At 30.9% G+C, this 144,179-nt stretch overlaps 6 protein-coding genes across 10 annotated transcripts in view; 2 read left to right on the top strand and 4 right to left on the bottom strand.

Moving 5' to 3' along the window:
• The first annotated feature begins 1,762 nt into the window (after positions 1-1,762).
• LOC113393042 (uncharacterized) lies at positions 1,763-30,399 on the top strand. Its single transcript, XM_026629737.2, has 4 exons — positions 1,763-1,949; positions 21,911-21,967; positions 27,976-28,198; positions 28,321-30,399. Exons 2-4 carry the CDS (start codon positions 21,917-21,919, stop codon positions 29,751-29,753), a joined length of 1,707 nt encoding a protein of 568 aa, XP_026485522.1. The 5' UTR covers positions 1,763-1,949; positions 21,911-21,916; the 3' UTR covers positions 29,754-30,399.
• A 3,245-nt stretch (positions 30,400-33,644) lies between these two features.
• On the bottom strand, positions 33,645-108,832 carry LOC113393034 (uncharacterized). The gene is made up of 12 exons (XM_026629731.2): positions 108,677-108,832; positions 94,361-94,506; positions 86,815-86,890; positions 59,723-59,870; positions 56,942-57,040; positions 46,801-46,977; positions 45,021-45,143; positions 37,642-37,750; positions 37,151-37,375; positions 36,786-36,996; positions 36,187-36,468; positions 33,645-35,739 (listed from the first exon to the last, which is right to left on the bottom strand). Exons 2-12 carry the CDS (start codon positions 94,402-94,404, stop codon positions 35,503-35,505), a joined length of 1,731 nt encoding a protein of 576 aa, XP_026485516.2. The 5' UTR covers positions 94,405-94,506; positions 108,677-108,832; the 3' UTR covers positions 33,645-35,502.
• A 5,065-nt stretch (positions 108,833-113,897) lies between these two features.
• On the bottom strand, positions 113,898-115,249 carry LOC113393005 (DNA-directed RNA polymerase I subunit RPA12). Its single transcript, XM_026629689.2, has 3 exons — positions 115,004-115,249; positions 114,513-114,723; positions 113,898-114,014 (listed from the first exon to the last, which is right to left on the bottom strand). Exons 1-3 carry the CDS (start codon positions 115,128-115,130, stop codon positions 113,990-113,992), a joined length of 363 nt encoding a protein of 120 aa, XP_026485474.1. The 5' UTR covers positions 115,131-115,249; the 3' UTR covers positions 113,898-113,989.
• Positions 115,250-116,563: 1,314 nt separating this feature from the next.
• LOC113393004 (chromobox protein homolog 1-like) lies at positions 116,564-120,745 on the top strand. Of its 2 annotated transcripts, none has more exons than XM_026629687.2 (6): positions 116,564-116,969; positions 117,730-117,910; positions 118,298-118,395; positions 118,770-118,911; positions 119,247-119,331; positions 119,943-120,745. In XM_026629687.2, the coding sequence occupies exons 1-6, from the start codon at positions 116,734-116,736 to the stop codon at positions 120,029-120,031; spliced, it is 831 nt and encodes a 276-aa protein (XP_026485472.1). In that variant the 5' UTR covers positions 116,564-116,733; the 3' UTR covers positions 120,032-120,745. The 2 variants fall into 2 exon arrangements, with proteins under 2 accessions (XP_026485472.1, XP_026485473.1); XM_026629688.2 differs by having other exon boundaries at positions 116,577-116,969; positions 117,739-117,910; positions 119,943-120,201.
• A 538-nt stretch (positions 120,746-121,283) lies between these two features.
• LOC113393007 (eclosion hormone) lies at positions 121,284-127,924 on the bottom strand. 4 transcript variants are annotated; one of them, XM_026629692.2, is made up of 3 exons: positions 127,689-127,924; positions 127,040-127,141; positions 121,284-121,675 (listed from the first exon to the last, which is right to left on the bottom strand). In XM_026629692.2, exons 2-3 carry the CDS (start codon positions 127,128-127,130, stop codon positions 121,500-121,502), a joined length of 267 nt encoding a protein of 88 aa, XP_026485477.2. In that variant the 5' UTR covers positions 127,131-127,141; positions 127,689-127,924; the 3' UTR covers positions 121,284-121,499. The 4 variants fall into 4 exon arrangements, with proteins under 4 accessions (XP_026485477.2, XP_026485476.2, XP_026485478.2 ...); XM_026629691.2 differs by having other exon boundaries at positions 127,715-127,924; XM_026629693.2 differs by lacking the exon at positions 127,689-127,924 and adding an exon at positions 127,440-127,667.
• A 9,959-nt stretch (positions 127,925-137,883) lies between these two features.
• Positions 137,884-144,179, bottom strand: part of LOC113393119 (tektin-2-like) — a 14,361-nt gene continuing 8,065 nt past the window's right edge. Inside the window, exons 5-7 of the mRNA XM_026629832.2 lie at positions 144,050-144,179; positions 143,095-143,318; positions 137,884-138,231 (exon numbers count right to left, since the gene is read on the bottom strand). The exon at positions 144,050-144,179 is cut by the window's right edge and continues 93 nt beyond it. Of these exons, the coding sequence (XP_026485617.1) occupies positions 138,039-138,231; positions 143,095-143,318; positions 144,050-144,179 (547 nt within the window). The 3' untranslated portion in view covers positions 137,884-138,038. The remainder of the gene's footprint in view (positions 138,232-143,094; positions 143,319-144,049) is intronic.

The following is a 144,179-nucleotide window of genomic DNA, read 5'->3' as shown; positions in this document are numbered from 1 at the left end:
TGAGAACATGTAATTTGCAAGTCGAAAACAATTGTCCCACAAACTGAGAAATAAAAATAACGTATAATCTTTTTACTTCATCAAATGTGACACCAATGGATTTTCGAGGTACGATTTCGTTTCGATCTAAAGGTCAAAAGTTATCGTTAAATGGTCATAACATAACATTACTCATTTAAATGTTTGCAAATTGAATACTACGAGATTTCTCACCTAAAGGCGAATATATTTTTCACGGAAACTTTATTATTATGACAGCATGGACGTGATGTAGAATATGATTGAAATGTATAAATTAATTTCAATACTTACAGCCTTTTATATTATGTTTTATAAGTTAATAAAGGTCTAAATATATTCTAGTATATAAATTAGTCTCATGTAGACGACTAATCTGTAGTAATAAAGTAATATTTGCGAAAGTAGCTCTTTATATCGTTATCTTTGTTGCTCTTTCATGGTCCAACTACTAAACAGAATTTGATGAAAATTGGTACCTGAAGGAAGGACATAGTCTATTGCGCAACACCTGACGACTGACTCCTAAAACTCGAGTTAAGACGCAGATTACGCGAATTCCTTCACAACAATAATAATATCAATAATATCCAATCTAACATAGTAATCAAACATAACCTATTTCAATATGATTAATGTTAAAATTAGAGTAACATATAGTTTCAGTAACGAAAAAAAAGGTCGAAATATCAAACTGCGGGAACGTAAGGCGACTAAAGATAATATTCAATAGTGCATTCTTGCCTTATTTTTTTAAAGTAAATTAATGTTGGATTAAATAACATTCATGTCATGGGTAATTTTTATATCTAATTAAAGTGTTATGGAACAGGGTCTCCATACACCAGTACTAGTAGAACTACCAGTAGTATACTAGGTCGACCTTAATGTCCATATGTATGTAGTTATAGATATACGTTAAACGTTTTTTCTTGAGTATGATATATAGATATATATATATGATATGTCGATATGCTCTGAAATAGCATATACCAGAACTACTCAATACATTGAGTGGGTCTTACCTTTTGTGGATGTTCCCAGTCTTCAGTAGCATCAAACGAACTATTGTTTCAATGCTAATGTCTAACTGTGCTTTGCACTACAAGTACACTTAACTATGTTTTGAATTACAAGGGAATTAATAAGGTTCTACTTATTTGACTCTGCTACAATTGGTTTTCTTCCTTTATATATATTTTTTTTTTGGTAATTAAGATAGTCATTGCTACAGATATAAATACAGATAAAAAAATAATGGGACTTTTTTATTATTCTAAAGTGCATAATTTTTAGCAAATCTTCGAAAAAATCCTCTTTAAACTACAATACTCAAAATAATACTTAAACATACCAGCATTACGCATAATGGTATTTAGTTAAGTAAAGCTCTGTCATCTTTCTTCGTCAATCGTTAATGTTAGTTCAATTATAACATGAAGAGAATAATTAATAAAACACCCAATAAACATCGTTTATAAATAATGCCGTATCTTTCTACGTAATTATTCGGCATAAATACTAATTTATGTAACCACTTACAACCATTAACGCGGAATGATACCGTCAGATATCGAGGAACAGCCGATGTTGAACCTGCGTAACCTTCAACGCTGACCTCCCGTTTCATTCATCACACGGCCTTTAATTCCGACTCAATCAGTTCGAAAATTTGGTATGTATGTAGGCAGACTTTCTCCGGGTGAAATGGGTGTGCAGAGAGGGGGCCCGACCTTGTTAGAGGGAGGCTGACACCTGCGCAGTAACCACTTGTCACTCTCAGTCCGGCGCGCGCGCACCGCCGCGTTCGAAAACCAAACGTAATCGCACGTGCCAACCAATTTCGATTTTTTTTTATCTGTGGGACCAATATTATCTGTGAGAACTGTGACCTTGTGTGTGGTGTTCGTTTGAATTAGAAAGATCACACGGTACGTTTTTTGATATTGTTTTTTTTTATTTATGCTAAATAATTTTAGAAGCAGCTAAGGGTGTGAGTTGTACGGTAACAATATATTATCGAAACTTATTTAAAATCTCTTTTTGTTCCCACATATTATGTCAAATAAAAAGAGGAACAATTTGAGACCGATCGTAATGGCTGGAAAAATATATATCTAATGCTTACAATATTCAGAGCAAAACATCAGATTTGTAGGTCAGAGAGACGCATGCTCGCTCTTGCATTAAAAATTAAAAAAGTTTGCTTAAATATGTTTACATAACGGATTAAACCGACTTATCCTAGATCTTTGACAAACATTTTTCGATAGCAATAAATTGCACATACATTCAGCCCTTAAAGTTCATAATGATATTAACAAATTACCGCCCATCCCAGATCTTTAGTATAATAATATATATTATATAATGAATGCAAGTGAACTGAAACTATAAAAATAAATTTTGAAGATTGTAAAAAAGTAGGTTTTTTTATTATGCATATTCCGGACATATTTGTGTTTTGCAAAACTAGGTCTCTGGATCGTAGTAAACCGACGCAACGGTCGTCGCACGCGCATTGCGTAAACAAACTCATTGACATTGAGTGTGCAGTCAGCCTTGACATTCGCCGTTTTGCATGGCTTCTCTCCTATTAATTAATTAAGATATATATAAAATAAGATACATTTTGTGAAATTAAAATCTGGCCAATCGTAACAAACGGTATATAACCACTTAGTTAAACATTTGATTCGTATAATTTATATATCTAACCTATTTGAGCGAGTATATCATTCTATATGACGATGCACTATTTCCTTAGTGTAAATATTATATTTAAATAAAATTAATTTCCTTGTAACTTCGGTCGTTTAAAAAGTAAGTTCTAGAAAATAATCTATATTATAAACTATTTAAAATGTGATTGATTTTGAATAATTTGTAATGATTCCTGTATATTTTACTAGAGTGCGTCTTCTTATTTGAAATGCATTATTAATAAAAGTGTTTTAGGAAATATGTGTATTTGAATTGGTTAATTTTTTTTTGCAAACATCAATCTAGAAGCGGGTGGTTGTTCGTAATAAATTTCAAAGTAAAGTGCGAGCTAAGGTAAAGGGCCATTAAGGGTAGTTTCACACATACATGCCCGTTGCGACCATTATCAGGATTTAACAATTAATGCATGTAATTAGTGCATCACTCTTCGTGCCTTTCCCCCAAATTTTATTTTTAGTGAACGGTAAAATAACTGACAACTTTTTCCCACTTAAATAGCATACACGAGACCTTACATCCTGGACCAGGTATATTAGCTCCCTGTCTAGATTTAAAAGTAAGGCCTTCTATACTGGTGGTTCATTTTATGAGGATTTTGCGCAAACCCGTCAGGTTTAAATCAGCCTACCGCCAGTTGGATTCAGTTATTATTGTTGTATTTCGGTGTAAAATTTGGGCAAGCCAGTGTAATTACTTGTGTTGTGATTACTTTTGATCTCATGATTACGTCATAATTTATTACGTACGTTATGGATTATATTTTTACAGTCATCCTGTGATTGTAAATGGTATACGAATAACAGTCTATCATTCGCAACTACAAAAAAATACTATTGTCTTTATTAGTTTTTATTCGGTAATGTATTATTTGCACTGAAGGTTTACTGTAGTGTAAAATCAACTGATTTTATATTATAATGATTAGCATAAGAATACTAGCATGGCAATATTAAATATGATTGATAATGTTTATATAATATATTATATATTAAATTTGTATAACAATTCGTATATTTACAACAAATTAATAATACTCAATTCTCAGATATTATAAGTATCGTCACGTCTTTATAAACGGTCAACGATCGACTACTTAACGTACGTTCAACCCAAATACGATTGCATTGAAATATGTAACGTATTGTTAAATTACATATATACCTTACACAATGTTTATAATGTTATAATAGAATATGACTTGAATAACTATAAGACACAGTCTTCTAAGCTGCCTCACTTTTAACTGGAACTATTAGGAGTACACTATATCTGTACGTGTACTTGGTCGCATATACAGAGACAAAATTACGCATGGCCTTACAAGTATGAGATAATGGCTATATAATCACAATACTGTACTTAAAAATAACTAGCAATAATAATATTCATTTAGTATTTTTGCGTGATTCGCGTACATACATGACGCGATTAATAGTACTTTTGTATTGACCACTAGCGATTGCATTGTCGAAAAGGTGAACTCAAATATGAAATAAATATAAAATGCAATAAATCTTATAATTTCATATTTATTTTAAAACAAAGTATTACCATTTTTATATAGTTATTTACAATTCATACGAGGTAACCGGAGATGGTTTCATTTAAAAGTTTTAATATGTTAGAACTATTGAAATATTGTCACATATATTTTTATAAAATCTTACAAATATTATAATTTCGAAAGTATTTATTTGCTCGTTCCACTTTCACCGTTCTAACGATGTATATACATAATCCATACGTCCATATATATGTATATGTATGTATAGTCTATTATAACCACAAGAGGACAAAAGACAAGTAAACAATATTTGACATCGAACTGACGCGATACTTTTTACTAGAATAACGTATGATATTCGTAATGAATATTACTATTGGGTCTCCCGCGAAACTTCGCATTTATTCAAAAGTATTTTTAGGAATCTCGATATGACATGACAGGTTTTGTTTTGATTTCATTTCATTGTAAACTGCAAGTAACTCATTTTACATTTGACGCCAAAATTATGAATCCTTATTTAAAAGAAATTTTTAATGTCAAAAAGTATATATTAGTTCAGTTAGAATTGGAGTTTTTCTAAAATCATTTACTTTATTTTTTTTACGTTTTAACGTGAAGCTATCGTGCCATAATCACTGGGACAAAAATCGGCTTACGCTATTAATATAGTATATAAGATTATCGAAAAAATTACGTTTTGCACGACAAAGCTGGTATCGGAGCTCTGGAAGTAAATTTAATGTACAATGTAACATAAGTAATGAGGTGGAATAGTGTTGTTTTATAAATAGAGATTTATTAATCAATAATTATCAACCGTTAGTAGTGTAGAATACAGCTGATCTATTCGTAAATTGATTGACATAGTCTATACAGATACATACGCATACAGATACTTACGCACACATAGAAAATAACGAATAAACTCGTACTGAAATTAACTGGTACAGATTAATAATTATTTTTTGAAAATTAAATGTTCTGTGTTTATTTTTGTAAGCTGTTTTTAACTAAGCAATTCCATTTCACGTCAGCAACACTCGAATCGTTTAGTGCTATTAAGTTTCACAACAGTAAAAATCGATTTAATCAGTGATATAAAATTATTACTGTATTACTAAGAACGTTCTGCGTGGAGAAACAATAAATGCAACGGTTAATATTGTTAAGATAAAAAAAAAAAAATCCATGGCCAACTCTTAGACTAAGCACATTGACCCAGATTGCTTTTTAGGTAAACGTCAAAACATACAACGAATTTTACGATCACGGTCAATTTTGTTTTTGTGTATACAATATACAAATATACAAAATATTTAACAAAATAAGTCGGGATGATAAAATTGAATGGTCTGATTGGTTGATTTGAAGTACAACTATGTTTTTATAATTAATTATTTACATAAAACAATAAGGATACGTTTCAAATTGCATTCCGATAAAACTTTGATTTTTCCTCCACTTTGAAATTTAACCTAAGCTTAATCGTAACTGTGGATTGATACTTTACACGATTATATTTCGATACAACTTCATCCAGCCCCTTCATCATGAAGGGCACCGATTCTATTTCGATACGATTTCGATAATGTTTAGAATATCAAATTGTTAGTAGAATTTTGACCCTGATTAGTTTGCATAACAAAAAACATCGAATGTTATCGATGTTTCAGTAACGATCGTAAAGTTTTATGACGTTACAACAATAATACGCAGTGGCGTCATATTAAGAACTATTGGACATTAACTCACATAGTACGTAGCAATTATAAAACAAAATTAACCATTTACTATACTTAAGCGATTTGATTTGCACGCTTCATTACAAACGCCTCGACTTGTTTGACGCTTCGTTTATATCGATTTTGTAGAGTCCGCAATTTCTCGGTTTTCATGCTCGAATCGAATAAATATTGATCAATTAAGAACGAATTAACGATTTGTCTGGGCAATAATGTTTCGACAACGTTGTTCGCAGATTTTATGTTGGGATAGGCAATTTATTAGCTTCGTGTTCACATTACCCTCAATATTTATATTACAGCGATAACGTAATATCATTATAAATATGAACGGCGTTAACTATATATTGTTTAGGAGGTGATTAATGAAACAATGCGTGTCTTCTTCGTTCGTATGTCAAATCAATGGTGACAGAAAGAGACAGATCAAAGGCCGTTATGATTCTAATCAATTCTGTTTATGATTGTCGATTAATTGTTTATGGTGTTGATTGTTGTTGAGTTGATTATTATTAAAAGTTATATGTTTTCGTTATTTTTACGAGGTGACGGTCAATGACTTGAACTTCACGTGTTTTTGCGATACCAATTCATGTCCTGTGTATACGAATTGACACGATGATATCAAAATATTAGCAATCTGATTTCGTTACTTTATCAGATAGAGAATGTAGTATGAGCTAAGAAAGTAGTGAATTAAACAGATTTTTTGGAAATTTTCGCTTCATCCATTTGGATAATGGTACTTTTACAAGACGAATATAGCGGCTGAGCGCTCGAGTAAATTGAATACTTAAAATCGGTATTCAACGCCAAATTCTATTGTAAAGTTGTAGGTAGTACTTTAATTGTGAGTATTACTCGAGATTAATGATGGAAATTAAACACCATGAGACTGCTATCCTGTCTATTTGTCACAGAAATAAAAAACAGGCTGAAGTAAATTGAATTAAGTGTAATTGAGTAAAATCAACATCAGCGAACATGCCATCAGTCAAGTAAACAGGAAACGTGCATGGCTGCCATGCGCTGGCATTCGGTTAATAGCTGTTTAATCGTTACGTTAATAAGAGAAACTCATCTCCGGCCGGGCCGATGGCGAGCGTCCCGGACGGTTTTTTTGTAGGGCTTTCTCCGCTTAAGGTTATAAATGCTACTAATTATATGTATCAAGACGTTTCATTTGATGTAGTTTTTTCAAAGAAAAATTCGTTTTCATTTTCAATCAAGCTTGGAGCTGTATTATAAGTGACGTCAAATGCTACGTTAGTGTTACTATATCATTGAACTCATATGATTAACCAATCGATACAATAAAATATTAGATGCAGTTCTCACTATGTCAGCATATTGTATACTTACTTACTGAGCAATTTTCATGTAAACTCCTCCGATACCTTTCCTGATTGTATCAGGCAACTAAAAATAAAATAGTGTAGTTCGAATTTATTTAAATGAGATCTAAAAAAAACGTATAGAAAGAGAAAAATAATCATTCCTTTATGTTCTAATTCTATATTTGAATATCTATCAAATATTATACAATATTCAAAATGTATTGTAAAAGCAAACATTGCCATGAGAAACATTAATCTATCATAGCAGACTCACATCGATGTAGTCAGCCAGCCGGTAGAGAAAGTCGAGACGTCGAACAGACACGACAGAATATTATATTGGTGTTAATAGAATATGTTAATAGAATATTCATACAAATTGATAAGAACAAATCGGCGCTAATCAGGTATTTTAGAATACCTAAATTTCTTGTTAGTACTGTTATTTTTGTTTAAGTCTTTTTAGTTCATAAAATAATTTGTACAAATATTTATTTATACAAGTGATCATTTAAATGTAAATGATCGAATTTATTTATAAAACGTTGCAGTCCAATTAGATATTTAATTATACCCAAATGTCTTTTAACAAAATTTACTTTAAGAATTTCATTGAATGACTTAGTATGATAATTTACATATTACCTCAATTCTAAATTAAATGAGTTAAATATTAAATATGACCTTTTTTTTTTGAGTTAAAATAAACGAAATGAAGATTACTAAACAGTGCTTTCAAAACTGTGTATTCGCTTTATATAAAAGTTGTTATTATTTCTGTTATGTAATTATCTTATTTAACTACTAATGACACTATAATAATAATTATTATTACATAGTCCGGCCTAGACTACTTATACATAGCCGTCTGACGTACTGTAAGACATTAATAACTGATCTAATTCAATGACATTTCGACATAAATATTGGACAACATCACATACATTACTCTGATCCCAATGTAAGTAGCTAAAGCACTTGTGTTATGGAAAATCAGAAGTAAAGACGGTACCACTAACACCCAGACCCAAGACAACATAGAAAACTAATGAACTTTTTCTACATCGACTCGGCCGGGAATCGTACCCGGGACCTCGGAGTGGCGTACCCATGAAAACCATGTAGGTTACAGAGTTACACAAACATCTTTAGTTGATTTACATTTGGAACTAACTATTTCGATTTTTAATATTATAAGCATGTACGTTATTTAGTTTAATTTAAGTGGTGGGTTTAAGTACCTTCTCCTTTTAATCAAAAGGTTTTGATACATTTTAATGTAATCTGCTTCAAATACAGTAGTGCTTGTCTTGATTTGAACTAACGACCTTCGGTTCAGATCCACTGAACCATCTATGTTCTTTCTTCTCATAGCAATAATTAAAGTTTAATTAATTAATTAATTGGCGCTGTGGTTACTGAAACGGGTTTTTGCTTCGGTAGATGATGCGACAGTCGCTAATTAATACTTTATAAATACAGGTCATACTTACGGAGTATTCTGCGTTAGTTTTATATTTCCGTACGATGACAGGTGAACGGTGAGTTCTAAAGACGTAACGTCGAATGTAACATCACCGTATATAACCAATGAAGCTTAAAATTAAGACATCTGATTGGTTCTTTCTCCCCGCGGCGATCAAATGATTGGTGTAAAAAAGCAAGATGACAAGGTTTCTAGGAACGTTCAACCGCGATGGTTTCTGTTGTCAGTCATGACAAATGGAATGGAATTTTCAATTGAATCAACAACCGTGTCAAGTACTGCGGTTAATATTTTTAATTATCATCTTCAATTCAGAGGTGGCTTTTGTATCAATAGCTTTAGGAAAGTATGAAGTAATGTTGGCTTAAATAAGAACTTGTGTTTTTTGTTGAATACTATAATAATTATGTTGACAATTTTTAATTACTCTGCAGTTCTTTTCAACATGAGTTAGAAATTTATTTTACGAATTAATTAAATCTATCACAAATACTTTTTTTAATATCGATTATTTTTACTAGTTGTTAAATACATTAAACTAAAAACTTTGTTAAATAATACATCTTGAACAATAATAATAATTAACGCACAATAAATTAATTTAATTACTTATGTAGGATTATAAAATATTTCGCGCTGAAAACTTATTGATATACTATTTAAAATGTTCGTGCGTGATGTCGAGAATTTTCTAATGGTATTTTATTTAGACTTATTTTATTATCATTCTTTTTTTTACTATCCACAATAATATATCGATACATGTAAAAACATGTAGCTTGAATAAATAATTTATAACCATAAGCATATTTCAAATAATTATCTCCAATAAATTAAATTAATTTTTATATTCCACAGTTTACCAGGGAAAGAGATTTCCAGTTTTAGTGACATATTATTAATATGTTAAACGGGTACCTCATTAAATCACCTTGACATTTATAATGTGTAGGTTCAGGCATATAAATAGAGAAACGGGTCAGCCTCAAGTGACCTATATAGCTATCGCCTTCAATAGCCTTGCTACAAGCGTTAAGCGTTTTTAATCGATAATGCTGACAGAACAGTATTCGTGACACTCAAATGAATCGATATGGTACCAATATGTAACAACTAGATGAATTTAATCGTGAAACTTGGATTATCTAATTAATTTGGATAGTATTAAAATATTTATAGATAACGGCTTTACTTAGCTGAATAATAAATTACGTGAAATATTTTCTTAAAATACATCAATCCTACGTTTCTATCGCCTGAATTTAACTTAATGTGGGTTCGAATTCAGGGTTTTCTTTTCTATGCTTGATTTTTATTTTGATTTCGTAATGTACTCGTCGTTGAACAAACATCACATGGAACTAAAAAATGTGTACAAACTTTACAATACTTAAAGCATTTTTTTTATCGGAGGAAAACTCTAAACCTTGATAATAAGTCTCGTCGAAGCCTTAGCTCAATATTTACAGACTATTACTCAATTCAAAATTTATTTTAGAATTTAACTAAATACAATTACACAATGTTCGTAACTCGTAAAGCTGTATTTTTTAAGAAAACTTTTTTTTTAACAAGTTCTATTGTAACTTTGAAACATTTCTGCACAAGTCAAGGGGAATAACATCGTTTTTTAATTGCCATATATTTATCAGATCCCTTACATTTATTAACGAAAAGTTAATTAATAATTATCATTAATTCATTACCTTCATATATAATTACAAAAACTAATTCTTGCTGTTTGTATTAAACGTTTTGTATCTCAATTTATATTTGGTTCAGTTACTTTCGTAACATATAAAAGAGGATTTATACTTTTTATATTAAGAATAAACTGTAAATTGCTTGCTTTAAATTTAATAAAATACATCATTATTTCTTTCAGTGTTCTCGGTTAGATGTTATGAGATATCATGATGTATAAAGATCACATCATAAAAATCATATTTTTTTTATTAAATGGTGCAACATAATTGAAATGTCAGACAAAGGTAAAAAATAAAAAGGTCTGATAGCGACTTAAACACAAATAACATACTAATATTAAAGAGGTACTTTTTTATGTTTTTCGTTTTTAAAAATGCAAATGGTATGCAACTTCTATACTATTTAAAGATTAGGGTGGACATACACACACGGCTTTACATCTTTGTTGATTTTTTTCATTATGTTAGCGTAGTCGGAGGGAAAATTGTCTGTCTGGGCGAAGCGAACACGCGTCAAATGATTACCGAAACACAAAATTATGTGTAAAATTAGTATATATGTAGCGTGTCGGTGTAATCTATATTTTTATTTCTTGTTTCATTGAACATTCGTTTTATCGTGCTATGATCAAAGTATAATTAACATATTTAATATGCTAAGTTAAAGGTGCCACCTAAATAATTGTCTACGAAGACATTTATAACTATTAACCGTTTGAATATTTGAGCTCTTTCTTTTATATAAGTGAATAATTAAGTATAAAATGACCCAGTTTGTCTGCAAAAAATACATATATTAATACGTAAAAATAAAATAATTTAGACATGTATTTTTGGACAGTAAGAATGTCGATGTCGTAGGGTTTTAAGGTGTGAGTTTACACACACATACACAAAAATTATAAATACCAAATAATTCAAGGTAAATGTGGAATTAAAAATAACATGATCGAGATAAACGACCTTATTTAAAAAAAAATAACTCTATTTATAAACGGACCATAATAAATGTTTTGCATGGTTTTTTGTACATTTATATTCGTATATTTAAGTAGTTGCTATTGTATAAATGTATTGTAGCCCAAATGAACATCTAACTTAGTACAATAAAGTTGTTAAGCCATGATTTCCAGCATCAATAAAAGTCATAACTCTGAAAACGTCGTATAGTAAAATGAACCATGACTTAACGAATTAAGTTGTCATTTCGATTGTATAAACTTTTTTTCGTGAGATAAAGGGAAAGCGTCCATTGAAGCTTCTAATTGGCATATACAAACGATCTTTTGTTATTCAATAGAGCCAGTGTATGGACATATTTCACACAGATCTAAAACTTTTATCACAATTGAAATCTAAAGTGAAATTTGAATGAGAAGACTTAGCGAACATTCGCACGTGCTTTTTACGAGTGCAGTAATGAATGTTAATTAGGCACATCTAGCAATGGATTATACTTTTTTACTCAACGTGGTACAAAATTCTAAAATACTGAGAAGTAACTTCTTAATCTATTAGGATTATATTGCGGGCTGTTCGATTGTTAAACTATCATTCCTCCCCTGTAAAATTAAAATTTCTAAAAATACCTTCTTAGTAAGTTAGTAGAGTCTACGTCGGGATAGAAGTAACTATGCTAAATTTCAAGTCAATTGTATCTGTAGTTTTAGATATCACGTGATGAGTGTAATTCTGATTACACATATAGACAGTGAGATTCGTGTTATTCGTAAATTGTATATACTAAGCAGGGCTTTAAGGTTCAGTGGAAAGAAACCGTAGCTCGTAAATGAAGGTGCGGAAACAAGCAAGCGTAATTTTCTTTTAACACACTACTTTTTGTTCTTACATTCTCGTCCAATGTCTCTTACTCGGTGAAGAAAATTGAATGGTTCAAAATTTTGCTATTACAATATCGTGAAATTTTTTAAGCAGGTTTACTTCCTGACCTATTCTGAATGATCGCACTTGCAAGATATGAAGTATAGCTTATTAATGGTATTTCATTTATATCTTAGAAACGTGAATTAGTAAGGCCTTTTTTTTCAAAACATATATGAAATAAATGATGAAAAGCATGAAGTTAATAGAAATTCGTTGATTTCCAAGCAAGATGTAAAAATGTATATAATTTTAGATGACGTAAAACAATTACCAGTTTTTCTTGATATATTGCTATCCGTTGGTAATTTTACATTTTATTTCATTTTGTAAGATGTAGATTTAAATGTACTGAGTAGAAGAAGAGGTCTGTGAACCCAATTTTAACACAACAGTGAGGATGTACGAAATATAAAACAACATTTTAGTGGATTAGTTAAAATATTGCAACGAATTTGAGTTAAATTTGATTTTCTTTGTAATTTTCTCTTGTTATGTATAATAATTGTGTTAAATTTTATCACTTTCATCTTGTAATGTATGTATTGTGTGTATATTGCTATCGTTGTTTCTATATTTGCACCATATTTTTTTCTGTTTAACTTAACGTTGACTGGAAGAGAATGCCTTTTAGCATACATGTATTATGCAAAAATACTGTACTCTGCGGGCACTAGCGAGTATAATGAAAAACAATGGAAACATTTCATACATAAGGAACACGTAGGTTGGGTTAATTAACAAATGACTAGATACCTTACATTAAAAACTAATTGAAGCTTTAAAATATTTAAAGCCCTACCAAATTAATCGATTCTTAAATTCAAAGGACTCCTACGAAGGATAAACACTTAAAATAAAAAATATGATTGAAATCTCCGATACTGCTAATTAACATCTAGTTATGTACATGTCATTTTTGACATGCGCATGTTCGCTCGCTCAATCAAATATCAAGGCGCCCGCGCTTTGCCGCGCGGCGAGCTTTTGATAGTGATGTTCCATTGGCTTATCGAGAGGTGTGTTTTTAATTGGAAAGTACCACTGAATGAATAATAATTTGAATTTGGAATATATTTAAAAAATAAAAAAGAAGAAATATTTATAAATATATCAGAAATGTACAAGATATACATTTGTAAACGTTAGTATCATTACCCAATTATCATATCAGAATGTTTCATAATTGCGGCACAAATATTACAAGGCACCGCTCACCTACCAATGCCATTATTTATATATATGATTATTATATTATCATGTCTGACCGCGCCCACTATAGGGGTGGTCGGGCCTCAAATACCAGCTCATTTAATAGACACTTATAAACATCGATATCGACATTGACTTGGCGTAAAACATCGATACTCGTAACACTAATTAGTCGGTGAAAGTTACCGACCGACTGACCACAATCCGATCCAAACCCGATGTTTCGGCGGTACCGATTTTAGATCGATTCTACTTTCGTTTTTCGGCTACTCTCTTAACGTTCACTAAATTGATTGAAACTCTGATTTATTTCGTTCAATACAGAATTATGCTTGATTTAAATATGCTATAATTACGTCTTGTAATATTGCCAAGATAAAAAATAAACGCTTTACTTTTTCTATTCGTGTGATCTAAATCTTTTCAGCATTGTTTTGGGTAGTTTTTATGTTTTCTTCTATAACAATCAATATAGGTTGGAGTGTTAGATAAGATTAATTAATTGTTTCATTTGATTGAAATTTTATTCTCAAATTGCCAATATTTTATTTCGATTATTACAGTAAGTATACAGCTATTGTATCAAAGTTTATCCTTATCCTTCAATAATATTAGTAAGTTCTCGAAAATTCTAGAATGTATTGAATGGATATTAGTTATTAATATCATTCACGTTATTTTCTAATCGCCGGAGATGACCCGGCTATGTGTGTCACGGGGTCTTTGCGTTTATAACGCAACGGGTTCCCAAGTCATTGTCTGCAATAATTAATGTTATGACTGTTAGCTTCCTAGGATTGCATGTGAATTATAATGCTATATGGGAATCGCGATTTGTTATATTGGTCGTGCGCGAAAAAATTTTTAAAGCATATTATGTTTTATAGCAGTGCAATTTGTTCCTCGTACTAGCATTTAAATGTAAACACATAATTCGATAGACACTTTATTATAATTGCGTATTTTGTAATAACTTTATAACGGGAAATAAAATATTTTATTATTTTTGATTCTGTACGCGATTATACAACTGAATATTATGTTAAAATACACATGTTGTTCCTCGAATGACAGTATAATGTATATTGATCATTCGAAATTTGAATTTGAAGTTTTTATTGTATTTTTATTGTATTTGAATTAGAAATTTTAGGTAATATATTTTTTAAAAAACTATTCGAAAACATTTTAATAAAGTATATATTATAATAATTTAACATTTGTGTTTGTGAAATCTAGATTATTTTAATTTATTTTATGAACAGAATAGATACTACACAATTTTAAAAAAAATCCTTATAGTTCGTTGACCGTCATGACCATCATTTCGTGCGTACGATCTGTCAAAAACTAGTCATTAGGTAGGTATACCCGTCTCTTTCTATCGCAGGCCTCAACTCTTACACATGAGATGTAATACGAGCCTTAACATCTTTGGACGGTGAAAGTGTAAACAGTACGAACGCTTTCATTTAAGAGTATTTTGTTTGCTCTTACAATATGTCAGATTATTATCATATATTTAATTGGCATTTTTAAATGGTACTCATTCATGTATAGTATTATAAGTAAATGTCCAAAGATTTTTTTATAAGTAAATAAAAGAACGTGAGAAGGAAATTTTTGAAATGAGTGACGTTTTATTTTTACAAAAAATATTTTTATTTTATGTTTTTTTTGCGTATAAATAAACATCGCAATTATAAAATATATAATTTATAATGTTGGTATGTTTTAATTAAAGAACGCGTTTAAAAATTACCTGTTATATATTTTCAGCTGTATAACTGTATATTATATTTTAACATAAATAATTATAGTGATATTTTGGGAATAATTCCTAACGGATAAAATATGTAGATTCAGCGGTGAATATAAATTAAAACTATTTTTTTTAATATATATATATATACAATTCTGTACCTAATCATAGCTATTTTTGTATAGTAAAATATTTGTGTCTGTGTATATTTAAAAATCGAATTTGATATACGAATGTATAATAATAATTAACGATGAAATTGTATACTTCAATTATATAAATACGAGAAATGTTCGTGAAATCCAATCCCCATTCATCAATTTGAATATAACGTACATATTTCAGTCGGCGTTCATTGTCACAATCAACTCTTACTCTCGTTTCGGTTCAATGCACCGAGGTTAAAGATACCACGCGATTGTGAGCCAGTGATACTGCGTCTGCGTCCTGTCTACTTTAGTATAGTATAGAAAGACGTAAAAACCGTACAATAGTTTTTAAGACGTGGATTCCTTTTTGTTTGTTGAAAACATTTCCAAAAAAATAGATTAACGTTAAGGTTAGAGCACTTTACAATAATTTTTAGATGTTTTGTACTAGCCTAGTAGTAATAGCCGAGGCTATGCAATTGATTTTTATAAGTAAAGTCATCTTTAATTGAGGTTTACGTTTCATAGCCACTGAGCCATCTCGGTTCCTACCAACAATCTCAATTTCACAATATCAGGCTGCTCCTGAAAATTTCTCGACAGATAATCTCAAATTATTGGCTCGAACCTTTACCTCGGAATCTGCGGGATTTAGCAACGAGACGTTGTTCAAATTATTATAGTTTCAATCAATCCCATAAAACTTTTGAGCACACAAACAATATACATTATTAATGAAATGATAAACTAATTTTAGACGAATAATAATCGAAATAATTACTTATTTAATTAATTATTTAAGGTACTGAATTAGTGTATGAATAGAAAATATATATTAAGTGCAGATTAAACAGATGCTTTTGTTTTCTTCTTCTTTATTCTTGGCTGTAAATAAATGATACCCTAAGGTCTATATCGAAGGCCAAGGTTCCATATGCGCGAAAAAAGGTGTAAACTACGTTAGGGAATGTTATTTATGCAAGTCGTGTCTTTAATTTTTAATATCCATCACCCTTTCGAACCAAAATAATAAATTAATATATCTCATAAAATTTCGAAAGTATATAGGATATCCGCTTTTTGGTCGCAATACTTTTAATTTGTAAAACGGTAGCTAGGCTGGCTGTAAAAACCGAAAATCTACAGCTACATTTTAAATCAGTCAAAAAATGTTATATTCGACTGTATTATCTATTTAAATACAAAATGTATGTCTTCTTACAAGAAAGCCAAACGACAATGAATAATCATTAATTGTATGCGTGCGTAAAACATATGCTCGTATCTTTTATCTTTTATTTTTTATTTTACAGTAAATGTCTCCAACGCCGTTTAATGGCGCATGGCAATTTAACTTGCGCACGCTCTAAAGTATCAGCGTAAAGTGCCACAACAATCTTCGAAGCGCTTAATGAAACAAAACAAGACTTATCCACGTGCATTTAAAATTGTACCTTTAGATAAAGATACAGGATCTAAACTTCTTTGCAATTAAACTGGATTTAGTGGTTACATTCAAAAATTGAATCATAAAATTGTTATTTGAAATAAAGCCTTAAGGAAGACTGTGTACAATTTAAATTGAATTGTTTGTTTATTACGTTATTATATTTAATTGTGGTTATAACTGTCAAGATTACATGTCGTGCTGTATTCGAATTTCAGAGTTGTATCAATGAAGTCAATGAGGAGCTACCCGTCGCTAATTGAATGATATTGATAATGGAACCTTCAAAATTAAAGCGCGCCTTTTCATATTTATTGCGATAAGTTTATCAATAAAAATGTACGGATTAAAAGGAAATCTCGAAGATGCTGTTAACGAATCCAAATATCCAAGTAAATGAACATTTAATATGCAGTTAATGCATATGTGGCAATAAATCATTGGTTTATCCGATACTTGGTGACAGAGCTTCGTGCAAGGTTTTGGATAGATACCACTAACTCATCAAATATTCTAGCTTCGAAAAGCAATACTTAGTATTATTTTGATTGTGTGACCACTGGTATCAGGAACTACAGGCACAATGGACATAACATCTTAGCTCTCAAGGTTGTTGGCTCATTGGTGATGTAGGTATTGGTCTATGGTTACCAGTCACCATGAAATGGCTGATTTGCCTGTACATCAAAATAATAATAATATATAAAAAAATGACTTGCGCTAATATATTCTGATTCAAGAGATCGGTTGATTGGAAAAGAAGTTTTTGTGCTACAGCGCCATCTAGCGGAGAATTGCAATAGAGTTAGTGAAAATACCATCCATGAAAATTCAAATAAGTATAATATATGTACGCTAACGATGATGATCAATCAGTGTCGAAGTCTAAGATCAATTAGTATATACCAACACTAAGTTTTACGTCAAATACACTTATTCCATTTTGATGATGATATGATATGTTATGATATGATAGATGAATTATAAACACATGAATACTTTGCGGTTGTTGCGCGTAGTTTTATATAGTATACGAGTATAAGACCCTTCCGTAGTGGAATTAAATGTTGCCAGATATCGAACATATAAAACTATTAAGCTATTTAATATAGGTAATTTATTATTTCAAGTTTTTTTAATACGATAGTAACATTTCATATATCTATTACCTATAAACATACATTGGGGGAGCATGGTTATATAAATTAAAAATATATGTCATGGCGAAAATGAGGTCTCTGTCCACCAGTGATATAGTTTCAGACTAATGCTTTAATTTTTATTAAATATTTTTAAACCATAGATTAATTTTTAAACTATAGTTCGACTTTAACAACGATATAAAACTGTCACTGCTCGTTTGTTTTAAATAAATTTGCTATTATTAATAAATGCCTCATATAATCTTCTTATTATCCAGTGATCAGAATTATCTGGAAAAAGTTAATGAATGATAAAGAAACGTTTCAGTGTTATCTGTAGATATATTCTCTAAAAAGTAATTCGACACTCACTGCAGAACCGAAAAAACGAGCATAAAAATTAATATGCGACATTGACTAGAATAATTATAAAATTTATAGGACACACGTATCAAAATGACGTATCACCGTAAGTGGCATTTTACGAGTGAGATACGAAGTGATTTTCTATAGAATCGCACTGCAGTAGTGTATTAATGATAAATGTAGATCGATCTATTGCTTGGCACGTATCTATCAAATCGCAGATGCCAGATAAAATACTTATTTCGGCCCACATATCTTTTGGCAGCACATTTACTATAGAGAAAAATTAAGAAGTAGCATTACGTAATCTTAGTAAATAACAAAGTGGAGAAATTATGAATATTATTTTGTATATAATCAAATCCTAATCTGATATCGGTGATTATTTTAATTTTAATTCTTTATTACATTTCTTTATTAACTGGAAAGTCGTAATAAATACTCGTTTACGTAATTGGTTAAATTTTCGACACATCCATAAACATAATCACCCCTAATGTTCGATATAACACCAGCTGTTAAGAAGTTGTCCGATTTGTATAATGATTTTATGTTATGAGGTTTCGTATTACATTTATTAGTTAACCGACTTCGTGAAACGGAAATTAAACTACAGTCATGATTGAATCCATTCTACGGATCGATTAATGGAAAAAATACTTTTTTCATAAACAATTTTCCATTCCATTATGATGCTAGGTACCAAAGATTTATATGTAGACTTTTTATATATATTAGTAAAACTTATTACTGGTTATGGTGAGATTTGTAGACCAAACAATACTTAAAACTTAAATTATATTAGTGACATCTACACTTTCTGAGAAAGAGTAGAAAATTATAGAATCTCTTATAAATTATATTGGGCATTAAACTAATGTTACGGCGACAATAATGTTTTAATGATATATAAAGTTTCATGGGCTGTGAAATAGTTAAAATGAGAATGTTAAAATGTATACAGAGATTGAACATATTTTTTTAATATACACAAAACAGTTTACAAAAATAACTCAAGTTAAAAAGAAAGCATTAACTATTACAATTACACAATAATTACAATACCAATTATGTAGCATTCCATTGCTTATCACGAAAAAAAAAAACATTAAAGTTCCTCTCAAAGAGTTCCGGCAATCCGGTACTCAAGAAAATACTTTCTCGTGGTAGTCCCACGACCTACTTGCATCAAAACCAGCCCATTCTTCTGGAACGCCCAAAATATTCGTTGATTAAAGTCGATCTGTATGCCCATGTACACTTTCGACTGTTCTGCTCCTTCCAATTAAATCTGGCAGCCGCCTGTTTTGTTTCTGCGCCATTTATAATCGTGTTTTACACATGTTAATCGGGCTCTTTTGATTAATTACGAAAAAAGAGTGAAATCGTTTTTAATAATTTCGATTTCAAGTTTCTGAATCCGAAAGCCCTTTTCGTTTGCACGTTGCCGATATTTATAACCAAAGAACGTATTATATATTTGTATGTGTGTGAATTGTTTTAATGTGTTTGTTTTGTCCTTGATCGAACGTCATCTTTAATCTTTTAGCTGTTAAGTATGTTTGTTTTTATATTAAGTGATAATTTTTGTATTAATTGTCTGTTTTGAACTTTCCCTGAACACTGAAAACTTTCTCTCGACTGTTTATGATTTAACGATGAGAAACGTCATTCAATTCAATTTAAACTAAAAATTACAGCGGAGTTAATGCTTTGACACTTATTGAGCAGATTTAATTTTGATAACAAAAATTTCTGTATATAATGTCAGTTTTAACATTAATAAGTTAATTATTATCTGACTTATCACTGTGAGCTGTCATGTTAATAACATCGAAATAAACGAATTATTAAATAACACTTTTCTCGGAGCTCGCGAAACGAATGTCTGGCGATCGTAATCACTAGACGGTAACTTATACGCCTTTGACCCCTGTTTTCCAACCTGTCAGTACACTTGAAAGCTCATCTACTATTTATCTCGGAGATATATATGAACACATATGTCACATATCAAAGTTATTTAATCTTGCTTTAATTTCACAGTCACTGAGTAAACTTATTTCTTAATTAATGTAGACCAATCAACTTAATACGAAGTTTACTTGATTGAATCTCAGTAAAGATTAAAGCTTTACTTATAAATGTTTTTATTAAGTGATGTTCAACTAAGAATGCTCTATCTTTATTATTATTCTTTTGAATGTCAAATCAATGATGATATAGGGAGAGAGAGAGAGAGAGAGAGAGAGACAGACAGACAGACAGAGTGGAATGAGTGTTTAAATAAACAACCGCTGAACAATGTAATTAAGTCTTTAAATTTCATATATTTTTTTAAAAAGATTAAATCTTTACTAATCAAAATTTAAAATACCTTTTCTTGTTATCATTAAAGTATTAAACTGATACAAATAATAAGCCTAGTTACAATTAAATAAGAACTTGTCTTGTGGGTACAGAAATACAATGGGCGGGACCGCTCGATGAGAAAGACAATTACAAATGTACTTTTGTTACAAACTAGGTTTATTATGGGAGACTGGGACGGCCGTTATTAAAAAATTCTTCGGTGGCGTAAAATTACGCGGCGTCTGAAGAATAGTTGAGTACGCGTGAATACAACTTCATATAAATCGTATACGATACTACCATTACTGTTAATAAAATGTTTCCCAATTAATAATTTTATTAAGTATTCTAGAATGTATTATCAACAAACTTAAATTGATTGACAAAAGATCTATTATAAAGTATCTTAGTTAAATATATACAGAACCAAATAAAAATAGCTACTCTCTGTACAAATGATGACTGCATAGAATGTAGAATGTTCTCAAGAATAAATAGTAGACGATTTTCGGGGCGTAATATGAACTAGCCTCCTGTCATCAGTGAGTATAATGAAACGAGAGATTTAATCGTTCACCCTCATCATGTATCAGTAGGAATTATTCAGTCATACCATCTCCTACATATGTATATATATATATATATATATAGACTAAAAATAAACAACAGAATAAAATATATATCAATAAATGTCTAGGTTAGTTTGGAATAATCCAAATATGTATAATTTTTCCGTGAGGAAGCAATTTTTGTAACGGTTATCATACTCAGGATATTTGCACATTCAATTTGTACGTCTAGCCGAAACTGTTAACAAAAACTTCGAAAGTATTCAAATCTGTTATTTATCGTTCTCATTATATTAGTAAAATCGATAGAATTAAAGGTTCATTGTTTTTTATACAAGGTATAACACGATCGGAAAAGAAGGCTAAAAAATATCAGATTAAATTCTATATTCAAATATCTCCCGGGAATGAGGAAACTTTCCCTTTAAACTAAGAGAACAGGTCAAATATTTGAACTTTCGTTGCGACAAACAGACGCACCTTAGTAATATTTATATTTTTTGTCCACAGATCACGATGCGACAGAGACGCGGGCTTGCTATAGGCATCCTCCTCGTGTTACACATGGTGAGGAATTATGACAATAAAAAATAAACTTTGTTAACATTATTCTTGGAGTGAAAATTCCAAGTCAATTTTTTGTGAAATTTCTATTGATCGTTATCGTTAAATATATATATTGTAACGTTGGAATAAAATTTTAACGGCACAAAAATATTATAGCTCTTTTCACACACACACACACACACACACACACACACACACACACACACACAACACACACACACACACACGCACGCGCGCGCGCGCGCGCGCACGCACACTTCAGTGATGTGCACACGAAAATTGACAAACGGCAATTGCAATAAATAAAATCTTAATACGCCATGTTTTAAAGCATTATTTAGTTACTAAGCATTGTTAAGTACTGCATATACATTCCATATATTTACCGCTGGCACCTAATACAAAACAACGTATTATATGACACTATGATAGCTTTTTTTTTCGTAATTTATATTTGTAGAATATACATTTATTAGAAAAGATGTCAAGATTTCCTAGAAAACTTTCTCTCGTTTACTTTGAAATGTCTGCAGGGTCACGTACATGCTGTTCACAGATATCCATACATTCTAAGCTATTTCATGATTGGTTAGAATCGAAAGTGTAAGTCGAATTATGTTGTGAAAATACACATAACATACTCTGTTTATTTTTTGACAATAATACCACAGATAATTAATATCAGTGTTTGAGAAATAAAATTAAAAAAAATGTTTATCGTGTTACATACGGGCTTTATCTAAAACTGGTTATGAACCAAAAACTAGTAAGTTACTAGGAAGGACTAGTAATTGTGTTAGGTGGACAAATAATAGATTACCTTTTTTCTAAACTGCTAGCAGACACAGGCAGGTATTGATATTAAAAAGAAAAAAGATACGAATATGCCTAAAAATATATGTATAATTCTATTTTAATTTACGTATAACTATTTGCTATACCATTTCGGATGTCATTATATTTTTACAACCGTACAATACACGTAATAACCGATTAGGTGCCCATTGTATATTTACACACATAAGTTTATTAATTAAAATGAATATAAATACTTTTGTTCGTTTAATTAAAAACAGTCTTAATTAATGTGATCTACTGCGTTTGAATTAAAAATTAAATTAGTTTTTTGCATAGTTACAGCACTATATTATTAAGTTTCTAGAAACTATCAAATTAATTCTCAAAATTGATTGAATTATCTATAATAATTAATTAATTAATATGCTTTTTATCGAGTTAAGCTTAAAGACACAATAACATGTAATAACTTTGAAACTATTACTCAGTTTTAAATTAAATATAGCAGTGCTTGAAAGTTAATGATTTTTAATCGACATACAGCACCTTTTACGGCGCATCACTAGATAGCCGCGGAAATTTTGTCCTTTTCACAACATTTTTGAGGGCGATTGATCGTTTATATTCGATACATTTATTTTATATATTAACAGAAAATACTTTTGTTCCATGTTACTATCTCTTACAGAAAACTAAGCACGGGAATGAGTTCCTTAAGAGGAAATGAATGAAACCTATTTAGGTATTATATATATGTACGTGTAGATAAAATATTAGTTACACAAATGAAAATACGGCAACATACGACTTTTTGAAGCTATAAATTGAACCTTAATTTTACTTACAACCTCTAGAACTAACGGTTTGGAATTCGTATATTATTTTATTAAAACAAGACATCGTGTGACACATCTGAATATATAATTGACATAAAATTTATGATTATTTTCCTTAACAAAATACATATATGTATTTTATATATTACTTATTTTATGATCGGACTATGTCAATAATGTCGTGAATAAAATACTAACATTTTAAAACATCACGATTTTCAATTCAATGTAGTAAATCCCTATTTACACAGTAGTCATTCTTATTATATAAGCTAGAAGCATATAACTCGCAATAAGGTTGCGCTCACTTTATTATATTCAAAGATCTTTACAGAGAGTTAATACACTACAGCCAATTAAAAACACAGGGTGATTAAAGACACAAAAACAAATTTGATAATAAATGGACGAGACATTATCGGAGGAGATTTCGTATAATCCATAACATTAATTCTGGATTCGCGAAAAAAAAATGCGTTTTGTATGACGGCGAAGTCTTATTAGAATATTGGAATATTAAAATTAAAGTGAGGGTAAGTAGTTGTATTATAAATAAAAATATATTAACCAAGAACTGTTCGTACTACATATTAGAACTAAAAAATCAAATGAAATAAGAAAATCTATGGTTTGTTTATCCTTTCGATTGGAGTAACGTGTATTCCGATGGTGATTGTATAGAATGTGAATGTGTTAATATCGTTTGTACCGTTGAGATGGGTAGAACTATTGTATATGTAGAACAGCTGGATACTGAAAAAAGTTAATGAGATATCAGTAACAATATAGGGTAGGGCAGGCCTTCCACGAGGAAATAGTACCAGATAGAATCTAATCCGGTCAACGGGTAAAAGCGCCGAATATGGTCATTGACCCACTACGCACTGACGGGTAGGTCTAGTTCCGTTTATGTACACTATTTTCTTGTTTAGTCGATGCCAGTAAGAACAGGCAACTTAAATGGTATCATTGTAACTGAATCTTGTAAACAACACTCAGTGGACTGCGATACTGAGAAGTTTAAAAAAAACCGTCGTTCTGATTTCAGTAATTATCTATACATGTGAACAATAGTTTACATACTTTCCCGAGAATATATTTAAATTAAATAATTTCACATCTTATACATATTTACAAGTGATATCAATTTATGCGAGATATTTTTAAAATGTCTCTTCAGAATAATCTTTCCATTTAAAATGTCATATTGACGTTGTTGTTATTCTTTTTATGCGTCGATTAAATTATTTACATGAACACTACCGGTTACGGATATATTTACGTGTAAAGTATATTTTTAAATTCACAATTTTTTTACTCGAGGACAAAGCACTCTGTCATACAGCCAAGTCTTCTGTATTTTTTTAAACGAAAAGGTCTTAGTCAAATAGTCGGTATTCTGACGTAAAGTACCTCAGCAAAGGCTACGAGCTTGTGACAATAGATGGGTGTTGTAAGAGTAAAAGTCAGCTTTCCCGCCGGTCGGTCACACCGCGACCTACAGCGACGACACACATTGAACTTGAAATCCTGCTTGTCATTCTAGGTATTGTCCTACAACATCTTTCTTTGAAGTTTTTTGTATTAATTACACCCTACCATTTTATAGCGGATAGTTTTAATATTTTCATCATTCCATTTTCAAATTTTTACGACTGTACCCTAATGAGCGCTGATAGGTTGAAAAATACATGATTAATGATAATATTTCAACATGCTTTAGCTCCTTTTCGATCTAGAATATAAAAACTTTCTAAAAGTTATATTCAAATTAACCCCTTCTAACATGATCAACCAAACTAAGGCTCTCTCTAAGAATATAAATATATTGACAAAGCTAAATATTTAATATGATCACATATTAACTACTAAACAAACCGAGAGTCACGAATTAGCGATGCGATAGCGATTTAATGAAAGTAAAATTAGTCCGGCAAGATCAACGACCGCGCCGTGACACACTGCACTTGACGGCCGCTCCTCAACGTATACTCGTAAGCGGATCTCGTTCCACTAGCTCAGACTGTAGGGACGTTACCATCTTGATTCTAGTCTAGACTATATGTAACACTTCAAGCACTACTAAGCCTTCATATTATGCGATCGATATTTCATCATGTTCTATTTTCAAATAAGTATTTTACTAAATATGAAATAATTTAAATACCTTTTTTTATATTTAATCTAGTGTGATTTTTCTTATAATATATAAGTTAATATTGAATAGCCTTACCTTGCTCTAACGAGTTCCAACGCGTTGACATACTTCAGCGTCATTCAGCTGAGCTTGACTTTAACGCTTTAATTTTATTCTAATTTTTTTTTTTAATTTAAATTATGCCATTAATACAGAAGAAATAACATTTTATTTATTTAACAAATTCGAAAGAAAGAAGTACAAATTTTAAAAATAGAATTATTTTTGAAGCGATTATGATGATTTTATAATTTTCGCCCAAATCGTAAATATAATATTGTATTGTCGTTCTTAAATAACTTAGATCATTTGATAGTGAATATTAATGATAGAAGGAACAATCTTATCAATGTTACATGACGCTCAACACTCCGAATCGTTTGTTAATAATGACTGTCTGGTTCAATAGCGTAATTTCTTTTTCGTTCCAACTTTCTCTTTTTTATATTACGTTACGTAAGATTAATACGCGTAGGAACAATTGAGACATGTCCATCCAGATTCCAATCATGAATAATTACTGGATTCAACGGTCGGCTTGGAGGATGAACCTTTATACACTCACTCATAAATCTTTATTGATGAAAAAAAAAGCCACGTTCCTCACTTAGGTGGAACCAATGCTTTCTAATTTCGTAGCCCGAGGCGAAACAAATGAGAGTTACAAAAGCTTTGACGATTCGATAATTCTAGGTTCCTTGATAGGCGACGATACATTTTTTGATTGAAAAATTATGACCGGTTCGATAAATTCTCTTTACCATTTATTCCGACCACCCAAATAACTTCGGCCAAATTTTACACGACGCTTGGAAAACAAGATATAATTAATGGTAAAGTTTAAATCTGTCATAACTAGTTTAATGTATATTCTGAAAGCAGAGCGGTCAATTGAGCGATGATTTAAATCAAATGAAAACCAGAACCACGGCAACTTTCACAATATGATGATTCTATTCAAGTCGAGGAAATTGGAATCCGAGAGTCATCTTGTCAGTTTTGTTTCAACTCAGAACATGAGTTTGGTTGTTGTCGCATAACTTGTCGCTGGGTTTGAGAGATATTAAAAAGGTTAGTGTGTCGAATTAAATAACACTTAAAATATTGCCCACGCGCACTAGTGAAAGCTGTAGTGCTACAAAAACATATCATTTTTATGTCAGAATAATGTAGGTACGAATTATAAAAGGATGTCTAATATTTTGTTAAATTATTTTATTGCGCCTAAAGAACACATTTATTCATATCTAATACTTAGTTTGATGATACAATATTGACTAACACGATTTAAACATTGAATTTGGAGGCTTAACACGCCTGTATTTTTATATTCATTGTGGCGTACTGATATAGAAAATTAACTTTATCTTACAAATTATTATTTCGTAAAGTTTCTCTTTCTTCTTCTCGTTTTTGGAACTTTGAAAACGTCAAAACATCCCAAACTAATTGCACAGTTTAATGATTAATGGAATATAATTTAAAATGAATACAATCAAATAAATCTTGCAGATAAGACATTCGGTTTATAAGGATCATTAGTTTTTATAGCTAGTATCAAATCCCATTCGACGCTAACAACTTACTTCAATAGGAAACAAACGATTAAACAATGTTAAGTTAAAATTGTATTTATCACAATTATACAAGCCAAATTAAGAGCTAATTTTACATAAATAAACATACACTTGATAAATAAACATTTGAAAAATCAAATGACTAGATAAATTTTAATTTGACAAACAACTGATTTATTAATAACGTTAGTTAGTACATTAATAAAAAATTACTATTTTAAAATAAACTTAACGATTATTACATTGCAAAATAAGTAAAACATTTGCGAATTGAGTGTTTGTGAAACATATCTTTTATAAAATAATGTTTGCATGAGAAATTTATCACTTGAATTATTTTTATACGTTTTTTTGTAAAATAATTAATTATTAAACGGAATTTGTCAAAAAATAGAGAAACTGACTAAACTTATTTGATATGGATATTATTAATATGACGTCGTTATTAGACTCTCTCAAAATTCTTTGAATAACAATACTATATATATAATACATATACACTCCGTACATAAAAACGTCAGATCTTGTTAGTAATTAAATAGTGATATTGTATTGTGAATTAAAAAATAAATTTTAATAGATTTTTTTTTAATTTTCCAGAGCGGAACTCTCAGCGATCAAACGTCTAATGAAGGCGGCGGCGGCGGAGGTGGACCCAGTCCCGATTCAAACAATGCAGTAGAGCCATCTAGCGATCAACTGGCTATGGAATCAGCAGAGAGGGAAACACCGAGTCATGCATATAACGGGCCACCACCACCAGTTCCTCCTCCTCATAACAGACGGCAGAATCCACCTCATCACCAGCCACACCACTCGATAGGTAATTTTATCATCTTAATATTTCATGCTAAATAAAAACGAAAAAAAAAATTATATGTTGCGTAAAATGTCTATTTCTTGTAATAGTTTGAATTAAAAATAACCAGAACTTGATTTTTTCAGGTATGCCAAGGATTCCCAATCATCATCAAATTCATTCGAAACCATTCGCGCTTGGTCCTCCAATTAATCATCACAAAAATGAAATTGGTTCCGGTTTTCGAGGTCCCCCACCCCCACCTGCACCTCCTGCCGACGCTCAAACTTCAGCAAGTGACAAAGTTTTTAGTACAACTGGAGATGTTTGGCCTGCACCAGCTCCTGATATGCCCAAAATATTATCACTGGATGTTAAATGTGAAAAAAATGCCATGAGAGTGTTTCTTAGTTTCGATAAACCATTCTTTGGTATAGTTTTCTCAAAGGGTCATTATTCAAATCACCAGTGTGTTCATCTTCCACCTAATCTAGGCAGAACATCAGCTTCATTCGAAATTGGTGCTCACGCCTGCGGTACAGCTGGCAGTGGAGATCCGAGATACCGTGGCGATGTAGCTGCAGCCGGAACATATTTCGAAAACGTTATAGTGATACAATACGATCCACAAGTACAAGAGGTATGGGATCAAGCACGCAAACTACGTTGTACATGGCACGATCAATATGAAAAGGCAGTTACATTCCGTCCGTTCCCAGTAGATATGTTAGATGTAGTTCGAGCTGACTTTGCCGGTGATAATGTTGGCTGCTGGATGCAAATTCAGGTCGGAAAGGGACCTTGGGCTTCGGAAGTATCCGGGCTCGTTAAGATTGGACAAACGATGACAATGGTCTTAGCAATTAAAGACGATGACGCGAAGTTCGATATGTTAGTTCGTGATTGTGTAGCCCACGATGGTCAACGCGCTCCTATACAATTAGTCGATAGGCGAGGCTGTGTAACCAGACCAAAGCTTATGTCAAGATTTACAAAGATAAAGAACTTTGGGGCAAGCGCATCAGTTTTATCATACGCACATTTCCAAGCATTCAAATTCCCAGATTCAATGGAAGTTCACTTCCAATGTACAATACAAATTTGTAGATACCATTGTCCCGAACAATGTTCCGATGGTGGTCAAAATGTAATTGCACCTCACGCTGAATACGGACCTCCACAAATTGACTCCTACCCAGTTAGTGTGGAAATAAGAAGGGACGAACGAAGGGTCAGAAGGCAACGTAGAGCTACATCCCCTGAAAAAGAAGTTGGCGTAAATAGAGTTATTCGTGTTGTGTCTGCTGGTGACTTAAATTTAGATCCTTCAGAAGAGAACACAGCTCCTAAAGTTGTACCTACGCCAGGTCTTGTTTGTATGACAACCCCTGGGTTTGCTGTAACACTCGGCGCTCTTCTTGCCACATTAATATGTTCTAGCGCTATGTCTGCCGTATTATTTTTCAAACTGCGGCCTATTTCAAAACTGAAGAAGAAAACCGCTGCGATTGCTACTCTACCACGGCCGCACCCGACGACAGGACCACATGTTATTTCTAAAAGTCGATTTTACTCGTAACGTGTAATGCTTTTATAATTTAATTTGTAAATAGTAGCGTAATGAGACTGAAGTATGACCATGCCAATACATTGTTAGATGTGCTCAAGTAATTTAGTTCAAAATTTTGTAGATTAATTATCATTAAATTACAAAAAGTGATTTACTTAATTAATATTGTAATATCATGCCATCTAGAGGCTTCAGTTGAGTTGTATTCCAGGTCAAGGATACAATGTATGTATGTTCTAATAAACTACTAACTCTCTTAATAAGCCCAAATGTAGTATTAAAACTTCAAGTACAATCTTCTGTTACCTCTTGTCGAACTGTGTTTGATGCAGGGGCAACGGAAAATCAAATACGTGGTATACATCACTTAGGTAAACCGTTAGCTGTAATTATTTAAATTAACTTGTCATTAGTATTAATATTATTTATTTTTTAATTAAGATTTGTAATAGTCATTACCTATTTACTAGCTACGATATTTACTTTACCACCTGAGTACCTCTCCTTCTTTATAATTTTTGATTATGTTTCTTGTTTTATTTTATAATGACTTTTATAAATTGTTAAATATATTTCATATCGAATATTATCGATATATCTGACGTTTTGTTTGTTTCGCTAATTTAATCGAATAATGTAACGACAGCATGAACAAATGTAGTATCGAATATATCTAAACAATATACGATTGTGTAAATTTTATTTTAACCACCCAATTAACGTGACGACTATATTTTACCAATAATAAATCAGAACAGCAGCAGTAATGGATATGTGTGTAAATATAAATACGGGTTAAAATAGTTTACCTTTTAGAATTATGTATCTTAGATACGATGACTCGTGTCATGATACCCGTTTCCCTTCCATCAAAACCTTAAACTTGTGTAATGGATGGAATTACAAGCCGCCTGTACACGGTGAGCTTTAGCAGCTTCATATTCTAGCTAAATTTATTTGGACCATCGTGTCCAGAAAATTTCAAACTCGAATTTGAATGCAACTTATACTATGTACCGTTTCAAACTGTAATGTTATACTTCTTCCACGTGAGTCACAACAGCATTTCATCGATATCAGACAGAGGCTTTCACTCCGCTTACGACAACTTAGATTGGTGGTGTTCCAAGGTGGCAGATTGTCATCCGTGAAATGAAGGTTCCCTCACGAAATTTAAGCTTCTCTAGCCCGTCTCAGCTCCATGTCACAAATCTTTCTTCCCAAAACGATGATATTATAATATTAAAGGAAACAATTTGAACTGGGGCGTACATCTATACTAATACTACAAATACGAAAGTTGGTCTGTCTGTTACGCTTTCGCGGCCAAACCACTGAACCGAATTTTATGAAATGTGGCAATTAGCAAGATTGAACAGCATACTACTTTTTAAACCTAATACCTAACGACCAATCCCTAAAACGAGCGAAGCCACGTTCGCCAACTAGTATTATGATAAATGTTTTTAAATAACTTTTATCGTTATGTTTCGTGACTCAGACTTAGAAGAAGAAATGTTGAGCAAGTTTTGTATTTATCTATTTATTAATTATCCTAATCAATAATCAATATCAACATATATTTTTTTAAAAAGGAGTTTACACTCTTTCGAATTGTTATTTTACATGTACGATCATACAAAAATACATTTAATTATCTTTACATCAATTGGTTCTTCGGAAAACAGATTCTAGCGAGAAGAAACGGCAAGAAACTCGCATAGTTGCTCTGATCTAATAACCAGATTTACAATGACATTAGTATTCACAATTACTCTTCAATCGGTCGTATGATGGAAACCGAGCCTAAATCCAGGTGTTTTTTTCCAAAAAGTATTATTTTAATGAATGACATAAAATTAACACTAGTCATATCGAAATGGCACAAAAATCCTATTTATATTATGGAACACTTATCACCAGGAAATAAAGCATTACATGCAGGTTAAAAACTAAGGAATAACGCTACCGATTTGTTTGGCAAGGAAAAATATGTAAAACACATTAGTTTTTATGTAACCTTTCGAGCTGTAACCACGATGTGATAATACTCACAGAGACTTGGCTAAGCAACCAAATCAACAACTCGACGAATTATTTATTACCCGTTACAGAAAATATGTATAAAACTCAGGTTTTCATAAAAATAAAGGAGGAGATGATGAGTTAGTTGCAGTGTTGAAAAAGTTTAACTCGTACAGACTAAAAAAAATGAAAGTAAATGTGAGGACTTATGGATAAAAGTTCAATCAGCGAATAGTAGTTGCTATGGAATTAATATATGTACATTCGTCCACCTGTAAAAAATGAGATTCTTACACATTACATGAACTCTGAAATCTTAAAAAATGATGCTGTCGTCGGTGATTTTAATCGAAGCTGCATAAAATAGTCTCCAAACGGAACTGACTTCACATACTTTAATTAAAATAACTTGAATGTAGCGATGGAACTTGTAAATTTTATATGTCTCAAAGATTTTACTCAACACAACAATGTTTTCAACAGCAATGTCTAGATTTAGTTTTAATTGATAACAATAACATTAAACTGTTGTAAAATGTTATTCCCCTGTTACCAGCTGAACAACATCATCCTCCACTGGAAATATTTTTTCGTAATAACACGCCATCCCTGTGTTTACACTGTTCCCTAAGTTGAAGTGTACCTAACTTAAATTAAAAATGAAAATCTCGATACGACTTTTAGTTTTTAAAAAATTCGTGGACAAACATACACTTACAATATTAAGCATACATGCTTGGAAACCTAAATGGGTCATCATACTCCTTTAATGAATTCGGTAAAAAATAAAAGACATAGTAGTTATCCTTATAATATGAACATACATGCAGGGTAAAAATAAATAGGATGAAATTAAAATTTGTAAAGCGTTTGTGTCGCATTTTTCATCAGTATATAACCAACTATCACAAACGATCAACCAACCAAGAACACGGTGCTTATTGCAAGAAAATCAATAAAGCTTCATTTAAATAGTCTTAAAGAAGATGCAATAAAAGCATAGTCTCAGATGACATCCTACCTGTATTTCTGAAGATATATGCTGATCAATTAAGCCCTCCATTATGTTTGATATTTACTAAGAGTCTGCAAACAGGAAATGAAATTCCCCTTTAAGGAATAGAAGCAAAGGTTGTCCCAATACACAAATTAGGTGATGTAGATAACATTGAAAATTATAGAACTTTTTACCAATAATTGCCAAAACTTTCTAAGGTTTGATTCTTCCGTACCATACTTTTTATTTCAAGCAACACCAAAATAATAATCAACATGGTTTTGTAAAAGGCAGATCACGACAAACATCTGATGTCATATATAGATCGTCATATGATGCTAATGGACAATTAAATGCAAGTCAATGCTTACACAGACTGTTTCGAATGCCTTACCGACAGAGTAGATCATAATATACTTTGGAAAAAACTATACAGTTACTTTACTCGATTAACTTATGTTGTATTTAAACGATCGCACACAATATGTTGTTGTAAGTGGTTTTCGTTCTGCTAACCTTTCGCCTAAATCCAAAATTCATTCTTATAACGACTTTGCTAATTGTATCAAAAAACTTAAACTTGAATTAGGAGTACTTGAACTTGGTTAAACATTGAAGTGCTACATTGCTCGATTGCAGGTTTATGGATACACACGTAGCAGTTTTTTATCTGGCGGATGCAGTTTTCCTCACGATTTCTTCCTTAACAGATTAATTATAAAAACATAATGTTAAATAAATCAAAATTGCAACACCAGTGTTACTTGTCCGTTTTTAAACCGAAATCTTAGGTTATGTTTCACTTGTTCTAACGACTTTGCTATTTCGGTTATAAATCTGCCTATTTTATTGTCTTTAAAACCTAATAAAAAACAAAATTGTATTTTCAACATAACTTTAATTTCATTAAATATTAACAAGTGCATTCGTCACATTCATACAAAAACAAATATAAACAAATTGTTTACAATAAATATATTCTTAAATTCCCGTTATAAAAGAATAAATGAAATATAAGTATAATATAGAAACCAAAACCATGTTGAAGATAATTAAAAGTAAACAAAGTTACACTGGATATAACGTTACTTAAATATATGTTAAAATTGCACTTAGACAAATTGTTCTCACAAAAATCTATGTAACTTAGGAAATAATAGTTTTAATAAATGCAAGATTTTTGGGTGGCAATCGTATGATAAAAATGATTATCATCTTTAATTTTACAATAACGATTGAAAGACCTGTCAAGATTATCAATAAATTATTATTAGAAAAATAAAATATATGTATATTTTTCTATTATAACAATAATAATTTTATAATTTATTACAATATGAGCAAGGATATTCTTACTAGTATTTTAAGTGTTATTAATTCTCAAACGATTTAAAGCGCTTGTAAAAGTCTACGTGATTTATAAATACTACGATTATTAACGGTTGATAATTATATATTATTATTAACGGTCTTTCAATCAATTAATTAAATAAAACTTATATACTTAAAATAACTAAATTTGATCTTAAAATAAATCTAATAAAGATTAATAATTTTAAAGTTATTCTTGAGCAAAATCAATAAGGATACAACAAAGAAAATAATATGTTTCATAAATGCGGAATAAATGCAAATTCATTTAAAACGATGAGTATAATATTATAAATTATATAATTATTGTATTCATTGGTGTTTGATCGTATTTTACAATAATATTAGCTTCTTGAAACCTTAACTAAATTAATCTATTAATGTACAAACAACATAAATAGTTGTCATAGAGAATTGGACGGAACAGTATTTGTATATTGAGAAATAGCAACAATTAAAAAGTACTAAATATTTTGAAACAACAATTGAAGTATTTAAAAAGATTTTAAAACGTCAAATTATAGTTGAAAGTTACAGAATAAAAAGGGGTCGTTATTGAAATTATCTTTCGCTTTTATAAGCTTCTGTTCCTCTTGTTCCTAACCCCACTTGTCATTGTGTAAACATACACATAATAATTCAAATAAAACTAACGTATTAATAGCTAAATTACATTCATATTCAAAAAATATTAATGCGTATTTACTCTTATCAATATCGAAACTTCAAAATTTAAATAATTTCATCTAGTACTTTATTAAAAATTGAAAACTTCCAGCCCATTGAACTGTTTATAATTTACAATGTAATATTTTATAAAATAATTCCATTATTAAACAATATTCAAAGGGCAATGAAAAATATATTTTATCTAAACTTATCCTAATGGCATGACTCGACGTTTATCCTTAATCGCTAAGTATGAAAGATACTGATATTATTATAAATAAGGACACAATAAGAAGGAATCTGTACAAAACTTAACGTATATATATATATAGTTTTCACAACATATTGAATATTATAGAGTTTAATAATACGCGTAGCACTTTTTAGCACCATCGGTTTTATAGAGGCATTTCAGAATTAGAACCATTGATTTCATACAACTAGCTTATTCTTAATAATGACGTGATGAAGTTAAGTGTACGAAATAATAAATTACATTCAACTGACCGATATGATCTAAAATTTGAATCTAAATGACCTTACTTTGTAAGATATTTACATTGAAACATAATTTCGTTTCAATTTTTGACTTCGAAAGATGAATTTAAATAAGTTTGATAGTTTTATTGTATTACTTGACGGTTTGGCCTTATTTAAAATTAAAACACAAAACAGTCTTGGGTTTCGTTCTTATTATCAACCTTCTCTCGAAAGGTGGGGATGAGGTGGGGATCCTAAAAGTCTTAAGGCCATCCAAGCAGCGAGTGAATGAGAGGCTGGCGCTGGTGACATAGGTGGTGCTTGTACAGCCATTCTGGAGCGAAGTTTTTGGAGCAATACTGCAGCAGCCAGAGCTGCTCCAGCAGCTGCGCCGGCTGCTGAGGCAAATAATGCTCCAAAGCTTAACGCACCCATACATATACCGTATACAACCTGAAAAATAAATAATTATTATGGAACACCACCACAACAACGTTTGTGATAACTTCATAAAAGCTTACGAAACGCGAAAAGTTTTTCATAAATCTTGTAATACTTGTTTTTGAAGCATATCCATCAGAGCCAATTTTTTAATCATTGCATATTTAAAAGTAATATTTATTCGTAGAAGTTCTTTCAGTCAAAGATATAATTTTGCTCGCTAAGGTTGAACATTAATATGTGTTCCGATTTTTTGGTTATGAAATTTATAGTACACGACAAGGTATAAGCAGACGGTCATATAAATTATCACCTCCATACAAAATTAAACTAAAAGGAATATAGTAGAAAATAATTAACATTGCAAATCGATTAATCCAGTGGCTAATTAATAAAATGATTTTATTTATAAATAAGAAGGTATAAAATAAAGAAGTTTATTATAGCAAAAATGATTACCTCTTCACGTATCCTGCCACTAAAAACAGTGACAGGCTCTCTAGAAGGTCCAAATGCAAGATCTGCTTCGGAGACCACGTCGTAAATACCAGAAACACCAACATCTGCGGACCTAGCATCTCGAGCTGTGCGTCGTTTACGCAAAGATCTGGGACCAGCGACTGCTGGACCTGGAAGTTTAGCGGGAACTACTCCATCTCCTGAAGGTTCTGGTTTGATTGGGCCAAGGTTGCGTGGACCGTGAGGGAAGCGTTCACGGTCACTTAGGTCAGTTGGACGATCCTGAAACATGTGATTTTGTAACTGTTTTGAACAATTATGATACTTCGACCGCAAAAAAAACCGTCCTGTAAATTACATTGGTTAGAAATGAAACTATGTAAATTATTTTTAAGTCTTATCTAAATCAAAGAAAATATAATATTAGGTTAAAACAAAAGCGTTGCAAAACTTTTCCTATAATAATAGTAATTACAAAATTATATCTATTTAATTCTAAAATATAATAAAAGATAATGATATGTATGCAGAAAAAAATTTAGAAGAAAAAAAAATAGTAGACATAAATCTTTCTCTAAAAACAGAAATGTAATACTCACAGTAAAAGGTCTGGCCAACGCCTCTACTAGTTCTTCCACAGCAGACATACGATCTGCATCATCTTCTACTACTGGAGCTGGAGCACGTTGAGGCAGAGGAGCAGGCGCTGGTACTGCATCACCAGATACTTCATCGCCGAATGCTTCTTCTAATGAAAGATGGTGATGATCTTCAGCCAGGCTTAAATCTGATTCTTCAACAGATGAGTCACTGCAATTAAGATATATGTTTAAAAAAAGAATAAAATACAGCGTATTCCAATTTTTCCCAATTATTATACATCATAAAGTATATTTTGTATTCATATCATGTAATAATTTATAATATTTTGTTTAAATAAATCTCGAAATAGAATTATCATTACCCGATATCGTTATGATCTTGGTGTGTTCTATCATCCTTTCTATCCAATGCTCCATGTCTTTGCGGTGCAATGCCAGCCAGTTGGCAATGGTCCAAGCACCCATGACGACAGATTTCCACCTTACACCTAATGTGCACGCTCAGAGCGTCTGGGAATTTGAACGCGTGGAAGAACGCATAAGTTATTACTGTTGCACGCTCATCAACCGCTTTCGCTTTGAGGAATCTGGAATTTTAATAGCAAGTATTGAGTTTATATTTATTTTATTCCATATTCTCGCATCGAATAAATTTCATATAAATGGTATTATGAATAATTAAATCATAAAGAAATGTAAATGGTTATTAACAAATTATCAAACCTTTTAATATTTATAAGTTTTTATTTGCTTACTTTCTTATATTTTAGAAATTCATCAAATTTAATTTAATTCGCATTCTTAAATATGCATTATCAATTTAGTTTGGAGAACTAAAATAATATATACAAACCTCGATATCATTTTAGGTCGCAACACGCAGCCATACTCATCAGATAGCTGTATGATGTGTCCGGAACCATCGGACGCGGCACAAGACTTCACTCGCATGTCAAATTCACCTGGAAGACAAGATAATAATTTCAAAAAAGACAATTACAACATTTACTACAAAAAAAAAATGGCCCCATAGATAAATGCCTATTGTTATGTTGTGGAAATACATATTCAGAGTACTTAAAAGTAATAAAGACCAAAAAGTTTTTATTTGTTAATAATCGTAGTGTTATAAAGAAAAACTGGCTGGAGTGTGAGAGAGAGATGTATGTATATGTATGTATCGTTCAGATGACGACTAATAGAGGAAAATGGAAAGAAAAGACAAATCACGCCACCCCAAATAGATTCGGCTACAGGCAGGGTAAAGAAGAAGAAATCGTACTGTTATTTTCATATAATCCAATCCTTAATCTACTTAAACAATTATAAACTTAAATTCTAATTAACAATCATTTTGAAGACAATATTTCAAATATGGAACGTGCATATATTTTATACGAGAAGAAAGAGACAGAACAATTCATTTTAAATTCCAGTACATAACCAAACATCATATTTCTCGTAGAATTACGTTTTGCGGTAAAAACATTGTTTAGATTTGAGTCACGTATTTCGTTACCACAACGGCGCTGAACTTAATGGGTATAACGCAAAACGCTCACTAAAACAGCCTACCCAGTTGAGCGTTAAGTGAAATGTAATTAAAAGAAAATGCGCAAACCGCATCGTACCGTGAAGACGGAAATGCATAAACAAATAATAATCTATTAAACAAGACGGAATTGTTTTAACAATTTACTTAAGAGAAACTTGGAAATATCATTTGTTATACAAATAATATAGGAACGAATTAACTGTACGAGATTCTATGCTCAATTATGTTCAGTACCAAAGATTAGAGAAAATATTGTGCGAAGAGAACCGCAATGGCTTATTTAGGCGAATATGTGAATCCTCAACGATGATTAACAAACAGGTTCAAACCCGACCAATCACTAAGGAATTTCGAAGTTATCTGTTTGAATTTAAAGGATTCAAAATGTTTAAAATTTAATATCGACAAAACAATATCTATGCATTCACTGGTGATGTTAATAATTATTATATTAATAAATAACTTAATATTATAAAAAAATAGTTTTAGTTAATAATCTTTGTATATATGTAAACTATAGAGCAATTTCTAATTAAAAGCATTGTAGCATGAAAAGTAAATAAGCGCCTACAATTAATCTTAATTCGCCTTTATGGTACACGTATTTCTCACATCAGCTTGCTTTCGATCAAACGAATTGATCGTTTAATAATTTAATTGAGGTGTGGGAACAAGTATTTCTTTGTTAGTTCCGTACTCTTTGTAATAAATTTATTAAGTTCATTAAACACTGTCAGAATTTAATTAAAATAAATAACAATATTATTTATAATTGATAATTATGTTTATACGTTTTACGTTTCTTTCATTCCTATATCAGACCTTTTTTTTATGTTTCGTGTGTCATTAACTCGAAAAAAATAACATACAAATCTGTTTGAATCGAATTTACGGCATCTTTTAATCTTTGTTTTTCTATAAAAGTAATATTTTAACGAATAAGAGCTATTTTCAAAAGTTAAAATAAACGTAACAGGAAATTTCAGAAAGGATTTGAATAGCTGCTTTTTTGTTTCCGTACAAAAATCCAGTTCACAACTTTATAAATATTTAAATTGATAACGTCCATCCGAAATTATCACTTTAAATTATTTACAAAATATTAATTCTAAATATTAGACAATGTAAAACTGTGTGATACAGAAACGTTAATATGTCACGGACGATATTCCAAAACAGCTATTTAGGTATTTTTTTGCCGACATTACAGAAGTGCAATACGTTATAATGACTACCTATTTTATATGCGTATATCATTAACTATCATACATTTAAAAATAACAGCCGTACTTGAAACAGTTTAATGAATATAAAACAGCATAAAATTTAATGAAAGCATTTAAATTTTACTTAAAAAATTAAACGAATAATAGAAATTAATTTAGCAAAACCATAATTAGCATCCTCTTGATGAGCAACAATTAAATGGAGCCAGTTAATGGCCTTACCATTCAACACAATAATTCTGAATGAGGCAAATAAAACAATTGCCAACGCCCTATTAATTATGTCAGACTCTTCATAAAACTTATTTCTTGTAAATATTGGATTAAAACTCGATTCTAGCTAGTTGCGATCCGCGTTTCCAGTCCTTCCAGAGTCCCTAGGGTTGTCAAGTCCATGGATATATTTATATTGAGATAAAATTCATAAGAATATTACAAATTATATCGTGTATAACCAAAAAATAAGTTACCAAAACATAACAGGTATTACGCTAAAATCGGGGATAAAAAGCCTTGCTAGTGCAACTAACTTTGTATGTGTTATTCTTCACTTATAAGTCACTTAGAACTCGTTAAATCTAATTAATCATTGTTATTTACATATTACGTACTTTACATGACATTATGTTCAATAATTAAACGCATTTCAATTTATAAAAGTAATTATTTTATAAAAACGTGTAACTCAAACTTCAAAGAGTTTATATAAACGTCACTAAAATATATAAATTATTCAGTTTAAATACATATATTGACCATTATATATAAAAAGCGCGCACGAATCCACGTGCGTTGGTACTTCTACATAAAACATAGATTTTCTTGATACTCGACAACCCTAGCCGAAGTCTCGACCCGTTAAGCAAACTCATTCGTACGTATTTGTCCAGTTTACTTTTTACAATTCTTTGTACCGTTAGCGTGTGTTTGCACAGTATTATTACCCTGTTAGAGACAGTTTTACGAGGTGTCACTGACGATTCGACCGGCGATCGACTGGTTTGCGTATCGAAATCTACATAACTGAACCCAATTATTAACAAATTACATATGTAGTTTTATGTTTTAACAAATTTATTACATAATTATTCAATAACGTAAAATAAATTTAATATTTCTTTTCCGCAGGCTGTCTGGGGTCTATCACTTTACAATAGGACTAAATACTGTAATGTTATTATAAATTACATGGGTTTTTAATAAAGCTTACTTAGAGGCTAAATATGTTTTGCGATGAATCCACAAAAACCAATGTACTGACTGTCAGACTTACATTACTTCGACGCCTGACAATTATTTTTATAAACGTATTGTTTTCGAAGCCTAGGAAGGTATCTTATTAACGCCTTACCGAGTCGTAAACTTATAGTACATATGTACATATTACGTCGAATTATAAAAGTTCATGCGACTTAAAATATTTTAAGAGCAGGATATATTTAAGCAAACTGATATGAAATTAATAAAAAATATTTTATTAAATTTGACCGGTAGTTATCATATAAAAATTTGGACACTCGATAATTTTATTCACACGAATATATCATTTTCTATCCACTAGATAATTTAAAGCAGTTATAAACTTAATGTGTTCAGCTTGATAACGAAACAATGTAAATTGAACTTTATTGCTTGAGAATTAAAGATCATAATTTAATAACATTAAAGCAATATTAGATTATTATCCGTTATGTTGTAAATAATTTTTTTTTGAATGCTCATCAGTCATGGTATTGTGTAAAGTTTATTAGTAAGATTTTTTTTTTTTTAATTTGTCTCACACATTCACAGATTTACGTCTTTTATAAATATCATACTAGTATTATATAAAGGTAAACTTTGTTTGTTAGTTTGTGTTTTTCCGGATTTACGGCAAAACTAATAATATTTTAGCTTTTTTCTATTATTTTAGCTTATCAAGACAAAGGACGGACACAGGCTATAAACTATGTTAATAATGTATTATATTATATTTATTATATTATTATATATATGTCAGAGATTAAATTGTCAGTCGCTTTCGAAGTCAATCTATTACCGACATACGAAAACTTTGTAAGAATTTTATTATTATTTTAAAATATCTTAATCTCTTCAGTGAGTAAATTACAGGTACTTTTTGTCCAAGAAGAAAGAAAAAATTAAGAACTGTAGTTTAAATGTCACTAATTCTTAATCCTAATCAAAATAAATAACATGTTAATTATACAATAAATGTCTAAGTAAATATTGTTTTTTTATAAATTATGAGACGACCAATTAGTTAAAGACATATTACGAGATATTGTGTGTTTGCGGTGTAATTAGCAAAGTACAGGCGAGTATATCAAGTTAAATTGGTTAAATAAAAATAGTTCTGTATGGAAAATACTAATTTTACACGACTAGCCGCTACATTTATGTATGTAATATACACACTATGCCCTGACTGACTGAAGCCATCAACGCAGGTTTATGGCATAAATTGTAAGAGATGAGACTGTTGATGATGAAATTAAGAGATAACGTTAATCATCATCATCAATTACTCCAAAACAACAATACTTAATATTGTTGTGTTTCGGGTCGAAATCAGTTTAACTATCGGAGTAAGGGATATAACATCTCAGTTCAATTATGGTCGCGCATTAGCGATTTAAATAATTTACATTTATTATGCAATGCTGATGTCTATGGGCGGTGTTGACCACTTACCATCAGTGGCATATACGTCAATCTTACACATTTCTGGAATTAAAACAATCACGTTTCAGTAAACAGTCATAGAAAATTTTGTGTTGAAGATTTTTCGTTACCGGTCATGAATTAATTAGACATCTGCAGTTGTGATCGCTTTGCTTCGCTTAATCAATCAAAATTAATAATGTCAATAACAATTAATGTTTCATGTATAAGTTATTCGCCATTTCACTAATTATCATACATATAAAATGAGGTCGTTTCAAAGGCCGTCGTTATTTTAATGTACGTGTAAATTAGACGTTGACTGTATCGTTAATAGCAGAGTGCTAATGACTAATTACAAGTGTATTATAGTAATATTAACCACTCGTTGTAGTGGTTATATTGTAGAACTGTACACTGAGATCCTGGGATTAATCCCCGATGAATGCGCGCCATCAACGGATAAGTTTGGCAAATGATTCTAGATTTTTCTCCTTAACAGAAAGTATTTTATTATATATACTAATAGTATTATTGTACATTACAGTTGTGTAAAAGGCAACTGATTTTTTTAATTCAATACTAATGCGAATTTAAAATGGAAATATTTAATGCAATCTCTATACAACTAAGTGCTGGTGCTGTTGCTGTAGGTGATGTACATTTTACACAGATATGTAGCTAAAGGAAAACAAGTTTTTAATTGGAGGTTCAGAATGGTTATCGAAACTTGATTGGTCAGTTTAATAAACGTATTCTTGAATTAGATCAATAAAATTTTAGAAATGTACAGTTTTTATAAGACAAATCGCTAAGCTGTATGAGTGCAAAAAAGGCGTATCAGCGTTTTATTAAATACATTTATGTAACCGAAAGAGCTCTCTTTGTAATATCTGAATCTCACATATATTTATAATGCGTAAATTATTTGTATGTTTATATAACAATCGAACGATCGAATTAATTTTGATAACATTTGGAATAGAATATTACTATGTCTTGGAATAGTCCACAGGACTTTAATTATTTATTTAATTTAATTATAGACGAAGAAGCTTATAACTGTTACTGAACTAGCACAAATAGATGCAAAGGATTTAAGATAAATGCCTAGGTTATATGACTGCTGAATGAAAGCGCTTGAGCGCTAGCAAGCCAAATGCCAAACATGCATAATTTTATTAGCCAATGACATTTAAGCTATTATCTATTGGTTTTTTTCAGCAATGGAAGATTAACCTCTCATTAAATCTATGCATAATCTCTCTTGTGAAATTATTGATATTAATAAATCTTCAGTAAAATTAGTATAAGTTATATAAAATGGTACAATCTCATCTATACGATGAACGACGACGAAGTGTTTTGTTCTTTTGTCATTATATAATATATAAGTGTCATTCATTATATAGAATTTTATCAATTTACGTTGACGATGCTTTCGACGACCAATTTCATCTGCGGCGGTTACACACACGACTTTGATACAATTATATTATTATATTAATAAGTATAAACTTACAGTTCTTCACAGACACGTGTTTTTAAGCTAGTTTTCGTGTTAATAGTGTAACGTATATTGTGTTCTTAATTACGTACTATATCTTTGACGCCATTATTTATTTAAGAATGGGTTGTTTAACGGGTTTACTTTCGATATGCATTGAAAATGCTTTAAGGTTATCAGAGAGGTTAGACAAGAGCTCGCGTACATCTCCGTTTGAATATACACATTATACATATAAATATAGTTCTTAATACTATGCAAATAAGAGTCGGTATCCTTGAGCAGTCTCAATACTAGGCTAGGGTCATGATATATGACTTTAAGATACGGTAATGGTGCTCATGTATTATTTGTGACATTAACAATAGAACTCTAAAATCTTTACGATTAAACATCGATAAATGGAAATCCTTATCTAAATATACGGTTACCTAAGGCTCCTTGATTTCGTTATTTTAATGTTTTGTTTTGGCTGACGAGTTGGATTTTAAATTTTGCTTAGAATTTCATTTCAATTATTAAATTATCTTGCTTGCTAACAATTCAACATTGTCAAAAATACTTCTAATTGCTGAGTTCTTTAACTTGTTCGCTATCATAAATAAGCTAAATGTAACTAAAATATCTAGATAATATTAATTATTAAAACATAAGATATAAAATAACATCCAGTGAACATCACAAAAAGTAGTAAAAAACTCAGTGACACTCCCGGGGTTTGAGCTCTCTGTCTTTACCACTTTTACAGCAATGTATATGTCGTGTCAAAACAAAACCGACTCCAAGTTCGAAGATTTAAATCGAAGTCATTTATTAGTTTTATTACCCAACACTTAGTACAATCGTTGAACATATTTATGGTACTTAATTTCTAGACTAACACCCGAAAACAAATACTTGCGAAGTTATAATCAATACAACAACTAGAATAAGTTTTACTTCTAGATTTATTTACATACTTACTCTATTAGTTACATATGATAGTCTACCGCTAAACAACAGTACTCAGTATTGTTGTGTTCCGGTTTGAAGGGTGAGTGAGCCAGTGTAACTACAAGCCCAAGGGACATAACATCTTAGTTCCCAAGGTTGGTGGCGCATTGGTGATGTAAGGAATGGTTAATATTTCTTACAGCGCCATTGTCTATGGGCGGTGGTGACCACTTACCATCAGGTGGCCCATTTGCTCGTCCGCCTACCGATAACATAAAAAAATAAAATATAAATATAGCTTGTATAAGTAACAAATTGGATATATATTGATGTAAATAGGTACATACCTCGATAGTCGTTGATAGCAACCACCAAGGTGAGCGTTGAGCCCAGGGGCACGATGCCGGACACCGGCGGCGCCCACGGTCCTTTACCAGCTTGGATTTCCATCCAGCAGTCAACGTTGTCCCCTATTAAATAATTGTTAATTAAAATTTAAAAAATATATTTATATATATAATCATAAAGTCGTAGAAATGTATTTATAACTGCTTCGTTGTATTGAACGAGTTAAATGAGGGTCTATATACATACAGCGTTCATGATCATTAATGAAAGACAATGTACTAAAAAATATATTGTTTTCACGAATTTATTACAATGAGACTATTGAAAAAACTTGAGTCGCTATATAATACCCTCAAACTCCAATTGGATTGCAATTTGACACGTAAGAATACATAGAAAAACCCAAGATGGTTTTCGTACTTTTCTGAGGCACAGGAGTATACTAAGTACTGTTAACGTCGCTGTAACTGCTACTAATGAAAATTCTCTGATAGATAAACGCAATAACATTTTTACTGGCCGTCGTTCTCTGGACTACAAAAGCTGCAGACTAAGCCATCGAGGTTGAGGTAAAAACACTTGATTATTTTGATCATAGGCGACTGACCGATTTCGGCCGAGGCGACTAACTAAGGGTATGTGCACCCTCTATTCCCTCACTTTGATAATCCGATGGAATGGCAAAACCTGGATTTGAACCCTGGAACTCTGGGTCTGCCACACTACCAACTGCCTTGTTGGCAGTCAAAATATTATGAAAATCTTATCGTATCTTTATAAGTATTTAACTCATAAAGATTTGATAAGATTAGTTAGCCTTTTTTTATTTATAATATAACGGCATCCATATGCTAGAATATGCAATAATATTTATATTATGTATAAGTATGCAATTTATTATAGTATTATTTTAATAGTTCTAGTACCTCCTTCGTGTATTTCTGATTTCCCTAGGTTGAGTAGTAGAGATTGCTTTAAGTCAGTAAATCCGCCTTTTATACGAATCATAATAATTTGATCAATAGTTTTTTTTTATAAATAAATAAGCAATATTTATGACCTAAGTTTATTTCAAATATGTTTTTAAGATTAGAATTGTTTATTTTCAAGTTTAAACCGTGTGTGATTTTTTATACAAATGTTATTTATGTTATTTAAAATACAATTTGTGATTAGTTGTTACGTTTTTTTTTTAAATATAATACTTTTTTTATATTCATAATCTGGCTTTTACTTAAATAATGTGCATATTGTTTAGTTGAAGGAACACAAAGACGTCACATATAAGATTTTTATTAGAGTTTTCATGCGTTTACTTTGGTGTAAATCTTAATCAACGTAACGAAAACAAATCTTTTCTTCAAAGATCTTTCAATTAAATTATTCCTTCGATATTAGTACTTAACATGAAAAAAGGGTTTAATTATTTCTATATATTATAAAACAAAGTCGCTTCCCGCCGTCTACGTCTGTACGTTTAGATCTTTGAAATTATGCAACCGACAAATAAAGCGAATTTCATTAATGAACAGTGTGAATCAAGAGTTAATAATAGTGAATCATAAGTTAATACATATTATGTATATTATAGTAGAGGAAATTCGAAAATTTCAACTTTCCTAGCCGAGAAAAAACAAGAATATTTATTATAATATTTTTTCTTCAATCTATATTTTAAACCGACCCTTATTGTACTCGAACGAAACTGATACTGGTAGTTAGTTCATAAAATTTCATATTCGACGAATAATCCCTTAATACATAACGGATATATCTTACCTCTAAAATCTAATTGCACAACGTCCAAATCCGCAATAACCATGGGCGGTTTGGAAGCTGTCTTCTCGTAATCGTTAAACCATTCGCATCTCAGCCTTTTCGCTTCATCCCACACTTCAAGTAGGTCCTTATCGTATTGCACTACCACCGTGTTCTCATAGAACTGCCCGTGGAGATCTGGAAAAAAAGAATTACACAATTAATAAAGGAAAACCACACACACAATAAACGGCAGTTTCAATTTTAGTGAATTTTTGAATTGTCTATGAATAAAAATATGTTATAGTTTTTATGAAGAGTATAGACTTTTAACTTACTTCTATTTTACTGGGTCGTGAACCCTAAAATATGGTGTTTATTAACAATGGATTCATTTAAAAAAATCACATACCCTACAAATAACGAATCCTTGAATTTATGTAGGAACACGGTCAATCTATAATCTATCAATTAAAATCGGTTTGCAATTGACCAAGACATTGAGAAATATGTATTACAGGTTATATTAGATTACTACCTTTATATCAATCTTAATCTTTATAGTTTTTTTTTTAAATCTAGTAATCCACGCTCGTGAAATCATAACCGATCGAACAAAAAATAAATATTATTATCGGTTAGGCTTTCAAGGAATGTACACACAAAATAAAGATTTAATTGATAATCAGGGAAGCTAAAATTATCCGCACTGCGATACTTTTGCTTAATCCGAAATACTTCTATCTCAGTGATTTGTTTTGGTGTGCTGAATGGATAGATTGAATAAAGTCGTATTTCTCCTCTACATTATGGAAATAAATTCTTCTAAAAATTAAATGCTTGTACATTTTTCTATTTTAAAAATGAATGTTTAATATTTTACATTTCGCTTTAAAATATTATCCGTAAATATGAATGACATTAAACGGTAAAATTTATATTACGTGATAAAAGCTTTATAAATAACTATCACGGCTTATTAAAACATATTAATAGCCCATAAAATATTAAATTAATCCTATACATCGGCGTGGAACATAAAACTTATATACTTCCACAGATCATATTAAACGTTCTTAAGATGAAACAATATTTAAACTTTATCACCACTTACAGTGAAGGATTTCAAAGAAGGTTTAATTTTTAAATCCTTATTATTGCTAGCGCTATACGCGGATGAACTCACGCAAAAAGTGGAAGTCGTCCAAAGAACGCGGATCGAGCCAGAAGGCATACCACTACTGGATACGCGCAAGCGATTCTGATCCTCAAGCCCCGCAAACTACAACACTTTTAGACTTACAATTCATTAGGCGCTCAAAGTAGATGCTTCACGCATAACCGTCACAACTAAACTCTATACACGAGGGCATAAAATTGAATTTACATTGTCGTCAATCGTTCAGTTTCGCGAAATGCACTTAGAGTCGTAAATAGTTAGATATATCGGGAAGGAAATACGCTTGAAGTTAGTGAATTCAGAATAGGCGTCTCCATGCCGGGCTGTTACGGGAATATGGGCCCTGAGTGCTGCGCTATGCGGTGTGGCGGGTGGCGATTCTTAGAAACAATGCTCACACCGCGTTCGAAGAAGGAGCGGGTCGCATGTCGTCCGTTACTCCACACTAGCCATAGAGGACACAACTAGGAATCGGAACGAGAAAAACGTTACTTAAAATGAGACCGACGTACCGTGGAACTTGATCAGGTGATTTATTGCAAAATGGTTACGAATAGACGATAATAACTGTCACTGTTAACAATTAAATAATTTAATTAATGCCTACATATAATTATTTTAATATATTGTATCATTAATTATTAAATTCGAGTGAAACGTTCACATTTATGCTCACCTTTCAATTTGTAACCTTGTGCGAGAAAGTGTTAGGATTTATTTAACGTTGGATCAGAACTATAAAAAACATTCATAATAATTTCGTAACTTGTTTTTTTACTAATAAAAATATTCACTAATGAAGATAATATATTAACAAATAAATTTATAAAAGAAATAGCGTTATTCATATCCTAAATTTATTTTCAAGATTTTATTTAATTTTTTCCAAACAAAAAAAAATTTTTTTACATAAATTATCAATTTATTATAATAATATTTTACATACATAAATGGTATATTATTATGTCACATGTGACAATTAAATATTGTGTTCTCTATGACCATAAATAACAAAAGTCTTTGCATAAACAATTAAATTAAATTCTAAATATCTACGTTTCATATCATCATCATCATATTATCATCACAATTAATTTGTGAATAAAAATTACGTCACTAGGAAACACTAATCGAACTAAACCAATATTAGACAATCGCTAGACTACTTGTACATAAATTAAGAAGTATAATACGATTCCTTTAGTATATACGTTGATAAATAGTTAATTGTAAGTGTGCCGTTTAATCTTCTTCAACGAAAGCTTCGTTGGATAATTCATGGCTATTATAAATACGTAAACATCTATTAATTACTTTATAACTATTAAATAGTATTGCTATATCTAATACAAAAAAAAACACATTTTATATGAAAAAAAAAAAACAAACTTACAAACACGTTGACATTATTATTTCTATTATTTGGTTCGGTTTCGGTTACGTTATTTACCAAGGATTATTCGATATTATGGTATATGACAAATCGGCGCGGTGACGTGACTTATACGAGATCAAATTCTCCGAAACACGATACACTTACGATAAAATGTACATCGATATTAATTATAATAAGATTTTACTATCAAGATAAACATTGTTTAGTTTGACAGTAATGTAATGAGTAAAAAGGAACCAAGAATTATTTTGAAAATGGAAATAAATGTAAAAAACAAATAACTTAAAGAAATAATAAATGAGTATGGACTAGGTAATTGCTTCCGTTTGATTGGACAAAGAAAAAAGAGATTTATATATTTTTTATTTATTTATAATATAACTAGCAGTGCCTGAAACTTCGTGCGCGTCTGTATTTAACAAATAAGTTATTGTTGTAGCCTAAGTTACTCCTTATTACATCAGCTATCTGCCAGTGAAAGTCTCGTCAAAATCGGTCCAGTCGTTCCAGAGATTAGCCGGAACAAACAAAAAAGAAATGTCGATGAAGAAATAAAAATGTTATTTATACATATGCATTTAGTAAAAAGCGGTTAATTTAATATTACAAACAGACACTCCAATTTTATTATATGTATAGAAGATAAAAATACAGCACATATATAAATAATCTGAGTGAATTTTAATCTAATATTAAAAGTAATAGAATTTTAAACGACATATTGTTGATCAAAGAACCAACACTATGTCATCGTTTAAATCGACTTTAAAAATAATATTATACAAAAATGTTCTATAAATTAAATTTACAAATAACTTTAATTTAGAAATGTAAAAACAGATAGTTAATTTTGGTTGTAATTGTTTGAATTCTAATTTTAATTTATTTGTTATCTGTTATAGTAATATATATACATATATGTATTCTGAGTTTAAATGAATAATAAATGATCGGGTATTTGTTACGGGCGTGTTAGAGTTCAACTCAACAAGTCATCCGTCGTAAGCGAGTTGCTAAAGGAAGAGTCTGACATATTGCCGGTATATTTATTATCTAGTGGTTTGTTACTCTGAAGATTATATTATTTAAGCGACTAGCTAACCGCCCTGACTTTACTAGTAGTTAAAATTTTAGATATACATATATGTATGTATTATAGTGTTTCACGAAAAAGCAAATATATAAAAAATATTGAGTTAATTAATAGATGAGAATTTGAGAGATGAATGAATTTAAGATCATTTAGAAATTTACATAATTTTTATATTTCTTTTCAAAAATATTAAATGACAGTGGAAATAATGAACTAAATATAGAAAGATCGTAATTGTATTTTTTTTTTAATATGTTTTTTAATTGTTTAAAAAAGCCTAGGATGTCAAAACGTTTGAACTCGAACTCGATGATGATGATTTTCTAAAATTTATTTTTTAATGTTCGATTTTCAAAAGCGGTATTTACAAAAACGGGTAGTTTAATAAAAAAATACGCACATCAAAATAATACACCACATTAACTACGATCTAAATTATAAAATTAATTGATTACCTATCTAAATCGTTTATAACTAAATTCAAATACATATTGTACTTTGTTTCGCCTAATATTTTCATGATTACTACATACCTATACATATAATATATTTTGCAAATTTTAAACAGAAATACATATGCCTAATATTGTTGCTTATGAAAAGTTAGTTTAATTATTATATCATTCTTATTTATAGATTAATTAAAATAATTGTTTAAAAATACAAATAACAATAAGAATGTTTAAAATTAATATTATCCGATTGTTACCGTGTATTTAGTTTCATATGAACACAATAAAACATACGTTGAACCCTACAACGGAAACGGCGTTAGGGAATGCGGTCTTGCTTGCGACTTCTATTCATTTGTCTCATAAATTATACAGACGGCTCGTATTCTTGTTACACAGTACATAAAGTATCAGCATGTAAGTGTCCTACTGTTAGGTAAAAGTCCACTTCTCTTTCGATTTGTTTTTGGAAGTATGATGTCATCATAATATAAATGTTTTCTCAGAATATTTTCCGTCACCAACAACCATGCAATAAATAATTATGAAAACAAACTCGGCACAAGAAACCTTAATAGTGTTCATTCTAATTTTAAACACTGATTATTAAATCTCAGAAATTATAACACCTACAAACTTGAATTTTATGTAGTTTACTTATAGGGTTTAGACATCCGCTAAGAACGTATATTACGAAACTGCATCCCTGAGGGGGTAAAACGGGGCTTGGAAGTTTATGTTTTATAAATTTCGCGCTGGTAAAGCCGCAGTTTCAGCTAGTATTATATATATTTATTAAATGCTCTGTCATTTTCATTCGAATGTATAATTACTGATGATCGAAGGAGAGGTATGCATAGTTTATTAGTAAAGTCGTTAAATAATATAAAATGATTAAGGTTATATCTCGTAACAATGTTTGCTAAGAATTAAGGCGAGATTAGCTTTGAAAATATACGTATCATATTTACACACCCATAGTACACATTTCCGCAAAACCGTAGCCGTTCAGTAACGAATGATAAACAAAATAAATCCAAACAATTTTGACAACAATACTATCACCATAACGACTATATTTCCTTGAAACATTTTATGATTTATATACAGCAGTCTGATGTAGTGATGATTACTCGGTCGGTGCGGTGATTTGTCACTACGCCAATGGAAAAAAATATTTGTTAATTTGAATTTACACGTCGTAATACATCATAGTCAAAACAAATTGAGATATCTATGTGTGCGTGGGTAATGTTCTTTTTTCGAATTAAAAATAATGAAGTGTGAATAATTCTCAACACTATTTCTAATACATTTTAATCATCAAAAGGAACTACGTTGAAAGGCAAAGGTTAATAGAAATTTACCTACAGCCTATTCCAATAAAAGTAGGAAAAAAGATAAACAAACCTTAGATTTACGTATTTCATGCGATTTGCTAATAACTCATCTATATTGTGCACTACTAAGAGTTTATTATGAATATATCTTTATTTATAATACAACACTATTACACTTAACTACTTATTTCCACTTTAATTTTACGTCCAAAATTCTGATAACCGTTTCGTCGGCGTTTTTTCGCAAATCCATAGTGAATATCATAGATTAATCAAGCCCTCGACCAATGATATCGCGTCAATTTGCTGTCAAATGTTGTACATTTGCCTTTTCTCGCCTTATCGTTGGAGTAGAGTATACGATTAAATCGAAAAAGGTAATTACATTTTTTATTGGTAATTATTTTCCAAATTATTATAAGGTATATTATTGCTTCCCCTGTTATAGAGAGTGGTATCATATGCCTTTCTTGTACCCCTGACAGCGTGTGTGCAAAATTTTTCGTAGATCCGTCAAGTAGCTAAGACGTGAAAGCGTAACAGAGAAACAAACAAACACTCAACTTCGCATTCATAATATTGGTAATTTATTGATTTGTGAATAACAAAAATAGTTAAGCAAACATTTTAATGAAAATCGTACGCTCGAGATTTTTATATCGTTAGTTTTTTTCTTCGTCTTATTCATTTCAATTAAAAATAATGCAATTGTTTCGTCAAATTTTCTCGGAGTTTTTTTTTTATTGATGAATAATTTCTCGAAGCAAGATGTATGTATGAAATTTCAATAGAAATGTTGCTTTGACTTGACTATTTAACTTGATGGTAGTGTTTTGTGTAAGTCTGGGTAAGTACCACCCACTCATAAGATATTCTACCGCCAAACAGCAATGCATATTTTTGCAGATACAAGGGATCATCTTACATACAAACTTATATATCTCAGCTATAAGGTATAAGGAATGGTTAATTTATTTACAGCGTTAATGTCTTTGGGTAGACCACTTACCATCAGATGGCTCATTTGTCCGTCCGCCTATCTTTTACATAAAAATAAACTATACGGTTACTTCTGTATTAAGGATATATTTTGAGGTAGAGTTTTTAGACAATTGCTTGATAGATATCCGAGTTCTTATACAACATTACTTATAGTTTTGCTAATGTTCACGATATAAACAGTACCTATAGTATAGTAACTTGTTTCGTAATTTATAACATGATTATACATAAACTACTGATTATTTTCGTTTCTGCTCAGAAGAATCTACATTTTTTTAAATTAATTTGTCAGATCTATTCATATGTGCCTATTCGTAGCTCCTCTACTTGAATAAAATCTCTAGATGCTAAAAAGGCCAATATCAATTATCCTAGATTTAATAATAAGAACAGAAGTAATAAAGAGATGATGATTTTTTAAAAATATTATATAATTTTTTGCGTAAAATTACTGGCATTATTTATAATAATATAATGTTCAGCTCTTTTAGTATCAGGTTACTAAATAAAATATTTATTATGATTTCGATTCGAAAAAAATTTAATATTAGGTACGTCCTTACGTTAAAATAAGAAAATTATAATATGACGGCCAAAGATCAAACAGCCATTAACAAAGCATTCGTTCTCAATGAATTAATTTAATAGATTAATCTCAACCATCATCATTATATAGTATAAAACAAAGTCGCTTACTGCTGTCTGTCCCTATGTATGCTTAGATCTTTAAAATTGCACAATGGATTTTGATGCGATTTTTTATAATAGATAGATTGATTCAAGAGAAATGTTTATATGTATAATACATGCACAATGCAGTAGAGAAACACTGATAATTTTAGGGGTTTCTGAAGTGATGTCGTAAATAAACCCTTTTTTTGAGCTTACATTGCAAACGCGGTTTGTATTGTCTAATGACTGAAAAACTGTGAACGTTCTAAGACATTCTATAGTATATTTAGTATCAGCATTGCACCTGTGTGAAGCCGGGTCGGGTCGCTAGTAAAAAATGTAAATATTATAAAAACAAGTCGGAAACACAAAAAAGGGACTGCCAAGTTTATGAATAATTCCGAAAACTTATCGTGAATGAATGACACGTCTTCAAAGAATAACTGCCTGTGACTTAATTGAGAATCTTTATTAAAAATCCACCATTATAGATCGTTAAAAATAATGATTATTTAGTCAATAACATATATTCGCGAAATTCGTATAATTGAGATATTTCGATATTAAATCCATGAAACTTAGATTCAAAAACATGACAGTTCAACGGGTGGCCATGTTTGACGTTTATGGATGCGTTCAGAAGGTGTGTTCCAAGTAATAATTTCGTGCGGTTGAACGGTAATTATTGTATTTATATTTGTTTAGTTTTATTTATTTTACCCGAGCGAAGATATTTTCATCTCGAAATTAAATAAATAGTAGCATTAATTTTCGTATAAAAATATATGCATTCAATTATACAAGTTTCAGATTGTAAATTTGACAAAGGCCTCTTCTGTTTTCGTCGACGAAAACATGTCAAGTTTAACCATAAAGGCCACTGTATTCTGTATACATATATACGTACGTGATTTTCATTCAGCGCAACCCTGCAATATTTTACTTTACCGAAGTGCTTAATATAAACTTTTATTGTAAATATATTATACATTATATATTTAAACTTAAGAATATTAAGGTTAGACTTGCACTATAAATATTAACAATTACGTAATTATTATAAAATAACAAAATAAGTTATTGATATAAATTATTAAATTTAAATATCGAATCCTTTACAAATTCCATATTAAACCATATTTAATAATAACGTACAAAAAACAATAATAAGATATTATTAATAACGCGATTCAAAAATTTGCTCCATACAAGCGTGGAACACCCGCTGAGCGATGACAAATTAGTCCATTTATATAAAATACCTCATAATAAACTGGCAAATTGATGTTAGGCAGTCGGTATTTACTCATATACATTATTTAATATGATTATATAAATAAAATTTGTAACATAACTCAATTCCAAAATTAAATCATAAATAATCTTATGTTTTTAAACGAAGATTCTTAAAAAAAAAACAAGAATTCCAAATTTAAAATACAATAACTTCCTTAATAAAATCTATAAATGAACAATCCCTTTGACAATAAAATGATGTCTATAGAAAGCAAACTGATATTGACACCGAGAGAACATGCTTCTCGATTTATTTTGCTATTCAATGAGCGTAAAATTGCAGACGTTTATATTTACTGCCATTAATAGACGATCAAGATAAAGGTTGTTTTGTTTGCTAGTGGATATTTATGTTTTAATACGTTTAAACAATATCGCACTGTAATTAAACAGACTAAACATTTCATGGATATTCATTGTATGGATAAGTAAATAGTGCCAAATATAAAACGTTTGGTAGCGACCAAACGTTTTATATTAACATTTAGTATTCGATGAATGACATGTGGTTTCAGTCAGATAAGAATAGAGCCATTCCATTACAACTCGTGGGTGACGTGTGACCCAACTAATACGTTCTTTTGTGCAAGGCAAATCCATCAACGCCGTGAGCATTACGATTCCGATACGTATCCGATTCTATTCCGACCCAAGTTTGACTATTCTTCGAAAATATAATCCTCAGCTAAATCGTTACCAGCCGAATTCTACTAGTTTATAAAGGTTTCGATATATTCCCGATTCTAATCCCATCCCACTTCGATAGAACCGCGGCTGAAGCGATTACGTTTCGATTCGATTGCGATAAATTGTAATTTTTTTATTGGAATTGTGCCCCAGGTAAGCCGCCGGCCATAAAAATTTGACAAAACTTTCAACTTAAAAATATAAAAATAACTAATTGTGTTCGACTCTTAGGTGAAAAGATTGGTGTAGCAAATTATTTTTCAAATATATATATTAGTTATGTTATGCTTATAATTAAATATATGTTAAAAAGATAAAATATATCAGATGTAAAAACCGAGTCATATCGCAGCAGTATTTAACTTGGCACTATATAAGAAACCTTTCAGGTAGCATTAAGATTTCAATTTTTTTAAAGCATTGATTGGCGGACAGTTAAAGAGGTCACCTGATAATAAGTGGTAACCACTCCCGTAGGTGTTGGCACTGTGAGAAATATTAACAATTCTTTACATCGCCAATGCGCCACCGACGTTTTGGACTGAGATATTATATGCCTTATGTCTGTAGTGACTCTGATTTAATCACCCTTCAAACCGTAACACATCAGTATTAAGTATTGTTGCATTACAACATTAACAGCCTGTAAATTTCCCACTCCTAGGCTAAGGCCTCCTCTCCTTTTTGAGGAGAAGGTTTCGAGCATATTCGAGCACGCTGCTCCAATGTGGCAGAATTTCGTTGAAATTAGACACATGCAGGTTTCCTCACGATGTTTTCCTTCACCGCCGAGCACTAGATGAATTATAAACACAAATGAAGCACATGAAAATTCACCTGGGTTTGAACCCGCAATTATCGCTTAAGATGCACGCGTTCTAACCACTGGACCATCTAAGTATTGTTGCATAGGGATAGAATATCTGATGATAGGATAACCTTCCCAGATAAGCCTGTATAAAGATCTAACAAGTTAAGGCATCAAAACACATACTTATACAAATGACTCGCTTATTCAAAGATATAATAAAGAGTATAACTTACCAGGTTTTGTACCACATTTAGCATATGCGATCCGGAATGAAAAGTAAGTTTGTCCAGTAGATGGCGGCACGTACACGCACCGAGGATCGCCGTGTTGACCTGTAAGGATAAGATGAATTTATATTTACAAAGGCAGAACAATAGAAGGGCTGTTAATCAGGATGGTTTTGAACCTGTATAACAAAGTATTATATTCGAAAAATACATAAATTTTCATGATATTTTCCTACATCATAAAATACGATAACAAACATTATTGCAAGCGTCATTAGCGCAATGTTTTAAGGACCTAGCGACGTAGAAAGTCACAGGATCGATCCTGACACCTTGGGCTATTTATTTTTGTTATATATTTATTATATTATATATTTGTTATGAATATGTATTAGTCCTTCTTTATAACGGGGCATTGCTATTTGCTTCTACTCTTTTAAATATATATTTTGAACCCAAAACCTTTAAATCAAATTGTATCCGCTATATAATCGCGTCTCACTTGTAATTACACTTAGAATAAATATCTGCTTTAAAATTAGAGAACCTTAACACACTGCTTATATATAGTATAAATGTATGTGGTTTCGATAAAATAAGAAAATTACAGCAGAGTGACTATTCGGTCCATTTGACGCGCAGGTGTGGCCGTAGCTTTACAAATGATTACGCGCGAAGTCGCTTTCGTTTCGCTTGATCGCGTATGTGTGCTCAATCCTTTTACGCATAGTTTTGCTAGAAACGTATATATATTTACATGATTTCTTCAACCGCCAAAACCGTATAGTTTTTATAGAATTTATCCCTAAAAATCGGATAAATAAGCTGTACTTTTAAATACTAGTGTATAAAGAGTGAGTAAAAGTAATAATATGCATTAACAAGCATTTTAGAATACGAACACTGCTCATAACGAATTCGTCATCGGAAAGTAAAAAAATGTATTATATACGGCATTTCACGCGCGACACATTTTCTAATGCCAAAAAAAATACATTGTTTCGGTATGTGAAATTTTCGTCTCTTGTTCAAAATTAAATCTTTATTCCATTTGCAGTTCAGTTTCCATTTTGGATCTTGTAATAATAGAACGAAAATATATCCAGAACATATAGTCCCCTGTCTGATTGCCACCATTGAAGACTGGACGGCGGAAGATCGTGCAGAGGATCAGAATTGCATTTCAGAGAGAGAGGCTAATAGTATTCTTGTCATATATACAGTATCTAAGTCCTTTATGTAAACATAATGAAAAAAAAAAGTATTTATTTAAAAAAAAACACTTTCTCCTAGTTCTATATAATAGTAATACATATTGCAGGGCTGATATGAAAAAGGATTTAGCTAAAGAGTATTTATTCGATATAAATTCTGAGAAAAAAAATTCCTTCGCTTGGAATATCAATATCAGTTTATCATGGATGCTATACCAAGAATTCAATGTAGTTTTATTAACAAAATAAGAAAAATATCATCATCGATTCGCTACTTCGAAAGTTTTGAAAGGTACGTTATTGTATTATTTTTAAATTACGATATCATAGAAATGAAAACGTATCAAATCTAACTTAGATTAATAAATAAAAATAATCTGATTTATCGGTCCATATACAAATGAAAGTTAGTTACAGTTCGGTACTTGGGACATCGGATGTACGATGCTTAGAAATTAATATTAATTTTTAATCTTTGTATATTATATTATGATTTAATTTTATATTAAATTATTAGGAAATAAAAAGTAAAACCTGTTCTCATGATAAAAAGGAGGTTTAAGACACGAGATTAATAAATATTAATAAAAGAATTTTTATTTTAGTGGATTCTAATTCAAAATAAGGAAAACGAAAATTTTAAAATTTCTTACAATATCAAATAATAAGAAACCGTAAAACTTTCAATTAATTAGAAATCACGTACAGTTGGATTTACCGGTCCCTTATGACTTTTAATTTCTTATTAACGCCCCACTTAGCTCGTTATATTCGCTCATTAATTACAACGTAATTACACTGCAATAAAACTGACCACACAAGATATACATATTTCGTCTGAGGACAGATTTTTACAAAACCTCTGTAGTCGCATGTAAAAGTAACATAATTTAAGAAAAAAACATTCAGTATAAAAAACTAACTAAAAAGAACCTCGAAAAGATTTATCGACTTAGAAAAAAAGGATTCGTTATTTAACGCTGAATTTGCGTGTCAAAATCCATAAAAAACAGTCATCGGTTTTTTCTGCTCGAAATTCAAATTTGATTGTTATTTAAAAAGTCTAAAGAAAAAAAAAACTTTCACATACATAAAAGAGTTCCGTTAAATAGGCAATAAAATTATATATAATCTATTTGGATCTAAACTCAAACAAACAGTATGAACAGTTAGTGTGACCAAAACGTGGCCCATTTCAAGAGTCAACTAGGGCAGTATATTAATGATTCAGTTTTCCGTCATAATTGTGAGCGAAACTGCAATTAGAGGCAACAATTAGAGGCGCTCTGATTACGTGTGTGACGGCTCAGATGTGATTGTGAAGCGTATTGAATTTCTTTACGTACTTTTTAAATTATAGGTGAGTTCCTAACACATATAACATATACTATAATTTTCATTAAGAAACAGTTGAAGTACTCCACGAATTCGAGAAAAACTTGCCAAATTATTGGTCGTTTAGCACGTATATACAATATCTAATGTAATTATTGAAATCACCGCTAATAAATATAACTTTAAATAATATTAAATATCCTCAGACATAACCTCTAGTTGTAATAGGAATATCTACCTTTTGAAGAAACAATGCCTTCGAAAGGGTGCGAGAAGGTTAGATGTACGTCCATGTGATCCTTCCCACACATGACCTCCAACGACTGTATGACTGGCATTCCTTCTGGTCGCTCCATTGGCCACAGCTCGCCCGCTTTCACCCTCGTCTGCAAACATGATTTTTAATCAAAAAAGGTTCAAACTCATCGAAAACATTGAATTTATAATATAATATACTTTAAAAATTATGGATATAAGATACAATTTTAGATTGCGTTCGAATTTTAAAACAAAGGGAACAGTTTTATATTATATTCATTTTATTATTTAAAAAAAAAGAATTTCATATATAACGGTAGTAAAAATACGGCATCATTAAAAAAATAATTATTACTTTCTAGCAAAATGCATACCATAATTAGCAAAACAATTACGTAGAATTTTTGAAATATACTGCCAATTCTAATATAAATACAGAACACAAACAAATAAAATCAATAAAAGAAAATAATTTTAATATTTATACATAGAATTTGATAAATCAGAGATCCAGAAAACTGACCTAATAATTACAGTTGATATTACAGCTTATCAATAGCCCAGGATTCCATACAAAGCGTTTAATAAAAATATACAATTATTTGATTTCGTTTAAATCGTCAATCTGTTGTGGAAATATTGTCCATACACTGGGAAGCTTTGGCTCAAAAAATATTGGCATATTTTACCCTAATCATTACACATCTATAGATAATATACTTTATTATAAAAATTTAACGATGCAAAGTGTTCCGTGGAAACGATTTTAAAATATTTTAAAACGTTGGTATTTTAAAACATTATCGCAGTCATCATCACATTACATTAAACAACTATTTATTTAAGTTTAATTAAGCAAAAATGTTAACATAAAGTTGCAGATTAATTTAAATGGGCCCCATCTCTTATCAGTGGATCTTTGTCTGAACGAAAGCGATTTGATTAATCGCAAGCGCACGTTCCAGGAAAAACGCGAGCGCATTTCGTTCCCACGCGCCGCCGATCCATAAGCAAGCGAGATGGATATATAAAATTTGACGTAATAAAAAGAGGCAGACATAATGCAATCCTTGAAGACGGTCTTCTTATTTCAGAAAAGTATCTAAAAATTGATCATACTTTCTTTAAATGCGATTTATGTTGAGTATTTATTTAATATCAATAATATTATATAATACAATTATGACGATACATTGTTATAAGAAACAAAACATATTTATAAAGATATAGATAATTTATATTTGAAACCCCTAATAGCTTCACAAGCATTTCCTAGCTATTTGTACGATATATCAAATTTCTGATTTCGAATATGAGCAACTGAATTCAGTGTGTTGATATTAATGGGAACAGATCTCTTGGAACTCCAGTTTATGTGAATCCTACAGGGATCTATTCTGGGTCCGTTTTTCTTTCTCATTTATATTAATGACTTGTCCTATCTTTTACATCACCAATAGAACATAGTATTGTTTGCTAATGGTATTTTTATTGTTTTTATTAAAAAAATCATTAATGAACGTTTGCTTTTAAAAGGATATTAGCAAACTTGAGACTTTTTGGACACAACTTTTGCAAAGAAAAGATCACTTCTAGGTAATTTCAAAACAATAATTTTTTGGTAACCAAAAATCCTCTGTTTTTTTAACCTGGTTTCCCTCAAATCTGATTGTATGTCCTTTCGAACAAGTATTATTTGAATATATTCTGGCAATAAATAAAAGTTTATTGACTATATTTTATGACTTTACCTTTCACATCTACATAACTGCAAGGTAACTATTCCAAAAACTTGGAATAATTTTGACTGACGTCGTAATTCTTCTTCCATAACACATTCACAAGGAAACCATAGTGAAATCAAGCCATACATAAACCGGTGCTAGTATTAAGAACTTACAGAGAAGTCCTTTGGTAACAACAGCTTGTCATTTATTCCAGAGTCGATAAGATTGCCGTTTGGCTGTGCCGTCTATCTGATTTTTATTTGAACATCATTAACTCGCATTACTTGTGACTGTATAACAATAAATAATATTCCAAAAGAATACTTGCTATTTAATTTATACAGCAGGTGGGAAATATTACAAAAGTCTGAATACAAAATAAATCATTGTGAACAATAACATAGCACTATCGTTTATTGATTGAGTAAGGAATTACGATTACACGGTCGATATTACTTTACTTCAGTGGCAGCGAAAGTAGTGATGATATTACTGTGAGACACGAAATTATTTGTATGACTAAAATATCTATCAATGAAGAAAAGTTCATACATTACGGATTCTCGTGTACCGACTTATGGTTTTTAAATTTTATTGGCTTATTCCATTTATATCTTACTACTTAATTCTAATGATTTGTGTTTTATTTGAAACACACAAACACTAAATACGATGTATGATGTATATTAAGATCTTTGCAACGTTTTTGGAATAACTAGGAATGAGAACATACCGTTTAAAAAATCTTGGTTCGTGGTAATAACAATATATTTAAAAAAAACCTTTTTCTAAAAACGAGAATATAGCATTTTAAAACTTTAACTTTTTTTCTAACTAATCACACTAATAAAAAATATCGTATTCTTAGATTCAGCTTTGATATTAGAAACGCATTAAAGAACAATTCGCCATTAATTTTAAGTTCTAAAAACTTTCTTTTTGAATAAATATGTACTTGAACATTATGAATTCAAAAAAAAAAATTACACTTTCCTTAAAAACGAACATTTAAATTAATCGATATTTTTTTCAAACTTTCTAAATCATAAGAACTCACACATACACCCATAAATGATATTAGCAAACAAAAAAGTGCGATTCCTAATTTGAATTCGAATCCAATTTAACGATCATGAATATTCGCGATCGAAATAATCGGTATGAAAGTTTATCGATTCAGATAGAAATCGCTCGATAATGTTCAGCGGTTAAGTTGTTAGCACGCAAGCGCGGTAGTGTTTAGAGAAACAATATTACAGTACTACAGAGCTAATAGGATAACGAGCTCATAAAGAATGTTGTTGTAACAATAAATACTAACAGCAATTGTTTTGTAATTATTTCTATATCTAGCCTTGGAATGGAAAGCCCCTATGGTATATTCATACTGTAACGAGGATTTTAACATGCTTCAATTTTTCGTTACAGATTGTAAATTGAATTTTTTGTTATTTATAATACGTTATTAAAGTAAATAATGTATAACCTTAGAAGAGTTATATTTATTTAATTGGTTTTAATAATTAATATGAGACGGTTATGTAACCGACCCAAGATGGCCCAGTGATTAGACCGCGTGCATCTTAACCGATGATTGCGGGTTCAAACCCAGGCAAGCATCACTGAATTTTGATCTGCTTAATTTGTGTTTATAATTCATCTCGTACATCGTGAGGAAACCTGCATGTGTCTAATTTCTGAAACGAAATTCTGCCACATGTGTATTCCACCAACCCGCACTGGAGCAGCGTGGTGGTATACGCTCCAAACCTTCTCCTCAAAGGGAGAGGAGGCCTTAGCCCAGCAGTGGGAATTTTACAGGTTATTGATGTTAAAATGGTTATGTAACCATTTACTTGGCAATAAAAATATAAAATATATATTTAGTTCTTTAGTCAAATAAAAACTAAAAAATAATTATTAAAGCAAATAATAATATACATACATTTAAACTAGAAATAAAATAGTTTGGAACAAATTTCTAAATGCTACGTTGCTGTCTTAATCGCATAAAATTGCAGGCTCACTTGAAGATCTAGACTAACATTAGACGCATTCGCTTCGATTCGACTCTTAGAAACGCATGTAATTTACAAACACAAATATGTAACTTATTTTATGAAACAGACAGTTTTATCACAGGAGATACGCGCTATTAATGACCTACCAATTGATATGAGCAATCAAGCAATTTTATACGGTATTTAAAAAAGTGCATTATTAAGTATAGAGCCTTACATTCAGAACAATTATGAAGGGTATTAGTTTTTATGATTTTTTATGCCTTAATTGTTCTATTTATTGACGTTGAAATTTTCGTAAATTTATAGGTACGATGAAATCACCATTGATCCTTTTTTAAATTTACGACAATGTCGCCGAGACGAAATCTTCAAAGGTAACATTTAAGTCATGTATAAAACCATATTCAACTTAAATTTTATGTTGCAAGATTTGTACAATATACAAGTGGTGTGAAGTGAAATGTCCCACTACTGGGCGTCTAGCGTTTTCCTTTTAAGAATATGTTTTAAAGATCATTCCGTGTCATTATTGCAGTGCGGGTTATTAGATAAACATCGGCAGAAACATAAAACTAGCACTTAAAAATGTAATGGTTGGAGTAGATTTGAACCCGTAATCACCGTTACGATTCTCATGCCTTAACCACTGGGCAATCTCGGCATAAAATGAAACTTTACTTAAACAAAAATTAGAGTAATTATAGTAATAAATTATTAAGTAAAGTTAAACAGTAAAACTAATGTTATAGCACAGTTATTTAGTTTAGCAGCACTAACGAATCATTTCGTGCGCGGCGCGTGCCAGAGACTATTACCGTAATGACGCACTCCTCACTTCACTGTATAGAAAATATACAGTAATCAGCAACTGTTTCTATTATAAGCGGTTATTACCCGAGATCGCGAAACCGGGAGATGTGCAGCTTATTATATGATTTCTCCCAGTTTCACATGTCACCTGGATTCTGTGTGGACGATTTCAGCGTTTCTTATTGGACGTTTCAATTAAATAAATCGTAGGTCATATAAATTAGGCTACGTGATATCATTATACTTAAAGTGTTGCTTGATGGAAGCCGAATATATTGGATAATTTGTTGCGTATTTCATGGTATCTTCTAAAACGAAGCGTTGTGCGCGTGAATTAATTAGAGTAGACATTGTATGTTGATCATATGTGGATCTTTACTTGTTTGGTATCAACTACGTAGATTTGAAGTTAGGTGATATAAAATAATAAAAAAGTATATAAACATTATTGATTAATATATATATTTGTGTGTGTGTGTATCGTGTATCGTAGTAGCAGTTGAATTTTATTTTATTGTATGACTATTTGAGCCGATATAGTCCAGTGATTACAACGCATCTTAAGCGATGATTGCAGGTTCAAACTCAGGCAAGCGCACCACTGAATTTTCATGTGCTTAATTTATGTTTATATATATCTCGTGCTCGACGGTTAAGGAAAACATCGTAAGGAAACGTGCATATGTGTATCCATTAAACCGCATTGGAACAGTGCGGTGGAATAAGGTAGAGGAGGTTAGACCAACAATGATACATTTACAGGTGTGTTCTATTTTAGTTTTACTTTAATATGAATTCTGTATGTTCGGTATGTGTAAGATAAGTTATATTATTAAACTCCGTAATGTAAAGTACAGTAAAGGCATATAATTGTCCTCTATAAGGAACATATTACTGCTCAAATCAGGGTTGTAGAGATGGTACAATTATCGACAACAGACAGATTTTCTGATTTTTTCCTTTTATATATTTTGTATGGGCTTCTAGTTTCCCTTTTATTTTACCCTGTCTAAATATTGTCTTACTTATGTGATATCATTGTGAGACATTGGCACTGTGAGTTAACTATTCCTACACAGCCGAGACGCCGTCAACCATGAGAGCACAAATGTGGGTCATAACATTGACACCGGGCCTGCAATTATTCAGGCCCACTGGCTATTCAAACCGAAACAATACAAAGTATTGTGGTTTGGTGGTCGAATAGTGAAGGACTGGGTATTTTTTAACGGTATGGTTATGCGGACTGGCAAATGGGCCACCACCATAGGCGTTGTAAGAAATATTAACCATTCCTGACATCGCCAATCCGTCACCTGGACATGCACACTACCAAAATCAAAATCTACTTTATTCAAGTAGGCTATTACAAGCATTTTTGAATCGTCATTTAACAAACTATATTAAGTGAAGCTACCACCGCAATTTCATAATATATTCACTACTCCGTTTGCGTTTAATTGGTTTGAGACGTGGAATAATAAAAAATTCCAAAAACCCAACTATAGGAACGGGAAACCTTTGAAATAACTATTTTTTTAATGTAATATTTAATTCTTATTATAATCTACCTAGAAATAAAATATGGACACTAAAAATATTTTTACTCATATGACTTAAATAGCGAAAAAAAAAATACGTACTTAAACTTTAATTGACTTTGATCGGGTAGCTATTTATATTTGTTAATACTTAAGAGGTATTGTAAATAATTCTTTATATTTGATTCAAATAAAAACTAACTCAAAATTATCCCTACAATACTTTACGCTAGACTTAAGTATTTACATTTGTTTGTACCCGGTTTTAATATAAACATGGACTAATAAAAAAAGACTAATTTTTATATGATTTTAGTAACTTGTAAATACCCATATTAACTTCATAAAAAGCAGACAGATATAGACAGATAGGTAAACGTTGATCGGGTGCGAAATCAGCATATGATTACCGAGAAAAATTATACAGAAAGTAGACAAGAGACAAAAAATTGTATGAATATAATAAAAAATGCATAATTATACGAATGCAAAACATCAATTAATAATCATTTTCCCACACACATGGAGCTATAGAACGCGGCAAACATGTAGATCACGGATTAAACAAAACTCAGTATTTCCGAGATAACGGAATACTTGCATTACGTTTATAGCAAGAACTTGGACCTAATTTGCTAATTTTATTTGGTAATAGCAATTTTTGCATTCATTTATCATATATTCTAGTGTCAAAAAGTATAGTTGTCTTAAGTTTTAAATAGTGAGTATGCCAATTGTAAGTACAAGGGGCCTCTTAGGTCCCAAAGTTGGTGCGAATAAACGATACAAGAAATAGTTAATATCGTAGTGGCAATATGTATGGCTGACCTCTTCCTGGTCCCTACTTACTTTCTTAGTTGAAATAAAAATATATATATAATATAATCATTCAGTGTCATAATTGATTAATTACCAGTAAGATGTTCTTGTTTACTAATTTCTAGGATTTCTTCTGAGAAATAAGAGTGCTTCGACTTCTACAGAAGTAATCATGAGTTAAGAAGTAATAATAAATGTTTCACTCTGTACCTGATCAAAGGCCTATTATATTATGTAATTGTATATGTATTCACTGATATTACTTTGTATTATTATTATTTATATAGATATTTATATGGAAAAAAGAAACTATGGAGTTTCTTATCTTTAAGTTTAGTATAATTCTGTATATTAACGATTCAAAAGTGTAAAAGACTTGAATAAAGTATACTTTGATATTGATTTTGATGGGACACTAAAATTAACATTTGCCGTAAGTAATCTCATTTACTATATTTAAGCTAAATTTTAGAGAACCTGTCGGAGGAAAAACTGCTACCAATCCACATCGGAGCAGCCAGGTGAATAATGTCCTAAATCATCACCTCAATAAGAGAGGAAGCCTTATCAATGAGACCTTTACTGGCTGGTTCTATACTTTTTTTATATTTATAGTTTATTAATATTTCACATCTAATCAAAACACGTAATATATTTATGATACCATCTACATCATTGCAAATTACAAACACAAGTATGGAAAAACACTTCATGTCATGAAATCGTCCTTATGTAACTATTAATAAATGTTTACGGGGATGCATATTTCATTTCGCAGGATAATACTTGACAGGAAGTTTATTACTTATGCAAATGCATCTTGATTTCCATATCTGCATTCTTAGTATAATGGGTTATAGGTTATTCTGAAAGGAAATAATGATTCAATGTAGGCTTCTTATCATATGCGCTTAAATCTTATTATATCGATGTGATTCGCTAAAGAATGTTTCTTAGACTTATACAGTACTAGCGACCCGACTGGCTACTCACGGGTGGCCATAAGTAGATAGTAGGGCATAAAACGATTAAGATAGTTATTAAATAGTATTGCAGCCTTATCATGTCATAAATAGAGTACTTTAATAAATAATAAGAATGCAAAGATTAATTAACGGGTACAAAAGTCTGTGAAGACAGAAACAAATGTAAACTGTGTCATGAACTTTTCATCAGAAATGTATTTTATCAACACCATAAATACCCCTAAAAAGAGGTGAAATAGGGGTTGAGCGTTTGTATGGAAGTCCGTAATTTTTTTAAGTTAGAAACATTAAATTTTATTTTTGGGATATTGATTAAAAAGGAGTTGATAGTTATTTAAGTGATTCGGCATATTCTACCCCTAAGAGAGTGAAATAATGGCTTAAAGTTTTTATGGTCAGTCATTTTTTAAGTTAAAAGCGTGAAACTTTATTTTTGGGATACTGATTAAAAATGAGTAAATACGTATTTAAGCGTTTTTTGATATTCTACCTGTGAGGGGTTGAAATAAGGAATGAAAGTTTCGTTGGAATTCCGTCATTTTTTTAAATTAAAAAATGAAATTTATTTTTGTGATACTGATTAAAAATGACTTGATACGTTAAGCGTTTCTGGATATTTTACGTCTAAGGGGAGAAATAGAAGTTGACATTCCGTATACGGGTTGGTCTGGAAGTCCGTCATTTTGAAGTTAAAATTTTATTTTGGGGCTACCGATTAAAAATTAATAAAAACGTAATTAAGCTTTTCTTGATATTTTACTCTTAAAGGGAAAAATAGGTGTTGACATTTCGTATACAGGTTAATCTGGAAGACCGTCATTTTTGAAGTTAGAAGCTAGAAATTTTATTTTTGGGATTTCGATTAAAAATTAGTTGATTCGCATTTAAGCGTTTTTGGATATTCTACCCTTAGGGCTGAAATACATATCAATGTGGTATACAAAAAGGGCTTACATTAACGTAATATTTTAAGTTAATTTGTAAATATATTCATATTCTACGCGAGCAAAGCCGCGGGTAACAGCTAGTATTATTAATATATTATATTATATATATACATATTTATTAATATTATAAATGCGAAACTAGTTATATCTGTCTGCTATTCTTTCACGCCTAAACCACTAAAGCGACTTTGTAAAAATTTAAACAAAGAAATGCAGAAGAAGAAGAACCCAGCCACAGGCGACAAATAGTTTAGAGTACATACATGGCAAAAATAGAATCACAAAACCTCTAGACTCTTTAGACGGGCTGTCGAAATGTCGAAGTTCTAAAATTAAATTCACTTTAGAGGAGTACTCGACGTGTGATCATTAATGATTGACTTTCACCTGTTTATTAAAAAAAATATATAATGAAAACAAAAAAAAAATCGAATAAATTCAAACTTCGTACCCATTGTGTGAGAAAGTTGATAATTAATTCGAACTTTTAATTTGAAAAGCGAATACTCTTGACATGAATTTGGTCAGAATAAAAATATTATTTTATTATAATTTTATTATAATTAAAGGATGAAAACATCGAACATGCGTATCGTCATCAAAACGTTTCGAACATTTCACTTTCCAATTCACCGAGTGACAAGTACTTTGTTTACGAAATAGCAGCATCTTAGGTGAAAAAAAACGCGAGAGATACTATAAAAAGAAGCTGATATGCGATACAAAGTGCTAAAGTAATATATTCCATAATACAAACGAATTTGAAGTGTATGACTGTAATTTATTTCCAATGTATCGATAATAACCTCAACGACAATCAAAAGACCATTTTTCCATGATTCTATAATAAATATTACAGATTTTTCAAGATCGCGACCAATGATATCACGTAAATTCAGTTTTATTCCTCCTGTGGTTGGCTATATAAATATTCTTATAACTTCAATGCGTTACTGACAGGGGTAACTAGGTTAGAATGTTCTCGTACTTAGATTTACATAAAATCCTTTAACCTCTAATAATTTAGTCAATTTCGAAGCTACGATGATGACGTCCTAACCGATTGCAGCCACGGCGGCCTTAAACGGCACAAGTGTGTGCGTAAACTCAGGTGCATTTCCTATTCCCTTAGTCTCATATTCCAATGGGACGGCAAATCCGACTTGACCAGAAAGAATACAGGCACAGGATTAACGGCGTTTTATGCTTTCCGAGGCACGAGAGTGGGCACTTGCAACTTCTCGATTTCAGGAAAATCTCAGTGACGATACTGAGATTTTTTCGATATGAAGGCAATAACTTTTTTATCGACTTGACCTGGGGTCTGCACCCAGGACCTCGGAGTTCGCGACCATGTACCAACGGGGGTGTCAAATTTTCGAAACTTTAATTAATCATTGTCATATTTCGTCTGTCTTTATATACATAGTTTAGCACCATTATATCTTTCATCAGATCATTAAAATAATTCGCTTTTTTCATCAACCGACATAATTTAAAAAAAGAATAACTGTTTTAAGATATTTTGTTCATAAGAATTCTCATGACATATAAATTTATCACAACAAATCTTAATATGAATTGACTATGCCCATATCAATTCCTCAATTTATTTAATTACATGAAAATACCAGACAAATTGACTAGACTAAACTTTTTGTCTGCACAAAATGCCAAAAAAATTACATGTTATCAATTATAGAATTGAGTAAGATTGAATTTGATAATTTAATTAATATCAAATACCGTTTCTTGGGATGAAATATATTTCTTAATTCATTTCATTACGTTACATATTATATACAGAGTGATTACAAAAATTCAAGTGGCTTATGTTTCCTGACAACATATTTAATTTAAAAAAATATTTTAACGACAGTGTTTTGTTTCTTAATTTCTACATAAATATAGAGTGGAATTTTGAATGAATTTATTTCAGGAGATATAGCGAATTGCATCTATTTAGTATTGCTTTACTAGTATTTTATTGTTACTAGGATTACATGGCATCAGAGGAACGCTTGAATTCAATTTAATATTATATCTGCACAAATACTACTGACTAATTTATGAGCGCCTAAACACACACATACAAATTATTTCAAGTTGTTAAGTTCTTATGCGAACAGCCCTTATTCTTTTGAGATATATTTTGCACACATAACATAGTCGTGTATGAATTTTAGGAATATTAGAAAACATTTCTTACGTATCAAGGAAGTGAAAAAGTGTGAAATTTCACAACTCTAATTAGTGAGCTTCTTTCGTTATGTCGCTCGTATACAGTGAAAGTTTTACGCAAAATACATTTGAATTAAAACCATTTTATCGTGTCTCAGAAAATATCGTTACGTCATGTTAAGACTAATTTTATATGAAGAAAGAAAATATATATATTATATTGACCAAATCGTGATGATTTGGAAATAGTATAAGCAGCATTTCACCATTTGATTGCATTTCCAATAATCTTAGGGACAAATACAAATATAATCTTTTTACTGGTCGATCCTAAAATAAATATTTTTATTACACCTTGGTCAAATTAATTCGATTGCAAATGAAAATATTAAAAAAAAAAAAAACTTCCATATTCAAATACATTTAGGACAATAACAATTTACAATTTAGTATTACTCACACATGACACACCTGTATGAATGAGATTTAAGTGAAGTAATAAAGTATCGTCAAGTCGATAAAACTTTCGTTCGATTGATGACTCATAAAAGACGTTTATACGTGTTCTTATTCGTTTAGCCATCTCAACAAGGTATAAGATAACATTTATTTATTTAAAATAGGTAGGTATACTGGCAAATGTACTACCCAATGATATGTTAACAACGTTACTCCTGTAAAGCTTAAGTATCAACCATCCCTTGCTCTACCAACCCTGAGAACTAAGATGTTTCTTGTACCTGTAGTCACACTGGCTCAATCACCTTTCAAACCAGAACACAACAACACTATTGTTTAGTAGGCACAAACCCCTACAACGTTAAAGTATAACATACTAGCTGAACCTGCGGCTTTACCCGTGCGAAATTTATAAAACACAAACTTCCAACCCAAGTTTTACCCTCTAAGGGATGAAGTTTCGTGATAATTCAGTGAGTGGTATTTCATTTTTATACTATACATAGATTACACTAACATTTATTTGTTGTTACAATATATCAATTTAGCATCAAAAATAACTGTTGATTTACTTTATACTTTAGGACTGTAATAAGGAAGAACTAGTAGTAGTAATTTACTTTACCACAGATTTAGAGTACGCTAGATACCACAAGCCGTCGGACCAAGCGAAGTTCATGCACAAACTTCACTTGGTAATAATAATAACACTTCACTTGGTTTAGTAATTCGAGTCAAAATTGTATTATCAACCATCGGTAAGTAATTTTGTTGTTCAAATAGTATATAAAAATTGTTTATATATGACTGGGTGACGTCATCGTATGTATAAAAGTAACTTTTTCGATTTTTATGCTTTTTAATGAACATGCGAACATTTAGCCTCAAAAGAGTTTAATAGCACATATTTAGATTAGTCGGAGATGGTATTTTCTAACATTTTTAGCTTATATATTAAAATAAGTAGTCTAACATTTTATATAAAGCCAATAGGTGACACACGCCTCAAAATATTCAGCTCAGTTTTAACGACCATCTTGTGCCCTCGGGCCAAACGTATTTTAATTAATACGTACATCAATTATAATTTATTTTTAGTAATACATTATTATTAAAAAAGTTGATCGATATAGCCCTTGAGCAATTTATAAGGAGTAGGAATAATTAATTTATTCTGCTACCCAACCAAGAACAAAATCATGAGAAAACTTGCATGAGTCTGACAAAATTCTGGAACATCATTTTATGTTAATATCCTTCAAGGTCTGACTGTACTCATAAGTGAGTTCCTTTCAGCCTGTAAAAATATAATTACTTCATAAAGAGATTAAATTTGTTTATTTGTGTGCGGGTAATCTTATTTTTTTACTGGTAGAAAGCTGCATTATTTCTGAGTACTTAATAAAAAAAAGGTTTAATATAATTACTATCGAATGACACGAATAGAGCAAAAACCGCACTAAAAATTAAATTGTTGAGCAAACGCTACAAGCCGGCTAAAGTACGGTTTTTGATCATATTAATAACTAGTTGTCGCCCGCAGCTTCGCTCGCCTTTTATCGATTAGTTGTCTTGTGTTAGGTATATAAGTATCCTATGTCCTTCCTTGCAGTTCAAGTTTGCTTCATTCCCAATTTCATCAATGGTTTTTTATTTTATTATTAAATCATTGGTTTGGCAGTGAAAGAGCGACAGACAGACAGACAGAGTTACTTTCACATTTATAATATTAGTATAGATAATTTGTAACAAATGAAAGTCTGCATAATTCCTTACCAGTACGATCATATAATCTTTCATTCTCTCCTAAAGAGGCCTTAGGTGTAATTTTTTTAAAAACGTTAGTGTAAATCAATAACTTGATATTATATTTATAAATTGCATTTAATTGATCTCTGAGATATTTTGAATGAAGGTTTTATTAAAATTTCTATTCCTTATTTACTTCTACTTAAGCAGATAATAAATAATTTATGGAGGAAGTTAAAAAAATATGAAAAAACTATCAGAATTGAGAAAAGAAATTAATGAAATTAGAACGTATTCTTATTTTAAACTCAATTCTTACAAGTTTTATATTGTAAGATTTTAGTTTAATGTAAGCTTACTCTAAGATAATTACAATTTAGCATTACGTTATGTGTAGTCAATTTTTAAATAGGTACCTACCTATTAGAGATACCTAAGTTAAATTTAATATCATTTTTTATACAAAAACGCGGAAACGAAACAAGAATGGTTCAAAGACCGCATTTTTTATAACGAAATAATATAATTCTATTCTATGTTTAGTTCTTTTTTTAAATATCACATTACGGTTTGTCTTTTAAAAACGTTTCGGTTCAAGTAATTAAGGCTGTTAAGACAGTATCAATAATAAAGAATGTAACACACCTACGCGATCGACCGGAGCAAACAAACACGACTATTTGATTTTTAAAACAACGGTCAGATCTGTGCTACGGGCGAGAGAAGCTGTAGATATTTGCCAGTTCGACGTATCGAATATCCGCTTGCAAAATATTTATAGCATGAGACGTGTTCGTGTCGTCAAACGGACGTCGGAGAAATTTTGGGAGTTGGAGAAAGTCTAGCGTCATCTTGTAGGGGAAGTAGGAACTATTATCGAAATCATTGGAATTCAACTGTACTATAAATTAAATTGAACACGACAAGATCATTTACCGCTTCCTTTATCTGTGGTGATAAAACTGCTATGACAACAAAGGTATTATTCTAAGGAACTCCTAGTACGATTCAAATTCGGTTCTGTGTTTTAATCGTGAAAGACCAACAGACAGACCGACAGAGTTACTTACTTTCCACTGACTGATATATTGAGGAGCTCAATTATAATACTGCAAAACAAGCAAAAAAAGCAAAACATCCTTGTTATATTGGATATATTTTTGGAGAAGGCAAGAAGTAATCTTCATCTACGGTACAAACAATAAGTTTGTGTGTTACATACATACATTACATTAACAGCCTGTAAATTTCCCACTGCTGGGCTAAGGCCTTCTCTCCTTTTGAGGAGAAGGTTTGGAGCATATTCCACCACGTTGCTCGAATGCGAGTTGATGGAATACACATGTGGCAGAATTTCGTTGAAATTAGATACATTCAGGTTTCCTCACGATGTTTTCCTTCATCGCCGAGCACGAGATGAATTATAAACACAAATTAAGCACAATGCTTGCCTGGGTTAGAACCCGAAATCATCGGTTAAGATGCACGCGTTCTAACCACTGGGCCATCTCGGCTTAAAACTTGTCTTATTTATAGAGTATAGTTGGAAATAATAATACAAATCATTATTTTTTTTCAACATAAATATAGATAATGAATGTAATATAAATCATAACCACCCCGCAACTAATAATTCTCATGAAGACGACCGAGAAAATTTGTATTCATAACTCGAACTAGTCGAACCATTGTACTAATAATTCGATAAAAAAAAAAAAATTTTTCATATACTTATGGTTATTACCGTCGTAACATTCAGAACGAAATGATCGTATAAAGACTTAAAATAAACATCAATATCGAAACCCGTTACTAAAAGTACGACAATGAGAAAACATTTGACTGTATTTTATTTATTTTTTTATAAAACTGTTGGGCAAATGGGCCACTTCATGATCACCACCCATAGACTTTGGCACTTTAACAAATATAAACCATTTTTTATATCGCCAATGCATGGCCAACATTGGCCACTAAGATGTTTTGTCCCTGTAGTAACACTGGCTCACTTACCCTCCAATCCGTCACACAACAATACAAGTATTACTGTTTGGCGATAGAATATATTATGAATAACCAACGAAAAAAATAATGTAAAAAAAAATACATTCAACGAATTTTAAGCGATTTATGTGTGTGTTTTATATTATTACATAACAGTGCTATAAATATAATTGTATTTAAATAAATTGTTTTTTTTGTACATTTCATACTTTTACTACCTGCCAGTGTTCTGACTAATACAATGACTAATCAGAAATTAACGGATCGATCTACGTATAGAAACTAATAAAAATAATGTATTTTTAGCCGTCGGTGTCTTGAAATAAACCGCTTTTAAAGGATTAATTCGTTAATCAATGTTACCGTTTACATTACGGCCTTGGTCACAATGGAAAATGATTCTAGATTAAACTTTTTGCTTGATATTTTTGGCAGGTTGTCCTTTGTACTACAATGACTTGTTCGAGTTCAATGCCTTCTCGCCAGATGTTATGCGTCTATAATATAAAGATAATGGATGTGGCATTAAAATATGTATTCAATATAATTAATTTAATTGATTTCAAAATAAACTTTTAATAAATATAATTGTTTAGTTTATTACATTGATGCTTAATTAATGGATTTAAATATTGTATTGAAATCGAAATTATAATACGAGTAATAATTATGAAATCATTACTTTTTTGTTTCTGTCAAATTAACTCAAATATATATGTACTTATTTTACGTATACGTATTTGATTGTAATTTACTAAATAAACAAACGTCCAAATAACCCGTTAATTAAAAAAAAAACATGAACATAGATTAAAACAATACGTAAATATCAATTGAACTAAACATTTAACAGTGTACAAGTATTATAATAAATATTATTATACAGCTCAAATAGCTCGTATACTACCGATTACTAATCCTCGTCCCACCCACGTCACTTCCAGTTAAGTACCTAATTCCATATTTGACGAGAATGATAGCTCAAACCGCTCGCGGCCGTAGCAATAGACATGTCATATTATCAACGCGTTAATTGAAAACGAGCTTCATAATTAGCTAAGGTGAACAAAAAACCCTACCGTCAAATATTACGTGACGTTTACACGTGCTCATATTAGCGGTAGGACATTTTTTTTTAATCATAATAAATGTATATATTATGCTATGGTACTTAAGGGAAATGAGTCTTATTAACTTAAGTTAAATCTCATTTTTCAAAAGTACTAAATTAGTACTTAAGCTTTTCTCCTTTCCATTGACAATGTTATACTAACGGTATCGAGTCCAAATTTTGCCATGATTTATTTATATATAGCCTATAGCCTATATATCTTCGTATATATATATATCACCAATATATGTTTTTTTATATATAATACAAGTTTCTTAACAACTTGATTACAGCGTCGTTTATCGGAATCTAGCTAAAATTATCGCGTAAACTTTACCATACAAATAACCATATATGGTGAATATCAGTTAAATTACTTTACAAACATAACATATATAACATATTGCCACTTATCGTTTTCTCGCAAATATATTGTATGAATTTGACCTCAATCGATCAAGTCACTTAGAAGGTACCGTCAGTACCACCGATTATATGTAATAAAGATTTAAATACTTATTAATACAACACAAGTTTCTCATTATTATTATTATATATACCGGTTGTACATAGCAATCTTCCCGAAATATATATATAATTCCTTTATATACATATTCAGTGAAACAGTAATATTCAATAATAATTAAAGCACAACATAATGAGATATTTGTCAGATGGTTGTATTGTAATTTATTTCAAGAGTTGCAAAGACGTTAAATAATAAAAATTAAAACAATTTTAATTAATATTATAAAGAAGTAAAATTAGTTTGTTTATGTGTAGGGGTAACTTCTGGAACTAATGATTAAATTCTTAATTGTTTTTCACAAATAGAAAGCTACATTATTCGTGAGTACTATTTTTACTAATATAATAAATGCGAGAGTAACTATCTGTCTGTCTGTCGCTCTTTCACGGCCAATCCACTGAACTGATGAAATTAGGTATGAAGCTTGAAGTCTTCTTTTTTATACCTAACACCTTACGACCAACCCCGAAAAAGCAAACCCGAGAGCAACAACTAGAAGGGTATAAATTATAACATGATATAATTTTCTTTACCAACAAATTGCACCCGTGCGAAGCCGGGGCGGGTTGCTATTACCAAATAGATAAATTCCTAAAATCTAATTATTCCATCAAATACCGCTATTATTATTATAATAAATTCAAACAAACTACAATTTACTACAAAAATAACTAAATTCAAAACAAGTGATTTGACACCTACCTTATTACGACGCTTTAATAAAAAAAAACTCTTTAAATTTATACAACGTTAATCTCAATCTAAAATTTTCCACACAATGACTCATTGCTCTAGAAATATCGAATATTAATAAAGCGCCTCGTATTATCTGATTACTATTCGACTGTTACCTTTGGAATTATAGCCTCAACTATTTAAATGACATAAAAACTTTAATTATCACCTTAGAACACTATAATTTAAGTAAAAATGGTATAAAAGAACAATTTACAAATGGCGAGTTGGTCATTGCTCTGTTAGTCCTCAAATCCCGAAGTCGGTCTTGAAAATCCTCAACAGAAGTCAAGTGTTATTATGATATTAGAATTTAATTAAATTTTACTAATTGATATTGAACTTCTAATTGACATCTTGAATAGAGAATATTGGCTTTAATCTGCATAGTAATACACTACTTATTACACAAAAAATAATAATAATAATTTAAAAACAATAAAATTTCTAGATACTCGAATGTCATTATGATATGTATTTAAAACGTTTATTTTTTTATATAAACCGGGAAGACATACTACCCTACTTTATGGTAAGTGGTAGTGGAGTCCAAACGCGAAGATTGAACTACACCAGTTGCAAGATGCTTATTTTGAAGGAACTCAAACCATGGACATCACTTCAAATGTTACCACTTTTTATTACACTTCAATTTATTATGTTAAATTTTTTATCTCTATCTATTCCAAACAATATATTCCAATTATCGTAAAGTTACGGTATAAATACTACATTTATGTGAAATTGAGTAACTATTAACTTTAATACCATTTATTATAAGTCATTTTCAAATTCATCATAACCATCATTTAAATACTATAAATTCTTCATAATAATTAAATCCACTTACGATAACTTGGATACAAAACGTACATGCCACTTCCATTAATCCTTGTTCCGTGTTCGTGCCCTAAACACGCGATCTCGTCATATAATTTCGTGATTACCAACCAATACCATTTCTATTTATACCCGTTCGTATTATATTACGTGTAATAAATTACAGGTACTTCGGGCAGCTGTCTTATCGGTTTCATAATAATGACCAAATTGATGCAACGACTCCGGATTGTGGCTTTCAATAGATTTAATTTTCTCTACGATTGATACTCAAAATGATAGGTTCTTTGAATACTTTATCACTTATATCGGAATGTGGGATTAAATGCTATATGATTTTTATGTAATAAAACTGTTTTTCTCATTAACAAGAATACCCTTTCAAACGAGCTGACTAGATGTTTTATAGTAAGCGGGTATTGTAATAATACATTTACATTTGACTTATTATGAAGTAAGCCGGAAATCTGGCATTGAAGTCAGATCGACTACTTTACTATTTTAAGCCATTCCTTTCAAAGTTTAGTATAATGTGTGTCGTTGGAAAAGATCAAATTTATTGAATAAATAAAGTTGGATTTAACGCTAACAACTTAATAAAAATCTTTTGCAGAATAATCACAGCACAAGTATTCATGTGTTCAAAACAATCAAACACAACAGTAACTCAGACAGCAATTGAGAAGGTCACTTTTATAGATACTATATGGATAGGCCTTACTAAGGTGCGCTTATTGGGTGTGACAATGTAACGAGCCCCTTAATTTTCCAATCTTAGAGGTGAGTTCGATATTTGAATATATAGTGGGCTTAAATATAATATTCAGAGGAAGAAATATTCAGATCGATTCAAATAATCGAATATATCGAGTAATATTCAAGGAACAAGAGAAAATGAAATTTCTACGCCTAAAAATGTGTTTTGAATTTTCAAATTAGTATGATTCGACTATTCCGTTACAGTTATCTAATGAAAAAATAACCATAAACATCGGCTGATAATAGAAGAGTTATTGAGAAGCATACGCAACAAATAAAGTCAAACTTATAGCAAGATAAAAACAAAAGAAGATTACACGAGAATGACAGTCTTTTTTTAAAAAAAATTGTCTACAATTCAAAATGGCTGACTTATACGTTCAAAAACAGAAGTAGTTCCACGAGGGTTATCGTTGATATTATTTTTACTACTATTTAATTACGCCTGAATTTATCTATTACGATTTAAATTTAATTTACGTTAACATTAAAATCCGTCTCAGGACAAGATATTTAATTACCGTTGGATTCGTATCGATCGATATTAATTAGAAATAAACACGTTTGTAAAGTGTAATTTAGTCGTATGCTTCTCAGAAGTAATGAGAGAGCATAATGAGATAGAGAATTCAGAAAGCGAAACCTTTAAAATTGTAATTTTTAAATTTAGAATATTCTCTATTCAAATTTCTTGTAAGAGAAGTTTTGATTCGTCACTATACAAGTCTGTCATGTCAGTTATATGTAAATCTATTACCGGTTCGGAATGCGGATTCCTTAGAGAAACCCGGCTAAAAACTTCGTAATTGCTTTATGAAACTCAGTATGTATTTGTTAATATTGAATCATTAATCATCTTTTGTTAGAAATTATTACTTCTAATGAAATATATTTAACTGGAATATAAAGTATCTTTCTATTTGAATTTCTATCATGGGGGAATCTCAGTTATCAGCGAACGAGTTAGTATACCCAACGAGTACGTAAACACAGACGTAACAATTTAGTGTTGTGTGCGATTATATCGAGGAGAGATCAGGTAAGATGTTTCGCGTGCTGTCCAAATGTTGCTGAACAAAAAATACGAATAACTTTGTTGACTTAAACTGTGATTCGAATCCTCAACTACAAGCTATCCAATAAAAATACGAGGCTATTATGATATATGCAAGACTTTTGATCACTTCGAGTTTTATTTTTAAAACTATGATGTCATAAAAATATCTATATCTATATTAATTTTATAATTCTCTCCAAATAACTTATATTATAGTTGGTTAACTAAAGGAGACGAGGACGACATCTGATACAGTACGTACGTTTAAGTCACCTCTGCCAGCGAACACAGAAATACTAGGCAGTGCGCGTTTCATACATTTCATTTATGGTCTGGTAACGGTATTATGGAGTTCCATAAAAAAAATACTGTATTAAATTTCGTAAGAAGTTTTGTTATTCAGTAGAGAATACAATCAAAACTTAGTCAAACATGTATAGGAATATGAAACACCTTAGCATAGACTGGAAACATTTAAAATGTATAAAATATTCTCAATTACCGCAATATTATATACATAATGTACTCAGTTTAGATAATATCGGTAAAAAGGAAAGTATGAGAAGTCACATAAACAATTAAGCTTACTATTATTTTACCTGACCACTCTCTCTTTATGAACGGGCATTTTAATGTCAAATTACGAAAACTTATTAGAGTGTAAAGAATACACTTGAAATTAATTAGAATTAAAAAAAAACAAATTAAAAATTTTAAAATACGCGGGATGTTTTAAAAAATATTTTTACATATATATATATATATACTCGTATAAAAAAAAAACATTAATACACACTACGCCAGATACTATCGAGATACTCAGCTACGACTTCACATGGCATAAAATACGTAGCCCGCCGTTCCGCTTTTAATGCAAAAATAAATTCGACAAAATAAATTTTATCAAAACAAATCACTTAAGGTTAACACGTACCGAACGTTTATAGTATTTACGATCAATTAAATAACCCGATGAAATTTGAAACCGGATCGTTATAACTTTCGTTGACTGAAACCAAGCCGTTACGTTGAAGTTGCATTGTGAAGTATTTCAACCGTTAGCATTCCAAGACAGGGCGTCATCGTGAGATCTGCATATTCATCAGAATCTGGATAGAATCTCACCGTTATGGTTCCGTCATTCGCATCACGTAAGCATTGTTTACTATACCTATGTATAATTCATGAAATGCACAAGTTTACATGTTCAGTACAATCTATGAACTAGTGACCTCGTTTTTAAAGGGAAGTACTCATCCCTGCATGAAAAACAATAAATAAGGCATGTTACATACAAGCGTATATTAAATACTACAAAAAGTTTGGACTATTCATTTACTTACTACACGGTAACGATATTTCTTTCGAGATCTGTAGTTTTTAAAACTTAGAAAGACGGTGCCATTTCATTCACTATATTAACAATATGAGAAAGTATTTTGCAACTTGCAACATTGATCTAATGACGCTTTATAGAGAAACTAATCGCGATCTCAGGTGATTAAAATAAAACTATACATTTAACTTTTCATCTACAATCTATTATAATATGTCGTTAAGAGAAAGATATGAAATTTAAATAAGGAATACATTATGTTTTTGCTCCATGTTGTTCAGCATCGGCTTTATTGTCACAGATAATAATCAAAGTATGTAGGCGACTAATTTTATCATTGTTATCGTGTCATCTATAGGCGTATAAAAAGTGCCTATTTTTGAGTTTTTATGAATTTCAAAATCTAGGTAAAATAATTATGCAATCATATTAGAAATTGTTACACAAAGGTTGTTTTGTAAGATTTTCAGTTAAATTTATACAATCAAATAACGCATTCTATTCTAGAATATTCTGTATCGAAACTCACGACTGCATTCGGGTTAAAAAGCAGTTCATGACTAGAATGTCCATTTCCTAACAAATGATGACCAAGACTGTATAAACAACTTTTAGTTAACAAAGGCCCCTATTCAGAGCGTACCACATATAGGATGCAATGTTACTTAGAGGCCCTATTAGCCAAACAAACTTGCCCATCTCTATGTTAACAATGAACGTACGGAACCATTGTTACCTAAGTGGACTACGTAAATGTACTCATAGTTTTTATTTCACTAATTGTTATTTGATTATATAGGCTGTGAATTCTATGTTTATATAAAGTACTAATAGTCGCTCACGGCTTCCCTTGCGTTTTAGGGGTAAGTCGTCAGGTTTTAGGTACTAAAAAGGAACAAATATCCTTCCTTCAATATCAAGCTCACTTCCTACCAAATAACATACTATCGAATTTATGATATTAGTAGAGAAGTTTATTATATAATGAAATATTTCAATAAGAGAAATGAAACATATATCACTGGAACGTTATGCTAGTTAATTTTTTGTTTGTGACGTATTACACATGGGTTTTGTACAAGCCCGTCTGAGTAAGTACTCATCTTATATTACGTAACAATTATAACTTTTAGTTTAACTACTGGACAAGGGACATGAAATCTTAGTTCCCAAGGTTGGAGGCGCATAAGCAAAAGGAATAGTCTATGTTCAGTACACTTACCATCACGACCTATACTATACCAAAAAACCCGTAATAACAAACACTAAATAATAAATTTCTTTCAATGAAAATATTATGCAAAATAAATTACAAAATTTGAGTTATTAAAAATTACAAGACCAAGTTGAATTAACCGCTAGCACTTACTTCATAAAAATAATCTTGAACGAACGAAAAAAACTGCTCGAATTCCGTTCAGTAATTAGCTATAGATAATAATTGGTTGTACGTGACAGTCGTGACATTAACAATGGCTCCCACGGGAGTTCACATGGCTTTCACGTCTCATTACACAGGACGTGTCGAACTTGTGTGACCGTGTGTGACCGCTGTTCTTAAGCATATGTTAAAGTAGACACAGACGTTAGTTGGAAAACGAAAAACGTGTCATATAGACCCCGTGACATATTTTTGTTTGTGTTTAATCGCTCCGTTTATATTAAAACTAAATAATCAATATGTAGTTTTTCTTATGAATTTCTATATATGATTTATTCAGAATGTTGTTCGTTTGTAAAGCGCCTTATTGTTCGAGTTAATTTTTTAAGAAGTAAGAGTTATTTTTTATAATACAATAATACTAATCAACTTACTAATCAATGGTTAATTTTATTATCTACGAGTTTTTTTTTCTATCTTTTCTACAATAACGTTATTACTTTCTTAGGTTTATATACAAATTGGTAATCATGAAACAGATTTTTTTTTTTTAAGTGAAACTTATTTGAACATTATGGAAGAAAATTACTCGGTCAAATTCGTGTATAGCGTTTCTATGTACAACGTTTTAATATGAAATGTTTATGACGAACATCCAACATTAAAAATAAAAAAAAAATATTACGCTTTTTCTTTAATTTTACTTTAAAATTATGACATGTATTGATTAATTACGGTAAAATAAATAATTATAAATTTCCCATTTCGCTTTAAAGCTAGCCAGCGCGATGGCGTCCATCCGTATGTTTTTGCGGTTCGATCTCGTTCGCGTGCAATATGTCCGCAATGTGTGCCGGACGCGATCAAATAGAGCGGACGCTAAGGTTACGTACGCAACACTGTTGCACTTAAAAGATACAGTTCATTTTTAAGAAGAAGTTTTATTGCTTTTAATACTTCTTGTTAATTTGCAGCAATTTATAGATAACTTTTTTTTAACTTAAAATTTTCAAAGTCGAATTTAATAAATTTCTACATGAAACTTTTTTGATTCAAAAATAACGGAACAATATAAATATAATTTTATCTGTATTATATGTCATTTATAACGGTTTTTCCTATATTTTTTTAAATCTTTTTTTTTTGTATAAGTAATAATTGATTAAACTTTGACATGTCAAGCTTACGAAAAAAAATATCAGTAAAACTACACACAAATAAGTCGATATATTTGTAATCGATGTGACATCGGCTTAACCGTTAGAGCAGTTACATGAGCACAGAGTAAACGTTTTATCTGTCAGTTGGCATTCGGTCGACCCCAAGGACGGCGCGATTCTACTAACTAGCTTCTAGGTCGCTTTTTTTTAAACATACGGAGATAAACGGCATCTCAGTTATGTTCCTATACAACAATGTTTACAATTCTTTTTTTAAATTAAAAGTTTTCTTTCAACGTCCACTTAATGAAAACGTGATGCTGGGAACACAATTGAAGTGTTCCAAATTTGAAATTGAATTGAATTCTCCAGCGCTATTCTGTAAAAATTCACTTCGAATCTCATGCAATATTGGTAACCGATTTACGCTATTTCTAAATTTGACAGTTGTGTCTTGCGGTGAGTTTCGAGTTTATTCTTAGTGGAGCAACTGTTTCGCTCACGTATTCAATCAATTTGAATGATTTATTATTTCTTTCATCCTCACTTAAAATAAAAACGTCATTAGAATGTTCTTATATTCCAATTTTGTTAAATACATGTGATGTTGTATCAATGAGCGCAATCAAATTTAATTTATTTTTATTCTATAAATTTATTTTTGGGTAACACAATGATTCGAAAATAAAAAACTTTAATAAACTCGTCTCGTAACGCAGCGTAACGTAAAGAATATATGTATATTTATAAAATGAATAAAAAAACCTATTGACAAGTGATTCAAGCTTTACGTAGTATATAAAAATGTTCTATTTTCCGTAGTTTAGGTAATTAATATCTATGATAAAATTTTACCTAATAATAATACTATGATTTGTAACATATGACAAAATAGTGTAAATTTTTATAAGCTTATACAGCGTCTAGTCTGTCACACAGTCTAGTTCAAAGCTAAGAAATACTAAAACTAGACTTGTAGACAAAGTAACGGATCAGATAATAAAAAACAACGCTAAACGAATACGCAGTATCTGAATAAATATTTTCAACACAGGTTTTTCTACTTATATTTGTACACTCAGACTCAGAAGCGCTAAGTGTTTAACGGCATAATATATAAAATGAACGAATGCTTAAGTATTATATATTTTATTTTTATTAAATATATTCTGTAACAACAGTAATAAGAATCTTGCAAGATTGGCGTAAATAATTTAAAAAATATTTTTTACGTTACTGGAACTCAGTTTCCGAGCTGAAAGTTATCTTAAAGAAACGTTGCATCAAAATTCGTTCTTTGTTTACTCTCATCTCATCACAAAAATAATGTCTTCGACATAAACAATAAACACTTCACGTTCATACTTGAACAAATGAAAACAGAATTTACATACAAATATATGCAGACACACCCGTTCAAACGCGTAAGTGTGAAATTTAAATATTTGTCACGTTACAGCTCTACAGTTGCTATACCCACTGATAATGCAAGTAAGGCGTATGATCGTCTATGTCTCATTGCATATACGCATAATTGTCATTTGCAAATAAAATAATCAATATAAACTAAAACGGCTTGCATCTGCATATGCATACGCCCTACCAAGGAAATTCCTTATGGCATATGTTATGCCGTCTGGTTATTTATTTATTTATTTTTATTTAGTGCAGTGGTGATCACATACCATCAAGTGGCCCAATTGCCTGTCCACCTATCTGTGCTATTCATAAAAAAATTAACAAATCCTGACCATTTTAAATGGAGGAGAGAATAAATACAATTTCCCGTAGAATCGCAATTCCGTTTCTGTAGCTGAAAAACGTATAAAGCCTTCTGTCACGATTGTCGCAATCACAACATTAATAAACGTAATTGCGATTTTGATTGACTGCCACGTTCTGTACAGTCGTGGCAATAAATTACATTCATATTAAAACATAATTAAATAGGTTTAATTATAGTTAGCAACTTTTCCGTTAAACAGTACTTGCGATCTTAAGCTTTTGTTTTCAATACAGCTAACATTTCCTCACATTTGTTTAAGATTATTATCACTTTAAAACCTTACGTATTGATAATCTCAGCCGGTATAACTAGTTTGTGTATGTGTGGGTAATTTCTTTGTGTGAAGACGATGAACATACGAGATTATGTCTCATTTCTCTTTGACATTTAACGTAAAATAAATATGTATATTTATTATTCATTTCTAACTTTGACATGTTAAGTTTTATATTATGTTAAGTATACGTTAATTTTAACAATGAATATTGATGTATTTACATTAAATTTGGTATTAATATTCAATAAATATATTTATATTGATATTAATATATAATTATATATTCGACATGACAAAAACATGTAGTAATAATTCATTGGACGTAATACTTGATTATTGGCTATTCAATAATAATGCATTAATTTTATTAGAGAGTTTTAAGAAAATTACAACGCAACGGACACACGACCCTAGCAATTGCTTTGCATATATTTATGTAGTTTTACGGATATGTCTTCATCTAACCCTATTCAATACATGTTCAATCTAATCTATTCAATACAACTTAGATGTTTCAAGAAAACTATAAATAGCGAATTAGTTTTTGACAATTAACGTTTTATTATACAGTACTGAATAATTATTGACTGGAACGCAATTGAACAATATTATACGATTTATGCACCAAAATATAATGAAGGTGCATTGATAGTACTATTCTAGGAACATCGATATGCGTATGAACAATAACTGGTCAAAATTTTATACAATACGAGATTATACGCGACTACATTATATAATATAAAAAAACAAGCATTTTATTATTTCGCATTGTAAATAATAAATAAACTGTAAAATTTAACAGTATATATATATATATATACATATGTAAATAAAATATTTCATATACTCACACTTATTAAAGCCATAAATAAACAGATGAACGACGTCCGAGATATATGTGAAGCGACATTCGTCGCCATTTTGGACCTGTAAATAAAAAAATAAAAATTAAAACACGCACGAGCACAATCCATACATCCAAATATTCAAATAACGAATCTAGACAAATTAGGACCGGACACATAGCTCACAGGAATGCTGGAGCTCTGACAGTATTTACATAAGTGAAAATATCTGAATAACTGCTAAACTAGTTTTACGACGGCTTTCTCAGCGAAAACGATCACGATCAGTGTCACCATCTGATCGCTTCTCGTGTTCGCGTGTTCGGTTTTTTATTTCTATTTTTATTGAAGTCCACTAACTCTTGACCTTATGCATATATTAATGCTAATACTTTAATGATATTAGAATATAAATAAGTAGCTATATGTATTTTCAAATATTAAATCAAGGATTGCGATGTTATTGTTAAATTTTGGAACTTCTTCCATTCGACACATGAAAGTTCACTCACGAGGTTTTAATCCAGGCGAGCAACGGTGACTTTTCACGTGCATAATTAGAGATTACAGTACATCATTAACTGTTAAGAAAATCAACTAGAAGTACCTGCATGTGCCAACTGAAATTCTGCCACATGTAAGTCTACCTATATGCAGTGGAGTAGCGAGAGTAATAAGCTCTATTCTCCCTAAAACACAGGACAGAAGGTCTTTGCCCAGCACTGGGACATGAACAGGCTATTACTTTATTATATTATATTACTTATATTGATGTAAAGTAATTTTGTATTGACCCGTGTCACAACTACAGCATCCGATTACAAATCTGTACGAAACCGGAGGTAATTTATCAGTTATTAGATAACATCAATATTATTCTGCATATTATATTTCTTGGAAAAGTCAATTATATTCATTTACAAGTGGCTAGCGTATGTTCTGTATAGATTCATGCGAGTGTAAAATGTTCTTGAAAATATATTACTTATGACATTTATTTAAAGCATATTTTATAAACGTACAAATATTTTATTTACCTAATTAATTTAGTCTGAATGTTTGATTCTTAAGGGTGCGTTATTGCGTGTTTCAATAAATATATACGTTATTCCATCTATAGTTAATTATCACTGTCGTTGTATGAACTTATGGCCTCGACTCGCATCTATCCTTGGATTACTGAAGCAAAAGTTATAAAGAATCAAAATAAGAAGGTTCTAAAGACTCGGTAATTCTACGTTATCTGTCTCCTGCAAATATTAATTAGCATTTAAGAACGATTTATAAAAAAAAAAAAAAATCAGCATGTAAATCCTATCTCTGATATAAAATTGCCTGCCTCTGGAAGAGATTGTTTAGAGCCACCTCGCTCGAATTGTATCTGTAATTGTGATATTTGATCGTCTTGCCTATTTATAAATATATTACTTTTAAAAGAAGATGCAATTATATTGACAGTTATTACTTCAGACATGCTAATATAGTCAGTAAAGTGGAAATAACAAGGGATACGAGCGTAACATTAGACACAACACTGCATCAGCTCATATTGCTCACATTATTAATAATTATAATAGATATTAGAACGGACCTAAAGATCTAATATCTTTAGATAAATTGAAAGAGTGCAAAAAATGTTTTTAAGAAAACTGATACATGATTTTGTATCTCGCCTTCTCTCATTACGATACATAAAAAAATTAAAAAGGTTTCATATTATGGCTTTAATTTCCCAACGGAAATTACTAGACATGATGTTTTTATAGAAACATTTTAATAACTACATCGATTGTCTTAATCTGTTATCCAAGGTTAACCTTTCAGAATACCAAGAAAGCGAGGTAATTTTTATTTAAAAATAAAAATAAAAAACACAAAAACACAGAAAGAACTTAACATTGAGGTGTTGGAATTTAGATATATCTCATAATCGTTAATATAAAATGTTTTTCGTTCTAAGATTTGATAAAATAACCAACAACCATATTAACTTGCTATCCATTATAAACAATTTTATATAAACTTAATTTAAACTTAGATATTTTGTTTATTTTCACTTAGAATAACTTTAATTCATCTGGTTATAACCGTAGCAAATTTTTAACGTTCCACAATTTTCTATAATTAGAAGTGCGATTGACTTCGTTTATTTATTTTTGATGTGCTAAACATATTATAACAATTGTCACTTTGGTTGGATTTTATGAACTAATAAATAATTTTACGAGCAAAATATAATTTTTATGTGCAACGTTTACTGGCGCGCTTTACGGGTAAGATCGAGTCGTATCACGTGTTGACAAATGGCCTGACAGTCTCTCATACCGTCCCTTCTCCGCCACTCTCTACTTCTTTGTGAGCTCCCATTATTATAATAATACGAATTACACATAATTTTATTACGTATTTATTTAATAATTTCGTTCACAAATGCCAGCGCGCGTTCGTCACTTTTTTTATATATATTTATTCTTCTTTATAGTTAAAACAGTGATTTTCTATTCTCAATACGTCAATCATTCAATAAGTTACGGTTTGCATGATGAGTAAATCACTTATACACGCCATATGAAGGTATTACTATAGATGTTTAAATTGCACGTTCTGTCCGTCCGTGTGCTATGAGACTTTCTTAGCGTAGTGTTGTAAGTATTGGAATTACAGTGGATCGGTAAACATGCGATTTCTTAACGGTAGAATCATTTTTTTTTTCTTCTTTTACAAGAAAAGCTATGATTTATTTAATAGGCTCAAGTGTTATTAAGTTTAAAATGAGCGTTTGTATTTCACTGAGAGCTGACTGGAAAGGAAATCACTATCAACAATATAACTATTAACAAGGTAGCACCTTGTTACACGCACGTATACATACGTACTTATGAGGTAAAAGGTTTTGCTAAAGTACACGCTGATTACAGCGAATCTTTTATGCGTTTACGCTCAAGATGTGCGAAGCAAAAGAAACGTTCATTAATATTCGTGCGTACATACCTACATATATGATTATTAGACTGACTTTATTTTGACCAAGCTATAAAGTGCACTCTTAAAGTTCTATGGGACAGTGTTTCGAGGATCATATGTAGAACCAAGAGTCTTAGAAAAATCAACAACTTCGTAACTCCAATTTTTTAGAGATTTTCATAATAAAAAACAATACAATTTTTTTCATGGTTTCATCTATAATCTATAGGACTGCAGTCGTATAAGATTGCCGTTATACTAACAACGCCTGGTTGATGAAAAAATTAAAATTAAAAGGTATTTGAGAACATGTGGAGTTCTAAAAATCAGCATGTATATTTATTAATGTTGATAATATTGTATAATATTCAATATAATTATTGAATTTATCCGAAATTACGTAATAGTAAAAATAACAACTATTCTACTGGTTGTTTTATCTGTAAAATATCTTTATAATTGATCTAAAAATATTCCAAAATAAATGTTAAAGAGAACACAATTATCCACTTATGGTCGTGATTCTGCCTTATCATACATCGTTTTTGATGTATTCCTCTAAAACGAAAAGACACCGAGATGCGATCGTGCGATAAAAACGTTTTTTGCTTGAAACGAAAGTGCATTATTATGTTGAGGAATGCGTGAAAAGCATCGGTTGATTAGCTCGCTTCATCCTTTGATGTAGAAATTTTTAAACACATCTTACATGATATAATTAAGTACATTTATATTATTAAATAATTGCTACCCGTACTATATATATATATATTTATTTAGACATGCAAAGATGTTACTTTTGACATTATACTGAAAAAAATATAAACGATTACATTTATTTAATAGACATAATCATAATTGTTTTAATATAAAATGCATTTTGATAAACTTAGTTAAATAAATATAAAAAAATAATTCATTCAGGTTTTAAATATTAATCGTATGATGGAATAATCTTATTAATAATTATGCTTAAGAATCCAATATAAATATCGTATATAAACACATTATTATACACATTATTTAATCTAATATAAACATATTAGATATTTTATGATTTTATGATAACAGGCGGAAAGGAACAAATCTTAACATGAATGATCACAGTATATATATTTTGGATGCAATAGTATTTTTAATGATACCATCATAGTTTTTTTTAAATACCATAAAGCTATCCATAGAGTCATCTAGACTATAACTATAAATAAATAAAAATTAGTATAAAATAACTAATTTGTAGAGTAAGAATATTAAAATTCATACATTGAACGAATTTTTCATATAACATATTATAAAGTTAAATTTAAATATAAAAAAAAAATTCAAATAATTAACTGTATTTTCTCTCCTCTCATTTTCTAATTTACTATTTTTCGTAGTTTTCATTTTAAAAAGTCTATAATTAGAATAATTAAAAAAAATGCATACAATAAAAACTTAATTCATACAGAATTTCACATTCTTTATTTTTTCATATACCGCCAGTAATGAAAGACCGCACAAGAATTCAAGTCGTTTTCATCAATCAAATTTACATGGTAACTGCCTTTCTGTTAGGCGATTATGTACAGAGCCGCGGCATGCGGTCAATGGAAGGTTATCTTTAAATTAGGAAATATATAGTCTGGGAACGCAGTGAACTGCAAATATTCGCCCGCTATTACCAGTTACATGTGAAAGTAGCCTTAGGCTGACGGCATGCATGCGAAAATGAATTTAATATTCTGTGGTGAATTTACAAATTTATGGCGGCAACTTGCCCGCCGGATTTTTGAACGTGATTCGATTTTTCGGTTTATTATTTCGCTTACATTAACACGTTCTTTTTTTAAAAGATTAATTATCTTTGTAAGTCTGGATTTTGTTTCGTCATATTTTTTAAATTGCATACCTCATATAAGGGAAAATGGGTCAAATATATGTATGTATGTGTATATAAAGTGCGTATAAATTTTAGAATTATTGTTATTGTTAAAAAATATTATAAAGCAGAAGAGTTTGTTTGTTTTATTGAATTTTGTTGAATCACTGTTGTTAGGAATCACTGGTCTGAAGGAAGGCCATATACCATCACACTACGACCTGTTGAAAAATGTTGCAAAAACCATAAAAGACAGAATCTGTCTTTTATCAACTGAGAGAAGTCAGGGCGAGCAACTAGTTAGATAGAATAAACGCAAAGCTTATACTACGATTAGAAGGCTTGAAATTGGAAGACATCTTCGTTTCGTATAAGCACCATTAAGATTGAATTTCCATAATTCGATTTTAGAAGAGGAGCCTTTAACAATTTCATCCGTACAAAAGTATTTCTTTAAGCACACAGACCAAGAAAATATAGTCATTATAAGGTTTTAAGGACTCACTAGTATTTATTTATATATAAATATAATACATTTATATGCTTGTATACATTATATTGTATAATAATATGCTTGTATACATTTATTACCATAGAATAACACGAATAAACGATTCGCCGTAACATATCCGACGCGTACAACAAGCGCTTAGTTATTATAAGTTATATCAGTTATAATTAAGCTCCAATAGCTGAAAGGTTTACGGGTCATCTAGCGATGGGAAAGTCGAAGATTCGATTCTAACCACTTGCACTATCGTCGTATCTTACCCACACGTAGGCATATTTAGTGAGGGAAATAGGCGTATTAGTATATCGGCATCGGCTATAACGTAGAATAATATTCTTTAGCTTGATTCATTTAAAAAATATATTGTTGACTAGCTGTGCCCGCGACTTGTTTGAATTTAAGTTATTTGGATATTGTAGCGTGATTTTATTTTTATTCTATTTATAATTCTAAAATAAAAGTAACCTAAGTTACTCCATATTACATCCGCTATCTGCCAGTGAAAGTCCCGTCGAAATCGGTTCAGCCGTTCCAGAGATTAGCCGGAACAAACAGACAGACAGACAGACGGACAAAAAGGTTAGTAATTGCGTACGGTACGATAATAACGAACTCATCCTTTTTTAGAAGATATTTAAAAAGAGAACCAAAATATTTAAGACACGCGTACAAAAGACAATTAAAAAAAAAATAACGTGAATATGTATACATTTTATTTTGTTCATCTCACATAATAACAAGTATCGTAAAGTTCTCGATGACATATTTATCGCTACGAATCGATTACAGTTAGTGATATAAACCTGGTTTGTAAAAAGCACCGCCGTGCTCCCAAGATACTGTGATTATCATTCAAAATGTTACCATGGTAATAACAGGTGTGCTGTGCATAAAGATCTCGCTAGTTGCGCTTTGTCATTTGAAATTATTCGAAACACTATCGAGATTACAGTGTGAAGCAGTCAAATTGCATTGTGTAGTGGAATGTTCACGAGAATAACAATTGTTGTTGTACAAGTTATATTGTAGTGACCTTTGGACTATGGTAATAGAAGTTTTGTTATTTATGTAAATAGAGAGATTAGATAAAAAAATATAGATACAGCTATTGCATGAACTATCGTGTTTAACTATGGTGGTGGTGGTATGGCTTTATACCATATGTCTGGAGTGGTACCACTCATTCGTTTTATATTCCACTGCCAAACAGCAATACTTGGTATTGTTGTGTTCGGGTTCCTCCAAACTTCAGGTGAATGAGCCAGTATAACTACAGTCAAAACGGACATATAGGAAACCTTCATTAGGAACTAAGATGTTATATCCCTTGTGCCTGTAATTCACTGGCTTACTCTCCCTTCAAATCGGAACACAACAATACTGCTGTTTTGCGGTAAAATATCTAATGAGTGGGTGGTACCTACCCAAACGAGTATGCACAAAGCCCTACCACCAAGTAATACGTTCTTTAAACTCTAATAAATGTATACGTTACTTAAATACGAACAAAATTATATTCATTTTACTGATAGTCGAATCCTGGACGTGCAACTTAAATAACCACTTAACAAACATTGATACTATCTCGTCCAACTGTCTATTGTCTTGTATCCACCAAATTAAGCTCCAATATGGACAGCAAATTGACAACAAACGACATTTCAGAGATTCTTAACATTGTCAATCAATTCCTCGACATCAGAGGTCGCATGAAGTCGTATGTATTAAATAAATTAAGATAGTGAATCTGCTTACAAAATAATTGGAGACTGAAATACACAGCTTAATTAAAATAGACGACATTATAATTAATTTATCAACCGTTGTTCTTAAAAGTCACAAATGTAATCGTTAATGCGTATGTGTTATAAATAAATAAATAATGGACAACATCACATACATTACTCTGATCCCAATGTAAGTAGCTAAAGCACTTGTGTTATGGAAAATCAGAAGTAACGACGGTACCACAAACACCCAGACCCAAGACAACATAGAAAACTAATGAACTTTTTCTACATCGACTCGGCCGGGAATCGAACCCGAGACCTCGGAGTGGTGCACCCATGAAAACCAGTGTACACACTACTCGACCACGGAGGTCACTGTTATATAGGCCAAAAAGGATAATTCCATCAACAGTTTTCTATCCAGTAATAACTAGTATTCGTTATGTTTTACGACGTTCAAGAGAAGCAACTAAAATGTCTTACCAGTCTATTTTCCGCCGGTTCGTGTTCTTCCAGCCGGTCATCATCCAGCGCTCACTGACATGTAACCACTATTGTCACCTTCGTTGGGTCACGACGGCACTGAACATGTCACACTTCACTACACGTCCGGATTTTATTCAAATTACCTGTAAATGGATGATATCTTCTTAGAAAATATTATTTACATATTATATAATACCTTTGGCACTTAGGAATAAACAAATTTTTTTGTTTTAGAATTTTACCATCAGTACTGTAAATTACCCGGGATATACAAACCAACAAATGTCACCTATTTATAATATAATAATAGATACCCAAAATAATCCGCAGTATTCGATTATGATATTCGTGATCTGTGTACTTAACTTCAATTTCAATATATCTGTTTTATTCTGGTTCCAATAAAAATTTAAAAAAAAAAATTCTGAACATTATGTTGAAGAAAATAAAAGTTGATAAATTAAATTATTTTTTACAAGACATACACAAGACAGCTACATTATTTTGATCAAGTATAATATACAATTTTATATGTAAACTTTACGAGTCCTGAGAAATATTAGCAAAGCGAATCAGTTGGGCGCCCGTTCAATAAACAATGGTACCCGAAAAAGGGGTAACGTTTTTTTCAAACATAAATAAACATGTAAAAGAAAATATATCGCTCCATTATACGAAAATTGTCTTTTGTACTTAAGAGATAATTCTTAAAATCGTTTACAAGATTTCGAGGAAACTTACGAAAGAGCCCAAGGCAAGACGTTAAAGTTCCGAACAATGAGCCATTCGGATGTTTTTGACTGCAAAGGTACCTTCGAATACAAAATATTAATGGCATACCGAGACATTTTTATATCAAAGTAAAAAAGAACTTTCCTCTTTTGGTGTACAGATTTATATGCACCACTAATAATGATAAATAAAATAATAACGGAGACAAAATATTCCAATTAATTTCTAATTTATTCAACTAATTCTTCTTCCGCCGTATATTGACATTGGAATTATATTATTGAGCCAGCCAGTGCGATTCTGTACGAATTCACTTCGTATCTCGCTCGTTAAATATTGACAATGAACTTACGGTGATACGTCATTCATTTTGATAGCGGTATACTATAACTTTTATGATTATTATAGCGAATGTAATATGTAGAGTACATTCTAATATTTCACGTTCGTTTTCTGCGATGAGTTTCGAATTTCTTCTTAAAGAACCCTATAAACAATTACTTATTATTTTACCAACTTTAAAAATTGAAAAACATATATATTTTTTATGGAACCGTTTTTTAGGAAAATCGCGCGATTAATATAAATATTTTTTTGAATACATTTCATTTCGATCCACGTAAATATATTTTTGAAAGTTCTCAAAATCATCAAACAAGCGAAAAATACCTCACTATGCTTATTAGTTTCCTATCGTATACCCAATATGGGTTTTTTGATAACATTCTAAGCTTGAACATCTTTCTCACGGAATAAGTAAATGTGTCCCCGATGAATAAGCGAAATCAAATGGTCACGCTCGGCCTGAATAACTATCGATGGAAAGTGAAGATGCAAAGGATGGTGACGCTGAGAAAATTCCTAATTAATTATTATTCTGAACGCCATCCGCAAGCAAATATGCAAAACCATTCATTGCTAAATCTAACAGATCTTCGTTTACAACACCCAAGCGAAATTATGTTTTGAACCTTTCGCTATTGTCGCGAAAGATAAACTACGTTTCTACAAGAGGAAAATTGAGACTGTCCACTGAGTTGTCAACGAGCATCTGTAACTAAATATCTTTAAATCAGCTCCAAACAGAAATTGCCAACTATTTTAGTAAAAATACACCAACTATGCATTTAAATTAGACTGTTTATTATTATTATTAAATTTTATTGTACACAAATAGTTTCGTACTAAAAATAATTAAAAAAGTAAATATTTTTATACCAAAATTATTTTTGAAGCCGCCTAGTCTAGTTCACTCCTTGCATTATCGTCGGTATCCAATAAATAGATCTACAAAGCTCCCGTATTTTATGAGATATAAAGATATTTCTTTTAAGTTTAACCTCTAACAAGTTTTTCACCCGATAATATTATCAATGAACAATTAAAATAAACTACAAAATGTAGGCTATGTTACGCGTAAAACTATTCAACTATTGAACAATCAAATACACAAATATCTGAGGCTATTAATATTGAGTTCAGTTATATAACTAAGGTAAAAGCGAAAAAATTTACCGTACGTGTTCCGTTGTATTACTGGAAGCATACGTTGGTCGCAAACGACCGTAGGATGTGTCGGTACCACTTTAACGGTAAACACGTGGACACTTGGACGCTATGCGACACAGAAAACTTGGACTTCTTTATAGCTCATTTTAAATGGTATTTCTTAATCGTTTAACGTACATACGTTATATGTTAAACATTGCCTTGTTTCGATTTAGCTATTTTTTTTTTTCAAATATTTTCTATAGTAAATAAAATTGTTATTAAAATTATATTATTATATTTAGAAAAAAAAAACAATTTATATTATTATTTAAACATGTTTTTTTATTATTTTAAAAATAAAACCGAATCCTAGTATTAATTTCAACTAAATAGTTTTTTTTTAAATAATTTGTATATTTCAGTTATTGAGTTTAATAAGATAAAAGTGTAATAATACATTGATCGATGAAATGATAGAAATCATACAAAAATAACGATAACAACGATTTTATTTAACGATTTAAACGTTTCGTATACAGCGGGACGGAAAAGGACATATCTGACATCTGCCAAACACGCGGACGAAACCGCGAGCGGAAATTATCATAAAAACTAAAACCGTTTTTTTTAACAAATGTCTATCGAATCCCTGCTTAATATTATTAAATTTAAAAATTAATAGACACTATCATTCTAAAGTACCTCCTGTATATATTTTTTGTATAAAACTACGGACGTACTTTCAACAAAACCCTTTTGACAAATGGGTATATCATGTTATTATGTCGATAACTTTTTGTGCCAATATGTTCAGGCGAAAAAACTTCGCGTGCACAATTCCTATAAAAATATAAAAATCTACACGTATAGATAATAAACCTGTACGAATCACCTTGAAATTAATTGCTGCATTTAAAAACTATACACCTGTTAAATCAACTGCGTATGATTTGATTCGAATCGTGTATTCTTATATTATTTCAATAAGATAATATATGAACCGACTGAAAAAAAATGTATAAAATTATGAACAAAACTTAAACTGAAACGTTTTTTAAATAAAATATCAAAGTCGAATCTGAGTAAACGTAACAAGTAACGTTTCGATAACGTTAAATTTAGATTTTTTTAAATTATTAATAAAAAATTAGTTTCTAAACGTTACGTTTGGAAACTTTTATAGAGAAGAAGTTTTAAATTACGTTTAATAAGTTTAACGTATCTTAAAGAGAAATCTAAAACAATCGGTACTTTGAATAAACAGTGCACATTTTAAGACACTGGCTTCCGTTCGGTCTAGTCTCATGTCTATCAAATTACGTGCTTATATATATATATTTATTTGGTTAATGACTAAATCTAAGTAGACAGGAAATAAAAAAGTCGACAAAAACGTGTGATGCATATTCAATTTATTGAATACGTTGAAATATATTGCTCATTTGTTTCATCTCGTGAATATGTAGAGCGAATTTCGCACAGTTAAGCTATTTTGTAAGAATTTATATCGTATCTCACTTGTAAAATGGTGAAATTCGACTTACAATGATGTGCTATTTTGATTCTTTTATCCTCTTAATGTTATGCTACGATCGTGTATACCCTTTCTCTATTTACTAGTATCACTAATACGGACCGTGCTGGTGTAAGAATACTTTTACATATAGAAATTTAAAAAAAAAAGTCGTACATCGTTATAAATTAATTAAAGCCCGTCCACAGAAGCATACACATATTATAAATTAAAATTTTGATTTTATCATTAATAAACATGATCACAGGTATACTTTACAAAAAAAAACATCACGTGTGACTCACATTTCAAGTAAAGAGAAATTTTACATCAGAAACGTTAAAATAAATAGATGAGTCCTTATTCCTTAAATAACCTTCGGTACAGTGTTGTGTAACTTTTAAGATGACGTTATTATACTTATTTTATTGTTATTATACATTAAAAATCACTAGATTATATATCCAAGTTTAGTTTTCGCTTGCCACAAAACTTTCTAACCAATCACAGTCAAACGTTACGAATATATTATCTCAAATCTAAGTTGGACGTTCAACAACGAATTCCTCATTTTCGCCTATTCCTAACACATAATTGGACACGGATTCCGCCGAGTTAAACCTGCATGTTTGATAGTATCTTCCCATCGGATAGATTTCTGTAAGGCTCTCAGACAGCTGACAACTTATCTGTACTTAAATGTTTTTGTTAAACTATATATAATTGTAAACTAATTATAATCATAAGGTTTAAAATTTACTCTGTAATTTATTCTTATTTTGAAATTAATTTTATGAAAACGATTTCTCTATTAGTAGAATATTTTGGTAACGTTACAATATCAAAAATAACGTGAAAAAAAAGCAATGCTACACTGCTTCGAGTTCAAGAAGAGCAATTCTCTTTTGTTCAATATTATACTTTTCCGTTTGTAGTTTTAATGATAACCTACAAATAAACCTACAAATTTGATATGAAATTAAATTAATAGTACAATAAGATATTTGTATATTATTTAACATCTAATGTATATAAACTAGAAATATATTTTCATACACATTATTTGTACACAACTACTGACCGCATATATCTTTTTTTTTTATATCTAAATGTATTATTATTATACGTCCATCGTAAGAAAACCTGCCCTCCTTCCCTATTTAATACTTTATTCCAGAGCCTCCAATTTTCTTTTACAAAAGAACCTTAGATGGCTTAATGAGCAAATCATTAAGACATTTATGGGTTGATACTTATTGATAAAACGAATTAAAATCCTTTTTGTATAATCTGCTTATAAATATTTACTATTATGGAACGATGCCCGATTTTACGATCGATTTTTAAAACAGTTCAAAAAGAAAATATCTTTGAGTTAAAGAAACGCAGTATCGTTTTAATTGCACGCAATTTATCATCTTTTTCAGTCTTTAAACGACCTAAAATTGACGTTTCGAAGACAGCACGATGGATTTCCCGAAGGTATTTTCCTGTAACGCGTCGTAAGACAAAGCGTTATCGTTTCTTATGTACATTAATTTAAAATTCATAACGATTTTGTAAATATGTGATTATTAATATAATAATGCATTTGTTATTAAATATTAACTGGCAGAACTAGGCAGTTGTTATTCTGGCTACGTATGCCAATTGTCATAGCGATCTACTGAACGATATCAGAAGTAAATCGATTACTTAAAACAGAGTACATAAATAGTAAAATAACTTCATGCAAAACGATTCGCGTGTGCCAACATCATGCTTATCAAACGGTCTCTTTATATGTCAAATATTACCATATAGTTAGTTGAACTGGCAAATGGGCCTGATGGTAAGTGGTCACCACAGCCCATAGACAATAGTACTGTAAATATCAATGGTTTCTCATATTACCAATGCGCCACCAACCTTGAACTTAGATGTTATGTCTCTTGTATCTGCAGCTACAATCGCCCACTCACCCTTCAAACCGGAACACGACAATACTCGGTATTGCTGTTTGACGGTAGAATATATGACGGTACCTACCCCGACTTGGACAAAACACCACCAAGTAAAATATATAGATTACAGTAGGTATATATGACTTAAGGGAATTGATACGTCACGATATATGTTTATTGATCATATATTTTAACAAGTCAATTAAATGTCTTGTCAATCGCAGAGATGTGGCTCACGTTTGAACTAAGAAGTATAAATTAAGATAATGGTTAAATTTAACTGAGCATCGGTAATTAATGAACCATTAGGAGAATTAATAGACTCCTGCTCGAATCTATTTGAAATAAACACGATGAGGTTGCTTGTATAATGGTTATAAAACGGAACAATACAATAATCAGAAAAAAAAATCGTTTAAAAGATTAAATACAAGAATAAAAAAATACAAAGATAATTAATTAAAGATCATCTCAAGTGACTTGACATGGATTAAAGTTTGACGATATTTTCTAGAACTCATATATTATATACATTGTGTTTGTAAATGGGTATCAATATGTCAAGTCTTCGCTTACGCTATTCTTGATTATACGGCAAAAACACGACGTTTCACGAATACCTATTATGATTAAAGCAATGCACGAGCACACTTAATACTGTACGCCTACAACGAAACTCACATAAGCGTAAATACAGCACTCAAAGCGCTTCCACATAATAATGAGAGCGATGTTGTGTTAATTCAGAGGAAAATTAGAACAATTGTTTGTACGCGGCCGTTACATTTTTAATTTCAAATGTAGCGGTCCGCTGGCTAGGCGCGCGCTTCTAGTAGACTTCACTGATATTTTGCTTAATAAATCCATTTCTTTCCTCATATGGAAATGCTTTTGGACATACATCCGATAATTATATGATTTTATCTTTCGGTTGGTAATAAACTGTTGAAATATTTGAAGTTAAATACAGTTGACATTATGTTTAATGTAATTTTTGGTATGGTAAAAAACATATTTAGATATATAAAACGAAATTAAATTTCATAGTATTTGACCGGATTAGAACCCTTAGGTTTAATTCACGTGCTTATCAATATTATCTCGCTACAAATCGGCGAAGAGCGTATGTGGCAATCGTCTGTGGCTACAACGACTTGGGGCCTATCACACCTAAATATCCACTAAAAAACCAGCGGTAGGTACCCATTCCGACTCTTCGGAGGGCGTCACGGGATCGCTACGTGATCACTACTCTCTCATCCCGGTTCTTGATAATAATGGTCATTAAAATAGTATAGAAGTAATATACCATAGTCATAATCATCCAATTATACATATTATTAACATTTTCTTACGTCAATTTTTTTTTTTATTTTTACCTAATTATAAACGAAAATGTCCAACACAAACAGGCTTATTATATTAAAATTGTCTATCATAAAACGTAAGCTGACTTATGGCTCCTACGGTATATTAATGTGTTTTTTTTTTTCTTAATTAACATAAATATTGTATTCAATGACGTACCGTCTTTTATCAATAGAGAATTTTACAGTTAATGAAAGTGTTTTAAATTAATTTCTTAGAATGTATTCCAACTCCGTTACTAAATGTTGTGTAGCGGTTTTATAGTTACGAAATGCTTTGTCTTCCTCATTCAAATGTCTCATCACTGATAGTAGAAAGAGATACTATATTGGTAAAAAATGTAAGAAATAGATTTAAACTGTTATTTTTTTATTCCGTAAAGAATAACCTAAATTGTATGAAAATGGAAAAGTATAATTAAATACTTGACCACAAACTCAAGAAGTAGGCTCATTTCGATTTATATCTACATTGCTATGCTATGTTATTCTTTACGGTAGTTTTACTAAATATACATATTTACACACAAATTCTAGGACCATATAATATATGATTTAATTAATTTAATTTTTATTTAAATAGAATAATTTTATTATATTTTTGATACTGAAATTGTAAAATGTTGTTGTTTTTTTTTTACCGTAACAGTATGAATGTATTAATTAAAAAGGTTATCTTTCATTATAATATTAAACAAAAAATAATTATATTTTAATTTTTCTATTAATCACACATTCGAATATTTCAGCCTTATCTAGTATATACATGAGGTAGTAAAAGTTCCAACAATTCCCTTTGAGAATAAAAGTGACTTTTGGACAGAAATGAGACATTTATTAAACCTTTTTTATTTACTAATAGCCAACTTATTTTATTTCTCAAATCAAACACTTTCAAACAACTTCAACCTGAATGATAAAGGAACCATCACTAATAAACAGCAATTTTACTAATAATGCAACTAGCACCGGATTTATTGTATGAACCATAATAACTAATTGAAAAACCGTTATAATGTTATGATGACATATAAAAGACTTGTATGGATGTTTTTTTTTTTGTTCTAACAATGAAAGTAGGCAAATGAACCAACTTAAGGTGCCTCGTTTTTTTTTTTTTTTAATATGAAAAAATCCTCGTGCATGTAAAATAGATCTGTATTTATGTTTCGGAAGACCGTATCTGAATACTTTGTCTGTCTGTTCTTCGTTGTCGTCTGTGGAAGTAGTTTTGTTGGAAGTGCGAAAACAGTTGAAGCTATTACTTGTACAAGCAAACGATCAAAGATAAGATCAAAATCACGGACGTTATTGTAAAACTTAATATTAGTAATTATATTTATACTTATAATTTTTAATTGAAAATTCATCTAAGCCAGTACTCGTGTACCATTCAACGTCGATGGTAGATTTATTTCGAAAATTTTCCATAACAACAACACAACCCCAATATTGAATTGTGTAATAAAGCATACGGGACATACGCGGATTATTCTTTTATATATGTAACTTTTATTTATTACATATATATTATTAATAATGATTAATATATAACCGTAACTTTTTAATATAATAATAATATTAGGTATTATTACAACGCGAGAGAGCATAAAGTTTTGACGAGTAGAGAAAACGCCTTTGATTAACTATTTACGAAATAATTACGGAGAATATATTACAAGTAATATCATTTACCTATTATCTTAACAGTTATAACCGTACTTTCAGATATAACTTAAGGATGCAGTCGTTGCTGTTTAGTACTTGGCAATTAAACTTATTTCATACAAAAACATAAATTATATTTCATAGTCACTCGGCATTACGATTTAATTAAGAAATAATATGCACTATGTGGATTAGAATTATGATGACATTTCGTAATAATTTATTTATTTTTTATAATTCGTTTTGTAGGTTATCTTTTAAATTTGTTTTATTTAATTTATCTGTTTCACACACTGACCGTCTGGGTAGGTACCACCCAGTCATCATATATTCTACCGGTAAACAGCGATAATTAGTAACATTGTGTTTCGGTTAGCTAGTGTAACTACACGTACACTTTTATAATTTTTTCTTTTTTTTTAACAAAGGCATTATAACCGTATGACGTCAGGCAACATTCGTAACAAAGCTTGTGCTTGTGCTGAAATAGAAAAGGGACCTTTTATCTATTTTCTCATATTAATAAGTAGTTATATCTGTTATGTCGTAGTAGTTATATCTCATATTAATAAGTAGTTATATATATAATAAAAAATGGCAATTTTGCGTAGTTAGCTGGATGTAGGAATTATTAATATATGAGAATAAACTTTTTTAATTATTATTTATATGTAATTCTATAACAAAATGTTTTTATTGATATCAATTTAAATCTATTACATACCTAAGACATGATGAAACATTAAATATTAATGCATTTAAATTCATCTAAGTGTATGTAAGATTCACAAGTAAATCTACACTAAACAGCACCTTTGACTTACAATTATGTTACGTTGAAACTGAAAAAATAAGGTAAAGCTACTTACAGACGTAACGATTAATAAGAAACGAATAGTTTTACTTGTATTATACACTCTTGTGTGACACTACTTCTGTCATCGAACAGCAGTGAGTGGGGTACATTGTAAATTGACGTGTTATTTATATCCAACGTTCCTACTCTAAATAAATTATCAAAATCAAAGAATTAATTTCACTCACGTTATGTAGCAATATATTTTGTTTTCTCTTTTCATATTTAAATAAGAAAGACGAGAAGCTTACGCTTTAGGAAAAGCGAATGTTTATTAATAGACAGATTAACTTGACATTTTCGATACAACACAATTATTTATAATACTGTGATAAAAGTATACGTAAACTCGGTACGTTCGTCGAATCCATAAGTAATTGTATAGTTATGGTCTTGATAAAGTTTGTTATTATTATAAATAAGGGGATTAATATTTATACGTATATATTATTATGTCTTAAAGTTCTTAATAAAATGTCATACATAATGACTTACTGAGGAGATGTATAACCATTTTGAAATTGATTAATAGAAATTATACCGTATTCAAATAATCAGCGATAAGGGCAAGAAAAACTGCACATTACTTATAAAGTGAATAAAGTAACATCGTGCGCAGGCGCAGTTAGTCTAGGATGCGGAGTACGCCACGCGTGTGCGCATCGAGGCGCTCTCCATAAAGCAGAGAGAGCGGTGCTCTGTATAAATTAATAAATTAATAATTTTATGGAATTCCGCTATACGAGCTCATCCACACTTTATTACAGTGAGAGTTGGGATTAATACGACTTACATTTACAGGCCGATTCTAAAATTTACAAGATGATGAGCATATATCATTAATTTTAGTGGCTCATTATATAGCAAACGGTTTTCTGTCGGAGCCTGATATTTAAATAACTTGTAATAACTGAACTAAACTAATAAACTAGCACGTAAATGTATTAAATAGTGGAAATAATTAAATACGTCTAAATGCACGATAATATATTAAGCAACTTGTTGTCTCACGCGGCTTAGATGTTGGTCATCAGGTGGTAGATATAAAAAGGGGCCTGTGTCCTTCCTTGAGGTTAAAACTTGCTTCGTAACAAATTTCATCAAATTCGATTCAGTGTTTTGGCCGTGAAAGCGAGAGAGAAAAGTATTTTCGCATTTATAATAGTAGTAATGATTAAATCACAGATAAAAAATAAATATAAAAAATATAACTAATGAACACAAATGATTTGTATTAATAAGTTGTTAATTGATATCAGTATAATTCGGAATCATCGAAGAAGTTATGGATTTGAAATCAATTTAAAAAAAATCTTGGTACAAGACCGATTCGTAGTTTACATTTTACATCACAGTATGTGAACTAACACTTTATAAAGTATATACTTGGTATATTTAATGTGCTTGATATAACTCACAATAGAAATAATTTATTAAAATATAATTTATATGTATAATAATTAATTGTACAAAACCATTGACCAACATTTTTTTTATAAAATATCTACTTTTGAGTAAGAAGTAAAATTTTATTTTAAGTCTTTCAACGCCTTTTTGTTCGATTTGACTATAACAGAAACCATCTATTAGTTTCTCTCATCTGGCAGCGCGAGATAAAATCAAAGTACATTTTTTACTCACATACCAACATCTGATGCTAGTTAACGATTAAAAAGATAGCAATCTAATCATATGTTAGTAACAATATCCAACGCACACTTAAACCATTCACATGATTCAAGAAGAAAGCGCTGCAGCGCTTAAATTTTATTAAAGTATTGAATTTTCTAGAAACCTAGTCGATAGGGAAAATCTTAAAAAAAATTGCTTAAGTTGTTAAGTGATTTTTATATTGTAAAAATATAGATTTACCAAAGACACAAAAATTTTAAATTTTTATTATATACGCTTTCATTATGGTCTTATTTAAGAAAACGCCTGAAAATCCACATGAATATAAATATAAATGACATTTGATGATTACTATTTTGTATAAGTATTAACTTATACAAGCTCTAAAGCAAACATTGTTAAAAAAATTCGTCTATCACGTAGTTGTGTGTGATAGAGACGCCGCTCTACTTAGCTTATATATTTTCTTTCTCTTTCTAAAGTTCGATTTGTAATATTTACTAACTGTTACTTAACGTTAAGATAAATCTTACAAATAATAATACCTCAGATAGTAATGTCACAGTGAAAGGTTCGAATATAATACGAAGATTTTCAAGAAGCGTCCATAAATCTAAGCACACTATCACTGAACAAGACGTATTGGAATTTCTAGAAAGAGTCCCCAATAGGAATCGATACGTATCACAGTAAGACAAACTGGCTAATCGATCGGGGCGTGCGTCACGATCGCTCTCGGTCGCTAAATTCATCAGCCGATTGTCGATGACACGGAGATAAAACAAATATTATGTTTCATGGACTGTGTCGGACGATTTGTATTAATTATTGAGACAACGACGAACTCATTGAATCGGTTGTCATAATTAAACATGTAGATCGCAGCGATTTAATCATTAACGTCATTTCTGTCCACATAAATGACATTATGAATTTATTTCTTGACGACTTTGTTCTTTCTTTCATCGCGGTCACCGTGAAAATCAAACTTACGAAGGTTTTAGTGGTATTACATCTTAAAGATTTTATATATATTATTCGAAAGATCAAGGTGCTGTAAGCTCTATTCAATTAATACACTTGCAATTTTACTTAGATAGATTAATTTGATACGAAAGTCAAGATAAATTTTTCAAAGTGAACATGACATATTTTTATAGAATACTAGTAACCCGCCCCGGCTTCTCACGGGTACAATACTGATACTAAATATACTACAGAATGTCTTACAACGTTCACAGTTTTTCTGTCATTAGACAATACAAACCGCTATGTCCCGCGTTTTAAATCTGTAATATCTTCGAAAATATTCATTTAAATTACATGCTGTAAAGAGCCATATTGATCTATATTAAACGCACAATATAAAATATTAAAGCTCTAAGCATACACAGGGACAGAAAGACAGCAGTAAGCGACTATGTTTTATACTATGTAATGACTAGAAGACGCAGATTGCCCGCGGAACGCAAAAAATAATATAATGCGTTTAAGTACGACGTTTTATTCTAATCGTTTTCCGATTAAATGGCATTGCATCAATCCATAGTTACTATATACATATATCAATTTATCTATAAAGGTACTCATCAGCGCCGTTACGTGATTTGTTCTATGTACAACATTGTTAATGAAAAATGATATTGTTGCAAACATTTTCCACGGCACGACACGACATTAAGTGCGACGGAGCAAAATTACATTTAGTCATTTTGTGAGATTCCTATCCTTTACACTAGAAATCTCTACAAGAATAGCTTATACGATTGCATTATTATCTTAGTAATGTAAGTAAATATTCTAAGGACTTTTATATTGAATTTAACGTTTCAAATATTTTCATTACAATTGTAATTTCATATTGAATTTAAAAAAATAACATTGTTACCATATATATCGCATTCATGCAAAAATAAATTATATGTTATAACATTAACGCGTTATCAAAATAAGGCTTATCAACGTGATACTTTACTAAATGTGACTGCTTGCCTTAAGTAGTGCCGATGAAGAGTACTTCAACCAAATTTATCTTATTTTAAATTCCTTAACGTGTGCTTGACACGATAAAAAAAGTCCAATTAAATTTTAAATTGAATACCCTTTGAAATTCTCCGTTCATAACGTTTCAACAAACGAGGTTTGTGAAACTAATTTACGTGTATAAATTAAAAAATATTCAGTATAACCGTTAGCTGAATAAATAGAAAACTGGTTATAATATTTATTTAAATTTTTAGATTTTTTTAATGTGGCAGTTAAAACCCTCAGTTTTTAAATCAAAATATCATCAATATTCAAAAGTCTTTGATCAAGGACGAAGCATCATCGTACGCTTTCTCTCATTATAATATTTTATGGGAGGCTTTGATTTTGTCCGAACCTCATAGCGATAGTCCGTTTTAGGATAATAAATTATCTTTTGTATGATTTTAAATTCTTTATAACAGGTCACAGTAAAGCACCTCTATAGATAAAAGTTTGACAAATGTTGATTTAAATATGTATGTCATTAACGTATTAGAATAAATTTACAAAATTATTATAAAATGCAAAAAAAATACAAAGAATAAAAACTAAAAGAAAAAAAACTAAAAAGTTCAAATATAAGATTTTACATAAGTTGTTTTTTTGCCAAAATCATGTTTTCCATTCACATAGTTCGATCCATAAACAAGAAACGTTAGATGACACTAGGTTTTGAAATGTCATCGCAGTCGCAGTGCAATATTAGTATTAAAACAGCAAGTCACGTTAGTAATTCCCAAGTGAACGTTAAGAAAACGTAAAAAGCTTTCCGTACCACTATTGACACGGACGTAGCGTTGATGTCTTTTGTACCAACATCAAGCGAGCCGCCTTTTGTAGTCGCTATCTTATCTTGTATCGAGTAAACGATATCTCTACTTCTCACAATATAAACAAATTATATGTACATAAACAATTCCATTAACCGTTGCACGAAACCGGGTAAGTTTGTAAAAAAGAACAATATTTAATAAGACATGCCACACTGACACAGTTAACAATATTTTCTCCGTAGCGAATATCGACTATGTGTAATTAACGATACTTGATCTGTACCGTCCGATAATCGATCGACTAACTTACCGATTATAAAGCATAAATAATCCCGAGCCACTTTGACAACACTTTGAAATTGGAACGTCAAAATAGGGTTGTGCCACGCACGTGTCGATAGATGTGGATGTGAGCGCGACGTGTGGTCGGAACGAGTGCCGCGGGAGACTGGCGCGCCGCCGCGTCTGCCTGCACCTGCCGCCCGGCCCCCGCGGTTAGTGACAGGTGATGCGGGTATCGGTATCGATAGTGCCAGGGTGGTGGTCATCATATGTCCATTACCTTGTATTGAAGTTTTGAAATGTGATAAGAGCATATTATTTGACCACATGTGGTGTTTGCTATTATAAAAGTTATAGATTATAGTTAAGAAAACGATTAGTAAGTATCGATGTTAAAAAATACATCGTACTCGAAGTACAATTAGTTATACAGACTGAGTGTTTGCTATAAATAAATAAAGAACATTAATGTGCTTTTTGATTTTTTACACAAGTATCAAATGAGATGACATTTATTCAGACACAACTTGAATTAAATAAAGTGTATAATATGTTGAAGGAAACATAATTGTACCTAGTCTCGATATTTTACAATTTATCGATAGACCAGATTTATCGACAAATGCCTCAACTAAACACAACGTAAGCAAGAGATACTTACACCGACTGATCAAATTAATTACCGCCTCATCTCGACGCGCCACAATCACGTCGAAAACGTATCACTCTATCTCTATCTATCATAGTACAAATTAATATTAATAAGTCCATCTCTTTCTTCGTGAAAAAAAACGCGTAGAATCCGGTGGTAGCGCGTGCCGAATGTGAAACGGGAAGTTTTCACCTGACTTGTGAATGAACATTGCCGGTGCCTTTGATCTGTACTAGTAATACAACTATCAAAGTTGTAGCACAAATACCGTAAATAATTTACGTGTTTATAGCAATGTAGTAGAGCAGAAAGTCGCGTAATACGTTTACGAAACGATACCATTTGACAATGTTACAGCTGGTATAACAAACTAACAAACCTCGATTGATAAATGGTGAAAATTAACATGATTTTGCAATGTAAATGACTTTCTAACTTCCCAGTGACAAAACGCCGAAATAAGGTTGACCAATTGTTTTTGTGAAAACAGTTTTACAGCTGAAGTTATATTAAACACTTAAAATATTCATTAAGAAGTGACTTGAATCTTATCATCAATATTAATTTAATTTACCTAAAGTATAAAAGCCGACCCATATGAGACGAGAAGCCAGTAACACCAAAATAAGAAAATACAGCACAAAGACGCTTTCTCTATTCCCTCAATCTTATGGGACAATGTCCTAATACGACCGGAGAGAGCCCAGAGCCAAGAAAAACGTCTCCACATCCTTTCAATGAGCACGGGAGTGTAAGTAATGCCACATTCTAAACTTCGGACTGCACTGAGACTTTGTTGACAGAAAAACCCAATGATAAATATGTAATGGACCGGCCCGGTTCGAAGCCAAGACCTCGAAATCCGCAGGAGTTATAAGTTAGCCATTAAACCACCAAGGCAGTCAATACAAAATCAGTAAAAGTTTTCTAATAATATAAACACTATATAGATATAATAGTGAAAAAGGCGATTATTATGTTGAAATTATATATTGAAATATGTATTTAGACAAGAACCATGACAACTTATCCAGAAGTTGTACAAAAAAATATATTTGATATTCCAATACAAAGGTTAATCCAAAGGTCCGGCCTGATTCAAACATTAAAAAAAAAATAGACAGTCAATCCAAATGACAACAGGCAAATCCAACACGACTGCTACTGAGAATTATTCGACGGACAAACCCAATTTTTTTAAGGGCGCGACCTGGGGTTTTAAACCAGATCCTCGGGATCTGTGACCTATCTATATATCTTACCACTATACCAACTAAGCAGCTGAAGTGTAACAGACAGACAGAGCTACTTTCGCATTAATAATATTAGTAGTTATAGATGTTTCTTCTGTTAGGTATTAGCATAATAAGTTCTTTATAAATTTAGAATTTGACTCAAAAAATTTGTGATATGAAATTAATCCATTCGCTCGTACCTAATGTAAATGTGTAAGGCACAGTGGCCGTGAAAAGTATACTATGAGGTGGAAGGGCCGATAGAGTTCCACGCACTCGTATTTGAAGAAGGTCGAGGACTGTCTGGGACAACTTCCTTAGCGGTGTACCTCAATACATCACGTTGAAATGAGAAAACAATCCTTTGCGTCCTATTACGGTGTGCTCCACTGGTTTTTAGTTGATAACAAAGTTATATTCTTCTTTGGAAGAGTATATTTACTCCAAAAAGAAAGAGCTCTATAGCTTTATGGAAGGAGGAGTTGATATAAACAAACCTTAGATTTTAATATTCCATGTAATTTGCTAGTGGCTTTGCTATAGCATACACAATAAAGTGTTCTTGATTAATATATTATTATTTATTCATCACTAACTGTGATGGCCCATTAGTTACAAGACGTGAATCTTAACCGAAGATTCTAAGTTTAAACCCGGGGTGATCGCCATGGAATGAATGCTTAATTTGTAATTCATCTTGTGCTTGGCGGTGTAAGAAAACATCGTGAAGAAACCTGCACGTGGCAGATGAGAATCTGCCACGTATATCAACATACCCGCATTAGAACAGCGTGGTGGAGTAAGCTTCAAACCTCCTCAAAATGGAGAGGAGACCTTGGCCCAACATTTTAACATTATCAGGCTGTTACTTTTTTACTTATTTGTATAATACTATTTTATAATACCATTATATATAACTATGTATAGCCACTTAAATTATAGTTCCAAAAACAACTCCGCCGCCAATCAAAAAGCCATTCTTGCGTGAATTCATAACGAATATGATAGATTAATCAGAATATCGACCAATGGTATTGCTTCAATTCCATGTCAAAGTTTTTTTTAATTAGGTATATCCATATAGTGTTTTCCTTTTTCATACCTTTATAGGCTGTGTTTAACACAATTAGTTAAGAAATACTCTCTAAAGATTGAAAATTGTGATAACAACTGAAAGTAACTTCACTACATTTTACAGAACGATTTGTGATGAATTACATATGCATACGTACTTTCTGTATTGAATGAGAATCAAAACTCCCGCCTTTGAAAGTTAGAGCGTTTGCATAAAATTATCATAAATACGAGCGCCTTAGTTGCAAAAAAAATTGAAACTGAGTATTTTTATTGATTCAATTTACGCTCATACTATTTATTATGTCAACGTACAATATACATAAGATTTAGCGAAAGTCGATAAAAATATTTTAGTAGAAAGTTACAAAAGGGAAGATACGTCCAAGATTCGCGTTGCCTAGATACCAATGCGGGAATTCAACTTTGCTAAAATACACGTACCTATAACTAATGCTACGTCATCGCTCGATTCATCACAATTTATTCATTGTATGTACTTTATTTTATCGATTGAACCAGTAGGAAACTTGCAATAGAAAGTAAGAAAAACATGAAGACAAAGCACTTTGTAACGGGGTATTTCAATCTTCGCTTGTGCCCGGAGCAAAATATCAATAAACTGTGCCCTACCATGTTGAGAATGGAAATAGCTAAGGCAGTGTTCAAGCTGATCATTTTAAAATACTATTAAATGAAATGAAGAAAACTGATGAATTTTATTATCGAGTTGATTTTATTTGAACTTGATTCTTATAATATATAGGTACCGTTAGTAGGTTATCAGTAATCCATCTCTCTCTTCCATCCCATCAGGTCTCTGATCTGATCTCTTCTCTTACCTTCTGCGCGACTCGTAGTACACGATAGTTTTAACAAAATAAAGAATACCGTAACTTAATATATATATATATATATATATATATATATATATTTTACGGTCTAAAGACAAATATTTATTCGATAAAAAATTGAGAATATATTGTAAGAAACTTTATATTAATGTGTGCAAAGGCCCTAAACGTAAAACAGTCAACAACAAGCTCCGTTGTAATGTCGGGGTCGCGATCCTCATGAATGAGAGAGCAATTTCGTATGAGTTACCCGCGTGGTAGGAAATAAAATACGTTATTATGTAGACGACATTTGAAGCATCGTATTGGATAATATTCTTAAAGATAGATAAGAACTGTTTTAAAATGAGTTTACTTATATAAAGAATTAGCTGTGCCCGCGATTTCGTGCGCGTTTATATATAACAAAAAGTTATTGTACAGTTCGCAGATTTTACTATAACTTATTAATTCTGTATTAGGCAGCTTTTGATAGGCAGTGACGGCGCGGCGGGGTGATGGTATGCGCGAGGGATGCGCGCGGTACTGGAGAGTATTTGGACATTGCAGCGTGACATAATTATTAATGTGTATGTAATTCTAAAATAAAGAGTACTAAGTTACTCCTTATTACATCAGCTATCTGCCAGTGAAAGTCCCGTCAAAATCGGTAAAGCCGTTCCAGAGATTAGCCGACAAACAGACAGACAGTCAGACAAAAATTTTAAAAAATGCTATTTTGGTATGTGTCCTGTATACATAGCATTTAGTAAAAAGCGGTTGTTTTAATATTACAAACATACACACCAATTTTATTAAATGGATAGATAAAATGGTAACGGGGATGTTTCAAAACTTGTATTTTGACAACAAACGAATTTTGATTGTCATTTAAAAAATCATTTTTTTATTCAATATGTAAATATAAAAAATATTACCGTTCGGATGTTTTAAACACAGAATAAAATATGAATTCTAAATAAATAAGATCTACCCAAAGTTCAAACAAATCGAAATCTTAAAAACCTACATTTTACAAAGCTTTAAAAATGATCATACAAATATAAACTTATAAATATTTTTAGCAAATCTATGATTAGTCATAGATTATTTACGCTGTCAATCAATGACATTGCGTCAATATGATTTCCAATTTTGTTTATTTGTCATCTTGTGATTGGAATAGACTATATTCGATTCCTAAGTCATAAGTGACATTAGCGAAATAATCTGTGCCCTGTAAAAAGAAGATTTGAACTGTCTATATTTGATTATGAATATGTCTTAAGCAATTATAATTATTATGTATATACATATGTAATGAAGATTTTGGTCAAATAATTTCAATTGAAACTTATATCCGAGTCGTAATAAATATATGTCGACTATTTTACAAGATGAGTAAAACATTTTTCTGTGCAAAATATAATATCATTATCTTTAATAAGTTATTAATTTTTTTCGAAGAAATGTTTTGTTAATTACATTTATTATACATCTATTTTACAAACATAGAAATAATATCTACATTGTCTCCTCAGGTAGTTTTATGAATTCTCCGTTTCTTTGTACCTGAAACAATAAGTCAATAGTAAAATTAAGTACAATAAATCTAAATATCATATTCATTTTATACCCACATACATTAAATGATAGTTTTACTAGCTAGTTTTCTAACTATAATTTAAAATATCAGCCAGCAAAATTACTGTCACAAAGGAAATAGAAAGATGAATACCAAAACATTGGTAATGTATTTTAGGATGTTCAGTCTTGTTATGAGAAAACAAAACATACACAGGCTCATTGGAACAGTCAAGAAGGCTATCACATTATACTGATGAACACAGTGTTATCCGATTCAAAATAAATAAATAGTAAAATTGTGAGGACAATGATAACAAAAAAATTGTAAGCAGAGTATTCCGTTCAGAAATCCTATTAAAATTTTAATCATTTATAATATACAGCTACATTTATTATAAGCTGCCAGTCATTACAATTATCAAATAACATGTATATTACTATAAGTATTGCATGTATTGTATGTATAACATGTATATTACTTACTTGCAATTAACACAGGTGTAAAACACTGTTTGGCCTTCATCAGCTGATCTCAGCTGTAATGTTGCATAGGACATTCTATCGTTGCCACATTTCGGACACTTTCTTTCTACCACTGGGCCTTCGGGATTGTCCATATTTAAAATATTATCATTGTTTAGAGTTGATACCGTATTAAAATGTATTGTGTAATTGAACTTTATATTGCTGAAACCTAAAAAAATGAATATTGATATTAATAGAGTGAAATAAGTAAATAAAAATAATACAATTATCTAATTTTCACACTGTGTGATTTATAACATTCAGTCTTTGAATTTCGAAAACAACTACAATATTAAGTATATTGTAGATAGTTTAGTTACTCTGCTTGTGTAAGATTTTATTAATAAAAGCTAATAAAATGCAGGTGATATGGATTATTAACTTACGAGTATACACTGCTTTAAAATAACTTATATTTTCAGTTTCCTTACATACATATTAGAACTTACTTTCAGGGTCATAAATGGCTTTACATGCATAACACTTTACATGTCCAAATTCTTGTAAAAGGGGCAGTATAGAACCACATTTTGCACAGAATGCGGAAGTACTTGTAAATGGACCAGTTCCTTGCATTTTAGTAGTCTGTAAAACTATACAATTATGATAAATTATTTTTTAGCAATAATGTAACTTATTGATAAATTTTAGAAATAATTACATTAAATTGTAATTTGAGGTTATATATCTTATAAACACAACATACATTATAGTCAATATCAATAACATAAATGCTGCCAGTAGTAGAGCTGTCAATGTTTAAATATTGCCAATCTGAAAATTCTAATTTCGTTAAAGATAACAAAAGAACTGGCGGCGCGAATTTCAGCTTTTTAGCCAAAAATTTTATTATTTACAAATATTCAATACTAGCGACCCGACCCGGCTTCGCACGGGTGCAATGCTGCCACTAAATATACTACAAAATGTCTTACAACATTCACAGTTTTTCAATTATTAGACAAAACAAACAGCTGTGTCCCTGCGTTTTAAATCTATAATATCTTTGAAAATATTAATTTAAATTACATGCTATAAAGGGCAATAGTGAGGGCTATATTAAATGCACAATATATTTGAGGTATTTAATTGGATAAGGATTAATGCTGTATTGCTTAAAATCGCTTTCGAAAATAAGCCATTATTAACTTTTTACTGGTAAAAAGTAAAGGATAAAAAATGGTTGTTGTGGATCGTCCCTAAGAGATAGAAATATACCATCGCGGACTTTTTTGAAGACGCTTATAAGGTATACAATACTGTAGTAAATTATTTTGATCTATCTCGTAAGGTTCAGCCAGCGTTTGCAATGTAAGCGCAACAAATGTGTTTATTTATGATATCACTTTAGAAACCTCTAAAATAATCAGTGTTTCTCTGCTATATTGTGCATGTATTATACATATAAACCTTTCCCTTGATACAATTTATTTATTAAAAACCGATTCAAAATCCATTGTGTAATTTAAAAGATCTAAGCATACACAGGAACAGACAGCGGTAAGCGGGTTTGTTTTATACTATGTAATGATGATGATGATTAAAAGAAATAGCCAGGAAAAACAATAGTTTTATTCCCAAGGTGTGCTATCAACCATAAACTCAATAATTGTAACCTCGCACATAAGCCTTCTTTAAATTTTTTTTTTTATTTGGCAACAGAGGCTTTTTGAACGCTGTCTAAGATCCTGTTACTAATGCTATGAGTATCACATTTTCTCTTAAAAACATTAATATTTTTACATACATTCATAACATTACCGAATATATATTGAGATGCAAAAGTAAATATTTTGATTTCTTTAAATTTATGCATCAATGATCTTTGGCAAAGGAGCAACAGATACATTACTTAGAATTCGTAGTTGACATTTGACAGATTGACACTTCACAATTCGCATCTTTATTTTTTGTTGTGATGTTTGGGTCTGTGTAAAACTAAACTCACTTCGAAGCTTGAACATTAACCGTTCTTCTTCTTTGCATTTGAACTATTATTAGTAAGTTAATTGTAATATTTGATTTAAACACGAAATATATCACTGACGCTAATTCCAAGGTTAGAATACAATGATATTCGTGATATTTGCAATGTTTATATTTTAGTCATAAAAATGTCACGATCGTGAATTTTTTAATACTTACATAGTGGGAATTAACATTATAATTGAAAATAACCATGGAGGCTCTATCTGAATCTACCGATCTAACCTATCCACAAGCCGTGGATCCTACGATGCAAGTTGATCAGCCGATGGACACCGACAAATTACCAATCCAGCCCCCGATACAGCCACCAGAAATTATTGGACCTCAGAGCGGTAAACATGAAGAATTTTCGGTCGAGAAAGTATTAGATCGGCGAATAAAAAATAGCAAAGTGGAATACTTGCTAAAGTGGAAAGGTTATTCGAAGTAAGTATATACAAACTATAAGATAATAAACTTGCTATGTTATTTTTAAAGGTAAATTTCGTTATTGCAGACAAATTTTATATTACTGAAATCAGGTATATTGCATATGTTATAACACCACTTACATTGAGATATTACACATCAAACATGTTTGTTGGCTTGGTAGGCTTTATTTATTGAAATTAATTTACATAACCTTTGTCAATTTTCTATAATTAGGATCTAATTTAGTATGTCTTATGTGGTGGTGTGTCAAAGAAAACAATTTGTCAATTTATGACAGTGTTTTATTTATTATTTTAAAACAAAAACAATAGCCTAGATGGCCCAGCAGTTAGAACCTGTGCATTTTAGCCTATGATTGCGTGTTCAATTTTTTGTTCAAGTTGTATCAGAATTCAGTGGTGCTTGAATGAATTTTCATGTGCCTAATTTGTATTTATAATTCATCTCGTGCTTGGTGGTGAAGGAAAACATTGTGAGGTAACCTGCATGTGTCTTAATTTCAACAAATCATTCTGCCACATGTGTATTCACCAACCCGCATTGGAGCAGTGTCTTGGAATATGCTCCAAATCTTCTCCTCAAATTTGGAGGAGACCTTAGCCCATCAGTGGGAAAAAGAAAAGTTGAATCAGATACATAATATATTGTCTATATAAAACAGTAGGTACTTTATGCTCCTTTGAACATGAAGATTTGTTTTAATTTCATGGATGAGGCAGTGACGAGATTGCTAATATATACTAAGAGGAACAAGTTTTTTCAGTGAGGATAACACATGGGAACCAGAGGATAATCTAGATTGCCCTGATTTAATATCAGCGTATGAAGAAGCTCGTCTAAAGAGAGAAAGGGAGGTAGCTGCACCTCCTGAGGTTGAGGAGGGACATTCAACCCGCAAACGAGCAAAGAGGGGAGATAAGAAAAAGAAAGTTGAGGTAATTTATTTGGCTCTTTTGACTATTTTTTTTAATTAAACGTAATTTTTTTTAAATGCTGTTGTATTGTGATTAAATTATATAATTATAATTACAAACTATATTCCTAAGTATTGCTCATGTAATATAGCTGTGATATGATAGCTTACTCTTGACATTGCATATAAGATATGTATAAAATATCAAGTGTAAGCTTTTGGTCATCAAATTTGCTACAGACAAAAAGTTTTTATTGTGGCCACTAATAAGTGTTAAATATATTAAGTTATATTATATTATAATATATTAATTTATAGGTAATATTAAGTTTTTGATACCACATGAATATTTTTTTAATCAGATGTAGGTCGTTATATTAAAATAAAGAAATATAAATTTGAATTACAGGAGGTAGAGAAACCAAGAGGTTTGGCGAGAGGACTACAACCAGAGAAAATTCTAGCGGGGCAACTTTTCCATGGCACACTATACTTTTTAGTAAAATGGTAGGTTGTGTTGGTTTTTAGTTTAATATATATACCACTTTAAAGAAAGCAAGTTCCATTAATTTGTACACATCTTGAAAATATGTAGTGTATGCTTTGTTTCGTATTTTTTATAATTAGAGAAATTATAGGAAAGGATTATGCATAAACATCTCAACCAAATAATAAATAAACATTTAGATAAAAAATGAAAGATAAAAATGTTCATTTTGTTTTAATAATTGCGATTGCTATGAGATTTCAGTGATTCCTGCCTTAAATCGTATATTGTGTATTTGGTTCTTACAGGCTTATGTATTTATTTACTCTTTTTTTTAAATACTAATAAATAACACATGTAAAATATTTGTAAATAATAATGCTATTTTCCCCAGGCAAGACTGTCAAGAAATGGATGTAGTCCCAGGACACGATTTAGGAGAGTCATTCCCAGACTTTGTGATAAACTACTATGAACAGTGTGCCCCATTCAGTGTAAGACATCCTGTAGGAAGAGTGCCAAGAGCTGCCCCAGAAGTGAGTCAATTTTCTTATTAGTCAAAAGACATTTCTTAGCTTAGCAAAAAAAGTTTTTTTTTGGTTTTATTGCCTATCTGCAATATATTAGTGCTTCTGTGGGTTGGTTCATTTCAGCACAACAAAGTCACCATCCAATTGTGATAGTCAGGAATACATCCTCAAGTAGAGATTTATTACTCTTGACATATAAGTTGTAAAATAAAAAAATAATAAACTTTTAAAATACATTCTAAACTTGTAGGTTCCTCTAGTTTATCAATTTTCTTGGTTAATGTTTTTGTTCTGGTTCTAGTTGTTAAAGAAAAATATTGTAACACAATTTCCTATTTCAGCTTCCACCACTGGAAACTTCAGAGATTAATACTGAAACTCCAATGGAAGTTACCCAGGAAGATACTGTCAGCATCACACAGACAGGTAGCTGTACTAATATTTCAATTAAGTTCTAGCACTATGTATAAGATTTTACTAATTTTCTTATTAATTTAAATCAGAACCATTATTATGTTAATCTTCGGTAATTAATTAATTTAAAAAAAGCTATTTTACTCCAGTTATTTGAATTTTATCCACAAGTACTCTTTAATCACGCATTTTAACATACTAGTATATTTGAATGAAATCAAAGCAATTACATAAAAACTCATAAACTATCACAGTTCCAAATTAGGAGCTACAATTAGATGTTATATACGTTTAATTGGTAGTCAATATTAATTGTGTTAATAAGGTTTACAAGAGAAAAGATAGTATAATATTTATTCTTTTTAATTCAAACACAGTAGACAGTGATGATCACCGATGTTAGGGCTTTGCTAGGCTGTCGTTATGGGTACCACGTAATTATGATTAATTATTATTCTACCATCAAGCATTGGTTTCTTGGCTCGTAAAACTCATACAGCCAATGATCCTTCGTCTTCTCCTTCTTTCCTTTAGTAATCAGAAAATAATATCTCGTGTGTAATAAAAAAATAAAATATTTTTTACTAAATTTGAAAATCTTATTTTAAACCAACCTGTTACAGAACAAGCTCCAGTTGAAATGCCAGCACCAGAACCACAACCACCGATATCAGAACCTGAAAGCCAATCCATAGAAGTGCCAGTCAACTGACTCGCGTTTTACAATGCCAATAGTAAAGACTACTGACGACATTCAATAACTGACTTAAAATTATATTTAACTCAAATACACGATGTATTTGAATACATACCTTAAATTATTATTAAAGGTTACATTCGTTCAGGATTCATTCAGGTACTCATTCATGAGCATCGAAGGATTTATGGTACTAATTAAAACAAGTTGCTAATAATGTGTCATGGACATTATTCGATTCAGATGATATGGATGTAGACAGACACTAACGCCATCTATGTGTTAACGGAGTAATATTGAGACTTACATTTTCTATTTCCTTATACCAAACCACACCCACCAAATAAACTTTCATGTTTTGAATTGGATTCATAAATCATTAATATTAATCATTGGGAAATTTACTACTCTTTTCTAAGTTATCTCTTATTAAGGACTGGGATTCTATTACTAAAATGTACTGTAAAGCTATTATACACATATAATGCATGCGTTTTTTCATTAAGGCCAGTGACCTGACGATCAAGCCCTAAAACGCGAGTAAAGCCGCGGGCGACAACTAGTACGAAGGCAGGGCCATCCAGATGGACTCAACCCAAACATAAATTCTCCTGATAAACTTTAATAATTTTTATTGCTGTGTTCCAGTTTCAAACAAAGAGTAAGTAAAAAAAAGAGGAGTAAAACATAAAATCTTAATACCCAATTTTAAATACATAATGGAAACATGGTATGTTCATATACGTCGGAGTATAGTGAACAGCGATAAATTTTAAGTGATTGAAATATTCATCAAATATGTATACATATTACTGTATGTATACATACTATTATACAAAAATCTTATATCATACCACCCTGTATAAGTAACGACTTACATAATTAAAGTTAAATGCTTTGGCATTACATACGAAGTTCGCGACAAAACTTCAAAAAAAAATTATTGTAATTTCAAGTGAAACCTGTTAGTGTGTAGGACCTCTAAATGCTTTTAATAGAAGGTATCGTCACATCTTTGTAGAACAAAAAGGCATTCTCTTTAGAATAATACCCTATATTTGATAAATAAAACGGATAAATTATACATATAAAAAAATATTTACGCCAGGAAGATAGGATTAATTGCTTTCGTTTTCCATAGAGGTGCAAAATAAAATATTTTTTTAATAGATTATTTAAATGTGACCTTTGCTAATTATTGATATTCCTTAAATGACTATGTGTACGAATCGTTTTAAATAAAATTATGTGTAAGAAATAAATGATATTTAAAAATAACATATTTTATTTATTTGCTCTATTATACAAAAATCTTATATCATACCACCCTGTATAAGTAACGACTTACATAATTAAAGTTAAATGCTTTGGCATTACATACGAAGTTCGCGACAAAACTTCAAAAAAAAATTATAAACTATTAAGTATTTGACAGGTCCTTTAAATCGAAGCGAGTATTACATAGACAATCTAGTTTTTTTTTTTAAAGTTTGTTGAGAAAAGGCGCAATGGAAGCGAAGTCTTCACACTCTGGAATCAGTTTTCCTTTGAACTTGATGCAGGATTCAGCGCAGAGGGATCCTTCGAACCAAGCGCCCAACATCTTCTTACACTGAGCGCAGTTCTCGATGCAGATTTCGAAAGGATCGTAGCCGGTTGCTGGGAAATAAGTATATTTTTATAATTAAATAGTAATATTTATGGATAGACCATTGAGTAAAATGCAATCAAAACAGTTGAGACTTTTACCTTATGCTTAAATCGCCTTATAATTATTTTTAAATGTAATATTATTCATAAGAAACAATATTTTCGAAGACGGGAAGTAAATGTAAATAACCTTTTTGTTTTTTTACTGTTCAAGTTCTTAATGAAAAAAATGTTTGCTAAAATAATAGCGTACCTTTTTGTAATAATTAAACTGACCTACGGTCTGATTCATACCTATGTCATAACGAATAAATATATATTTCAATTTTATATTACATTTAAGAATATAGTGTAACAAAATTAATTATGCCCACGCGACGTTTCGTAAACACTTCCGTGTAAAAAGTTAATTTCGCGCTACCCCAGTTAATAAAAAAGAGATAACGCAGACGCGTACAAATAGATAGAAAAAACTAGTGGTACATTAGCGAAACTTTAAGCACAATGTAAAAGCGCTTAACGCGATCTTAAAGCCGTCGCGACTCGTGGTAATATTAATCAAGTGGGTATAGTAGAAATAATACGCGATATGATAAGGATTCGTAAATGTAATATTGGCTCTAATAACGATTAAATTAATCTATTATTTTTAAAGACAAAGAATAAAATTAAATCAAATTACAATGTTCCCATTCTTGGATTAAATGTATTACAGATAAATCAATTATGATTTTAAAAGTGTCGTAAAATATAATAGTCTTTTCCAGTGTTATATTTAAATAATTATTTTTTTGACTTTAATATTTAATTGAAGCAATTCCGACTGTAACGATTAGTCGCTTTTACGTCTTTACCATCTAATGCATCAGATGGTAAAGACCTAAAGGTGACTGATACAAAATAGGACCTAGTGGCATAATTAAAAGTTAATAAACAAAAAACCATAATAATATAAAAATATATTAAATTTATATTTTAGTTTTTAATATGTATTTATTATGATTTAAATGGACTGTCATTACGGTAAATTTATTTTTTTAATGAATAAATTATAATAATAATCTGTCATGAATTTCACACAGATTATGTTACAAATGATAAAATATGGTGCAATAACAATACACATGGTGTAATACACCTGTGTTATTTGCAAGTAAGTAATATGCATGTTATACATACAATACATGCTATACGTATAGTAATATACATGTTATTTGATAATTATAATGACTGGCAGCTTATAATAAATGTAGCTGTATATTATAAATGATTAAAATTTTAATAGGATTTCTGAACTGAATACTCTGCTTACAATTTTTTTGCCATCATTGTCCTCACAATTTTAATATTTATTTATTTTGAATCGGATAAGACTGTGTTCAACAGTATAATGTGATAGCCTTCTTGACTGTTCCAATGAGCCTGTGTATGTTTTGTTTTCTCATAACAAGACTGAACATCCTAAAATACATTACCAATGTTTTGCAAAAGATAGCAGTTTTCGAAATCTAGATCTCATACGCAATAACGGGTCCATGAATGCAGCCTCATGCGTACAATTGATTGAGGCCAAGTTGGACGAACATGGGGTATCTCTAACAAATGATATCGTCGGTCAAACCACAGACGGTTGCAGCCTAATGGTTGCATTAGGGAAGTCCCTTAAGTCATACCATCAGCTATGCATCGCTGATGCCGTTCAGCTGGCAATTGTGGACGTAATGTACAAACGCAATGCCGGCTTCGAGGAAAACGTCGCTCAGCTTGCCGAACTTGACGAGGATGAAGATTTGCCTTTATCGGTAATGGCTCAAAGACTGCGAACTGTAGAATTTAACGACGAAATGAATTCTACAGACAATGACGAGGATGGTGTTGAATTTAATAATGAATCCTCGTTTATGGAGTCTTTCAGTTCACAGTCTTTTAGATACAACAATCTGCTATCAAAAGTACGAAAAGTGGTAAAAATCTTCAAGAGCTCTCCGACAAGAAACGATGACATCCTTCAAAAACATGTCAGAGCTGATTTTGGACAGGAGTACTCCCTGCTGTTAGATGGGAAAACGCGCTGGAGAAGCATTTCTACCATGTTAGGTCGGTTTCTGAAATTGAAAATATTGCATTTACTGATGATGACTGGAGAAATATAGATGAGATCCATAAAATATTGGATGTTATTAAAACTGTCGTCGAGGCGCTATGTCGACGTGATGCAACATTACTTACAGCTGATGTTTCCCTAAAATTTGCATTGAAACAAATGGATGAAATGAAGACACCGCTAAGTAACAAAATGGCAACTGTATTGAGCAAACAATACGCAAAAAGAAGACTAATTCAAGCAGCAACACTACAGTACTTGACTAATCCGGGTAAATATTTTGAGAACATTCAAAATGAAGATAAATAAGTTTTTTATCGGCCTACAGGTGATGAAATGCTAAACAAAATTGTTAATCTGATTAAACGCACAACCAAAAAACAAAATATACCTCTTGAAAATTTGCCAACGCCAAGATATTATTTTTATTAGCTTTTAAATACAATAAGTGAATGTTACCTGTAAAATAATTGATTTAATGTTAAAACTAATCTCTGCAAGCCGGTGATTTAAAAAAGACTAGATTACTTACTAAGTTTTAAGATATTCTGAAGAAAAGATAAATCTTTATCACTTTTTTAAACATTAAAACTGATTTTGTAATTCGTAAAGTACGTTTTCATTTATTTAAATTCTTCCTCATCCTTTATATTTTGTACTCATTGTAAGAAATCGATATATAAAGGCAGATTAGTGTATTTTAAAAAAAATACAATAAAACGATCAAAATGCTCGAAAAAACCGGCCTACCCGGGTTTTGATTACTCTTAGACCTGAAAACCCGGGTTTTAAAAATTGAACCGAGTTTCGATGCCCTAATTACAACACAATTAATTCTTATAAGAGTTGATTAAAAATATTAAAATTAATTTCAAATAAAAAATATTTTTTAATACTTAAATTTAGGGTTATCCTTTTTCACACTTTAGAATCACAGAATTAACTTTATTTATCCGATCTCCAAGGTACCTATCGTGGTCGAGCGTTTCCTTTTTTTTTTAATTGTTTTAATTTATGCGCATAATTCAATCAGTTTCGAGCCTTAAATATTATTAAGAAGCATAAATATCAAAGGTAATCTTTATATATTTATGAATTGTCGTTTATGTACGTGAAATCATCCGTCACTCGATAGATTTTGTATTTTTTTTTTGTTTTTATCATTAAACACTACTCTTCCTCAGTCGGGTAGAAAAAAACGCGCTAGTACATATTGTGTTAAAGCAAAAATACGTTACTTATATTAAGAAAATAGCAACAATCCTTCAATAATTGAATTAAAATGTATATGACATCAAAAAATTCAAACTTAACAACTGACCCTTAATTCTTATCTAGAACAAGGATTAACAAGTACGTTATCTATTGCAAAGAACACACGAGCTGACTAAAGATTACGTCTATCGCCTGAAACGTGGTCTATCTTTGCAACTTTTCCCTATTCCTAATAGATGTAACCTAGTTTTGCCATATTGTTCGTTAATTTTGAAAGCCGAAAGGACAAAAAACATGACAGAAGTGGAATTCAGCTGAAAGTTTATTTTTGTTTTTACTAGTATCGAGTTTGGTCATCATTTGAATCTTCTATTTATATTAGTATCTCATTTATATTTTTAAAAATATTTCGAATGATTATATGTTTAATTAAATTCTTTTATATTTATTAATAAAATTTAAAACTATTTTCGATGCTTCCGTATAAATATATATAGATATATTTTATCTTAATGATTTGTTCTTAGCTTAAAAAATTATGCTGAAATCGGTCTTTATTGGTTTACTCTGAAAATGTTAAATATTTTTAACATACACACATATTGTTTGCATAATAGTACTAAAGGTATGACTTTAAGTTTTCTTATGCAATCCATGACTTTACTCTTAGGACTTAGTAACATTACCTAAATCCAATGAATCAGCATTACGCAAGTAATCTATTCTTTATTGCTTCACTGTTTTTCTCGTTAACTTCTTCTCATTCAAAACGACACTGTCGTTACGAGGTCAAGTGTAAGCGGGTAAGGTGAAATTGCGTAATAATACGGCGAAAGTAAACCGGCTAAAACGCGGATTGGGGTCATTGCCTCGGTTCGCACGCACGTCTTCACTTTATTTTTCACCTAAGACACGTTATTTAATGCGAAACCGCAAAACGTAGAAAGTTGAATCGATTGAACATATTTCACAGTGCTATTTACAAAATACGCTAAAGTTTTGTTTACATAATAATGAAAGAATAAACTGAGATACGTGCTTAAAATCTTTTAGAATTAATAAACATATTTCTAATGTCTTGCCTTATTTTCATAGCGTGTTTTATACATGTCGTATGACGTTGAAGTTTATGTAAACAAATTGAAAGAAACAAGAAGAATCTGTAAACTTTAGGATAAAATACACTGCTCTTTTAATTAGATTCATATATCATGTTTGCGATAATTATTATTATGATTTGTAAAATATATAGTATTAGTATAGTACATATTAATATAGTATATTTTTTTAGCAAAAAGTTCTTACGCCTAACGACATAGAAAACTCCCCTTTTTTGTTTTAAGAAGGAACTCGTTTTCGTGTCGATAAGTGATGAATATCATTTATAATTACAATCTTACAAACGTATTAAATATTTTCATATTAAATTATCTCTAAGTGACAATAATATAATTATTATTAAATAATCCGGCTTCATGTTAATTTACGTCTATCCACTATGATGACATCGACATCCCCAAAATACGCCGAGCTTTTCTCAAAAAATAACGTAATTAAAACGGGAACATTTTATTATAATAACATAAAATTTTGAATAATGTTTTACAAGAATGAAAAAGTATTTGACTGAAATTTTTGAGCTCAGAAAACATTTTTTTGTTTATATATATAATATTGATTTAAATATAATAAATGATCTTTTTATTTATTTAGGAAAGAATTGATATTATTTCATTGAATTAAACAAAAAAAAAAAAACATTACAAAACCTAACCAATAATAGTTCCGGATATTACTTTGTAAATAATATTATAAATAAATTAAATAAAAGAGAGACCGGCTGTAAGATTACAATAAATTATTTAACACATACTCAATAATACTTTATATGAAACTAAATAAATAATAAAAAATAAGATCAATCACGGCAATCAATAATTAAAATATTCATAATTTTAACTTTAAATTTATTAAAAGAGAAAGGTAATATGTCATTATTCATAAACAGTTTATAACCTCTAAATGAACGTGATTTAAGGTCGGTTTTTGCTTACCAATAGCTGGATTTGTGTTGACGTGATCCAAAATACAGAGAAAGACTGCTACGGAGAACAAAGTGTAGATGTTCGTGAGTTTTCCGACCATATTGAAGATACCTGAAAAAAAACAATTTTACCAGGCGTATTTTGATTCTTATATATATTTATTTTACCTATATGAAAATCATTTTTACATTAAAACGTTTATATTTTTACAGTAACATTGAATAGAGACCAAATAAAAAAATCTCAAAATGATTAATTAAAACCAAAGAACCGATTTGTTGTTTTTATTTATTTATTTTCATATATTCAGCATTACTGTACCTATTAATAATGTCCATCACAGTGAAATATAAATTAAAAATCTCAAATAATTAAAGCAATTCATTTCGAACGAAGCTAAATACTTTACATCTACATTTCGTTGATAAATTTTGACACTTATTTAATGAGACCGACACAAAAATTTCATCCGCGCGTAAACAATGTATACTCAGTACTAAGGAAACTAGCAAACTTCGCGAAATCACTACGTCAACTATGCGACAGAAACACTTCCTATTTCACAACCAATTATATATTTACTTCCTTCATACCTAATGTAACGTCGTAAATAAAAACACACACGACCCGGCAGCAGATTATCACTAATCATACTCACCGAATGAGTTCAGAAACCAAACTCACCACTTTATAATTCATAGAGAGTATATACGAATAGTTCAAATCGGACAATATGAGAAAACCACCCAGAAACCGCACTCTGATCATGAATGATATGTTGTCGATTCGTTTCGAAATAAAGATTCTTATATTTGTATGAAAAATTCGTCTATCAGCGACCGCTCGAAAATGATTCGTGCTTAAATATGAAACGAGTTAACTATGCTCGTACGATCGCTATAGGGTGGGGCGCAGGCTGTACCTAGCACGCGTGAATAAGGACTAACCCAGGAAACGGTCCATGTACTTTGCGAAAGCCGAAAGTTCTAAGTAGGAAGTTTGATCATCAAGACTAACGTGGACTTGGTTATATTTAATTTCTTATCAATATTTTGACGTCACGCACTGTTATGTAATCATCGTAATGTGCATGCTGTCTTACATCACGGTGAATGGCTTGCAATATGTTAGCATAAAACCAGTTTTTCGCATAATAAACAGTTACGCTAGTGATAGTAGTGAGTTCATTGATTAGACCTATTCTCCAATTATATTATATGTTATAAGAGGGTAACTCTTTAAGTTCTAAATTCGAATTTTAAAAATATATAATTTATCTTTTAAATAAATGTATAAAATTAAACATCTATAATTTTAAAAGACAAAATGAAAAGAAAAAATTAATACATCTAAAACAATTGCAAAATTTAACCAATTAATAATTTATTTGAGTATCCACAATATTCTTTAGTCTCAGAGTCGGCCGGGTAGCCTTCGATGATTGCCCCAGGCCCCTGAATGCCTATGTTTGATGAGACTACGGGCAATTCGATAAATTAAACAAATACTTCCACAATATCGATTTAAATTTATTATATAAACACAAAACATTTACTCGATATTGTATTAAATGTTGTTGATGTTTTGAATCGAAAATAATTATAACGAGATCCATTTCGAGTCAAAGACAACAATAAAATAAAATTTCCTATAAAAAATAATAATAATACAAAACCGGTCGCAGCATAACCCGATATTTAGGACAGAGGTGGTTTTAACTTCCGCAAGAACGAACAAAAAGTCAAATGTAAATAACCTGTAGATATAAACTTGTACTACGTAGCTCGACATCGACGATTAAACTAATTGACTTGTCACATTGCTGGCATTCTTCTAGACTCTTCAAGGCATGGCTCGTTTTAAACAGCAATGGTTTCTGCCACGTGAAACGATATGTACTATGTTAAACAGCATTGTAATAGCATTTAGGAAGCGGTTTCTTATCACACAATCTATTTAAATCACAATAATTGTGATCCAAACACTTCCTAATGTAGAGATTCGTAATCCTGCCGGAAAACGAGAATTGTTCTGATTGATTTTTAATTTTTAAAACATTTCCGCATATGAAATCACGCCGTCGAGAATACTTATATCCAAAATGTTGTATTAATGGTAATTTCAAACTTGAAATGAGTTTATGTTATTACCGTATTCAGATGTTCATTATGGCGCCGAATACTTAAAATATGAGTACTACTTACGGCCCTCAGTTTTAATTCTGTCCTGGAAATAATCCTTTCCTGATAAATTAATTTAATAATTTAAAAAGTTTTCATCAAATTATTTCAAGCCTTAATTACAATATCAATCTGCTTTAGCATTTAAATAAATTATCAAAATTACTTCATTAGTAGAAGCGATTTATTTAGAAAGAATTTTCAAGGAATATTATTCAAGAATTTGTATTTAAGGAAACTTTGAAATCCAAATATATATCGTTTTGTTAAAACTTTCCGCAAAATCCGATTTACGACAATAATCCTCAGAGTTATGAGATATTACGAGAATTATCAGATAAAATATTTATTTAAGGAAGATTTTACATAGAAGCTTGATATTGTCATTAGCAATTGCATTCGAGTCACGTTTAAATCTCAATGCTAACCCACAAATTTAAATTATAAAAACTTGGTCTATTTGGTCTCACCGAAGGTTTTCTATTGTCTTCGGAGAGGAAGACGAAGATGATTAGAGACTGTGATATCTGAGAGAACCAGTAGCATTATATACTGAAACCTAATAGTATTTCTTAAGCAAGCGTGTCTAAAAACCACGGGAGATCATGGGCTTCCATTATACAAATGGACGTATGTTTTAATTTGATTGTGGAAATTAATACTGTTAGATTATTTTATCTATACTAATATTATAAAGATCTGAAATTTGTATGTATGGGGTAATCTCCAGAACGTAGAAAACTTCATTATTCCTGCGTCATTCTTTGTATAAGTTATATCTGTATCATATCATTTTCTTTATCAACAAGATGTACCCGTGCGAAGCCGGGACGTGACGCTAGTCTCTTATAATAATACAATTAAACTTTTTAACCGAAAATCTGTGCAATATCTATTAATTTATGATCTGATACTGATGGTAATACGCATTAGCAGAAACCTGAATACTAAATACAATTCAGTGACGAAAAGTCTCAAAAGCGACGATTTTTCATACACACTTTTATCACAAATTTAAGTCTCTTAAGCCTTTTTAAAAAGAAACTTTAACATCTATCTTTGTCTCATTAACGGAAATTTGAATATCGATTTCAAACATCAGAAATGACGAATTTCCATCCCAACATTCATACCTCATTTAATCCCCTTAGGAGTTAAATTTTGAAAAATCTGTCTTAGTATTAATTTCACCTTCGTTCCAGAAATAATTCCTGTGCGACATTTTATCCTTTTAGACCTCGTGGCTTAGACTGAACTGTACGTCAATCAGGCATTTTAAAATCTTATAAAATTGATTACTTGTAAATGAAGAAATTATACGACTTTTGGACGTTGATTGGAGTATCATTATTTTGTATTATTCTTGTGTTAGCAATTTAATTGATGTTTACATTGATATATTATTCTAACAATGCATTTGCTCAATAATACAAATAAAAAACACCGAGAAACATCTAGAAGCTAGACACCAGAGTATTATACAAATTGAGATTCAATTTGCTCTTGTTCAATGACACTCAGAAGCCGGATGGTGGAAATCAGCTTCAGGTCTATTATTAGAAAATAAATATTATACATCACAAACATACACTTGTTATAAAGTCAATGAAAGTTACTTTTCAATTATTTTAGTCACAGATATTTCAAAGTTAACGTTCACTGTTAACGTTCAATTAATGTATAATTTAAAATGATTGTTAAAGAGCATTGAGTGCTGAAGGATATTACAAAACGAATGACTTGGGAATGAGATGCTTCCAGGCTGTTTCAAATGACGAAAATATATTTTTTGTAATTGTATGAAAACAATAATTGTAAAGTGACATTTATATTTTTTTTGTTTTTTCCGCTGGGTTTCTTTCGCCGGTTCCTCTCAAGTCCGAGGTTATTTATACCGGTGGTAGATATTTGACTATCAATAAGTTACTGTAGCGTTATTTTAAATAAAGATTTTTGATTTTGACTTTATATACAATATCGAATCGAAAATTGTATTCTAAGAAATTAGATTATTTTGCGTTGATTTAATAAAACGTTTTGGAAAGTGACGTCACAACGTATTTTTTGAATTACGGTCCGAAATAAACTTATACAAAGTACTACATACAAATAGTACGATAAACATATTCAATACTTAATTAACAGCTAAGTAACACAACTAAGCGTTATCATGTTCCGGTACAAGCAATAATATATATTAGTCAATATAATTACACAAGTGTCGAAGGGATATAACCGGATGACAGCGTATTGGCAATACAAGGCAATCTTTAAACCTTATAACTACCACACTGTTCTAGTGCTAATAAAGATGCGATTCTCGACGTCCCAGGTTCTAATCGCTGATCGATCTAATAAAATGGTTATTGATGTCGTCAGTTTAAAATGCCTTGCCCTGTGAAAGTGCGTAAAGGCTTTTGTCGCCAATTTTCCTTCTCACTCATTGCTGATAGTGATTATATATTATGGTGATTATAATTATTATTTGAAATTCACAATTTTTTGTTAAGTGTTAATCACATGCAAGGACATAGTTATATAACGACAGATATATATGTAAAACAAACATATTTTTAATTTAATTTATCTCAAGCAAGTGGATAACAGTTAGTAATTTAAAAAATCTTATTGAGGAAAAAAGCCTTCTCATTATGTTTTGTTTCGTTTTCTAAAATATTCTAATAATTGATAAAAAATGTGTGAAATATATAACGGTGTTTGTTAATCTGCGCTCATCCTTTGAACGAAACATTCACGTTCATATAATTTTCCTTGAACTTATTCTGAGATTATTCTAGAACAAATATATTTTAGCATCCAATTCAATTCCACGTTGTTTTTCCTATCAAAGCGGACTAATATTCCAATACCGGTACCAATAATTTGTTTCTTATTGAACAAATATAATTCATTGTTAATTCTCCAAGACTATCGTTTTATTTACACAGAAGCTAAATATCACTGTTCACGAGATCCTTACAACTTTAAGCCCGATTAACTTGATTGATATATTTACGTTGAGTCTTACTAAGAAAGGGTTTTGGTAATTTAAACTTTTAGGGAAAATAGTATAAACCCGCACAAATGATTAAAATTAAAAACAAAAAGTCTTGGAAGATTCGGTGGATTTTTCATGTATCTTCAAAATCAAATTAAAGTTCACGTACCGGGAATTGAACCGACTTTTAGCCAATCCACGTCTTTCCATTGACACATAGCGGCTATTTTAACGACCTGATACTAAACAACATAATTAAGTAAATATCCTTTTAATATTATAAATGTGCAAGTTTGTATGTGTGTTTGAACAAAAAAGGGCTGATCGGATTTGGAATATGTACATATAGCTTAGGTATACACAGACTTATGTAAAGTCACGAGGAACGCTAGTTTATTGTTAATGTGTGAGTTATATAATTATAATCTTTTAAGTACAGTCGGGGTAAGAAAAGGTTTGTCACCTTAAGATCTTTTTTCGTGTGCGCAGTATGAGCGATAATCTGCTTTACCGATTGAGTATGACATATTGCGTCGCAATGTCATAATAAGTCGCATCTAACAAAGAGTAAAATAGCGTTTAAAAGCTATAATAATCAAATACTCGCATCTAGTAAGCCTCTAATTGTTCCAGTTGGCTGTCGGTCGCCGTCAATCGGGATGATAATTACAAATAACTTTTCACAAAACCTCATAGCCCTTCGTGAATGCTCGTGTAACATCGGAGATTAAGACATTGTCTTCTCTTATAAAAGAGAGTGCATAGTAGTAATCCTACTTCCTACTAATATTATAAACGCGAAAACGAAAGTTTGTGTATATGGATCTGGCTGATTTCTCTAGGATGTATGTTTGTTACTCTGTCACGTAAAAATTACTGAACGGATTTGGATAAAATTTGGCACACAGATAGAATATGTACTGGAATAACATATAGGACACTTTTTATCCCAGGAAAACATAAAATCTGTCGAGAGCGCGGGTGAAACCACAGGACGGAAGTAGTAAATAAAATAGCAAAAATAAATAGTAATTATGGTAAATTTTATTCATTTAAAAAAAACTTTTTTTATTTTATTAAAAACGAGTGTATCCGCCATTCATATCAATCACAGCTTGTAGTCGCTGTCGCATTGATCCAACAAGGCGAGAGTATATTTCGATTCCTCTGAAGCCCTTCCAGACACTTCGGCAATGTTCTACGACAGCTGCTTTGGTTCTATCGTTATTATTTATCCACCGCTGCACCATCAAACCCCATAGATTTTCGATAGGGTATATCCGCCGCTTTTGCAGGCCAAGGAATCACCACCACTTCCCAGTGGCGATGGAACCACTCATCACACGTCACGTCATTACATTAACCGTCACTTAAAATAACGGCCGAATAATATTACAAGCGTTTTTATTCTAAGATTGCAAGATATTGCAAGAAAGTATATGACACTAACGGACTTTGACAATTCAGTAGAAGATATCATATCTAATTTAAATCTTGTAATGACAATGGCCTAAGCCATAAAAAAGTTTTTATGTTGATATGACACTAGACGTAGTCCAAAGATGTTACACTATTTTGAACCCAGTTATCATACTGTGTTAGATTAATTTTATATGAAGTTGTCTGTTTAGTGCTTTAGATTCAAAAGATACTAAGAGTTTACGACTTGATAAAGGAATGAATTTGAAAACTGACGAAGGTTTTCTTACTCTGACTGTACATAAGGTAACAATTTAATAAAGACAGAGTTACACTTTCAAACAATTACTTGACATATGAACACTCAGTACGTACTATTAATAAAACTGCAACATTATCATTGCAAAAATAAAGATCTCTATTATATAGGAACTTTAACTTGAATACCATCATTATCACTGCTAAGAGAAGAATAACCCAATTCTTCTTCCTTATTCTTTATAAACCGGTTATGGATTTAACTTAAAATTATGGTTAGCTTAATAATAAATACGTATGACAGTTGAACTGTTTCCGAACTTATCGGATTATCATCCCATCGTATTATGAAAATAAAGTATTAGACATTGCACTTGTATTTGTTCGCACTGTTCACTAATATAATATCGCCTGGGCAGCCCCTATTCCGTTATGGTTTTTTTCTGCGAAACTGTCATGTCGCAGGACAGGCCGCGGAGCGGTAGCGTGAGGAGGTTGCAACTGCTGAACCGCTCCGCCGAAGAAAATAGGGGAGAAGCCTTCCCGTAAACGTGGGAACCCTGGGAAATCTTCTAGTTTGGAGGCCCACAAATGTGTCCCAAATGTCGAAGTGGATACACAAGCGATCAAAGGCATTTTCCTTTGAGAAAGACAGCCGTTTTTTGTCAAAAATTGGTCAGAGAGAGGAAATCATATCAGGAAATTATAACTACATAAGCTAAAAAAAAAGGAAAGGAAAAAATAAACAAGCAGAACTTACCTTGCACATTAGAATGTTTTATGTTTTATTGAAAGTGTATATGTTATTGACCTGTAGGCCTTGACAGCCTCACCGGGCGAGCGAGCGCTGAGACACGATGTTGAGTTCAGTTAAGAGCGCTAAGAATACGTACGTCCTGAGGGTTGTTCCTATTAGGTATGGAACGTCATCCGGAAGATGGGATGCTTTATTTAAAGACTATTGTTTAATAATGAATAAATAATAAACATCACATACAATACTCTGATCCCAATGTAAGTAGCTAAAGCACTTGTGTTATGGAAAATCAGACCCAAGGCAACATAGAAAACTAATGAAATTTTTCTACATCGACTCGTCCGGGAATCGAACCCGGGACCTCGGAGTGGCGTACCCATGAAAACCGGTGTACACACTACTCGACCACGGAGGTCGTCAAATTGCAAAACTTAGTATTCTTGTGTTCCGGTTTGATGGGCCAGTGTAACTAGGGCGGGCACAAGGAACACACATAACATCTTAGGAACAAAGATTGGCGGCACATTGACCATGTAAGGAATGGTTAGTATTTCTTACAGCTCCAATATCAGGCCTACTTGCAAAAAACAATTTCGTTTCTTACATATAGCAAATAAATTATTTGGTAAGCGCCATCTAAAGCATACGGGTTAAAGTAATTTTTAAATGTTTCTGTCATCACGATACAGATAGCAGGATCAGTGGCGTTATTAATATTATACTTTTATAATGCATAGCTGTACTAATATTATAAATATGAAAGTAATTATGTCTGTTTGTCTGTTGCCCTTTAACGGCCAAAACACTGAACCGAAGTTATGGCCAACAGCAGACGACCAATCCTTAAAACTCGAGCGACAACTAGCGTTTTATAATAATTTTTTTTTATTAATATTTATTTGAGCCGAGATGGCCCAGTGTTTAGAACCCGTGCATCTTAACCGGTGATTTCGGGTTCAAACCCAGGCAGGCACCACTGAATTTTCATGTGCTTAATTAGTGTTTATAATTCATCTCGTGCTCGGCGGTGAAGGAAAACATAGCGAGGAAAAGTGCAAGCGCATTGGAGCAGCGTGGTGGAATATGCTCCAGACCTTCTCCTCAAAGAGAGAGTAGGCCTTAGCCCAGCAGTGGGAAATTTACAGGCTGTTAATGTAAGTAAGTAAGTATGTAATATATACTTTGTGGTAGGGCTTTGTGCTGGCCCGTATTACACGTTCCGGTTTGAAAGGGGAGCGAGCCAGTCTAACTATTGCGCATTGGCGGTGTAAGGAATGGTTAATATTTCTAACAGCGCCATTGTCTATGGGCGGTGGTGATCGATTCCCGTCAGGTGGCCAATTTGTCCGTTCGCCTATCTATATCTAAAAAAAGCACGTGCATATTAAATGAAGATAGCGGATTAAAATTCGAGGAAGAACAAATTAGTGCTTCATATTATATGATAAGGATGTTTGTATCTGATGAAAATCTTCTACAAATGTACTCACAATCACACAGGAGCAGCGTCGTGGAATAATCTCTAAAGCTTTTCCTGTAAAGTAAATCACCCTGCATTTGGACATTTATAGTCTGTTACTTTAGATTTTACTTTTGTTCTATATAACACTAGCGGAACCTGCTGCTTTACCCGCGCTAATTTTTTTTCTTAGGTGCATACATATATATTAGGTTTTTTTTTATATTAATTAAACCGACTGAATGAAATAATAGGTTGAATTTGTTGTTGTTGTTGTCTTGTGTTGTTGTAGATAAAATGACTCATCATTCAAACAGGTTTCCGTGAGTACCATCCAATAGATCCAAGAGCCCATTCACAGATATACTTGTTCGGGATAAAAACTAACAGTAAAGATTATTTTTTAATCTTTAGTTATAAAATAAATTTGAACATATCGAGTGTGATATTCGACTACGACGAAATCTTTGCGTGTTTCCAAGGGGTGCTTGACATCAAGGTCGTCATTATTTGTGACACTTATATTAAAATCCTAAACACCTTAAAAACGAGTACGAATTCAAGTGTCGTAAAATGTTACAATGGACTTACGGCATTTTGATACTTGTATCCGATAGTTATTAGAGTTAATGTCGCATATCACGTTCTGACATTAACACTCGTATTCTGCGGTGACTTGAATTTCTTACAGAATAACTCTTCAGTATGGTTGAAGAATCAAGGGCGGATTTACATATTTACCAAGTATGGGCTATATATATTTTGCCACACTTACTCTATATAGGTTGAGGAAGGTGACGGGACTCGATTGAATGCGGAAGTTGGAGAACAAGGAGTTTGGGGACCTTGTGGACGCATACGCCTAAGAGCTAATGCGAACAGCTAATGGTAATGATGAGTACCAAACTATTTTATTTTTCTAATTTACAAATTTAGTTAAGTTGCACAAAAATCTTTTATATATTTCAAATGTACACTAACTAGTGGAAAAAAAGTTATTACAGATCTGTGTACACTACAATGAGTATAACAGAAACTATTAAATTTACTTTATCATATATAGTTACAATTATTATTATAATTGATCGATCAATAATTTGTCAAACTTTAATTAATATTATTTTATATGGAATAACATTTAATACTGGCATATAGCACTATTTCATATTTTTAAAAAAGATTGAGCTGTCACTAAAAAAAACAATTGGATGATTGCGAGGCATTGTAAAGTAATATAGAGAGATTGGAACATCATCGTAAAACATAATTTTATTTTGCCATTCCGAACTACTGAAATTACACTAGCTATAACGACTCCAAAAATATTCATATAACATTCCTGGACTTATTTGACACTTGGTGCCTAATTTAAATATCATTGTAATAGATATTCATTATTAAAGATAGCTCTAAACGTCGTTGAATATACTCCAAGAGCCTGTAATCTCCAAACATGCAAATACGCTACTAGAAAGAAAAAGTTTGCCTAATCATAAGAAATTTGAGTTTTATAATTTCCTAATATAAAAAATAGTGTCAATATTATTATGAGTTTTTATGCACAACTTATAAATTAATTGCCAAAATAAGCATTTTAAATTTGTTTGTATTACTACTGAGTTAGCATTTACGACAAGATCCAAATTTGACGTTTAAGCTAACTTACATACATATATATGGCGATTTAAATGTAATTGAAAGCGCAGAGAGTAGGCCTTTTTATGTTTAGTTATGCAAGTCACGTAGGAATTAACATCTTATGAATAAAAAAAAACACTAAAATTTACAAATATATAATTATTTTAATATAACATCGTTTAATTTCTTCTATATAATCGAAATTCAATTGACACGATAGTAATAAAAAACTCTCATTTAAAAAATGTTGAAAAATAAGAACCAATAGCAAATAAACATTAGACGTCAAAAAACTTCAATTAATTAACATCGACTGGAACTTCGTCCTTCATACTTGCCAGGATCAGATTCTTGTCAGTTCCTTGTGGTCGTTTGGGTTCCAAGGCCGCCCTCATTTCAAGAGCCTGCGTGTCCGTCTCAAGAGATTGTTCCTTATCATTGAGATCTATTGCTATCTTGATAGAAGCCGCCTCCAGGGCGTTGTATGTTGCCCTGAATATAAAAATCTTATCTCAATATAATAGAGTCGATTACTAAATGATATATAGTATGTATTATAGTATTTAACTAATAGAAATTCCATGATATAATTCTCACATCATTTTTAATTACGTAACTATTCGAATTATAAAACAAAACTACGCTAATGAACGAATTGGAGAATTGAAATTTGGAATGGTTTCATACAATCTAATCAATAATAATCAGTAACTTATTTAATAAAATGTACAAAATCAATTAATAATCTTAGTATCGTACATGTTAAAATCATTTTAAAATGTATATATTTTAACGAAAGGGAATTAAATAAAACCAAGTAATTGAACGCACTACCGCCCAGCGTCAATATTTGCTTTGAAGTGTCCTGGTTTGAATTGTTGAGTGTACAATGGTACAAAGGTGCAAGGAACAAATTATATTATTCTATGACGACGTGATGAAGATTAAGTGAAGTAAAGACACTTGGTCGTAGTGCCAGTTTATGTCTATAGACTAACGTGATCTTTTAGTATTAGCTCGTACCATTTTCTCATTGGTCCTAACAAAAATAAAAATATATCTATATTTAGATATAATAAATATTTACCAAATAAAATATTGTAAGAGGCGATCCCGATTCACTCACAAACGAATATTCCAATCCACTGTTACTATAAAGAAAAACATTTGTTGACACGGTTAGAAATTGTAGCGATCTATGGACGTATTGGTTTTCGTGTCAACTCCCCGTGTTAGACCCCAGGAGGGTAGTTTATTAACTCTAATATAGTTTACTATTTCACCCTTAAAAAACTCGACTATCTCAAAGGCCGAGCCAGATGTATGAAAAATAAAATTACAAATCCGTTTTATTATAAAGAAAGGCTACCTGCCTATTCCGCGGTTCACCTGATAAGGTTTCTTTCAGATATTGTCAGTATAAGAAATAAAATCAGGTTGACCCGTGGCTCTTTCCAATAAACAGCTACACAACAATATAAAGTATTGCTCTTGGACGGTAGAACAACTGACGAATGGAAGAGAACGACTACAAAACCGACTCCTGCTACTACTACCAAGGAAAAGTCTGTAAAATCTAGTGATCTAGATATGGACATAGTAATTATTTTTTTTGAATACGTATCACGCTAACCCGCTGAATATTTTGAAAGTAAATTTGTACAAGAGCCGAGATGGCCCAGTGGCTAGAACGCGTGCATCTTAACCGATGATTTCGGGTTCAAACCCAGGCAGGCACCATTGAATTTACATGTGCTCAATTTGTTTATAATTCATCTCGTGCTCGGCGGTGAAGGAAAACATCGTGAGGAAACCTGCATGTGTCTAATTTCAACGAAATTCTGCCACATGTGTATTCCACCAACCCGCATTGGAGCAGCGTGGTGGAATATGCTCCATACCTTCTCCTCAACGGGAGAGGAGGCCTTAGCCCAGCAGTGGGAAATTTACAGGCTGATTATGATTATGTAAATTTGACGACCTCCGTGGTCGAGTAGTGTGTACACCGGTTTTCATGGGTACGCCACTCCGAGGTCTCGGGTTCGATTCCCGGCCGAGTCGATGTAGAAAAAGTCTTGGGTCTGGGTGTTTATGGTACCGTCGTTACTTCTGATTTTCCATAACACAAGTGCTTTAGCTACTTACATTGGGGTCAGAGTAATGTATGTGATGTTGTCCAATATTTATTTATCATTATTTTCATCGTATTTCAGAGGTTTTTGGCTAAACATTATCATAAAATAATAAAACATATAACGAAGCCACACCAACGTGCGGCCGGGTTGGCGAGTATATATATTCTTCATTTCATTTTCTTTTCATTACGTTTCAATGTTTGTTTATAATTCTGTTTGGTGTAATTTTTTTTTTGGGTTTTCTATTAACGTATCGTCGTCTGATGTAGTAAATGTGGAATTATTATGTATTTTACTGAAAGACCATAACGAATGACAGCAACAAATATCCGGTCGAAATTTCATCTCTATTTGGTCGTTGAATGTTTCCGCAGAAACGCTTTGAATTTTTTTTACTTTTATATGTTATTGGGGTATTAGTCCATTGATATTTCTTTTTCTTGACTTGTCGAATCAAATAATTACTTAGTACAACCATTTTGCTTCATTTTCACTACTAAAACTTACTAAGTTTAATATATTCAAAACGTATGTACCACGTATGCGTTAGTAGATATTTTATAGATTTTCGGTGATAATTATTTATACGTTACAAAGCTTTCATTGATATAAAATGAAGGCATTGTTTCAATACTGAAAAACGATATGTATATTATAACAGCAAAACTCGGCAACCGTTGATCTAACCTTATATCGTTATTGCGATCAGTTAATGGTATATATAAGTTGATGTGTTACAGCACATGGGCATCTAACAAGGAGTTTTAACAATTGAATAGTACTAAAACCTTCTTCATGACAAAATATTTAGTCTCCATGGCAATCTGTCAAACGGTATAGTCTATTAACCACGAACTAAAATATACGATAAAGACTTACGTCAGAAGAACTTTTATGTATGAAAAATCCATTCTAGTAATAATGTATTTTCTGAAAAAGAGCTCTTTTTTCATAATTTAAAAATGTGCGATCAAATTATAATAAAATGGTATAAAGTATTGTGTGCTGAATTATATCCTGTCAAGAGTATTCATCAATATTTTTTTTCAACTACGAAATGTAGAAGCCTACTCGTTCGATTCAATTCAATACAATTCACAAAACATAAATGGTTACATAAGAACAGTCAGCTCAAGCCTTACCATAGAGTTTTTTCATGCTATACAGACTGCACCAGTCAAAGTAAAAACGACAGATTCGTAAAAAATAGTCCCGTTTAGAACGCCGCAAAATTACATGAATACCGAAAAGACTTTTATTAAAGGTCACGAGATTTAGTTAATTGCTACAAACAACGAGCAAACTATGTGCAAATAAAAGTCGACTACACTTGAAACAGACTCCTTTGGCTCGAGGCTCTGGACTTGTTCCAAAAAGGACAATACGAGCATTTCATTAGGAAAATAAGTGCAAAGCTCTCAGAATCTATGTTGCTACATAACTTTATACGCTTGGAGCGCACACATATTAAGTACAGGACTCATGGATTAATTTTCTAGTCAAGTTAACAACAATAATTGTAACCTGCTTCAATCAACGTACATTTATATCACTTGAAAAAAAATAGTTTTTGTAGGGCTCTCCTCAGAATATATACAAATACTCGTACATTGTATATTTACCGAGTTATACGAATATCATGATGATGAGAGTTATAGGTCATGATCGAATACGAATTTCCACCAGCGTCCTTTCTGATCATTTTATTTCGGTTGCTTTGAAATAAATTCCTAGTTTTTATATATTTTCGGAAAGCTAATTATTGTTTAAATATTGAAAAATATCCAGTGTTTAATCGTTTTTATAAATCAGAAGAAAAAAATAGATTTTAATCGAAACTTTTTTTTAAAATAAATTTTTGAAGTTGCAATTTTGAGTTATTTGAAAAAATCTAAAAAACGTGATAACTCAAAAATGGTTCACTTTTACATTATGCATATGGGGGTTAAAATTACCGCAAATAGTCACCTCTATCACCTCCTAACGGGAATACGTCGAAGTAACCAATAACCCTGTATATATATACTTATATATATACTACGTATAATAATTAAACTATTATTCTATCCTTAGACAAGAAAAAAATCAAACGAAGACTATTGGTTTACGTGCTCTTTAACGTAAGATTTTGTATAGGACTGATATCGAGGTTTTCTTAACATGCAAACTAAACATTAAATTATTGGCTCGAATTAGTGATTCAGGGTCTCATCCATTGGAGCATTAAACACTAGCTTCTAAATTAATGTCAACCCAACAAAGAATGAAGTTAGAATATATTTTCAACTATCAATCAATTAAATACCGTATTAAGATATTCGCTTTTGTTTATTTGTCACATAATATTTATGTCTATTTATAAATAAAATAAAAATATTTTGTTACATTATTAAATAGTTCATAGTATCAAAAAAAAAAAGTAAATTTTCTTTAAATATTCATCGATCAGATTTATAAAAGCTTTTCTCAAATTAACGCTAAAAGCTTCACAATGTCGGTAACTATTTACAAATTTAGATTGGAGACTACGTTAGAACCAAATTTTAGTTTTGGCTTAGCTAACAAATTAATTTACTAAGGTAACCCGGGTTTAAAATAGCATTGACCTGTTCCAAGATTAATCTTGGAACAGGTCAATATCTATTATGATAATAATTTCCTTTAAATATCTTTAAGATAAGAAATTATAATATTATATGAAAAAGATTTGTTTTTTCCTTTATATGCAACATATTTTTCTAAATGTCTCTATTCCGATTGATACTATTTTCTTGAAATAAATGAAATGTTTTCTTTTATAACCTTGACATTGCAGTATATACAATGGGCTAAATTAATTTTACTTTTATCTTCTCCACATTCTCATTATAAAAACAATTTGTACCTAATAATAATTAATATATTTTTTTGGAAACCGCATCACTCCGCAGAAGAACAACGTAAGATTAAGAATTTAAAGTCCACCGTCAAGTCAATTTCTTGTATCGTGTTATATTATTACTTACCCTTATATTATTTCTTAATCCATGCGTCTAAATAACGACTCCAAATTGCATAGAAAATATTATCTATTAGGTATATATAGTTCGAGCAACTCGATAAGCAGTAAGTTGCAAAAAGAGAATTTGCAAATCCAATTGGAAGTTTGCATCAAAAAAAAGTGAAGCTCTGTTGTATTGAACAGGAAAAGGCTTAGTATAGATAAAATTTATTGACTTACTTTGCACAATCTTGTTTCTCTTGTAGCTGGCGTATCGTTTCCCTTAAGTTTCGGACTTCTTCTTTCAGTCCTACGTCGGCTTCATCGGATGCAAGTTCTATACCCGGTCTGTACCCTCGAGTCTCTAATCGGGTTTCGGCAACCTTTAATGCGTTAACTTTATCCGCAAACTGTTCGCCAATTGTTTTCAACTCGCTCGCAAGTTTGTCCATATTCTCTTCCATCTAGTGACATATTCCATTTTTTGAATTGGTTTAACATACAGCTATACAGTGCCTATTGTTTGAATTCAAATCTTAGAATAATAGAGTCGTTTCGACAAAACGTATGAGAATATATGGGAGTTGGTATATTTGGGAATGCGATTCCATTTATGAATTCAATCATAAGTAAGCTACACACATATCGTCAAAGTTAAGGATTTTTAGTGGTTAAGATAATTTAATGTAAGAATTGGTTGTACTATTTTAATCAAAATCAAAATATACTTTATTCAAATAGGCTTTTACAAGCACTTTTGTTGAATGGACATTTAACAAACTATTTTAAATAAAGCTACCAATGTAGATTCTACCGCGAAGAACCGGCAAGAAACTCAATAGTTACTCTTTTTCAACATCTAAAAATACAGTCATGTTAGTTAAGTATATACAATATACATATGTATATATAAAAAAAAAACGAAATAGTTACTTTTTAGTTCAAAGTAACTTTATTTTACAATTAGACCAGTTCTGATGAGTAACACTACGAAAACCCTAAACATCGGATTTTTAAATTTGGATTCATAAATCAGAATACATTTCATACAACTATCGCAGTGACACAGCTCATCAATGATTTCAATTAGTGCAAATCAATAATGGTTAAATATCAAATCGAATATAACAGTATTCGGTTTGATATTTAACCGTACGTATTATAATTTGAAATAACTGATTATTATTAGTTTTACCTTCATTTTCTGCCATTGTAATTCATTACGTGCCCTCTGCGTGTCGTATATGCGTCTTCGCATCATGTAATTCGTAACGTCTGTCTGTGCACGTAATGCGTTCCTCGCTCGACCGCGGGCCACAAACAAC

The sequence above is a fragment of the Vanessa tameamea genome, chromosome 12 (assembly GCF_037043105.1).
Source record: "Vanessa tameamea isolate UH-Manoa-2023 chromosome 12, ilVanTame1 primary haplotype, whole genome shotgun sequence".
NCBI lineage: Eukaryota > Metazoa > Arthropoda > Insecta > Lepidoptera > Nymphalidae > Vanessa > Vanessa tameamea.
The sequence above is the reverse complement of the archived record's forward strand: the minus strand, read 5'-3'. Positions and strand labels throughout refer to the sequence as shown.

Excerpts from the sequence above, each read along its gene's own strand:
- LOC113393034 (XM_026629731.2), bottom strand. The coding sequence starts at position 94,404 with ATGATGACCGGCTGGAAGAACACGAACCGGCGGAAAATAGACTG. Across the intron at positions 59,871-86,814 it reads TATTTATGGCTTTAATAAGT|ACGAGGGTGAAAGCGGGCGA; the intron begins GTGAGTATATGA and ends TCATGTTTGCAG. Across the intron at positions 37,751-45,020 it reads TGCTATCAACGACTATCGAG|GTGAATTTGACATGCGAGTG; the intron begins GTATGTACCTAT and ends CTTGTCTTCCAG.
- LOC113393042 (XM_026629737.2), top strand. The coding sequence starts at position 21,917 with ATGCGACAGAGACGCGGGCTTGCTATAGGCATCCTCCTCGTGTTACAC. Across the intron at positions 21,968-27,975 it reads TCCTCCTCGTGTTACACATG|AGCGGAACTCTCAGCGATCA; the intron begins GTGAGGAATTAT and ends TTAATTTTCCAG. Across the intron at positions 28,199-28,320 it reads CCAGCCACACCACTCGATAG|GTATGCCAAGGATTCCCAAT; the intron begins GTAATTTTATCA and ends TGATTTTTTCAG.
- LOC113393004 (XM_026629687.2), top strand. The coding sequence starts at position 116,734 with ATGGAGGCTCTATCTGAATCTACCGATCTAACCTATCCACAAGCCGTG. Across the intron at positions 116,970-117,729 it reads AAGTGGAAAGGTTATTCGAA|TTTTTTCAGTGAGGATAACA; the intron begins GTAAGTATATAC and ends AAGAGGAACAAG. Across the intron at positions 118,912-119,246 it reads TGCCAAGAGCTGCCCCAGAA|CTTCCACCACTGGAAACTTC; the intron begins GTGAGTCAATTT and ends TTCCTATTTCAG.
- LOC113393007 (XM_026629692.2), bottom strand. The coding sequence starts at position 127,130 with ATGGTCGGAAAACTCACGAACATCTACACTTTGTTCTCCGTAGCAGTC. Across the intron at positions 121,676-127,039 it reads CAACACAAATCCAGCTATTG|CAACCGGCTACGATCCTTTC; the intron begins GTAAGCAAAAAC and ends CTTATTTCCCAG.
- LOC113393005 (XM_026629689.2), bottom strand. The coding sequence starts at position 115,130 with ATGCAAGGAACTGGTCCATTTACAAGTACTTCCGCATTCTGTGCAAAA. Across the intron at positions 114,724-115,003 it reads AGCCATTTATGACCCTGAAA|GTTTCAGCAATATAAAGTTC; the intron begins GTAAGTTCTAAT and ends TCATTTTTTTAG. Across the intron at positions 114,015-114,512 it reads TACACCTGTGTTAATTGCAA|GTACAAAGAAACGGAGAATT; the intron begins GTAAGTAATATA and ends TTATTGTTTCAG.